The following is a 144,179-nucleotide window of genomic DNA, read 5'->3' as shown; positions in this document are numbered from 1 at the left end:
CCAAACACATCTCATATGAGAAAAAACACACTATTTATAATTCCATCTTTAAAAGTATAGTTTTATATGGATGTGAAACATGGCAGCTCACTAGTAGCATGGAACAAAGACTATTAGCACTCGAGATGGACTTCTGGCGAAGATCTGCGGGAATATCAAGAATGGAGAGAGTAGCGAATATAAAGATAAGCAAACATAATAAATGAAATAGAGAAAAGACAGCTGGTATGGTATGGGCATGTAGAAAGAATGAGTGTAGAACTACCCTCTGCAAAACCGTCTCAGATCCTAGTTTTTGTCAATTACTTATCTATACAATCTTAACATTTGTCTATTTATGTTATTTATATGAGACCAGGCCAGTTTGAACAACAAAACACTCGATTAAAATGTATTTATAAATCCAAAGCGAAAAAAAATAATTTAGTATTTTTATAAAAGGATTATTGGTCTTTTTAAAGATAGTGAGACTGTTTTTGACGAAAACAAGCAGCCGTACGTAAAGATAAGAAGAGAAAACAATCTGTACCGTAATTATCCCATTGAGTTGGGAGGCAGGAAAGATCGTACACCGCCAGGCGAAAATAGAATGAGATTGAGACGCGCTTAGCAACAAGCGTCCGAAAAAACAATCAGACGACGAGAAATTGTGTCTGGATGTCTCATGAGGGGACCCCTTGGGACTGTGCCAGGGCCCCCTCGTAGTAAACAAAACGCATCGCTTAATGATCGTAACGAAACATCTATATTTTTAACTCAATCATGTTTAAACGACTATTTTTTATAGTGTATTTTATTTCTATACGAGGTTTGATCGCATACAATCTAGTATTAATCTTCTCAATCATTTTTCGGAAGATTTAATAGACTGGTAGCATTTCTTGGACGAAGAGCTGCGTATTTTCGGTAAATCTCAATATAATTCAAATTTGACACTGTAAAGACTCGGTCTATGTTTGTTTTTGTATCGGGTACTTTAACAATCAAAATTGAATCTTTATCTTCTATGTTATCGACCGTCATTAAGTCAAGTTCCTCACGGCGGCAAGCACCAGAAATACCAAGTATTAAAACGACCTAAAAGGAAATCGATGACGATGTTCAGTAATAAAAAAAACATACATTCCAAGCTCACGCTTTTTTTTTCGAAGCAATAATATAATAATAATAATTTTTAGGGATATCCCAATTTTAGTGTTTGTAGAAAAAATGTTGTTTGCAACTCGTGCGCGAACTACTTTGGTGATCTCGAGTAACTTCGCGCACTAGATACAAAAATAGCTATTGTTCAATATAATATTTCAATGAAGACGTTATTGTTGATTTTTTATCGCGCTTTATTGTTGCTTATCGGATGAACGTGGTAGTACCAAGGCCCCCCGTCGTGTTGCGCCCCTGCCGCTCACAACAAAGAACAGGTTACTCTAGAAAGAGAAAGTAAAGCGGGTCGTTCTTAATAGCGCGTTATATAAAACGAACGAACGGCCTTGACTGCTGCAACGCCAGCGGTACTGTTGTGTATAAAGCTATGGTATAAAGGTACCACCGCGAACCTATGTACACACATGGCCAAAAGAATCGAATATCTTGTTTGTAAATAAATTGTTTGAAGAAAAAAATGCACACGTACGTATAACAACGGATAACCTAAATGCTTCCTACAGATTAACATGTTACATACTGCCACTACTCCTTGACGAGTATTTGACACTCATCAGAAGATGGTCACATAAGGCGTTTTCCTGCATGAGCTTTTCAGTGACTGGAAAGCCCGATACGTGATGTTATCTCTCTTCCGCACTTCCGAACATTCAAAAATCTCATTGCTTTCTTGCCTCTTTAGTTTTTGATTCTCGCTGTTAAGCGAGTTTACAATTCTTCTCCATTGCTTTCTATTGTGAGCTGCTTCTTCCCACTCATTCTGCATGTTAATTCCCTTTAAATTTTCGTGGAAAATGTCCTTGTACCTTTTGAGTTACTGTTTGTACTTACCGTCTACAAGCTCACCGTAAACCAGAGATTTTGGTATGCGGTTTTCTTGCATTCTGCAGCAAGAAAGCCCATCCTAAGCGGAATTTTGTAATCATGACTTCAATACTCTCGCAGTTAACTTTTTCAAGGACCGATACGTTTGAGACATGATGGAACCAGTTGATTCTTAAGTGTTGTCTAAGGTATCTCTGTTGCAACTTGTTTAATGCGTTCATGTGTCGGCGGTACGGTACCCAGGTTTTGCTTCCATATCACAGATTATAACACAGATTTATCAGTAAGACGGAGGAGGCATTTGATTAGGTTAAATATCCTATTTAAAGGGACCGAAAACAAAGCGCATGAGTATGATGAATCGCTACAAAAAGGCTGTGCTACAGGTTAAGTTTTATTTCAAGTGGGAACACATTTTTTTACAAAAGGCAACAATGCATTCGAGAAAAAAAACGAAGTCTGACAACGCCATAGCCCTATTAAAGGTTCCAGGTTACGTTGGCGTTTACCAGCAAGATGAACTAAATGCCACATCTGTAAGTTAATCTGTCGTTTTACTATGAATTTGTTTGTCTGGCTCATTCTAGATATTTGTTGGCAACCCACTGTCTTGTGACTATTCTTTTGACTAATTTTGTGATCTAATCTTATTGTATAATACTCTAGGTTATATTATTCACTAGTATCCTTTTCAAAATGACTAATAATAACTTGGAGACTTTACTTCTTTTGTTTGGCAGAGTCTGCTTATGGCTGCGTCTGTAAATTCCATCATCTTTCAACTTTTTTTCACTAAAAAGTTATTTAAAATTGCCCGGAAGATGTCAGGACAAAAGAAAATTTCAAATCAAAATAAAAATATTACTGAACGCAATATTTTTGTCTATATCTGTACGTATATAGTACCCAAGCGAGAGTGGAGTCGATATTTGAATAATAATAATAACAGAGAGTGGTTTTTAGATCCGGAAAAAAATCAATTCAACCAAGAACTGGTTTTGGTAGAAGAAAAACAAACCAAAACAAACAGACTATGGGTATACGTATAGTTCAACCTATTTTCTTAGTACTGCTGTATTTTTAATTAATTTATTTTTTTTACGTTTTTTAACATACGTATTAACATAGTACTTATGTAAGTTGAATTAGTTAGGGCGCCTCTAAGTGTACTTATTTCTCTAGAGTGGGCAATTAAAAAAATATACTTTTATGTTATATACAGTGATTTAGAAAAATTGGTTAAACGCGAGTCGGATTCGGGCACGAAGGGTTCCGTACCATTCATTATCTATACAACATTATACACTATTATATTATTATAAACTTTTTTTCCGATTTAGCTGAAATTTTGAATGCGCGTATAAGTAAATTAAAAAAAATGAAGAAATAAATTACTAAAAATTGTATTAATCAATAATAAATATGTAAAAAGTAAAAATAAATATGTAAAAATTAAAAAAAAACTATTAAAAAAAGTCGCCTTGGCTAGGATTCGAACCTGCCTTACTACGGCTCCAACGTCATAGCAGCGTAAAGTCCCAACGCTTTAACCACGCGGCCACCGAGGACTTGAAAGATTTTATGTAAAATTCTTACTTAAAAGATAATGTTTAGTGAAAGTACTTTTTTATTTATAAACATTTATTTAATTCTGTTTTTAGTATTTGTTCTTATAGCGGCAACATATATACATTATCTGTGAAAATTTCAACTGTCTAGCTATAACCACAGTTTAAAGAATATAAAATATATGCCGAACACAAAACTAAAATAAACTTGGAACGCTGTGTACACGTCGCGCAAGGGATGTAGACTGGCCCAAGTCTACAAGACAGGCGGGGAGCGGCGGGAGGAATTTTGATACGGGCGAAGAGTGGGTCAACTGATATATTTTATATTCTTTAAACTGTGCTATAACGGTTCATAAGATAGACCTTTGTGACAGACGGACGGACGGACAGACGGACAGCGAAGTCTTAGTTAATAGGGTTCCCGTTTTTACTCTTTGGGTACGGAACCCTAAAAATGGAGTTGATTCCCCATCAAAAAATATAGAAAAAGCTCTAGAACTGCGTAGTTTTAAAGGTACAGGGTGTTAAACTTTTTCAGTGGCGTCCCAAGAGACTTTATCGAAAATAATTGGAAAAAATTATTATATTTTTTAAAAAACTAAGCTACGAAAAATACAACCTTTTTTTATCCTGTGCGGTATGTCTATCTTGATCTGTTTCCGAGATAAAAATAAAACTAATTCTTCGCAGGTGACTGACAACATTAAAAAGACCTTTAAAAAATTAAATTTTATTTATTTGCAACTAGTCTAAGAAAATTACAAAAAAATCTCTCTTTTTTTAGCATCCTGTATCTTTAAAACTATGCATTTCCGGGCTCACCTCCTGAAATTTAGCCGTGCATTTTTCAACACCCTGTATAAACGAATTTACAATTCCAGTGTGTAATAATGTTCTATTCTAGATTGCCAAATGGCCATAAAAATATCTGAAATATTCACGTATAAGAAACTAAAATAGAAATTTTTAAAATTGAAGGATACATTCCTATTAAGATATCTTGACGCGGGCAATTAATTTTTATATTGTGCTAATTTCATATAAAGTAATATTTCGTTTTGTAAAATAAGCGAAAGTGACGCTATTAAAATATTTCGATTGCACTAAGAGATTTAAACAATGGTTTTACAACGGAATTGCATTCTTTTAAAACAGGTTGAAATTATTGAGAAAAAATAGTTTTACAGATTATATTATAGTTAAATTCTCAGGACAAATAAGTTTTATAAATGTATTATATAATTCGATGTAATACTAAAAGTTAATTCCTTGTAAATGTCAATCATGGTGTTGCATTCTTAATTTCAAGGTATCTTGTACTATTATTAACATTCTTGGAGTATATGTTTATCAAATTTACTATTTTAGAATGTACAGGGTGGTCGAAATTGGTCTGTCAGAGAAAAGCTATTTCTTGACTAGATAGAGCAAAACCCACATAGATGTCATGGGCTCGAATTACATAACTTTTGTATTTCGCGGAATAATAAAATTCTGTAAAAACGTTCTTAAGGCACTTTTTTAAGCACAATCCAGTGGCGTAGTCACTTTTTTTCTATACTTGCTTTTTTGTCAGAAATAATAAAAAATATAATTTTTTAAATGGAAATCATAGTTGGCTATGAACTTAAAAAATGCTGGCGTTTAACCCTTTCCAACGATATAAAGTTATGTGTATTTATTTCTAAAAATGAGAGAAATATTACGTTTTATATATTTGTGTCGAAGTGGGCCTTGATTTTGTGTTGACCTATAGTTGCCTAATTATTTTTTATCACAATTTAATATTCTATTTTGCATAATTGAAGGCGTATTACCATTTACAATTAAAACGCCAGGGTTACAACTGCACTATTAAATGGAGAATTTAGAGAGAATTGGATTGGAACAAAGGGCCCCATATCTTGGCCCCCATATCTAGGCCTGCTAGGTCCTGTAATTTAACTCCTTTCAACTTTTTTTATCTCTACCTTATCTATAGGGGAAGAACCATTGGGACGAGAGAAGAATTGCAGAAGGCTACTAGGCAAGCTTTTGGACTTATTACTAGTTTGCCTAATAAATCGTTGTAACTCTGTGCGCAAAAGATGTTTATTGTGTATTCAACAAGGAGGTGCTCAGTTTGAACATCTTTAATAATTTTTTTTAGAAAACTATATTTGCCACACAAAAAATACGTTTTTTTAGTCTTGTTCTTTGTTCATTGTATCGATTTCAATTGTAATTACTAATACTAATATAGAATGTTAATTTACCTTTCCAAAAGTCTTTAATTATGCAGATAAATAATAATATTGAAATATTAAATTGTGATAAAAAATAATTAGGCACATAGGTCAACACAAAATAAAAGCCCGCTTCGATATAAAGATAAAAAACCTAATATTTCTCTTATTCTTAGGAATAGATACTCCTAACTTTATATCGTTGAAAAGGGTTAAACGCCAGCATTTTTTTCAGTTCACAGCCAACTATGATTTCCATTTAAAAAAATATATTTTTCATTATTTGTGACAAAATGAGCAAGCATTGAAAAAAACTGACTACGCCACTGGACTGTGCTTAAAAAGTGCCTTAAGTAGGTTTTTACAGAATTTTCTTATTCCGCAAAATAAAAAAGTTATGAGCAATTTTCAAAATGGTAAAAAATTCAAAAATACCCCGTATCTCAGTTGGCAGTGAAAATATCAACAGGCGGTTTACGCCATTAAACGTGTCTCAGAAATCGAGCTCATGACATCTATATCCGTTTTGCTCTATCTAGTCAGGAAATAGGGGTTCTCTGTTAAAACAGACCAATTTCGACCACCCTGTACAACGACAATGTCTTAATTTTTTTCTAAATTATTATTACTTCAAACAGAAAATGTAGAGTTACCAAGAACTATACAGTATTTTAAAAAAAATCAAGTTGAATTATGTACCCTTTCTTCTCTAACTGGTAATCTACGTATAATTATATTAAATAAATAAATAAAACTGTATGCCGTCTGTTTCTAGGAAGACTTAATAATTGCGAAGAGTTATCAGAAACCTGCAATTTTGTTCTCTACAAATAATAGGTTAAAATTCACTGCCAACCGTCTTACATCAAATATTTACAACTCTCTGAACAAGGGGGTGGGTATTATTTAGACTATAAAATGCCTAGACCCTTTTTTTAGAATCTTGACTTCAAAAGGGTACGAAGATTTTTTCCTCAAAGAAATATTGTGTTTTTTGTGTGATTTAAATTAACGGATTTTTTATTTTAATCATGGATTTAAATAAAAAAATCAACTTGTTTAAAAACTTCATATGCTTCTTCCTACTTGTAAAAATATCTTAGACCATAAAGCACCTAGACACTTCCGTTAGAATCTTGACTTCAAAAGGGCACAAATATTTTTTTCCGAGAAAGAAATCTCGTTTATTTAATGTTGTAAGGTGTTTTAAGGGTGAAAATATCTTAGACCATGAAGTACCTAGACACGTCTTTTAAAATCTTGACTTCAAAAGGGTACGAAGATTATTTCCTCAAAGAAATATTGTGGTTTTTGTGTGATTTAAATTAACGGATTTTTTTATTTTAATCATGGATTTCAATAAAAAAATCAACTTGTTTAAAAACTTGATATGCTTCTTCCTACTTGTAAAAATATCTTAGACCATAAAGCACCTAGACACTTCCGTTAGGATCTTGACTTCAAAAGGGCACAAATATTTTTTTCCCAGAAAGAAATCTCGTTTATTTAATGTTGTAAGGTGTTTTAAGGGTGAAAATATCTTAGACCATGAAGTACCTAGACACGTCTTTTAAAATCTTGACTTCAAAAGGGCACGAAATTGTTTTTCTTTACGGTGGTAACCGGTGCTAAGGGTGGTAACAAGTGGGATCTACGGGGCATGTCTTGCGGCCTTGGTGCGACCCGCCAGCTATCGAACGGACTTTCGCAAGCGGTTCTTGTTCTGTGGCCTCGTCCCAGTTCGAGCTCGGTGCCCCTCTAGCGTGTCTCTCGAAGAGGGGGACCTGTGGCTTGATACAAACACCGCCCTTTCACGCCAAGATCTGATGGTATAGATCATAATATAGTCTGTTTTATTTAAACCGAAATAAATGTTAAAAAACGATATCTCATAAAAGGATTTATTTATAAAATTTTGGATTAATAAATTTGTCGAGACTAAAACGATAAACCAATGTTATAATAATTGTTTTTTGTTATCTAATAACAAATAAATATAGAATTATAGAAGCTTATTTCATGAGATATTTATTAGTTTTTGTGTATTTCTTCCGATATTGTTATTTACTCATGATTATTTTTTTGTAGGTATACGGAATCTATATAGTTATTAGAATTAATATTTTTATTTCTTACTGAGTTAATGTAAGCTTTATCAATCCGTTTGCCAAAAATCAGCTTTAAACGTCAAGCAGTTTAAGCAGAATCGTGATTACTCAATGGTGATATTTTATGAAACACTCTGTATAAATTTTTTAAAAATCTTAAAATATGTTAAACAACGAAATAAATTATGCGTGTCCAAGCATTTTCCCGAAAGACTAACCGTTTTTTTAAATAACAAATATTGTAATATTTGAGGGGCGTTTTCACCCTCTTGGAATTTGAGATTCGAGAAACCCCTCCTTATCGAACCTCTACACCCCTCAGTCAATCCGTTTGTCAAAAATCAGCTTTAAACGTCAAGCAGTTTAAACAGAATCGTGATTACTCAATGGTCATATTTCATGAAACACCCTGTATAATTTTAAAAAAAAAATATAATATGTAAAACCGTTAAAAATTTTGAAATACTCTAAATACAAAAAATGTTCATTTTTTAATTCTCCGTTTATTGAAAAAATAATATACAGGGTGTTCCATTTAAAAAAACGAGGAAAAATTATTTTATATTTTAGAAAGTTTGGCGCAGAATTTTGAACATTCTGTATAATTTACGATTTTCATATTTATAGCAAAGTAAGTACAGACCATCTAAAGTAAATACCTAATCTAGTTTTGATTTCAGGACAGTTCTTGTATTTTTAATAATTTTTTCTCTAATTAAATCTCTGAAACTATCAAAATATATTTATTCATATCTTAAGGTTATGTAAAGTGATCTGAAAGGAAGCCATAAATGCAATAATATACAGGGTGTTCCATTTAAAAAAAAATCATCGTGGTCCAGTCACACTTTTTTGAGCCACCCTATAGAAGTTAAAATATTTTCTTGAAATACATCCTGGCACATACTTTAGGTTCGCCCTTAAACAAAATTCTCAAGTTTTTTATTCTAGGAGCTACAGATGCCCGACGCACTATTGCCGGACCCTGTATATTAGTATAGATAGAATAGATAGGCAGTTCATATCACCCTGTATAGAATTATTCAATGTTATCGAAACCTAATCAAATAATAAATAACTGTCAGTAGCAAACGACATATTGTTGATATATACTCAGATATTACCCAGTGGTAGATATTAAAATAAGGAAAAATGTAGGCGTTTGCAGGTGTTAGATCAACTTGACCCACATAGAACACAACGATTTCGTGAGTGGTATCGATCAAAATAAACGCACCGACATACAAAAACCCATTTTGAATTTAAAACAATCAAGTCTCCGAGTATCTCTCGATTTTGATCGTTCCTTTTGGTGCACCAAAGGCCGAAATCAGTTAATTGCCATTGGTAAAAGGTACCTACATATTACATACTGCCGAAAGCAAGGTAACGCTTAAGTTGTTGGTCTTTCCAATTCGAATGGGTTGCCTGCTTGTTGGAGGTTATGGTTTTGTTTGTTTTTTCTGTAGTACTTATACGTGTGTGTTTTTTTTTCACCTTTGATAACGCTAGATAGTGAAAGAATGTGTTAATAGATTCAATTACTGAAGAGAATGCAATTTGTATATAAATTATGCAAGTTTTGATTAAGGAACTTTAGGTTTTTATTATTTTTTATAATAATTAAACAAATATTGTTTGTTAGAATCAAAAATTCACAGATAACATCAGTATTAAAAGTTTATTATCTTTGAAAATATTACGTATGTATTGACTTTACATCACTTTATTACGTTTCATCATGATCATTTTCAGCTTATTGTAGTTGGACCGATTGTTGTCTATCTTCTAACTTATATATAAACGGGATTTGGTTTAAGTATTTAATACTCATTTCCATACTACAGCCATAACCAACATGAGATACAGGCCAGAGACATCGATTTTATTTTTGACGTCACCGCAATAGTCGGGTTTTTGTATTGTGCCATATGGTACTGCATATAGTTTTTGCATAAATAATAGTATTTATTGATAGTTTTGCCAGATATAAATATGAAAAATATTATACACAAAGGTATTAAAAATTAACATTAACTTTTTATCGCGTTAAAGTAACTGAATAGCATTAAAATTTAGATCTAAAACACGAATATTAATATGAAATAAACAACAGCATAAGATGAACAGAATAAAATCCAGATAATAAAAAGCATGTCCTAAAATTGCGTTAGCGAGTATTTAGCAACTAGTAATAATATACCTTGTGATAAAGTTTCCAAATATTAAAAAATTTGAAAACTATACTTTATCGACAAGTTAAGAAAATGTATTGTATATGATAAGGGCAGAATACATTTTAAAGTTTAGTTAAAAATAATTGTAAAAATTTGGCTAGCATATTTAAAAAATGTGGATATCAGGTAGAATTAACTATTATCATTAAGTAATTTGTAGTTCGATGTTCATCAAGTAACCATCTCCATATATCGTAAATAAAAAGATAAAGATATCATTTTTTTATATAAATGGGATGCAAATGTGTTTATTTATAAGGAAAAAAAAGATATTTATAGTATAAAAAATTAATTTATTTAACAAAATAACAAAAAACCTTTCTATTGGTTCTATCGGACTTTTTTCGACTATATAAATCTTTATTTGTAAACTTTAATACATCAAATATTTTCAATCTAATAAATCATTTAATGATGTAAATAAGAGGAAATTTCTCACATGGGTGGTCAAATTTTATAGTTTTCATTATATCAAACAGCCTCTGAGAAATGTTTTCAACTCAAAATGCCTTTAATTATGTTTGACTACATCATTAAAAAGGGTCTTCAAATACATCAATGTGATATTTGTCTAAAATTTGCAAAAGAATCCGAATCTCTGGATAACTCGAAATTATTTACCCATTTAAAAGCCTTTGATCATGAAAGTGGAAAAATTTGTTCATTTTATTTACAGGCTGGAAAAATTATTTATATTAAATTTTGATGAGTTTTGCACTGAAGAAAACATTCAGAGGCTGTTTGATATAATGAAAACTATAGAATTTGACCACCCATGTGAGAAATTTCCTCTTATTTACATCATTAAATTATTTATTAGATTGAAAATATTTTATGCATTAAAGTTTCCAAAAAATAAAGATTTATATAGTCGAAAAAAGTCCGATAGAACCAATAGAAATGTAACTATTTTGTCACATCTTTAATTAAAAACAAATTTTAATAAAAAACAAAAGTTGTTAATATAATACCAATTTAAAGGTGTTTTAGTAGTTTTAATACACACTATGATATAAAATTTATTATTATTATAATGTACATTATTAATACTATTGTTCATTCGAAATGGCATTAAGGCCCAATTGCAACAATGATTTAAATTTTTCTTAAAGATAAGTAGAGCTTAGAATGGGCTGTATTTATATTTACTTTAATATTCACCTTAAATGAGGGAATTTGACTGATACAATTTTTGAATTTGAATTGTTTTTAATGATATTAACAATTTTAGTTCAATTTTTAATAAAATTTATTTAATATTAATAGAAATCCAAGGGATTTGAAACCTCTTTTAGCGATTTATAACATTCTCAAATGAATTACAGGTGCCCTTATTTTGAATGAAAATCACACAGCTTTTTTCATAGTCGCTGCAGTTGCTATAGCTATAAAAAACTAATTTTTTAAGGTGTGAAAATTGCGACACACGCTGATTTTTCGTATGTCTCGAAGTCTGTGGACCTTTTTGTATGCCTCGATAACATATTGGTGCAGATTATTTTCACCCAAACAAATAATAACCCAAACTGTACATTGATGCGGATTGTCTATGAACTCTTTCTGAAGGTCACAGAAACCTGAACGCGTAATTCGGTGTTCTTTCGCATCTGTTATAGGTAATTTGTGTCTATGTCGTTGCTCTGCATGTGGCTAAATAATATTAATAGCTACTTCAAATACGCTTATTGTTCGTTTTTAATGTTATATTCTTAGGTTATATTACACCTAAACAATGAAAAATTGAGTGCCAAATGTCAATATACTCTTTTACATTCAAAAATTTAAAACAAACACTTGATTGGAGTAACTGATGTATCGAACATAATTATGGAACCGCTTCCAATAAAAATAGACAGTTACCTTTATTATTTTTTTCGCTGGCACATTATTTAAAATACCTTTTTATCATTTGACGCCAAGTAAAACAATTATAACAATGCCTGATAAATATTTTTTTCGTTTTGATAATAAAATATGCGCTCAGGTTTTATGTACGTTGAATAATAAAATTTGCTAATTATTCGCAAACCGATAATACATACCAATATTAGTATCTATAAGGGTTTTTTGACGTATTCAGGTGTTTTTAAAGTTGTTTTAATGATATACGTGATATATAAAAAATGTAATTTAAAAAAATTATTATGTGGAGATAAAATACTTTTGTCGGTTTATTTTTTTTAAATTGAAATTAAATTGTTTTCTTAATATACAGGGTGGTTCGAACTGTATTCCGGAAACTTTCATAGCAGCATATTCGGCAGATAAAAACAGGTGCAAACGTTTGTATAAATGTATGTCCTAAAATGCTTAGTTTCGGAGATACAGGGTGTAGATGTTTCATTTTTATTTCGGTTTTTTCTAAATAATTTCTCAAGTAACGTCAATATTTGGATGAAAATTGGTGTTTGGGAATTTTTTGACATGAGAAATTCGATTTTGAAATCAATATGACTCTTATCTGTAGGGGGCGCCACCTACATGTGTTTTAACTGTTCTGAAGATTGATAATTTTTCGTCCGTACCTGTATAAAACTACTGAGTGAAAAAATATTCATTTCCCTGATTTTTACGAGCAACCGTTCTCAAGATATTTAGAATGGAAATAGCCAATACATGTCATTATTGACAAAAAATAAACATGTCGAGTAGAGCTAGTTATTTAACTGAAATAAATTTGGAAACTTTTTAGTTTTTTTAAATTAATCATAAATTTTTCTTAAAAAAAATGATGATAAAACAGTTTTTGTTGAACTTTTGGCACCCAACATTTAAAATTTATAATCTCAGTTTAATAACTATTTAGTCAACATGTTTAATTTATGTCAATGATGACAGGTATTGATAATTTTGATTCTAAATATCTCGAGAACCATTACTCGTAGCGATTTTTACCAAGAGACCTTTTTTACGTAAAAAACGTCATAGATGTATATTTTTTTACTCAGTAGTTTTATACCGGTACGGACGAAAAGTTATTACTCTTCAAACCAGTTAAAAAATATGTAGGTGGCGCCCTCTACAAGTAGGAGTCATATTGATATCAAAATCAAATTTCTCATGTCAAAAAACTCCCAGATACCAATTTTCATCAAAATATTGACGTTACTTCAGAAATTATTTTAAAAAAATCGAAATAAACATGAAATTTCTACACCCTGTATCTCCGAAATTAAGCATTTAAGACATACATACGAACTTTTTTGCTTATTTTTATCTGCAGAATATGCTGCCGAAGTTTCCGGAGTGCGAAAGACAGATAACATCACGTATCGGTCTTTTCAGTCACAGAAAAGCTCATGAAAGTAATGGTCTGTATAACCATCTTCTGATGGTTGTCAAATATTTGTCAGCGAGTAATGGCAGGAAGTAATAAGGGTAAAGAGAATAATCACCATTGAGAAATTCTAATCATGATGGTTGATATTGTCTAGCTTAAGTCTGTAATAGGGTTTCCATACGAGTTATTGGAAATACTGGACCAGTGATGATCTCTGAAATTCGGACTTATAATATATAGGAAAGATAAATTATGGATTTTTTTACGTAAAGTTTGTCTAACGAGAAAATACCTGGCAGTGAGAGTTGTGAGTTGTCATTTAATTCCCAGGTCAATTGTATTTTCTGTAATTTTTTCGATATCTTCTGACGATATTCTTTCCTGAGTCGTTGCAGATATGGACAGACTTGCCGAACCTCACTCTCCTTACCACTATATCTCTGGGTCACATAAACTTAAGATATTCCTTTCTATTGACATTATGACCTTTTTAAAATTACTCCTCAGTTATGTATACTTTCATTTTTTCATTTGTACACTTTACGTCATTATAATACTATCTAGATATTTTTTCCTGATAGCCACTAATATTTTTAATTTCTTACTGAATTAATGGATGGCTTAATTGACTTATATCGTTTTGGTTATGCTAACCATAAATAAATAGAGTGATAACTCCCTTGGGACATTATTAACGGGAATAAGATGCCAGAATTCCCTCTATCTTTTATAGGTAACAACCATGAAATACAATAGAGAGAGAGAGATTTTGATTAGTGATATAAAATGAAAATGGACACTCATGTAACTACTTTAATAATTTATTTACATTATTTATTTCACATAAAATAAATTTACAAGAGAATAGTTTTTTCATCGACATCTTCTTCTTCTTACAGTGTCATACTCTATACCGGGTGTTGTATCGTCGGACGGGACATAGGAAATCCCATGTTAATTTTAAAGGGGTCAATTATTAGCTTCCCTAATTATTTTAGAGAATAATTCTATTTAGGTTTATTGAAGAGCACTAAAACCCACATTCAAAAGAATAACTTTAAATATTTTTCATTAGCTCGTTTACGAGTTATCGCCGATTTCTTTTTAAATATTTCTCCTTTCTTATGGCCCTGTATTTACTTATGAGCACCAGTCAAGGTAAAAGATAACTGTCAAATGAAGTTGTCATTTCAGAAATTTACCTATTTAGTGCTGTATTATTGAAAACTCATTCCTACATCGGAAATCTTAAAGATGTATTTATAAATACAAATTAATATGAATTAAAGTAAAATAAAGTAATCAATTACAAGCTTAATTACAGTATTATTACAATATTCAATAACTTATTAATTTAGGTACTATTAAATTGTTAGAACTTTAGGATTTAAGAAGATGTTCAAATATTCCTCCATCGACTGCTAGACAATAACCCAGGCGATCATAAAATTCTCTTCTTACATTCGCTAGTTGGTAAACTGAAATTTTATTGCATTCGGCAGAAATAGCATTTTTTAACTCGTCTAGATTTGGGTATTTTTTATCCTTGTATATCCTGTTTTTTAAATGGCCCCAGAGAAAGAAATCATTTGGCGAAATATCAGGAGACCTTGCTGGCCAATTTACTATATGATTTAGGCCAATAACGTTTCCGTTAAAACTATTGTCTAAATATTCCCGAACAGCCAGGGTACTATGTGCCAGGCAGCCATCCATTTGGTACCAAACTTCCTGATTTTCCCTAGCGGCATCATGTAAAGCAGGTAAAATATGATTTTCGAGTAGTTCTAAATAATATTCTGCATTTAAATTTCGCGTAAGAAATATTGACCCGATAATATTGTGTCCGAATATCCCTGCCCAAATATTTACTTTCTGTGGATATTGCGTCCTTGTTTCGACAAACCTGTGTTGGTTTTCTTTGTTCCAATATCGATAATTTTGAACATTGGGTTCATTATTTAAGGTAAACATGCATTCGTCAGTGAAACATATGTTTTTTAAAAATTCCCTATCCGTGTTTGCTCTTTCCATCATATCAAAACAAAAGGCCTGTCGCCGTATTTCGTCCCCAACTCGTAGCTCTTGGTGCTTTTCATATTTGAAGGAATAGTATTTATATCGTTTCAAAATTCGAAACGCTGTAGTGTGATCTATTCCTGTTTCATCCTCAAGTTTCCTTGTGCTGATCTTTCCATCGTTCTCTTCCACGCACAATAAAAGTTCCAAGTCGGTATCATTTCTTGCACCTTCTCTTTGTTCCTACCTTGCTTCACATCTGCAATTATTTATTAGGGTACCTTTGGTCTCAAATCTCTGGATATACCTTGAGATTGTAGATTTTCCAGGTATCGGTCTATTCGGATACAGAGCAGCAAACATGTCCGACACCTTTTGATAACTATTTCCTTGATAATACCATTTAATTATCAATACTTTTTCTTCGGTAGTGTAATTCATGGCTAATATTTTTGATGTAGGTATGAGTTTTTAATAATAATAATAAAGCACTAATTAGATAAATTTCTAAAATGACAACTTCATTTGACAGTTATCTTTTACCTTGACTGGTGCTCATAAGTAAATACAGGGCCATAAGAAAGGAGAAATATTTAAAAAGAAATCGGCGATAACTCGTAAACGGGCTAATCAAAAATATCTAAAGTTATTCAAAAAACTGAATTCGATTGACAACAACCGTCAATTTATAAACAGATCATTTAATTCATTAGTAACCTGGCGACAAACAAAGTTCCTACAAGACCGGAAGATTAATACATGCAACATTTGTGTCGTTTTCAAATGAGAAAACATAATATACTAAATTCAGTAAGAAATAAAATTATCTATCTTATCTGCTATTGATTTAGAACTTTCAAGCAATCAAATTCAAATTGAAATTAAGTTGTTTGAAATGCACTTTATTTTAAATTCAAATTAAAACAAGACAATTCCTTTCTATTGCATTAAAACCGCCTTAATTTTATTATCGAAATATTTATTTTAAATGACATTTATTGACAAATATTTTCTGTTTCGGTTCCATTCATTGTTCCTTTCCAAATGTTACACAATTTATTTTATTTTAATTGTCGTAATCGTAATGGAAATATCGAAATTAAATTAGCTTTGTCTTTTGTTACAAAGACTTTATTAATTTTTTTTTTAATTTATCAAATTGAATTATAGATTGCGATTCCAGGTATTTATTATTGTTAAATTATTATGAGATAAAATTGAACAATTATTGGAATCATAAATAGGAAATATTCATTGAGAGCTTGTACATAAAATCAATTGTTTTTTGTATTATTTAATTTTATCATTTAATTATTATAAGGAGATTAATTTTCGAGAGCAAAACAAAGAAAATGGACCAATAAATAAACTCAAAAAAAAATGAGAATATGCAGGGTATTTTTCTTAAATAAATGCTCTATACAGGGTGTTACAAATTCGAGGTACGAGCATTGGTATCTCGGTAACCGTAATAGATACGAACATGGTTAAATTGGGGCAAAGTTGCCGCTTTGTGATGTTCACCAAGATGCCATCAAAAAAGGTTTAAAATTTTTAAGTATTGCTGAGGTTTTTGGAAAAAACGGATTTTTTTGAAAATGAATTTTATTTTTTCCTGTCGTTACTTTTAAGAAAAGCAAAAAACCAATTACACTTTCTCATAGCCACTTTATAAGGACTATCTGATAGTATTTTTAGATTTTCAAATTAGCTGATAATTTGTGAGATAGAGAGGCCAACTTAATTTTTTTAAATACGGACCTGCATTTTTTATTTCCGGTTTTGAAAGAACTCGGTCTCCTGAGTACAATAATATGCCACACTTTATACTTTTTTTAGTATAGGAAATCCCATGTAAATTTTAATGGGGTCAATTATTGGCTTCCCTAATTATTTTAGAGAATAATTCTATTTAGGTTTATTGAAGAGCACTAAAGCCCACATTCCAAAGAATAACTTTAGATATTTTTGATTAGCCCGTTTACGAGTTATTGCCGATTTCTTTTCGAATATTTCTCCTTTCTTATGGCCCTGTATTTACTTATGAGCACCAGTCAAAGTAAAAGATAACTGTCAAATGAAGTTGTTATTTCAGAAATTTATCTATTTAGTGCTTTATTATTATTATTAAAAACTCATACCTACATCGAAAATATTAGCCATGAATTACACTACCGAAGAAAAAGTATTGATGATTAAATGGTATTATCAAGGAAATAGGTATCAAAAGGTGTCGGACATGTTTGCTGCTCTGTATCCGAATAGACCGATACCTGAAAAATCTACAATCGCAAGGAATATCCAGAGATTTGAGACCAAAGGTACCCTAATAAATAACTGCAGATGTGAAGCAAGGCAGGAACAAAGAGAAGATGCAAGAAATGATACCAACTTGGAAGTTTTATTGTGCGTGGAAGAGAACGATGGAAAGATCAGCACAAGGAAACTTGAGGATGAAAAAGGAATAGATCACACTACAGCGTTTAGAATTTTGAAACGACATAAATACTATTCCTTCAAATATGAAAAGCACCAAGAGCTACGAGATGGGGACGAAATACGGCGGCAGGCGTTTTGTTTTGATATAATGGAAAGAGCAAACACGGATAGGGAATTTTTAAAAAACATATATTTCACTCACGAATGCACGTTTACCTTAAATAATGAACCCAATGTTTAAAATTATCGATATTGGAACAAAGAAAACCAACACAAGTTCGTCGAAACAAGGACGCAATATCCACAGAAAGTAAATGTTTTGGCAGAGATATTCGGACACAATATTATCGGGCCATTATTTCTTACGCGAAATTTAAATGCAGAATATTATTTGGAACTACTCGAATCATATTTTACCTGCCTTACATGATGCCGCTAGGGAAAATCCTGAAGTTTGGTACCAAATGGATGGCTGCCCGGCACATAGTACCCTGGCTGTTCGGGAATATTTAGACAATAGTTTTAACGGAAACGTTATTGGCCTAAATCATACAGTTAATTGGCCAGCAAGGTCTCCTGATATTTCGCCAAATGATTTCTTTCTCTGGGGCCATTTAAAAAACAGGATATACATGGATAAAAAAATAACCAAATCTAGACGAGTTAAAAAATACTATTTCTGCCGAATGCAATAGAATTTCAGTTTACCAACTAGCGAATGTAAGAAGAGAATTTTATGATCGCCTGGGTTATTGTCTAGCAGTCGATGGAGGAATATATGAACATCTTCTTAAATCCTAAAGTTCTAATAATTTAATAGTACCTAAATTAATAAGTTATTGAATATTGTAATAATACTGTAATTAACCTTGTAATTGATTACTTTATTTTACTTTAATTCAAATTAATTTGTATTTATAAATACATCTTTAAGATTTCCGATGTAGGAATGAGTTTTCAATAATAATAAAGCACTAAATAGGTAACTTTCTGAAATGACAACTTCATTTGACAGTTATCTTTTACCTTGACTGGTGCCCATAAGTAAATACAGGGCCATAAGAAAAGAGAAATATTTAAAAAGAAATCGGCGATAACTCGTAAACGAGCTAATCAAAAATATCTAAAGTTATTCTTTTGAATGTGGGTTCTAGTGCTCTTCAATAAACCTAGCAACACCCGGTATATTCATTTGAAGTACACCCTGTATATGTAATCATTGTTTTTTATTAAATAGTAATGTTACAATTATCAGTGGAAAAGTTTCAAAAGTGATCTTTATTATAAAAAATAAATTATTAAAAGATAAAACGCAAAAATGATTATAATTTCAGATATGATGTTAAGCATAGCGTTTAATACCCATTTCATCAAACCCATCTATTCAAATCTATTATTCCATGTATGTATATTTTTCTCAGTGGAATCGTTTAATTTTTTTTTCTATCGAAAGTACGTTTTCCATACGTTACTCGGCTTGTTTGTCGTAATGACTGGTATATTTTTAACTTTATGTATCATTAAATCGTCCATCCTACCGTATATTATTCGTATTATTTTCGCCGGTGTGTCTATACAGCCATAATTTTGCGATTTAGCGTTTCTAGGGACTGTTGTTGGAGGGATGTGCCTTTTGAGAAAAAATATCGATATCGATAAATTTTAGTTTTCAGAAAAAATCGATATTTTGATATTTTATTACTTGGAATCTTTCAATATGTTTATTTTTATTGATTTCTTTATACAGGGTGTCCCTGGCTGAGCGCGCATTAAAAGTTTCTAGAGAACTACAACATCTAGCTCGGAGATTTTTTGCACGTCATAGTTTCACAACGAGATGTATCGATTAAAAATATTTTCAATATGGCGGCACTTCCGGAAATACCGGAAGTTGACAGCAACTTTCTTATTTTAAATGGGTGCCCCCATTTTTTATTACATACTTAAATTCTCTGTAAAATTTTATGAAGTTTGATATTAAACACTCTATATCTAACATTGACCGTTTTTGAGAAAAAACAAATTTTAAATTTTTAAACGAAAAAAACTGTCTGTCAAAAATATATGTATAGCCTAAACGTCAAATTTAGTAATTACCACAGTCACTGTGCGATAAAGAGAAAATATGTGTCTAAAAATATTTATTTCAAAAATTAAATTGTTCGAATGTCATATAATAAGGGTCGCAGATGTCATAGAATTGAGCGATTAAAAAATTATCATAAATCATTTTTTTCAAATAGAAACCCACTTTTTTTATTTCACTAGTGAAAAGGCTTTTCAATTCGTTACTTTCGTTGACTATACATTTTTCGATACCCAAAATAAATACCAAAAATATTTGAAGACTCACCTTGTATACTAGGAGATAATAAACCATTTTGGCAAACAGCTGAGATATGGATGTTTTAGTCCCCAAGCTATTAGACTTTGTGAAAAGGATAATAAATAAACTAGAAATAAGAATAGAATCACAAGAGATCTGTAAACGTTGCAGTTATGCCATCGATACCGTAAAGTATCGATATTTGTGGACATCCGTAAAGTATTTAATTTCGTTCCAATTTGACATATCGATTCTTGATTGCTCCGAATCGAATTACTTTTATCTTTTAATCTACTTAATACCGTAACCGAATAGTTTTATAAATAGGACTCTGCTTTTTATGTGCTTATTTAGTTTTTTTTGGGGGAAAATTTCAGTCAAACAGTGGCAGTTCCCGATTTTTTTCTTAAGTAGGACATCAGTGAAAAAGATCGGTTTATCTGTTCTCAAGTCATTGACTCTTACTTACTAACAGCATTTTTTTTAAATTTAATTTCTACTTTATTGAATCGCCTAAAATACTATTAATTTTTGAAAAGCAACTTTATTTAGTATAGGTTTGTGACAAATAAACATAATGAATGAATAACTCCATTACATTAAAAGCAATTAAAACGATGAAATAATGCTAAAAGTCACGAAGAAATTGTAGATAATTATTTTTTAATATGATATCGGTTTGTTAAATTAAATTAAGTTTCTTTTAATTTTTTTTTCTTTATTATTTTGTGTTTTAGTTATTACTGCGATTCTTTGAATTCGTTTCTCTAAATTTTTAAATATTTATGGGCAGAATATATCTAGAAATGATATTACGAAAAATTGTATTATAAAGAGCTTGTCAAAGACCTACAATGTGTGTAAATGCAATTGGAATTTTATATTTCCTTTTGAGTAATAAACCTTATCAGTTCCTGAAGTAACTTTATAGAGATATTTATTGAATATGGCTTCTATCAAAAAGAAATTGAATAAGAAATTCTAAGTTTACGGTAAAGTGTATAAAAATATAACTATACAAGCATATAGCTTTAAAAAAGTGGTATATGATTTTTGTTATTATTCTGTAGGGGTTAGAGGTCGACACGAATATCATTAATAAAATTTTAAATTACTCTGTTTACGTTAGCTAATTTACATACACTCAGGTTAAATAAAACGGAATATACTTGTAAATACACGAACATCTAATTTCAATTTTAGTGGTCTCTAATTTTTTTATGAGAAATATATTATTCCTTTTTCTAATACTACTTGAAACATTACTGGAAAACTGAAATAATACTCGAAACAGCGTTACACCACACAAACTTCGCACCTGAATGTTTTATAGTCTTAATAACTGCACTAGAAAAAAACTAAAATAGGGTCAACTTTCGTTTAGCTGAAATCAGTTATTAGGAAAAAAAAATTGTCTTTAAAAAGCTACTGTGAACCACGGAAAACACAAATTTTCCTGCGGAAATGCGAAATAATTTCTAAATTTCGCAACTTTAGAATAACTGAAATCTGCTATAAAAAAAAAATACATTTTGCGTTTTATTTTTAATGCTTTTCTGAACATATAAACACAAAAATTTTCCTGCGGAAATAAGCTGTTTTCATCTTCTAAGGAAATTTATTAGACTTTAGAATAGCTGAAATCAGTTATATAAAAAATAAATATATTTTTGCCTTTTAGAAGCATTCACGAATTGAGGAAAATAAAAATTTTCCTGCGGAAATAAACCGTATCCATTTTCTGAGGAAATTTAATAGACTTTAGAATAACTGAAATCAGTTCTATAAAAAATAAATATATTTTTGCCTTTTAGAAGCGTTTACAAACTCAGGAAAATTTCTTGCGGAAATACTTGATTTTCATTTTCCATTTTTGTAAGCATAAATACATAAAAAATTATCTTTTATCACTTTTGAACCAAAAAAAAATAATTTAGAAGTGTCTAAAATGCTAACCAATCTAGTAATAAATCTAATGATATTTTTACAAAATTCACAGTTAATTATTAAAATATAAAAACCAGAGCTTAACACCCTCTACAAAGAAAAGCTAACCAAAGCGACCCAAATGCTAACCAATCTAATATTTTTGCAAAATCACAGTTAAATATTAAAATATAAAAGAAAACTGCATGATCCAATGATTTTTTGTTTTGAATCAGCGCTATTTACGTAAAGCTTTAATAAAAAACAAGAATACCCCGAAAATTTTCAGTTTAGAAGCTTACAGCACCCGTATTCGCTCCCGGGTCCCGAAAGCTTCTAAACTGAAAAATGTATGAAAAACAAAGTGCACAAAATGACATTGACACATTTCCGCAGGAATTTTTTTGTATTTCTTTGCTCGTAAAGGCTCGTATAAAACAAATATAAGTTCATTTTTCATGTAACTGATTTCGGCTATTCTAAAGTCAAAGCATTTTTTTATGTAAAATAAAAATAAATAAATTCCGCAGACACTTTTTTGTGTTTTTATGTTTAGGAAAATGTCTAAAACACACCCCGAAGACTAGTTTTGATGTAACAGATTTCGGCTATACTAAAGTTCGAAAAATGAAAATAACGCATTTCCGCAGGAACATTTTTGTATATTTGTACTCCTAACGCCTTCTAGAACGCATATACAGGGTGTTTCAAAACAAATACGAATAACTTCAAGGGGTGATTCCTTGTTTAAAATAAAGGGTAGTTTGCTCTATAAACGTTGGGTTAAAAGTCAACCATTAGGGAGATATCGCGGTACAAAGATGGCGGAAAAATAATGTTTTTATTTTTTATCTTGAAAACGAAAAGCGATAGACCACTGAAATTTTCTGGAAGCATTACTGTTATGAAAACACACTATCTGGTAATTTTTTCACTTTTTTAAAATGAGTGGAAGGGGTTGAAATAAACTACCCCTATCATTCTTGTTAACGAAATTTAAAGAAAAATCTTATCAAACACATGCATTTTGCAATTAATTTGAATAGTTTAGTTTGTTTAGAAACTTTTTTATCTCTTGTGTTTTTTTGATAAAACTCACCGATTTGAAATTAAAAAATAAAATGTAAAGCATTACATGTCAGGACAAAAAACATTTTTAGATAAAGAATCTAGTGGGCTGCTGTAATTTTTTTAGGAAAAAATCTAGTCGATCGCTGTTACTTTTTAGGATGTTTCTAATATTATTTTATTTGACATTACTCTACTGCAATACGTTATTATCTAGATTATTATTATCGTTATTATCACTAGATTCTTTGTCTAAAAATGTTTTTTGTTCTGACATGTAATGCTTTACATTTTATTTTTTAATTTCAAATCGGTGAGTTTTATCAAAAAAACACAAGAGATAAAAAAGTTTCTAAACAAACTAAACTCTCTAAATTAATTTTTTTGCATGTGTTTGATAAGATTTTTCTTTAAATTTCGTTAACAAGAATGATAGGGATAGTTTATTTCAACCCCTTCCACTCATTTTAAAAAACTGCAAAAATTACTAGAAAGTGTGTTTTCATAACAGTAATGCTTCCATAAAATTTCATTAGTCTATCTCTTTTCGTTTTCAGGATAAAAAATAAAAACAATATTTTTCCGCCATCTTTGTACCGCGATATTTCCCTAATGGTTGACTTTTGACCCAACGTTTATGAAGCAAATTACTCTTTATTTTGTACAAGGAATCACCCCCGAAGTTTTTCGCATTTGTTTTGAAACACCCTGTATAAAGTCATTTTTTATATAACAGATTTCAGCTAAACGAAAGGTGAGCCTTAAAATACTTAAATATTATGACAAAGCCACGATTTCAATATTATTTTAATGCTACCAACATAACGGCGCGATGGCATGAACTATATACTGATAATTTCTGATTTTTGCCGTTGAAGCGCTGCGGTCGGAAAATGTTGAAATCAACTGAAATGCACCAAACGTATAGGCGTTCTCTTTTTTTTTTCACTCAGTATATTTAAATTGCTTTTCTGAAAATTATTATGTCAAAAAATGTTGAAACTAAGAAACTCTCGTGATTTCTACTATACGAGGATTACACAAATGACTTTTATTGCATTAAATTCTAATCGGTTACGAAAAAAATGTGTCTTATCTGTTGTCGCGCCGCGTCCTTGGCTTTGCTTTGGTCTAATTATAATCGGCATGTATATTCCGGTGGAATTTTTGGTTTATTAGTTTGCTCCGTGTAATATCTTTTTGACGTTACAAAATTCTTTACCGCATTCCTCGCCCGAAAAACACCTGATATGATCGATACCGTTTTTTTGTGGAGTGGGTCTAATTATATCTTGACGAAAATACCAAGCGCTGAAAATGATTGCCGTTTGTCGTCATTAATAAGTCATCAGTTTAAAATATATACAGTATGGTCGAATGAAAATTACAGTGACAATTTCAGATAGATATAATCAAAATATTTTAGCAAACAAAAATTAATCTATACTAATATATAAAATCCTTAAGTGACTCACTGATTAATCACGATCCTGCTCAAACCACTCAACGTAAGAAGCTCAATTTTGGCATACAGGTTGATTCTAGGGTGTAGAGTTTCGATAAGAAGGGATTTTTCGAAATTCCAGTTCCAAGAGGGTGAAACCATCCCTCAAATATTACAATATTTTTTATTTAAAAAACGGTCAAGTTTCCGAAAAAAGGCTTAAACACGTATATTTTATTTTATTTTGTTTTTTTTACATATTTTAAGATTTTTTAAAAATCTATACAGGGTGTTTCGATAAATCTGGTTATTGATTAATCACGATCCTGCTTAAAGCGCTTGACGTAAAAAGCTGATTTTTGGAAAACAGATTGACTTTAGAGTGTAGAGGTTCGATAAGAAGGGATTTTTCGAAAGTGGAATTTTAAGGGGGTGAAACCACCCCTCTAATATTAGAATATGTTATCGACGCCTATGATTCTTATGATAGGCAGTCATTTTCACGCTGTGCCTGCACCCCGTGTCCGCTGATGTCAGCGAGTAGCGGAGTGGTAGGCTTTGGAAACAGTTGAATGTCGGAGATTGTTGATTTCGGGCCGGAGAGAAGACATTGTTGGTGAAGATAGTTAATTATTTATTTATATTAATTTCTGTTGAATATATTAATCTCCCGATTACATCAGAAGTGGCGATGAGTTTAATCCAGCGTTCTTAGGCCATAACGGCGTATTTCTGACTTACTGACGACTATCGACTTGACTTTGACCTTTGAGACTATCGTTTCGTAAATGCGTCGATTTCGAGGATCGATTCGGTGATCGATCGTCTCAGATACGTGTGCCCGTCGCTGTCGGATTTCGGATACCGTCGTCGGATGGGCGAAGCGCCAAAAAGAAAACCGGAGGGATCATTCTGCTGGCTCTAGTGCTCGAAGATATTAGCGGAAAAAATGGAGTGCTGGAAAGAAGCGTCATATCACCCTTACAAGTTTACAGACTCCGGAAGATAACAGGAAAAGGTAGTGAGCCAACACATTATCTGAACAAATCTCTTCTAAAAGGTATTTTAAAGATGGCTAGAAAAAAAATCATGAAAACGACTCTCAAATATTACAATACGAGTTACAATATTTGTTATTTAAAAAACGGTTAGTCTTTCGGGAAAACGCTTTGACACGCATAATTTATTTTGTTTTTTTACATATTTTGAATTTTTTTGAAAAAATCATACAGGGTGTTCCAAAAAGTTGGGTAATTGATTAACCACGATTCTGCTTAAACTGCTTGACGTAAAAAGCTTTATTTTTGGCAAACGGATTTTTCGAAAGTCAAATTCCAACGAGATGAAACTACCCCTCAAATATTACCAAGTTATATAATAATATCGCCATATTGTTTTTTCTCATGCTGACATAAATGTGAGAAAATTTTATCCAGTTTGTATATTAATGGAAATTCTTGCTTTGCTTTATCATCACCAATATAAATGATTAATTCGACGCGAACGAAGTCACTGGTACACGCTAGTATTCTAATAAAATTGCGATGAGTTATTTGCAACTCTATTAAGCTATCTTGTACAGGGTGGGTCAAATTCGACGCTTTTAAATGGAAACACCCTTTTCTATAGGAGATAGACGAAAACTAATATCGGTGTCTGGAACTAAATTTTCATCAAAAACATGATGGTGAAAACCGCACATCAATATCTGTTACCGTTTCGTTGTTACGGGGTGTTTTTCAAAAATGTGCATTTTTAACAAATCGCTGTAACTTTTTTGCTATGAAAAATTTTGTATTTCTATGAAAACATTTCCAAAGCACATTTTTACGTAGAATTTAATGGTGTAAGTATAATTTTTTTAAAATTAATAATTTAAGAGTTATCAACAGAAAAATTGATATTTTATTTGGGACACCCTCTATATTTTTAACTAACTGAAAAGAATTTAAAATTACCTTTTCAAAAATATAGCACACTTGATATTTTGTTATAATCCCCTTCGAAATAAAGAATTTTAAAAGTTCGCCACTTTTAACTAGTAGGCTTTGGACCCCTTATTGATAATATGCCCTTAATGGAACTCGAAAATATATTTTTCCAGCAAGACGACGCACCGCCTCTGAACGCTGAAGTTATCAGCATATTTTTGCAGCCAATTTCAAGAATAATTGAATAGCTAACCAAGATCCTAGCCGTTGGCCGTCGAGACCGCCTGACTTATAGTGCCCATGGATCTATTCCTATGGATATATTTGCTGAAGAATAAAGGTTCCTTATTCTTCCGTATAATCTAGACAAGAATTAGAAATACTTAGCAGTTATGAGAGGGTATCTTTCACCCTCACTGAGTTAATGAATTTCGCGAGAAATGTTCAAAAACTGCCCCGTCTGTCCATAACAGAAGACGGTCGATATGTCGAACACCTGTAGCAAAAGCTCATGTCTTGGTTTGCTATTTATTTTTATTCTTATTAGATATAGTTTAAATGTGTTGAATTTGATTAAATATATTTCAAATTGTTATAAAATTTTGCATCTCTCATAGCAAATATTATTTTCGTTTTAATTGATGCTCATAGCTAGATTTTTTTTGCATTACAGCCGGTGCCGTTCAAAGCCTACTTATTTAAAGCGGGCGAATTTTTATATGCTCTATATCTCGAAGAGGAATCGAGCAAAATATCAAGTGTGTTATATTTTTGGAAAGGTAATTTTAAATTCTTTTCAATAAATTAAAAATATACAGGGTGTCCCATATAAGAAATCAAACTTTCTGTTGATAATTCTTAAATTATTAATTTAAAAAAAATTATACTTAAACCATTAAGTTCTACTAGTAAAAAAGTGTTTTGAAAATGTTAAAAAAATACATAATTTTCCATAGCAAAAAAGTTACAGCGATTTGTTAAAAATGCATATTTTTGAAAAACACCCCGTAACTCCGAAACGGTAACACATATCGATATGCGGTTTTCACCATCATGTTTTTGACAAAAATTGAGCTCCAGACACCGATATTAGTTTTTGTCTATCTTCTATAGAAAAGGATGTTTCCATTTAAAAACGTCGAATTTGACCCACTCTGTACACTTCGTACAAAAGGTGTTCTAAAAACAACAATGTTCGACTGCAAGGTCTGTTAATAAATATTATCGAGCTTAATATAAAATATATTCTTGGACAGTTAGATTCATACATTTTAAAACGGTTTTTTAGGGATTTCATAAACGTCCTTTTGTGGCTTCTGTAATAGTTCCCACGTCTTGGGAAATAATCAGGAAATTGTATGTTACAAAAGAAGCATAATATGATTTTTTACAGCTATATCATTCATTCTGTCAGGAAATAATAACGCCTAACAGGAGAAAAACAGATTTTATTACTAAACTTTATAAAATGATGAGAGAAAGGACCTGCCACCTGTCTATTTTATTTATTTTCGCGTTATTTAATACAGAATAAACTAATTACATACCTATATAAGTGTTTGTAGGTTGAGAACGTAACACATACATACAGTAAGTCGGAAATTATTATTAATAATAATAGTGATAATAAATGTCTTCGTTTAAGAATTGATATACGGTACGGGACTTTCAACTGATTGTCGAACTAAGATATTCTATTAATTTTAATTGTATTTTTTAGCAAACCGGATTCCCTCTCGTTCAGGCCTGATCATTTTGTTGGTACGCTTGGCGTAATTTTTACGTTCCCTAGTCGCCAACCCTGCTATCGTTTCACTATTCTGTGGAGGCGCGCGCTGTCAACATCGCTTCTGTCGACTCTCTGTGATTTAACGGCACTTTTGGTTTGACCGTTTGGCCTGTCAGACGCCATTAGTGCCAGTTTTTTTAGAAATGGTGATTATTAAAATCTTGCTGTATAATCTGAATCAGCTGCTATTTCGAGGCTACAGGGTAGAGTTACGGATGTCCCAACTTGTATTTTGCTGGCACGTTGGCGTCCCTTTTCTTTTGTCCTCCAGAATGTCACATGGAAGAAAGGACAGGTTGTTTATTATTTATTGAGCCCTCGGAAGTATTTCGAGGGTCCAAGGTACGGATAGTGTCTTATGTACGGACATTATCTTATGTACGGATGTCCTGTGGACGAGTGTCCCCAGTAAGAATGATTTTTTCTTACATATAAGTGCCACAGCGTGGATGTAGCTTGAGTCCCATGCTGCTTCGTTCCCAGCTATAAGCTAGTTAGTTACGGCTGTATCAATTATGGTGTCCTCATTCTGGCCCCTTTGGTTGTGTTGGATGGCTGAGTACAGAGATGCGAGACCACCTCACGCTGTTACTGTTTAAAGCAAGATTACATAAAGAACAGCTAAGTGTAGATTTAAGTTCTAGTTTTACATTTAACATTTAAAACATTTACAGTCTTAAACAATAACGTACATCTTAAATAATATCGTACAGACTATGTTTAGTGGTTAGATTGTTAAGAACATTCATGTCGATTTAATATTTAATATAATAATTAATACTAAATATAATTTAGATCTTAGGTTTCATTGCATTACATCTTGTAATGGTATTACTTTTATAGATATTATTATCGCACTATTTTAACAGATGAATAACCAAACATAGATTCTAGAATCTACAGGTTGCAACATCTTCGATTTAGCATCATATGGAATATATCAAATTAATTAAAGTAATGCTACATTTCATATATTCTCTTGAACTTTACATGTCTTGTATTTTATCGTAGTTGTTTTCATTGATATTTAGTACGACTCTTACCACCACTTTCTTTGACATATAACCACTATATATTTATTAGAACTCTACAATGTCATGTACCATCTAAGAACATCATGAATAAATATAGTCATTAGTTTTAAGTAATATACAACTGTGTTTTCTTTCTCTGTACATGCGTGGCGCCCAATATTTATAATTTCTAGTTATTATTGTTAATTAGTTTCTTTCCAGTGAAATACCTTATCCACGACTGCTCTGTCCATTTTTGAAATTGTCCAAAACTGTCCAAAATTCCATTTTTGACTTGAAAGCGATGACGCTCCAGTTAACATGATGATTTCTCCAGAGAAAAATCCTACTTAATATTCTTTCAAATCAGATGGTCATTGTCTTTTAAGCCTTCTTGTAGGTACTGGTTCAAGTAGAGGCTAGAGTAATTAAGTATTAGTATGATCGTGTAGTCTATTGAAATGTTTTTTGCTCCGAGTTTGGATAACTTTTTTGATGTGCGGAATTGACATACATGAAGTCTTCATGTAGAGTATGATTGGAGACATACCATGGTGCGTTTGTTATCATCCAAGAATTTTGGATTGGCTCCTTTGTATTAAAGCTATGTTTGATTTACTAGCGCATCCCCAGAGTTCTACTCCATATTATGTCCAAATAGGTATTATTATCTATACTAATATATAAAATCCTTAAGTGACTGACATATTGATTAATCACGATCCTGATCAAACCACTCAACGTAAGAAGCTCAATTTTGGCATACAGGTTGATTCTAGAAATTCCAGTTCCAAGAGGGTGAAACCACCCCTCAAATATTACAATATTTTAATTTAAAAAACGGCCAAGTTTCCGAAAAAACGCTTACACACGTGTATTTTATTTTGTTTTTTTACATATTTTAAGATTATAAGATATTTTTAAAAATGTATACAGGGTGTTTTGAAAAATCTGATCATTGATTAATCACGATCCTGCTTAAAGCGCTTAACGTAAAAAGCTGATTTTTGGAAAACAGATTGACTTTTAGGGTGTAGAGGTTCGATAAGAAGGGATTTTTCGAAACTCGAAGTCTAAGGGGGTGAAACTATCCCTCAAATATTAAACTATTTTTTAATTTAAAAACCGGTGAGTTCTTCGGAAAAACTCTTAAACACGTATATTTTATTTTGTTGTTTTACATATTTTAAGATTTTTTATAAATTTATACAGGGTGTTTTATAAAATATGACCATTGAGGAATCACGATTCTGCTTAAACTGCTTGACGTTTAAAGCTGATTTTTGGCAAACGGATTGACTGTGGGGTGTAGAGGTTCGATAAGGAGGGGTTTCTCGAATCTCAAATTCCAAGAGGGTCAAAACACCCCTCAAATATTACAATATTTCTTATTTAAAAAACGGTTAGTCTTTCAGGAAAACGCTTGGACAAGCATAATTTATTTCGTTTTTTTACATATTTTGAAATTTTTTAAAAATCATACAGGGTGTTCCATTAGTATATGTATAAAAGAAGTTTATTCTCTAGCGATAGTTTAGATCTTCCTTTAAACCCAAATAAGTTTTTTTATTTTCAAACCTATTTGCTTACGTTTTTACTCTGTGTTTTTTCTTTGTTATTGTTTAAATCTATTAAAAAGGAAGTTATTTTTAATTATTAGTATTATTGAAGTATATAATGATATATACTCATACTATTTACAAAATAAAAAACGTTATTTTTCCTATTGAACGCGTACTAATCAAAAACCCATAAATTATGCATTTGTCGAGTCGAAAGTTTATTAATTAACAAGTTTAAGTATAACTTTGGCCAAACGTGTGGTTACGTTTTTACGAAAACAAATAACTTCGATTCCCCATAATCCACCGCAATTGGATTATATAGAATTAGAATTTAATAAAAGCCAATTGCGAGCTCACTGGGACTTGGAACAAGTATATAAGTGTGTTATTGTAGTTTGTTTGTGTATTTTTTATGATCTACGAGGGTGGTCTGGAAAGTTTCTTATATTACCGTGTATACGGTAACAATCTTGCCAGAAAATCTGCGCAGTGTATTGAAAGTCTTGAAAAAATCTCGAAAATGTTCAACAGAATCTTCAACCAAGTTGTATCTTTGTAAAGACGACTCTGACATCCATATAGCTTTGTGTCAATGACTTTCGCACTGACGTTGGTTTCTATGTAATTTGACAAATAAATAAAGCTGTCTCTTTAGTTGTCAATTTTGAGTCAATATTTTTTAATTCTCTTTCGTGTCGATTGCTGATTGAATTGGAGCAAGAAATGGCTCAAAACGAAATAAGTAAATTACCAACAGATATTCAGGCTGAGGTGATAAACGCCATATCCAAACTACTTCCATTTAAATCCCGAATAACTTATGAAAAGGAATACAAAAATTTTCAAAATTGGAAGCAATTAAAAAACGTGCGAGAAGAAATAAAGTTTTTAACCTATCCTCGCTGTTAAAGTACTATTTTATCTACTATTTTTGATAGATATAAGGCAAGTTTAACAGTTGCTATGGAAAAAATAATCAAAATGTCCTCAAATAAACAAACGAAAATTTTTTCGAACTATTATTTTACAAAATTTTTTTCTTAAATTTGGATATAACTTAAAATTTTTAGAGAAATCGATTATTTCGATGCAGAATTGCAATAGGAAGCAAAGAAGCTTCAGAATTTCCGTATTCAGAACAAATATCTGGAAGACTTTGTGTTTTTTTTTTATTTTTATATATTTTTTGAGTGTTCACTGGTAGACCAGTAACTTTACCAGTAAGAAATAGCCTTTATTATAATTCTGTTTTTTGAAATTTTTCGAACTCTGTTACCGCCATGACGCAACAGCATCCACCCAAACCTAAATCTCTCGGCCGTTACGTCAAACTACTCCATCCCTCTTTTCACGGCCTCCCCCCGCGTATCCATTCCATTGATGGTTTGTGCTCCCCGCCATCCATACTTGTTGCCTTGGGGGAGGGGGGGAGGGCGTCCTCCCATCTATCCAGACGCGACCGGATTTTTTTCTGGAACACAGAGCGTACTGCGTTTTGCCGTGTGCATGTAAACAGCGTGCGATCGATAAGTCCGGGCATATTTCGGCGGTTCTGGAACAAACGGGATGAGTGGGCGAGTCGCAGACACGGTTGCCAGGTTTTTGGAAACACCCTGGATAATTAACGAAAAAAAAATTGACAAAAAAAACGTTTTTTTTTTCAAACGTCACAAAGGTATTAATTTTTACGACTTAATTGACAGTATAAAAAAGTCATTTTAACGCATAGGCATAAAAGTGAAGCACTTTTACGCCAATTTTATATACATTTTTTTTTATTTTTTTATTCTGTGGGAAAGAGAATCTTGCATAAGACACCCAGCACTAATAACAGTAAACTACTGTCCTTAGTGCCGGGTAGTGCCGGATTCTTACCGGCTAAAAAAAAACCCACACTTCCCTAACGCTGATCATGGTGGAAACTGCTTCCGCATTACTTCGCCATGATAGCTGTCTGCTTACTGTCTTCTTATATCATTTTCCTTTTCCTCTAATATTTGTCTTAGTATCCCTGCAGTTAGTTTCCACATTTCCTCTGTCCCAGTGAGGCATTTCATCATATTTTCCGTATTGAAAACTGAGCCGGTATGAGTTTTATAATCATTACGAATGTAGTCCCATCTCGTACATCTAAACAGTGTATGTTCTGCGTCATCACTATTTCCACAGTAGTTGCAACTATCTGAGTCCGGTTTCTTTCTTTCCGTTAGATACTTCATAAAGCAACCATGTCCCGATAGAGCTTGCGTGACAAAGTAATCAGTCTCTCCGTATGGCCTGGATATCCATTGCCTAATATCACGAATCAAATTATATGTCCATCTTCCTTTTGTTCCTCTCACCCATCTTTCCTGCCACTTGTTGAGTAGGTCCCCTCTTGCGATTTGCTTCTGTACTCCATTGTAAATTTCCTTTCTTTCCTCTATTAATAGGTCTATGGGTGGGACGCCTGCTATTACGCCTACTGCCTCTGTAGAAGTTGTTCTGTAGGCACTTGCAATTCTGATAAAAGTAAGTCTTTGGATCCCGCGAGTTTTTTTGTTCTGCTTTTATTACTCGTTACGGTGTGCCAGAATGGAGCCGCATAGAGTATTTGAGAGTGTATTACGCTACCTAATATTTTTCTTTTGGAGGATCTTGGTCCACCATGTTTGGCATGATGCAAGACTTTTTTAATTGCTGTTAGTGTTTTTCCAGATTTCTGTATAGTTCGAATTATGTGTTCCGTAAATTTTAATTTAGGGTCCAGCCATACTCCTAGGTATTTGATAGCTTTTGATGGAATAATATCCACGCTCTCTATAGAAAAGCTTATTGGCTTCACCTTTCGTTTTGTTGTTAATATTATTGCCTCTGTTTTCTGTGGTGCAAGTTTAAGCAATTTGCTTTCCATCCAGTTTGAAATTCGTTGAAGGCCGGTATTTGCTTTGTTCATGAGAATTTTTTCATCCTTCTCCACTATTGTCATGGCTATATCATCGGCAAAACCGATTAAAGATATTCCGACCGGCATTTCCATTCTGAGTAGGCTATCATATAAGATATTCCACAATGTGGGTCCAAGTATGGAATCTTGGGGTACACCACTGCTCAAGGGTATTTCTTGGGTCTCACCTTCCGCTTCTATAATAAGTTTCCTATCCTTAAGGCTATAATAAGTTTCCTATCCTAATTTTATATACATAGAACCCCCATTTTATATACATAGAATACCAATTTTCATCCAAATATTGACTTTACTTCAGAAATTATTTGGAAAAAATCGAAATAAAAATGAAACTTCTACACCCTGTATCTCGGAATCTAAGCATTTTAGGACATACATTTTTTCGTACTTTTTTACTTATTTTTATCTGCAGAATATGCTGCCAAAGTTTCCGGAATACTGTTCGGACCACCCTATATATATTCTTCTACTATTTATACTACTTCAGCTATCCTTCTACTATTATCTACTATTTCCACACCTTGTATATTGCTTTAAAAATACAAAACGCAATAAAAAATGTATGTTCAACTTCTCATTAACGCTTCCTACCTTAATTTTTCTCTTTCATCTCTAATTTTGCAAAACATCGTCCAACAAGAATAAGTATCTTTTAAACCAAAATTGCCGTAAATAATCTTTCCTTTCCTCCGGCACAAAAGAAACGCTTTGATTCTATCACGAATCTATTTTTATCCCCGAAACATTTAATATTCGGCGCCAACACCATCTGGCAACACGGCCGTCGCCCACGCCGCGTTCATTCATGCCGCCCCCGCCATAGTAATGACGTCACGGCGAATCTCGTCTCCGGGCAACCTCCCCCACAGACTAAATATCTCTGGCACACCGGACCAGCGACTACTAGATCTGTTTGAATCTTTCGCGTCATCATGGGCAACCCCAACGCAACAACTGAAGCTCGCAATGCTTCAGATAATAATAATGGTTCGAAAGATTTGAAAGATGGTGTTTTGTTTCAGTGCGACATCGGAGATGACTGCTCGGAAGACCAGGTGGACTTGGAAAGCTGCACTAGGTTGAGGAGCGAGGAGGAGACGCAGGCACGGTTGGCGGTGTTGTCCTATGAGCAGATCTGCCGGCTCAATGACGTCATGGACGAGACGGTGAGTGTTATTTTTGGTACTGTTTGTTTATTAATCTAGCAAAATAAGACACTAATTCACTACAATACACCAAAACACTTTACTTACTACACTGATCGCGAGTTTCGCTCATCATGTTAGCATCATCAGCAGATGCTTAAAACTAAACTAATAATATTTATATTAAGAATTAAACAATAATATATATATCGTAGTCTCATAGTCTCGACAGGATTACAGGATCCCAATTAATAGACCGTTATAAATAATAAAGAAATACATAGTATAGTTTAAACAAAGAAAAATTCGCTTTAAACGAATTACCCAGTACCTAATATAAAAATACGCCAAAAACTATATGATCGATCTTGTAATGGTGGCAGCAGGTTAACTAGGGTAGCTGTATAGATTAAGAAATAGCTACGAATTGAGCGTTTATACAGGGCGAGTTTTAAATAAGTGCAAATATTTCTGGAGAGGTATATTTGGACCTTAGTAACACGTCTACGAGGATTTTTTTCGCAAAAAAGATGTTGAAAATCGTGCATTTTCTTTTAATTTTTCCTGTATATTTTAGAAAACTTTTTAGAACTGTCTACCCGTCTGTGATTTGAGAATAGTTCAAGAGTTAGCAATGTTAATATTTAGAAATATATATTGTCAAGAAAAATGGCGCATCCGCCAGAAATTAAAAATGTATTACTGGTTGCCTGCACAACCGCAACGTATCCGCCAGAAATTAAAAGACTTTTTCAGGCGCCATCTTTTAGTCAAGTCGAGAAGTAAGGGAATCAGACAATAGAATTGTCTGGTATGAAGAAGTACGCTTTCCGAGAATTGGGGAAATTTCGAGAAGCAGTCAATAGAGTATATAAGCCGGAGCCATCGACAACTGAGACAGTTTTTGAAATTTGAATATACCGCGTGGAAATTGAAAATCGGACAATTTGGTGAAGGAATCTTATAAATAGTTAGTTTGTTGTGTGTTATAAGTTAGTAATTGTGTATAAAGTGAGAAAATAAATTCGTTAAGTATTTTATCGTGAGTTTAAATTAGTGGACCCACGGAATCCGTAACAATTGGTGTCGGAAGTGCGATTCAAGAGGATTTTAAAAGAAATTAAGTGGATTGGAAGATTTTTAGACCGAATTAGAGTATTTTTATGGTTGGTACAAAGGGAGCAAGCGAAGAAAATGGAGGAAGTAAGCAAATTATTGGGCGATTTTATGGAAAATATGAGAAGAGAGAAGGCAGAAGAACAAGAAAGGCTACGTAGAGAACGAGAAGAAGAGCGAGCCCGATTAGAAAGAGAGAAAGAAGAGGAACAATGCCACCTTTTGAAAATACTTATGGAAAATCAAGAAAAAATCTTAGAAGGTTTAGAAGCGCGTCAAAAGAAAGAAAAACAAGAAGAACAGGACCGGCTTGAGAAAATTTTCGAGATTTGAAATTCCAACAACAACAAGATAAACAGGAAGAACAGGACCGGCTTGAAAAATTTTCCAAGATTTGAAAATTCAACGACAACAAGACAAAGAAGAAGAACAGGACCGGCTTGAGAAAATTTTAGGCAATTTAGAAATTCGTCAGAAGAATGAATGGAGGGAAATTTTAGAAGATATAGAAACGCGCCGCCAGAAAGAAAGACAAGAAGATCAGGACCGTCTTAAGAAAACTTTGGAAAATCAGGAATTTCGACTACAGAAGAATTTTGAAGACCTGGAAAACGGCAGGAAAATCAACTTCAAGAAACCGTAGAAGATCTTGAGGAACGCCTTCAGCAGAAGATAGAAAGATTGGAGATGGACCTACAGAAGACCAAGGCACAAGTAAGAACACCTGGCGTTATGGAACTGCGAACCTCAAGGCCCCGACCTACGATGGACAAACCACCTGGACGATGTACCACCGCCAGTTTGAAGCAGCGGCTGCTGCCAATGGATGGACTGACCAGGAGAAAGCAGCGGCACTTGTCATCGCGCTGCGTGGCCCTGCCCTGGAACTCCTGCAAACTATTCCTGCAGCCCAACAGCAGGAATATCAAACTTTGGTCGCTGCACTGGACAGAAGATATGGCGACCAACATCGACGCCAACTTTACCAGGCACAGATCAAGACACGCCTGCAGAGGTCCGGAGAGAGTCTGCAGGAATTTGAAGCAGACTTACGTCGGCTGGTACACCTGGCATATCCAGAAGCACCGGAAGGATTTAGGGAGGAACTCGCTGCTCAGTGCTTTATCAGCGGACTGAGGGACAACGAATTACAGAGGGCGCTGCAAATATCCCGATTTTCCACCAGCAGCGAAGCACTGGTCAGGGCGCTGGAAATCGAAGCTGCCTTTAGCGCCATCCCTAGGCCGAAGATAAGATCGGTAACGGTCGAGGAACAGCCCGAAAGCACTCACAGAGGTTTGGAGGAGATGTGTAAGAAAGTCGACAAACTATGTGAGCTACTAATAAACAAGGGAGTCAACAACACCCAGACAGAGAACCAGAGAAGATTCCAGGACATAAGGTGCTTTAGATGTGGCAGGAATGGCCACATCAAACGGGATTGCCGCGTTCAAATGCGATCCCGTTCACCATCCAGAGAACGTAGGCACCAGGAAAACTAAAATCAGTCAATACTAAGGGGCGAGTATTGACTGGGGAGAACAGAGCCCCCAGGATTTTTTCCATTAGAAGTCTAGGAAGAACCGCTGACAGTTTGGTGATCGACGGGAAAGTCAATGGAAAGGGAATCCGAATGACAGTGGACACTGGCGCTATGGTATCGTTGGTGCGGGCTAACTCAGTGCAAGGATTGAAGCTGATGCCTCTGAGAAGAAGAGTGTGTTTACGTACAGTTACGGGGGAAATGGCCGTTGTACGGGGAGAGGCTATCGTCGAACTGAAGTTAGGAAATTTGAAGTTCCAGCATAGCGTTTTAGTGGCAGATATTGAAGATGACTTCATCTTGGGCATGGATGTGATTCGTCAACATGGATTTTCGTTCGATCACCAGAGAAATATCCTGAATATCGGAAATGAAGAGTTTATGTTATCTCCAGACGAGGGACCAGGAAGAATGGATGTAAGATCAGCGGAAACTGTGGTGATACCTGGTAATACCGAGAAGATCGTATTCGGTAAAGTGGAGAAAATCGCTGGGTGCTGTGTTGGACTGGTACAAAGTAGCGACAAGAAACAAGATAGGTACTTAGTAGGAAAATCATTGATGAACACCGACAAGAATGTACCGATCAGAATTGCGAATGTTTTCCCGAATTGTGTCAAGATCCAAAAAGGTGACAAGATAGCCATCTCAGCGAACCTGTAAGAAGTGTTACCCGATGTGATGAAGTGTCGTCAGCTGTTACACAAAAGGCATCCCAAGAAACACTAAAACATCTAGAGCAGCCATGGGATCACCTAACATCTGAGGAGAAACAGAAGGCTAAGGAGTTCCTGCTAAAGCATGGCAGTATTTTTGAGAAGAACAACAGTGGAAGAACGGATTTTGTGAAGCACCGGATTAATACTGGTCATGCTCAGCCGATTCGACAACGTCCTAGAAGAGTTCCCCTTTCCAAACAACAAGAAATGGAGACAATGGTAGATAAGATGTTAGAAGAGGGAGTAATCGAAGAATCATCAAGTCCATGGTCATCTCCCGTTGTTTTGGTGACGAAGAAAGATGGTAGTACACGATTCTGCGTGGACTATAGGAAGCTCAATGACGTCACTAAGAAAGATAGCTACCCACTGCCACGTATAGATGATACATTAACAACTCTGGCAGGTTCGTGCTGGTTCTCCACTCTCGACTTAAAGAGTGGATACTGGCAAGTTGGTCTGGACGAGGACGATAAAGAAAAAGACGGCTTTTTCTACAGGAAGCGGCCTATACCAATTCAAGGTTATGCCATTTGGATTATGCAATGCTCCAGCCACTTTCGAACTCTCATGGAGGTGGTGTTAAGAGGATTAACTTGGAAAACGTGCTTGGTTTACCTCGACGATGTATTGGTTATGGGAAGAACTTTTGAAGAGCATTTGCGAAATTTAGAAGATGTCTTCGGCCGCATACGGAATGCTCACCTGTACTTGAACCCGAAGAAGTGTAGTTTATTCCAGCGACAAGTGGAATTCTTGGGTCATGTAGTCTCAGCAGACGGAATTTACACCGACCAGAAGAAAATCGCTGCAATCAAGGATTGGCCTAAACCTCGCGACAAACATGAACTTAGAAGTTTTCTGGGTTTATGCACATATTACAGAAGATTTGTCAAGGGATTTGCCAACATAGCTGCACCTTTACATAAACTTACAGGTGATGAAGTCGGCTACGAATGGAACACCGATTGTGATGTAGCCTTTGAAAGACTTAAAGCGGCTTTATGTTCAAGTCCTATTTTAGCCTACCCACAACAACAAGGAAGGTATATCCTGGATACCGACGCCAGCAACATCGGCATCGGTGCAGTGCTATCACAAGTGCAAGATGGCGAAGAACGAGTGATAGAATATTACAGTCGAGTTCTATCCAAACCAGAAAGGAATTACTGCGTTACCCGGAAGGAGCTGCTAGCAATTGTAAAGGCAGTTGATCATTTTCATAAATATCTGTACGGCCAAGAATTTTTAATTAGGACAGATCATGCGGCTCTCAAGTGGCTTATGGAGATGAAACAACCTGAAGGTCAAATAGCACGATGGCTCGAGAAGCTCCAACAGTATCACTTTACCATCCAACATCGTGCTGGAAAAATGCATGGTAACGCAGACGGTTTATCCAGAAGACCCTGTCAAACCGATTGTAAGCACTGCTGTAAAACGGAACAACGTGAAGGCACTGTCATGATAAGGAGTTTAAACTTGGAACCGATGAACAGTGGACGACGACACAATTGAGGAAAGATCAAATGGAAGATCCAGACATCGGAGCAATACTACGGCTCAAGGAAGGTAACGGCGAGAGACCACCGTGGCAGGATATTGCGGACAGAGGGCTCGTTTTCAAAGCTCTCTGGGCTCAGTGGAATTCACTGGTTATTGAGAATGGATTGTTAAAGCGCACATGGGAAAGTGCGGATGGCAGCACAGTAACAACTCAGTTACTGGTACCAAGGAAGAAAGTTACCCAGGTATTGGAAGAAATTCACGGTGGTAAAACTGGAGCCCATCTTGGGGTAAACAAGACCTTGAGCAAGCTGAGAGATCGCTTTTACTGGGTGGATTATTGCGAAGATGTCAAGAAATGGTGTCGACAATGTAAAATTTGTGCAGCCAGCCAAGGACCAAGCACTCGATCTAGGGGAAAAATGAAACAATATAACGTTGGACTGCCATTCGAAAGAATCGCTGTTGACATTGCAGGCCCATTCCCTGAAACGCACAAGGGCAACAAGTACGTTTTAGTGGCGATGGATTATTTCAGTAAATGGCCAGAAGTTTTTGCCATTCCAAACCAAGAAGCATCGACTGTAGCTGAAGTATTAGTCAATAATGTCTTCAGTAGATTTGGAATTCCTTTAGAGCTTCACACTGACCAAGGAAGGAACTTCGAGTCAAGACTGTTCCAGAAGATGTGTGATCTGCTTGGTATTCACAAGACTAGGACAACAGCTTTACATCCGCAGTCTGATGGGATGGTCGAGAGATTCAATAAGACCATTGAAGAACATCTCTCGAAAATGGTGGATGAACATCAAAGAGATTGGGATCAGCATATACCACTATTCCTAATGGCATATAGAAGTGCAGTTCACAACACCACCGGACTTTCACCATCGAAGATTTTATTTGGTCGAGAATTACGGTTGCCTTGTGACTTGGTGTTCGGATCACCAGACGACAGCACCACGAACGTAGAGGACTACGCGGATGAACTGAAGGAAAGGTTATTGGGAATTCATAAGGCCGTGAGAAGTAAGATTACGCTAGCCAGTGACCGGATGAAAGCTCGTTACGACCTCAGAGCTAATTCTACGGGATTTCAACAGGACGATATGGTATGGTTATATAACCCACAGCGCAAGAAAGGGAGGTCCCCAAAGTTAACTCCAGCATGGGAAGGTCCTTATACAGTCATCAAGAGGATAAATGATGTTGTGTACCGGATTCAACGCAGCCCTAGAAGTAAGATGAAAGTAGTTCATCTGGATCGATTGAAGAGATATCAGACAGGAAACCTTGATCGGGACGATCAAATTTGAGAAGGGGCAATGTCAAGAAAAATGGCGCATCCGCCAGAAATTAAAAATGTATTACTGGTTGCCTGCACAACCGCAACGTATCCGCCAGAAATTAAAAGACTTTTTCAGGCGCCATCTTTTAGTCAAGTCGAGAAGTAAGGGAATCAGACAATAGAATTGTCTGGTATGAAGAAGTACGCTTTCCGAGAATTGGGGAAATTTCGAGAAGCAGTCAATAGAGTATATAAGCCGGAGCCATCGACAACTGAGACAGTTTTTGAAATTTGAATATACCGCGTGGAAATTGAAAATCGGACAATTTGGTGAAGGAATCTTATAAATAGTTAGTTTGTTGTGTGTTATAAGTTAGTAATTGTGTATAAAGTGAGAAAATAAATTCGTTAAGTATTTTATCGTGAGTTTAAATTAGTGGACCCACGGAATCCGTAAAATATGATATTTATAAAAAAAACGATAATGTAAACGACGAACAAGAATTCCTAAACAACATTTTTTATTACCTCCACTGTAAACTCTCTAAATCCACCCCCGTAGCAAATATACAGGGTGGTTCTTAAATAAGTGCAAATATTTTCAGGCCTGTTAGATCTCGACAAAAGAAACATATTTTCTCTTTACCGTTTTTGAAAGACGTCCAAAAAAACCGAAATATTTTATTTTGAAAAATTACAAAAAATTGATTTTTCGCTTAAATTTTGAAAACCCCTTGATCTTTTCTGGGTTAACTTTCTTGTAAATTTAATCTACTATCTCTGTTACCATATTATTAAGACATCCTGTTTTTTGACTAAAAATTATAAAAAAATTCCTAATTTAAAAAAAAAATAGTGAAAAAAAATTCATAGACGTGTTTCTGGGGTTGAAATACTAATTAAAAATTAATAATATAAGACTCACCCTGTATATCGGGACCGTGTAGTTAGACGGTTAGTTTTAAGAAACTCTTGAAAAAGCCGAAGCATATTATGTAGAGAGATAAAGTTACTTTCATTAAATTTGATACATCCTAAAACGCGTTTTATTAAAATACTTCATACTAATATAGCACTCTTTTATAAATCTATATTGACTCCAAAAATAGTGGACAAATCAATTGCTGTACTCTATATTATCTGAAGACTTTGCCAGAGATCCCAAAACACTATTTTTTCCTTGGCGTCAGTTTAATAGTCTATTACGCTGTACTGTTCGGGTCGTTCTCAGGGGTCGGGTAAAGCGGGTGGTGGCCGAATTAAACCAAGCATAAGGAATATTTTGTTGATCCTTGACCATCAAAATCTTAAAAATAGAGAAGTTGTCTAAAAATTTACTAAAATACGTATACAGTATAATCCTTTATCTTTAATTTCCTTCTTCATTTGTGTAAAAATACCTAGCAGTTTTACTAGACTTGCTACTTTTTCGGACTCTTAACGATATGCGTTATTGCTTCTTTCCAGGTGAGCATCCACGGCAGAGGCAACTTCCCCACCCTGGAAGTGCGGCTCCGGGACCTTGTCGAAATCGTCAAGGACAAACTGGAGAGCGAACCCAACTCTGGAGGCGCGGGCATGCGCGTCAGGGACATCCGACTGAACGGAGGAGCCGCCTCCCATGTCCTCGCAGCAGGCCAGGACCAGCCCTACAACGACGTCGACTTGATTTTCGGCGTGGAACTCACCACACCCCGCAACTTTGACCGAGTCAAGGCGGCCGTGCTCAGCTCTCTCTACGACATGCTCCCAGATGGCGTCAGTAGAAAACGTATTTCAACCTGTAGTCTCAAGGAAGCCTACGTCAGTAAAATGGTGAAAGTTAACAGCGCATCAGATACAGGAGATCGCTGGTCATTGATCTCGCTAGGATGCGCTAGAGGACGAGGAGTCGAACTTAAATTCGTGGATAGAATGAGGAGACAGTTTGAGTTCAGCGTAGACTCGTTCCAGATAGTTCTAGATTCCTTATTACTGTTCTATCGGTGTTCTGGGACTGGTGAAGGTCCACCACCGATTACAGAGAACTTTTATCCTACCGTGGTGGGTGAGTCGGTGTTCGGGGATTTCCAGGAGGCGTTGCATCACCTGCAGAGGCGGCTGATCTCTACGCGCAGGCCCGAGGAGATACGTGGAGGTGGATTGTTGAAGTATTGTAACTTGTTGGTGAAGAACTACAGGCCGGCGCATCCTGATTATATCAGATCTCTAGAAAGGTAAGTCGCTGAGAAAGCTTGAAGTTTTTTTAAAAATATCTTTGTACAATATAGTCTGTCCAAAGATTTAGGGAAAATTTCGACAGATGACTTCGAAAAAACGACAGAAAATGTGATTTACCTTTTAATTAAAATGACATAATACACATAATGTACCTAAATTCAATACATATATTACTACATTGTGTGGATCTCGATTTTTGCTTACAATTGAAGGAAGAACCGAAATATGCAATAATATACAGGGGGTTTCCATTTAAAAAATGAAACTTTGATCTCGCTAGGATGCTGTATACTTAAATTTGTCCGCTAAAAGATATTTAAAAACCTTATAACTTTCATATTTAACTTTTTGCGGTACCTCTTATATTTTACCTAATAATCGACCGTTCCCATATATATCAGCGACCCTGTATAGTCAATTAGACGTAGAAGTTGGTCAGATCAGCTAGGTTTTATAATAAAATGTTTAGAAACGATAAAATACGTGAGAAGAAAAAGTGTCTCATAAACCATCAAATTGTGAATAATTGCCAAAACGGCGTTTTATTTGGACAGAAAATCAAACTGGATCTCTTTGTCATAATTTTGCCTCTTTTGTATCTCTTAAGCTTTATATGGATGACCTCAAAATACTCGAAATTAGTGGCTTCAATTATACTTTAATAAACTTTTTATATCTCACCACAATTTCTCTTGACGGGTGATAATCAAAGGCCAAAATGACATTACTCCAAATTTTGAAGCATAATTAGTGGCGAAAGTTAAAAGTTTTGTACTACACACTATCCGAAATCCCTAGAATTTAGAGACCCTATATATTTATGTTTAGTAATCTATTCCTTCGTTTCCAGGTACATGTGCTCGCGCTTCTTCATCGACTTCCCCGACGTGGGCCAGCAACGCGTCAAACTCGAAACGTACCTGTGGAACCACTTCGGCAGCGGCCCCGAAGAGGCCTCCCTCCGCCACAGCTTCCTCCTTCTGCTGCACGACGTCGTGGCGCAGAGCACCGTGTGCCTGATGGGACACGAGCGACGCCAAACCCTACAGCTCATCAAGGGCCTCGCCTGGCAGGTGCTGTACCAGGATCAGCAGCAACAGCGACTGGTGGCAGCTGCACAAGTACCGGCAGCGCCGCCGCTGGTCATCGCCAACGGGGTTCTGTACGCGCCGATCGTGGGCATGGGATCCCCCGGCGGTCCGTGCCAGTTCTGTGCCTGCGGCTCCACCTGGATGACGTGTTGTAGCACGTGACCGGTAGCTCTGGATCGGCGGTGCCTGGATAATGTAAATTAACGCGGATACTGGAGAGTCGTAAGTGTTCTGCTGTACTGTCAACGTATCGCGGATTATCGTCTCAATCGTATGCGAACATAGTATTTATAATACAATGATATTGTCCTATGTTCTCTCTCAAATTGCATGAAATAATTGCATTGAAATCTACGTTATTCGTCCTCTATTCTAAATATTATGCACTCTCTTATTTTTAATATGAACATAGGATTAATGCTATTCTTCTGTTTTCTCTCAAATTAAACCAAATTCTTGCATTTAAATCTACGTTATTCGTTCTCTATTCTAAATATTCTACACTCTCTTATTTTTATTATGAACATAGGATTTATAATACAGTTATATTCGTCTATGTTCTCTCTCAATTTAAACGAAATTCTTGCGTTGAAATCTGCGTTATTTGTTCTCTATTCTAAATATTCTACACTCTTTTATTTTTAATATGAACATAGGATTTGTAAAACAATATTTTCCTATGTTCTCTTTTAAATTAACCAAAATTCTTGCATTGAAATCTATGTTATTCGTTCTTTATTCTAAATATTCTCCACTTTCTTTTTTTTAATATGAACATAGGATTCATAATATAGTGATACATATTCTCCTATGTTTTCTCTAAAATTAAACACAATGCTTGCACTGGAATCTACGTTATTCGTTCTTTCTTCTAAATACTTTCATTCTATTTGTGACTCTATTATTTTAGATGTGAACATAGGATATACCATACAATGATATTTCCATATGTTCAATTTTAGATTGGACAAGAATCTTTGCATTGGAATTTATTAATTTTTATTCCGAGTAGGTTATTTATTAAAATTTTATTATTTTAAATCTGAACATAGGTTATCTTGCATTATATTGACCTATGTTCAGTTTGACTTGGCTGTATTATTATTTGATCAGTCAGCCAACAAAGTGAATATTAGTTATGTTTCTATATTGGAATATTGTGTGAAGTATTACCTTGAAGTAAGCCATCTAGTAATACTCCAATATATTTATTCTTTTATGTCAAAAGGGAACATAGGAACTGCAAAAGTAATAGTAATAGTATTTTCTGTAGGATAAGCCTATCTTTACAGTTCTAAATGTTCTAATAAATGTTTTACTTTTCAATCTTGAGCCAAGAGAACATAGTAGACACAATAATATCATTCAAATCTATGTTCGCTGTTAATTTCTTTTAATGAAACTTTTGTATTTTCTCGAACAGTGTAAGTTCAACTATTTACTCTTATGAATGATTTATTTATTTAAGGGAACATAGGAGATACAGGGGTGTTGTGTAAGAATCCTATGTTCTGCTTACAAAATACGAAAAATAGATTGAAAAATAACCGTATTTTAACGAAAAAAAACGAAAAGAAATTATCTTCGACATGTTGACAGCACAGCTATTTTTCCAATCTTACGTCTTAGTGGTATCCCTGTTAGGTTATGTCTTCTGGGAGGTCCGAAATAGCGAACACCCTTACGCCGCACGCCGGCGTGGCTGTGAAACACGAATCGTTTTCTTGATCGTTCGGTTGTGTGTCCCATATTTTGAGATTAGGAGAGATCTTATCTTCGTTTGTTGTCGCTCAATTCTGCCGGGGATCCCCTAGTTTTGCCCCTCGCATGCCACGATTATGACCACGACAATCCAACAGAGGGGAGGTAAAGTGTGTACGGAAGGGGATCCCTAAGGATTTGCCGTTCTGTAGGCTTAAGGTTAAGGACTCTAGCTCTATTATTATTATTATTAATTAATTATTATATTAATTATGATTATTATCATCATTCTTATTACTATTATTAGAGGTTTTCGTTCTTAGGCGGAATCACCGATTTTTTGAAAAAAGGTTTTGTTGGATGTATTTTTATTTAGAGTGTGATAATTGTGAACATAGGATTGGTAATAATATTATCAAACCTATGTTCACTATTTTATATATCTTCATAAATTTGTTAAACATATTTTTAAACGGATTATATTTAAAGTGTTTGTTTTAATTGTGAACATAGGATTATAAGTTTAAAAAATCCTATGTTCAATGTGTCCCTTTTTAGATTTATCAAAATAATACACTTGAGAATATTTGAATATGTTGACTCTTCCATATTAAAAGTGAACATAGGAGAGCAGCATAGTTTGACAGTTTCAATTTCTTTTTTACTGTCTAATTTAAAAATTATTAGGTTTTGAATAAAAAAATATGAATTCGAAGAAAACATTTAAATCAATTCAACTCTGTTATTAAAAGAATTAATAATCTAATTATTTGTAACATTTTCTAAATATAATTTGATTTGCCTAGATTTAGGAACAAACCTCAAAATCTGGCATTATTCTAGAAAATTTCGAAATAAAAAACACTACAATAGCTTAAAACAGCGGATTGTGATAGATAATTGAAATTTTCTATATTTAATTTTTTACCTAAATTTAGGGAAAAAAACAAAACCTGGCAACATTGTCCCAAATTATGGTGAGCAAAAAAAAAGGTTTTAACTAGGATTTATATAGATCAACAAAAAATAGAGAGCATTTATGAAATATTAAATATAATTAATAATTCTTTTTGTAACCTACTTTTGTATTTCGGTATATTTCGAGTTAATTTTTTTTTGTATGGCATCTAGTTTGTTCGACGTTAAATAAAATATAGTTTGAAATCAATAACAAGTTATATGGAAATACGTATCAAAAAAACTGTATCAAAATTTCGGTGATTTTAGCCCAGAAAGAAACTACTATCGTTATTGTATCAGATACGGATTCTATATTTTCATCGAGATATATAATGAAATAAATAATTAACTAAGGGGGACCCGAGTGCTGACCTGTATATTTTTATCGTCACCTGGCACTCGTCCTCAGTATCCTAGTTACGGTAAACATTGTAAAGTCTACATAAAAATAAATAAAACTGTGGAAAACGCTAGATATCTAAGCGTTTTATTGACCTTTAATAAGCTCCTATCATTTTATAATCATTAATCTCACACCACAGAATCCGTATGTTTATACAGGATGTCTCATTTTTTTATAGATAAACTTTGAGAACTTGTAGAATTTTTTTAGACAGAAGTTATAAAAACAAGTTTATGTACATATTGGTCACAAATATGATTAGATTTGAAAGTACGTAAATAAAAGATTATTATCTTGAATATCGCTGAGACTACTTGAACTATTTTGTGCTAAAAATAACTGAAGTAGTTTTGATGACATTTGAAAATAAGACTATTTTTAAAGTCTCATATTTTAATATTATTGTGTATTTTGACTTTATAATTATCTTACAAAGTTCTAATGATTTTTATAGTTTTTCGGAAAAAAAATGGGAGATACTGTATATATTCCAGACATTTTGAAATACGTTTTATATACAGGGTGAGTCTTAAGTAAGTGCAAATATTTTTAGGAGTAGCATATTTCGACACCAGAAACAAGTCTATGAGGTTTTTTTCGCGAAATTTTTTTAAAAAATACTGGATTTTTTTTTAATTTTCACTTAAAAAACAAAATTTCTTGATAATATACAACATAGATAGTGGATTAAATTTACAAGAAAGAAAACCCAGGAAGAATCCAGTGGTTCTCAAAATTTAAGCAAAAAAACTTTTTTTTTAATTTTCAAAGTAAAAACTCGGTTATTTTGGAGTTATTTTAAAAACGTTAAAAAGAAATTATGTTTTTTTCGAGACGTACTAGCCCTGAAAATATTTGCACTTATTTAAGACTCATCCTGTATTATAACAATTTATTGGCTAAATATTACTTCTATTAAGAATTAAAATATTTTATAGTTTAGGTATTTGATAAAATATTTTTATTTTTAATCTTTGTGGTTTGGTCAGTAAATTCTACCATATGATCGAAAAAAAAAACGGCGTCCAGTTGGCTTGGAAATGAACATCGATGACATTTTCCATATAATTTCATATATAAAATGACAGCGATCTTCATTTCATAGCCATCGCTGACGCCGTTTTTTTTTCGACCATATTGTATTTGTAAACATTGTTTCAAAGTATCCTGAAATGTTTTTACAGATGGTTGAATATATAGAAAAATATCTCATCTCTTAACGAATCATGAAGATTTGTTTTGTTAGTTTGGAATTTGGAATGTTCTATAACTAAAGTTATAATAGGTAAAACTATATCTTCAATCATATTATTAAATCTATTACATTTTATTTATCTCATTATTCAGGAAAAGAACGCATAATTGCCACATCTTTTTTTGATATCCATTTTAAAGTAACATACACATCGTTTATCATTAGTTACCATGATTTGGTGTGTTAAAAAATTTGCATTCCGAAGTCTCAATAAAAATTGTTCAGCATTTTTTATGGTATCATCTTCATAAAAAGCTTTGTTAGGAGATTTAGATTCAGGAATCAATTTTGTATTAAGGTAAGTGAAGTTATATTCTATTATTTTTAGTGTTTTTAAAGTTCTCTAAAGAAGAATAATTGACAGTATCGACTTTGCAGGAAACGGAAGTATCACATCTTTCATTTAAAGAAATACAAATTTTTATTTTAACGTAACCTTTTATAAACCTAATTTAATTATTTCTTTTAGAACACATACTTTGAAATAATTTCCAAGAATAGTTAAATAATACATATATTATATAAATAAGTTATTAAAATAGTTTTTTACAACCTTATACAGGGTGTCATTTACATAAGTGCAACTATTTCTAACCTGGAAACATGCCTATCTTTTTTTGCAAAAAAATGTTGAAGATTTTACATTTTTTTAAATATTTTTTGGAGAATTTTCAGTTATTTTTTTAATTTTCAGGAAAAAGTACCTGATATGACTATTTTTCATATATATGAAAAGGTACTATGATTACATATAAAAGGTACTATATGTAATCTCTGTAGATTATAAGGGCCTAGCTCAGTCCGTGGCAAAATAAGCAACCATTGTATGATTTTAATTAATTTCAAAACAAGGAGGCTCCAAAATTTTCTGATAAATTGTAATTTTCCGCATAAGAGTCTGTAACTTTGTATTTAGGTTTATTTCTTAGGCTTTATTTCTACACAACTTTCCTTAATACCAAATTTTTCAAAATTCTTTCAAACAAAGGTACTGTATTCTTGAATGATTTTCGGTTGTGTGATTTCATAGAGTCATTCTAAGTACTGCCGATATGATTATCGGACATACACTAACTTTTGACAGTACTAAAAGTAAGACAGTAATAAAAAAAATCTCATATGTTGCATTTGGACCACACTGTATTATTTTTTAATAGGTATATATCGATTATTTTAGAGTCGATGATACCTTAAAGTACCTATAAAGCTAGAATTTACCGTGCGTTAGTTAACTAAGCCACACAGTACCGAGCAGTACTTTCAAATTCCTGTTGCTTTTCCCGCTGGTGGCAGGCGCGGGGAGGGGGGTCTCCTTAGCGAAGGGGGCCCTCCCCCTGCTCGTGGGAACGGCCCCACGAGTGCCGTAATCCGTTTTACTTTTACCCGGCAAGGCCGTCGGTCGGCCTGAATAGCGCGCGGCCAAACACCAGAACCACCGATGATGACGACGTACGAACGTCGAAACGCAGCCAAGACACCTATCGGGCTCCGCTGGTGACGTAAGCGGATATGCACTCAACAGAAGCGACGACCCAGAAGAGCGGTTGGTACTGCTTCGGTACGGCTAGGCGCGATTCACTCTCTATGACCTCCTTTGTATATTATTAAAGAATTGTTTTAATATATTTGTCGATCCTTTTTCTTAGACTTACTATAATCTCGCTCTAATTTAAGTCGTGACACAATTATATATATAATAGCTCTAAAAGCCTCAAAGGCTCATGGCTTGACTGGTTATCATTTTCCATTTGTTTCTGTCTTTCGCCTTTATTCTCCACCCATCGACTGTTATCCTTCTCAATTAAGTCCTCTTCAACATCCTTTTTCCATCTGGTTCTATTTCCGCCTATTTCACGTTTTATCATCATATTTTTATATTTTTTTTTAGTCTTTTGGTCACCGATATCAGCTCTTTCCGATCTCTTGCTAAGATAACTAAATCATCTGCAAAGGCTAAGCATTAGTGTCTTTTTTTATTCAGAAGGCCCTCTCTGTTGATTCCCACATCTTTTATAACTTTTTCTAATACTACACTAAACAGTACTGGAGATAGTGGATCCCCCTGACACAATGTCTTTCCAAATTTGTACACTTTACATAAAATTAGGCGACAGGCATATTTGCAACAGAAGATAATAAAAAAAAACATAAAACAAACTCAGAAAAGCCTGAATCATATACGCAAAAATTAAAACCTTGTTCAAAATTTATCCAAAAATAAATCATTAACATAAAAATGTTAATGATATTAACAAACCAAAGCACTAAATCCATTCAAAATAACTTCTCAGATAAATTAGGCAAGTAGATAAATAGACAAAACGCGTCCTCATGCACAGCAGTGTTTGTTATTAACCTCGGTCAGTTATTTGATTTATAATGCACTTGGCATCTTAATATCTGTAACAATTTTGTTTATCTATGTTTGTTACAAGGCCTGTGTGTTAAATAGCACATATACGCTTGACGAAAACCTATATTCTATATTTATAATATAAAACAGAATTATATTTAACATTATTTTCTTAAAATTTTATTCTGAAATTATTAATTTTTTTTATAAGAACGTTTATTTTTAATAGCTACAAAATAATTAAACGGTTTGTATATTTATACCCTACTCCTATGACGTCACGTAGAAGAGGGAGAGCCTCTGCATTTAAGAAGGTATTGGTTTATAGCAAATTTTTTTTTAAAGAAGTGGCGTTATGTATCGATATATATTTTTTTTTTCAAAAAACTATCGATATTTGTGTACGTTTCCAGGTTCTAGTCTGATTTCCAGTGTATGTAAGTGAAAATTTAGGTTTTCTCGTTTATTTTTCCGTGCTGCTGACGTGCGAAGCCCTTATTTTAAACGTTTTCACTACGTTCAGAACGAAATAGGATTGAAAACGTGTAGCAATCTAGTGGAAAGCTTCTGTAAAAGTAGCTGTATATCCGGTAGATTTAACAATGTTTTGAAGAGTGATTTAAAACTGAAAAATACACTGAACAATAGTAATTTAGCTGCAAAACATGGTCTGAAAGAATCCTAGCTACTATACAGGGTGTTTTAAAAAACATGTGTCGTCTCTCGTGGGGAGATTTCTCACACGTAAAAATAAGATTCTATATTCATGAATATAGAGATAAATGACATCAATTTGGAACAAGTCTATTCATACAAATATTTGGGAGTGAACATCAGTAGCACAGGAGAACAAGAAATGGAAATAATCGAAAGAATTGGCAACACGTCCCGCTTGTATCAAGCCATTAAGAACAGTTTCTTAAATAAAAAAGAAATCTCGAGAGCAGTGAAGATGAGTGTATACAAGACAGTATTCATACCGACGTTGATTTTTGGCTGTGAAAGTTGGGTATTAACTAAAAAGATTGAAGAGTAAGATCTATCTACGAAGAGTACTTGGGGTAACAAGGAAAGATAGACTAAGGAACAGCTTTATAAGAGGGGAACTAAAAGTAGATTCGATCCTGAATAAAATTGAGCAATGTCAGCTTAGGTGGTATGGACATATTTGATCAGAATGAACAACGACATACCAGTAAAAGGCGTGTGGGAAGCTAAAATGCAGGGAAAGAGACCAAGGGGAAGACCAACTAAAACATGGACAATAGAGAAGATAGTGCAGGATAGAGGACTAAAATTAACAGAAGCCAAAAGTTTAGCAAGAGACAAAAATAAATGAAACAATTTCTATATAGTGTAGCAATGAAGTGAATTTATTTAATTTTGTATAAATTGCACCTTCAGGTAGAAAGGTTTTTGATTATATATATATATATATATATATATATATATATATATATATATATATATATATATATATATATATATATATATATATATATATATATATATATATATATATAAAAATAAGATTTATTTTTATACCAACAAAAGTCCAATTCTGTTTTGTTTCGTAGCTACAGTTGGTCAAATTCTTCGTTATTTTTCGATTTATTATAATTTTCTTCCAAACGGTTTTAGTGATTTGAATGAAAATTTGGGGGTAAACGTTACGATTAGTGCGACATATTTTAACGCTAAAAAGGTGTCGACATATTCACCAGGGACGTGCATATGGTTTATCACTGCAATATTTTTCTTAAGAAAACATGTGCGCCACTGACTTTTTTATCTCTTGTTAGCAAAATTGTGTAGGCTCTTTAATGCCGATTAAAATTTCGATCTCCTTGATGAGATAAACACAATTTTATTAATCACAATTAATAAAATGAAATTAAAAATAAAATTAATAAATTATTTATTTATTATTAATAAAAAATTTATATCACTGATAGTGCTACCTACAGAAAATCCAAAAAGTTTTAACATCCTGTAAATTTAAAATTATGCATTTCCGCACCCAGCATGTTTATTGAAAAAAAATTTAATATTTTTTGATGACGAATCAATTAGTACTTATTTAACACTTTGGTCAGTTAATGACATTAGAATATTTTAAAGGTTGGTATTAGACTTGAATAAAGGCAATTTAATAAAATTGCATTTATCTCATGAAAAAGGCCGAAATTGACAAAATACCAAGAGCCAACTTTTAATCGGCATTAAACAGTCTACACGATTTTACTAACAAGAGAAAAAACGGTCAGTGGCTTACATGATTTTTTTAGAGAAATGCACGTCCCTGGTGAATCTGTTGACACTTTTCTAGCATTAAAATATTGTCACACTTATAGTAACTTTTATACCCTCAAGATTTAATTAGAATCGCTAAAAACATTAAAAAAAAGAAGATTTAACCTTATGTAACTACGAAACAAAGCAGAATCGGATTTATGTTGGTATAAGAAATAAATCTGTACATAAGGAATCTCCCCAAGAGAGGGGAGATTTTTATATAAGAACGTTTACTTTTAATAGCTACAAAATAATTAAACGGTTTGTATATTTATACCCTACTCTTATGACGTTACGTAGAAGAATGAGGGCCTCTGCATTTAAGAAGGTATTGGTTTATAGCAAAATTATTTCAAAAAACGGCGATATGTATCGATATATTTTTTTTTTTTTTCAAAAAACTATCGATATTTGTGTACGTTTCCAGGTTCTAGTCTGATTTCCAGCGTATGCAAGTGAAAATTTAGGTTTTCTCGTTTATTTTTCCGTGCTGCTGACGTGCGAAGCCCTTATTTTAAACGTTTTCACTACGTTCAGAACGAAATAGGATTGAAAACGTGTAGCAATCTAGTGGAAAGCTTCTGTAAAAGTAGCTGTATATCACTAATGCACGTACCTGGTGAATCTGTTGACACTTTTCTAGCATTAAAATATTGTCACACTTATAGTAACTTTTATACCCTCAAGATTTAATTAGAATCGCTAAAAACATTTAAAAAAAAAGAAGATTTAACCTTATGTAACTACGAAACAAAGCAGAATCGGATTTATGTTGGTATAAGAAATAAATTTGTACATGAGGAATCTCCCCAAGAGAGAGGGCACATGTTTTCTGAAACACCCTGTATTTTAATATTCGATTACAATATTTGATCTGGCGTCTAGCCCAACGAACAATCACAAAAAGACAGCGCCATTCAAACGCATATTTTATCTTGGAGACACCGATAACTATTTCTAGTAATTATTAAACCTATAAAACACACCGTACGTGTTTCAATTTAATTATTACCTTTGCCTATCTAATAGCTGTTTATTAAATACATAAGTTAACTCGATTTAGTGATTCAGGGCGTTTGGAAGAAAAAAAAACATACAACACAACAACATTCACTTTAAAGGACATCGTGTATATTGTTGCCTTGCCTTACTATTACTTAATAGCCGTTGTTTACTGACTTTCGATCAGCAGATTTTCGACATTAGAACGACTATTTGGAAGGTATATCAGCTGTTTTCAAGGAATCACGTATGCTCCCAAAAAAAACGACGTTTTTATTCTTATATACAGCTAATTTTATACAGGGTGTTTCAAAAACAGGTGCCATCTCTCGTGGGGAGATTCATCAAGTAAAAATAATTCCTGCTTTTTTTGTAGTTAGAGGGGATCAAAATTTATTATAATTTTCTTCCAAGTGCTTTTAGCGATTCGAATGAAATTTTGAGGGTAAAAATTACTATTAGTGCTACATGTTTTAATGCTAAAAAAGTGTCAACAGATTCACCAGGGACATGCTTATGCGTTATCAGTGGATTCTTTTCTAAAAAAAAACGGTGTGCGCCACCTGTGCGCCACTGACTTTTCTCTCTTGTTAACACAGTTGGGTGTTCCGTTTAATGCCGATTAAAAAATGTCTCTTGATATTTTGTTTGAGGCTCCTTGATGAGATAAACAAATTTTATTAATTTGCCTTAATCCAATACTAATAGCAACATTTAAAAAAAAATAATGTCATTAACTTGCCAAAGTGTTAAAGTAAAAAAAGTACTCATTGGTTCCTCACAAAAAAGTATAAAAAATAGTTCCTATAAACATGGATGCAGAAATGCACACTTTTAAGGTACAGGATGTTAAAACTTTATAAAAATAGGTCTTATAATTATTATCTGAAATACCATAATTTTTTTCTTGAATTTGCTGTAGTTAGCACCGGACATCAGTATACATTTTAATAAAATAAATTCTTAATTCTATTTTTATTTTAATTTTATTAACTGTCATTTAAAAAAAAATGCGTTTATCTCATCAAGGAGATCGAAATCGACAAAATATCAAAATAGAGCTGTTAATCGGCCTACAGAAGTTTGGGAGCCAACAGCCAACAACGGCCCAACTACGTCGAAACACCGGTTCCCATTAGAACACCGAAGTTAAGCGACGCAAGGCGATACTAGTGGATGGACGGGTGACCGGTTCCGGTCCAAAAACAGACAAAAGTGTAAAATCTATTGACACACACTGCTCATTCGCGCCGGTTCGAGGCCAGATGAGATCGGATATCTCGTGAGTAACAGTCAATTTAGACACTTATTGCCAAGTCGGTAGGCCATTGACCATGATATGGCCGAGGACCGTGGTTTGGATTCCGCGTAAAAAAAGTAGGCCCCCTCCAGATTAGCCCTTGCAGCAAAAAGGACACGTTAACTGAAATCTTTACTTTACTTTACTTTTACAGAAGTTTGGTAACAAAAGAATGAAGTCAGTGGTGTACTTGTTTTTTTTTAGAAAAATATTCCAGTGATAACCCATATGCACGTCCCTGGTGAATCTGTCGACACTTTTTTAGTACTAAAAGATGTAACACTTCTACTAACTTTTGCCCTCAAAATTTCATTTGAGTCGCTAAAAGTACTTTTAAGTAAATGATAAAAATCGAAAAAAATGAAGATTTTAACACCCTGTAGCTATGAAACTATATTTACTATAAAAAATAAATTTTATTTTTATTTGAGGAATCTCCCCACGAGATATGGCGCATGCTTTTTGAACACCCTGTATATGCTTTCAAATAGATTCTTCCACAATTTCAATTCTATTTTACTTGGAACGTAATAAAAACGTTTAAAATAAGGGCCTCGCAGGTCACCAGTACGAAAAAATGAGCGGAAAAACCTAAATTTTCACTTACATGTTGGAAATCAGACCAAAATCTAGGGACATCCGAAACTATCGATACATAGAAATATCGATATTAAAAATAAATATTTTTTAAAACCCACAAACTCCATCCATTATCTTGTCTTTCTATCAAAGTTTGTTTAAATTAAATATCTCGTTTAAAAATAAAAAGTTTAACAATTTCAATTTCAAAAATTAAGACCTTAGAGCCGTAGAATATTGTTATTATCATTATCTAATAAAATAAATATTTTTTAAAACCCACAAACTCCATCCATTATCTTGTCTTTCTATCAAAGTTTGTTTAAATTAAATATCTCGTTTAAAAATAAAAAGTTTAACAATTTCAATTTCAAACATTAAGACCTTAGAGCCGTAGAATATTGTTATTATCATTATCTAATCTAAGGCATATATTATGTTTAAACAATTTAAAAAAAGTTGTTTAATCTAGCAGTCATTAATTTCAAAGGGTAATCGTCTGAAATGATTTATTGGGGCCACTTGTTTAAATTAAAAGACTAAAGGAGAGATTAAAGTAGTTAAAAAAAGTACCAATAGGCTTAGGATATTTCCCGAAAAATATCAGTTAATTTCTTTATTACGTTTATACTTAATATAAAAGTATATTTGCGTTGTTTAAATTCAGGAAAAAAAAAACTAAGAAATTAATCAATTTGTTTGTTGTAAATATGGACATACAATTTTAATAATATAATAGTATCTTTTACCCTGAAAATTTCATTCGAATCATTAAAAATACTTGGAAGAAAATTGTAATAAATCGAAAGATTTTTAAGACTTAAACACCCTGTAGCTTCGAAACAAAGCAGAATCGGATCTATGTTGATATAAAATAAAATAAATCTTATTTTTACGTGAGGAATCTCTCCACGACAGATGGTACATGTTTTTTGAAACACCCTGTATAAAAATAAGTAGAAAAAGTTCGTATAAATTTATCTCTGTAGATGGCTTTGTTTCGGAGACACAGGGTGTAGAAATTTTATTGAATCATTGGTCATATTAAAATGAGTTAAAAAATATTAATCTCCACACACAGAATTATATTTAAGATAATTTTTTCCTGGAACTACTATAAATATATTAAATAAATCAAAAATTTCCACTTTGAGAGTGTTATTCCACTGTTTTTCTAAAAATACTTCCATATCTTTAAATGGCTTTTATCTTTTTGTTTCTTTCATTTTCAAAAAAAGATTGATTATTCTTCCCCCTTGATCAAAGTAAATAATTACTTTCAACCTTCATGTCTTAAATTAGAAATAAAAACAACCTGACAAAATAATTAAACTGATTTGTTCTAATCAATTTTTCTCAATTATTTATTATCTAATATCAAATAATACATTAATAAGGAACAAAGATATATAAAAATATTTTTTGTAATGATCTTAAATCACTAAACAGAGGTTTATATTGCAATATAATTATTCTAATTATAACATAAATTCTCTAAGATGTCCTAGTACTTTAACAGTTTTTCCAACAGATATTTGATCGAAATTCTGAGGTTCTAGTCTAAAAACTAGATTCTTATACTTTATTCGATATTTTAAAATATTTGAATAATGGTAATTGGGGGCGTAAAGTTTTTGTTTTATAGTTTACCCGGTAGATGGCAATACAGTCGAATTTTAAATATAGTTCAGTAATTTTACAGCAGATGTCGCCACGGTCGGTATAGAGTACAGATATTTACACACAGATGGCACCACTAGTCTTTAGTTATATAATCCAACTACCACTTCATAGATGGCGCCAGTAGTTTTAAAGATTGTATTAGGGTTCTTAATATATAGATGGCGCCACACGTTTGTAATAAATTTTTGTTAAAGCTTTTACCAAATAGATGGCGCCACAAGCTGTGTTAATAAATTAGTTCCAAAATTCCCCACGAAAAAATTGTAGAGGTCGCTGAACGCAATTTTTTTGACGTTCATTTGTTTTTTTAACCTACTTGTTTTTTATTTATTTACCTTTTTACTTTTTATATTAAATTAATTAATATCTTTTGTTAGCCTCATAAAATTTAAACCGAACGTTGATATTTTGCGGAATATAGATTCAGAGAAATGTATAACAATAAATTAACTTAGTTATATAACACAGGTATTATACGTTTTTTATTCTATCTAATGTGTCTTTACAATACATATTTTACCAGTCAGAGCGTAATATATATTTATATTAGTAATTATTTTCAGTTTTACTTTGATTTTAATGGAAGAATTTGAGAATAAAGCTCTCCAACGAAGGACAAAGGCAGTGATATCAGAATTGAATGGATGGCAAGCGATTCCAAGTCTTTTACAAGGTGTTGAGCAATAATGGTACTAAACATTTAAGTGAGTCATGTTACCTGTTCATGTTAAATGATTTTTAAAAGAATATTTTACAATATAGCACTAGTTTTATGTTTTATATAATATACTGTTGTATTTTTAAGGAAACATTGGTATCCATATCTTGAAGTATGACCCATTAATTGAAGATATTTTATTATCAACATCTTCTTTGGGTATGGATAGCTGGAATTTGTGTTCAATGCCAGAGTCAAAGCCTTATAAGTTGGTGCAAATGGCTTGAAATTTGCATTAAATAGAGTTATAGCAGTGCCGATTTAAAGGAATCCATGATTAATGCAACTAAAGGTTAGTTAATGTGATATAATTGTTTCTCTTGCATAAGTTTATTTCTAGTTACATTGTAAGTGTTATGTATAGGGCCAATATAGAATATACATACATATATGTATATTATACTTGGTGTAGTATGAAATCCTTTGACTATAATACCTATTTTTATCGATCTATTTATTGAAACTAGTAGCACTGTATCAATTTCTTTTTTGTCAGAGTACTGTATTTAATATATTTGCTAATAATTTTTATGTGTTTTTGAACTACTATTAGTTTTCTATAAAATTAACTATAGTTTTATTATGATTTTTTAGGCAGTATGAGTAACCTTCATCGAAATTCGTACTTTACTTTGCATCATACTTCTTTGGATTGTCTTGAATAAACTGGTCATCAGAATTACACAAATATGTTGCCGACTGCAGAATTTCTTACCAGAGAAGATGTATTAGAGAAGATTTCTAAGAACATAGAGAGAATTATATGGGTAAATTTGTTTATAAATTGTTGTACTATTCTGGTAATGTTAAAAAAAGAAGAATATTTATTTTTGTTTTAAAAAAAATAAGGCCCAAAAATTAATTAAATACAATATTCAAAATGTTTGATAATTTCTATTAATGAAATTTTAATAATATAATCTATGACATAAAAACTTGAACAGTAGGTGTTTTTTGATAAATATGTTTAGAAGAATTATAAAATGTTATTATAGTTGTCATCTCTAAGTCAACTATGACGTCGTTTTTTTAATATCAGCTTAATACAATAAAATACGCTTTTTATCTCTAGTATATACAGAGTGAGCATATATTTAAACGACGTCAAATGGGCTGGGAATGGCAATCGCTGATAATTTTGCCGAGGACAAGCTCTAGACGTCGTGTCGTTTACTTGGCCCATACTTTTTTTTATTTTTTAATGGCGCTTGCTACCAGTTTACAGGTTACACTAAATTACATGTCTCTTTCATAAAATTATTTACAGTAAATTACGCTAGACTGCATGGTATATACAAGGTGTGTCAAAAATATATTTTTTCGTCAATATTTTAAATGCAACACTCTGTATTTTGTATTATAATTACAACAACACACATTAAATACCGTATGATCGAATAAAAACGGCGTCCAGTTGGCTTGGAAATGACGATCGATGGCATTTCCTATATAAATTTACATATAAAATGACAGCGATCTTCATTTCATAGCCATCGCGGACGCCGTTTTTATTCGATCATACGGTACTTTAATTATAATAACTACAACACAGTTTCTATCCTGTATATTATGCTTGTAACCAACAAGACACAGACTGTTCAATTTAAAATAGTAAAGAGAAATTCGCCATATAATTATGACTCACTCTGTATATACTAGTTACGAAAAAGCGTATTTTTATTGTATTAAGTTGATCGGAAAAAAAACGACGTCAAATGGGCTGGGAAATGACAATCGATGATAATTTTGGCGAGGAAAAGCTCTAGACGTCGTTTACTTGGCCCATACTTATTTTTATTTTTTAATGGCGCTTACTACCAGTTAGCAAAAAAAGGGCGGCTAGTTGGATTGGAAACGACGATCGATGACATTCCCCGTAAAATTTCACATAATATAAAATGACAGCGATCTTTATTTCGAAGCCATCTCTGACGCCTTTTTTTCGATCGTATGGTACATTTCTTCGGCAAGTGTGAGAGGTCATTAAGTTTCGAAAAAATAAAATAAAAATTCCAGGTCCGTATTAAAAAAAATAAAGTTGATGATGGTTCCAAAAAAAATGAAACGTTTTAAGTGACTTCTGACGTCTCCAAAGGATAAAGCTAAAAAGAGTTTCTTTGAAAATGTGTTTGTAGATTTTTTCTAATTATTTGAGCCACCCTGTACCATTTCTTGCCATTTTCCAGATCCAAATAGCGATATTTGAATTTGAAACATCCGGTATATAGTCCCGAAAGTTCACGTTTTGATTATAAAATCTAGAAAAAAAAATGTTTTCGTGTTTTAAAATATCTAATTTCTTTTTTTTTGTTACAGATACAGAACTTCTGGTTACTCTGCAGCGAAGAAGGACAGCTCACACACAACTTCAGGCTTGTACAGGAGCTACACGACAGATCAGTCTACTTCGATAGAATAGACAGCGTCTACAGCCAGAATCTCAGCACAATATATAATACCTAGTTATTGTGTTTCTATGTGATAAAATATTTAATATAATTTAAGACTAATAATATTGTGAAATAATAAAGGACTATTTATTTTTAACACTGTGTATAATTTATTTCATCTACCTTCTATTTATTCCAAAAATTTCATTATAAACTAATTAATAATAACTCAATATACTTTAGAAAACTTTTGAATAAATGGCGCATGTAACTGCCTGCTCCTGGTAGCGAAAAATACCTCCTAGCTTTTATGTGCTCCTGGTACAAATTTAAGAATTTAATTCTCTATCTAACATTATTTAAATATCTTGACTAAATGGCGAATGCACCTCTTACTCCTGGTACCGAAAAATACCTCCTCGCACTCATATGTTCCTGATACAAATTCAATTTTTCTCCGCTTTTGACAAAACCGACCAAAAATAATTTCGACCTGGCAAAAATTGGACGACCCGACCAACGAGTTAGAATGAGTTAGTTTTTTTCGAAAAACGGCCATAACTTCTAAACTATAAGGGCTAGAAAGGAACGGAGGGCGGCATTCGATTCGCCTTTCAACCCTCTATAAGGGTGCATAATTAGGGCGCGATCGGAGACAAAAAAAACTTTTGGGCAAAAATGAAGGAAGGTTAACCCCTTACCTCATTTTTCGCCAAACTTTTTTTTTGTTTCCGATCGCGCCCTCGTTTTGCGCCCTTATAGAGGGTTGAATTGCCTATCGAAAGCCGCCCTCCGTTCCTCTCTAGCCCTTATAGTTTCCGAGATATTAAGGGTTGAAGTTTGGAAACGAGTTCGAAGTGCTAGAGATAGCAGAAATATCGTTGAAAAATGCTTTATTTATGTGTGGTACTAAATTTGCTCCTTATCTCTTCAAACTTATGCGATCCTGATAGAAATCGTCGATTTTGGACGAGTTTTAAATATTTTTGTGCGATTTTGGTCAAAAGTTGAATTTTCTCGGATTTGTATCAGGAGCACATAAGAGCAAGGAGGTAGACTTAAAATTTTTCGTTCAATTTTTTCAAAAAGTCTTTGCAAAAAGTTGAAATATCAGGGACTTGTATCAGGAGTACATAAGAGCGAAGAGGTAAATAAATATTCTTTTGAGTCAAATGAATACTTTTTCTCTTAAATTAAATTCTGGATTTCTATCTGTTTAGTTTATGCCAGTTTTAAAAATAAAACAAGTTTTAATCAAAATATTTCATTTATTAAAAACTAATAAATATACCACCATAAATGCATAATATAAATTCAACACACAATATAAATTCATATAAATAATTAAAAAAAACGTAAGCCGATGGTGGAAGGAACCATGACCTGTTTAGCCTTTGGAATGATGCTGAATCTGAAACAAAAAAAAATAATTTCATTAGTTGACTGGACAAAATTTATCTGGTAAATTTTATTAATCGTTAATTCCTAGGTAACCTGACGCCGTTTTTTTTTCGATCACACGGTATAAAGTAGCAAAAATATAATCAAAAAATGTCTGTTACTTCTTTACATACGGAGTGATTACTACCGTATGATAAAGAAAAAACGGCGTCAAGTTACCTTAGAAATCCTGACTGATGATATCTTAGTATATGAAAATTATATGCTAGATGTTATCGATCATGTCAACAAAGCAGCATAAGTACCGTATGATCGAAAAAAAACGGCGTTCAGTTGGCTTGAAAATGCCGATCGATGACATTTCCCATATAATTTTACAAAGAAAATGACAGCGATCTTCATTTCATAGCCATCGCTGACGCCGTTTTTTTTTCGATCATATTGTACTATATGATCAAAAAATATTATAATAGAACAGGCTTTAAATGTTCATACAAATTGCATTATAGTACCGAAAAAAAAGCATCAAGTAATTGTAAAATTCTATGTTATAGATATTATCGATCGTCATTTTCAAGGTAACTTAACGCCCGTTTTTTTTTAGATCACACATTATATACCAAAGCAGAATAAGTATTAAATATTATATATCATTTAAACATAATATTACAAAGTAGACTTAAATTGATAATACATACAGACTGCATAGTACTGTATGACTGAAAAAAAGCGACGTCAAGTTACCTTAGAAATGACGATCGCTGACATTATATTTGTAAAATTACATGGTGGATGTTATGAAACACACTTTCCAAGACAACTTGACGCATTTTTTTTCGAAGTATTGTGAATATGATCTAAAAATCGGCATCAAGTAACCTTAGAAATGACGGTCGATCACATCTTATATGACATCATTTCCGAGGTTTCTTGACACCGATTTTTTTTTGACATAAGTTATATAAAAAGCAGCGCAAGTATTCTGTGGTATTATATAATTATATGATCAAAAAATACCGTATGATCGAAAAAAAAGGGCCTCCAGTTGGCTTGGAAATGACGATCGATGACATTCCATAATATATAATTTTACATATAAAATGACAGCGATGTTCATTTCATAGCCATCGCTGACGCCGTTTTTTTTTCGATCATACGGTATTATAACAGAGCAGCAGACTTAAGATGCCATTACATATTGAGTGTATATGGTATATACGATCTAAAAAAAGGCGTCAAGTTACCTTAGAAATTACGATCGATGATATTTTGTATAATTATGTTGAATCTTATCCATGGTCATTTCCGAGGTAATTTGACGCCGATTTTTTTTTCACATACCTTATATACAATACAGCGAAAGTATTATATGATCAAAAAATGATAACAGAGTAGAAATGTGTGTATAGTACCGTGTGATCGAAAAAATGCGGCAAGTTACCTTAGAAATAACAATTGATTATCGTTATCGATCGTCATTTCCAAGCCAACTCAGACGCCGTTTTTTTGTTTGGTACAATATGATCAAAAAAAAAACGGCGTCAGCGATGGCTATGAAATGAAGATCGCTGTATTCGCTGTCATTCTATATGGATATGGGAAATGTCATTGATCGTCATTTTCCAGCCAACTGGAGCCGTTTTTTTTCGATCATACGGTACTTTACAGTCTTAGTAAGAAACAAATGTTATTTTAATCTGCAAAAAAATATATCATATTCATATGATCAAAAATAATTATAACAAGTTCAGGCTTTATATTCTTTGGTACTGCGAACTGAATGATACCTAAACTGTAACAATTTAACGATAAATAAAATTATACACAAATCAGCCAAATTTGATCAAAAAATGTTAAAATAGAGTAGACTTTAAACAGGCTTTAAATACCCTAAAATATTAATTGAATGTCATGATTGAATGTTATTTGTATTTTTATATTCCCTAATACAAACTGAATGTTTTTTAGATTGCAACAATTTTACAACATCATAAACAAAACAGAATAATACAATAAAACATTGGATACATTAACATAGCTACATATATAAAAATATACTTTTAAGATAAATTTACAAAAGACAGAGTAAAATATGCATCATAAGCAGTGCCATAACATATCAATTATGTTAGAATATATACTAAATATATTCAGTATATCTTTATTATGCTCATTCTATTTACCTTTAGATTATTTTTCCATACATAAGCTTCATAATTCTACTGCTCTCTTGTATATCTTTATCAAACTGACCCTTTTGAGTAAGAAATCCTACAACAAATTAATAAAAAAATAAAGGCTTTACTATTTAAACTATAAAAAACCTACTCTTGATATTACGTAGTCAATCCTTCTTGATGTCTGTTTTATCGTCTTCAGATAAAGTGAGAATCAAACCAAAAATAATAAAAGACATTCCAATCCACCAGTACAATGAGGTCACCTCCTTGAATAAAACAAAACCTAGCACGGCCTAAAACAACATAAAAATAGTGTTATTCGTCTGTGTTATATGAATTATTCAATTTACTTACCGAACAACAATAGTTTGATGACGAACTCACTACTGTAGCTACTAGAGATGTGTTAGATTGATGTAGGGCTTTCACAAACAATGTCCAGACGCCTGCATTACATAATATCATGGCCCCAAAACATATTATACGTAGTATCAGGTAATTCTGTAAAAAACATGAGTTGTATCTACATTTTGTTTACTTAATATCACTTTTTTTTACTTACTTCCAGTTCTGATAAACCGGCTAATTTTCCAAAAGCACCTGCTGTTGCAGCACAACATCCTGCAAGAAATGCGTAATGTATTTTCATTTAAAATATGAATAATACTGGAACAAAATAATTACATAATTAATAAAAAAATTATAAAAAAACAATTAATTATATAGGCAACTAATAAAACATGCGGATATTTTACTGGTTGCCTGTAATAAATAATTCTTCTATTTATAAATAGACAGCGAAGCCTATTAAGTGTTAAGGCCCAAAAAAAAATTAAGAAGATGAAATTAACAAGACAAGTGTCAAACCTACTGGAAATGGCGGTATTTTGATAAATTATTTAAAAAAAATTAGGAAATATCTGCCAGAATATCATCATAATGGAGGAAACATATGAAAAACTTGAAGAACTGATAAAGGACGATGATAAAATTGTAAGTTACCCTTTTATAGCTACGAAATATCCTTTAGAAACTAAATATTTAAGGTAACAGTTCCGTCGTTTGCTTGGGAAACAAACACACCTGAAAATGAGGCAAGAGAAATTATTGAAAAGTTTATTGCAGTCCATGATGAAGAGGAACAAATCCAAGTAACTTATGTGTTGGTTGGTACAAAGAAGGGAGAACATGGTACCTCAGTTGTATTGGTGCGAAAGAAAGATTTACATGATGTGGCAAAGCTGTTCGAAGATGGTGTTCAAAAAGTTGTTTTCAGTATACAAAAGGCGAAATCAGTGGATTGGAATGTTCTGGCTTTGGCAGAACCAAGTGCTGAATTATGCAGTGATCCCATGTAAGTTTTTTGTGTTTTGAAATTATAAAGACATTCAAATTAGGTCTTTTAGAAAGGGATCTGTTATTGGTAAAAACTGCATAAAAAGAGTGTTAAAAAAGAAATTGTTAGCACCATTGCCAACAGGGACAATTAAAGGAAAGGGTTCAATATTTGCAAAACAACCAAATAAGGAAATAAAGTCAGAAGAAAAAGTTGAAGTGAAAAAAGAAACTACTAGCAATGAGAACAATAAAAATAAGGTACATGCATGTATTTTATACGGTTTACAACTTTATATACAATCATTATTCTAGACAAATCAACAAGGATCTATTTCAAATATGTTTGGTAAAGCAACTGAAAATAAAAAATCCGAAGAGAAAGATGAAAAACCTCTAAAAAAGCTCACCACAAATTCAAGTCAACCCAAAAAGAATTCTATTATGAACATGTTTGGAAAAATACCACCCAACAAAGTAAAAGAACCCAAGAAAGAGATTGAAAATGAAGAGAAACAACCGATAAAATCAGAAACAAAGTCTGATATTTTCGATTCAGATACAGAGGAGGAGATTATGAAGGATTTGGAGATGATTGAGGAGCAGCCAGTAAATAAAAAGAATGTACCAAATAAAAAAGAATCAAATTCAAAGTGTAGTCAGAAAGAAGTATCTAAAAATAATCCCAAAAAGAGAAGAGCCAAAAATAGTGGTGAAGGTGAAAAGAAACGTAGAAGAATTATTGTGGAAAATGATTCAGATAGTGGTATGTAAAGTCTTTTTTTCATAAAAAGTGTCAAGAAAATGATATCAATTTTAGATATATTTGATTCGGATAAATCTGATATAGATTTAGTTGAAAAATCAGATGAAGAACCTGTAGTTGTGAAACCTGTCGAAAAACCTCCTAAAAACAAGAAAAGAAAAACCGTAGAGAGGACATACCAAGATGAAGAAGGCTTTTTGGGTAAAAAATATATTAAAATTGTCAATATTTGTTTTGATTTTTTCTATTTTACAGTGACTCAAACTGAGTATGTCTATGTATCAGCATCGGAAGAAGAAAGTGAACCTATTAAAAAACCCATAGAAGTATCAACTAAGCCAAAACTAGAGAAAAAACAGAGCAGTAATTCTGAGAATGATGTTAGTCCCAAGAAAGGAGCTAAAAAAGGGAAGAAAAATAATTTAAAGAAGACTCCTTCAGGCAATCAGACATCTCTGATGAACTTTTTTAAACCTAAATAATTATTATTTATTGTTTATAATAAAATTATCAAATATACAATAGAATTATAAGTCTATTCCTTTATATAATCTGTCAGCGTAAGGTTTCCCAAGGCCTAGACTGATTTTTTCAGTAGGTTCTTCACCTAAAAATTGATTTTGATTTATTTTATTCAAAATAAAGTTGAAATAATATAGTACATACCTTCTTTAGCAATCTTGTATTTCAAATTTTTACTGATTTTGTTGTAGGCAATAGGTAGTTCCAAGTCTTCTTTTTTGGGAGTCGTACCCAGTGCTGAGTGTTCCTTAATAATGAGTTTTTTTATTAGTGGAGGGAATTCCATGGTTCTGGGCAATATTCGTGTAGCAGTCTCTGTTTTCTCGATATTTTTGCAAAAATTCTCTTCTTCATCTTTTGGAATCAGTTTGTAATCAGGTTTGTAAGTTGTTGATTCCATTAGAATCGGTTTTGGATGTTTTTTACCTCGAAACGTCTTTTCAACAAGCACCCTTACTTTTCTGAAGTTCTAAAAACGAATACGAACGATTTATTTCAAATAAACTAATACAATTAAGTTACTCACGTCTAGGGATTCATTTTCAGGCTTTGGCAATGTCTCCACCTTCAGAATTTTGATAAACGATGGTTCTGGATATCGTTCAAATCTACCTCGAGTAATTATACGTCCTACTCCGAAATTTTTCAGATTTCCTACGATCTCCCATATCGTTTTACCTCGAAAATCGTATTTCTTTCCTATATATTTAATAGGCATTTCTATTTCTTTAAAATTACCTAGAAAAAAAAAAATTAAAAAGTAAGGTTAATTCTTTTAGATCTTCTCTTCAATAGCTGTGTCCTTAACTACGGTCATATACATATTTTTTTTTTAATATGTATATGACTACTCTCTATGCCTACAATTTCAATAAGAAGATTATCATACTGTAACCCAACTTTTCAGAATTCTAACCCTACTTTTTTTGATAATTTTCATAACTTTTTAACACGAAAAAAAGCCGGAAAATGACTGAACCAGTAAGTAAAGACGCCCTTCAAGTTCTTAACATGGAATTACCATCGTACGTGCCCGTGTCAACGTTCACGGCTGCTCGTATAAAAGAGATTCAGACCATGCGAAAGGCCATAAAGGAGACTACGGGAGTGAAAATGGCATTCCAAAAGCTGCCCCAGCATATGAGAAGACGTGCCATGGCTCACGACGTGAAGAGATTGCCAAGGAGGCTCAGAGAAATCCACTCAAATCAAATGAAAAAGTCCGGTTTACCACCAAAGTCTAAACGACCATCTAGGAAGTATCGAAGGAGACCGTATAACTTGTTGAGTGACTATGCTCGGAGAAGGATGAGAGTTAAGTGGTTAAACACGCATATTTGGCACGCAAAGCGGTAAAATATTTATTTAAATAAATCTTTATATTTATAAGCTGAATATATTCATTTTAGATTTAAAATGATCGAGAAATGGGGTTACAAACTACCTTACAGGCCGTGTGACAAGGCTTTCAGAGCTTGTTACAGAGCAACGAAGCAACACTGTTTGTTACAAGACATTTCCTATAATAGAGTTGTTGAAATAAATGGAAAATATGAATATTTGTCTGAAAAATTAACAAAATTAAATGATACTACTATGGGACTTAGCTTTAGGGCAAAATGTTTTTCTGAAGGTATATTTTTTCTATATTTACATACAAGATTTGAAAGAATTCTCAATTATAGGTAAAAAATATGGGACAGTGTTGGTATTTCAGCCAGAAAATGATAAAGAAACTTATAGAAAACCAGTGGGACAAATACAATTTCTTTGGAGAAGTTTTTGTGATAATAATTCTAGTTGTTTATGGATTTTCATCCATCCAGCATTTTATAGTGAACTTTTAAATATTTTAATAAGTTTATTTGAACTAAAACTAACAAACATGGACATAGACAGTCAATTAAACAATATTCCTCTCTATGAAGGACCAGAGAATGTTACACTGAAAGAACTTGAATTTGAACTAAGTAAAATTAGACTTACAGGCCCTCTTTCAACAGCTGTTTTAAAAAAAACTTTAAAAACTGTAAGTTTTGATGAATTAACTGATAAACCAATCTGGTTCAAGGACTCTAACATTGAAAGTCTAAAAGAACAAAATAAACTGTTTGAAAACCTTTCAAATATAAATGTCTTGCCTCCTAATTTAGTATTTTCAACCATTGTGCATGATCCAAGGTTTAATTTCCCAAAAAAACGCACCAAAGCTGAACTAGAATACTCACAAATGGGCGATATAGAACCATATCAAAAAAATATCTCTTTAAGCCCTCTATGGAACCAAGAAGTTAGAGCTCTTCTGAAGGAGAATAAAACTTCTAATGCTAAAATAAATGAGATAAGAAGTGAACTTTTGGTGCCAGGTTCAGATTTACCATCTAAAGGTGAAATGGTACCGGTTATACTGTTATGGAGGCATGGCACTAGATCAGGGAGGCAATCAGGTTGGGATATTATACTGCCATCTTGTTGGGCACAGATATTTTTCATAGGCTTTAATATGTGGGGTGGTAGGGCTGGAGGACTTAGAGAAACAGAGTCAATAGCTTTTGAGGAGTCTCAGGTTGATATTTTGCCTCCTGATTCACTGGCAGGTCAATTAGAAGAAGCACTGCAAGAAGAAGAATGCAAGGATACGTATTTTAGGTTAGTAGAATCTAGAATCTTTGTAAAAACACTCCATTCTCAAGGTTGCCAGATCAAACTTTGCAAATTACCAAGATCACTGATTCAAAGTTCCATAGAATTTCTGTATGGCAGGTAACAATAATAATAATTTTTAAAGAACAATGAACCACAGGATGTTTTTTTAACTTTACCAGATTATTTTAAACTTTCTTAAAAGCAAGGTGTTCTCAAAAAAAGTAATGTTAAAGTTGTCAGTTTTTTGAATGCAGAATTGGGTTCAGATTTTACTATTTTTATTTGCAGCACTATGCGGTGTTGTCTTGTTATTTCCTATTTACTAAAACTTTTGCTAAAAACAGTATATCAGAAAAGTTGTTAAAACTTTGAGTGAATTTAATTTTATTAATACTTAGTTATATTTTCCTAAATACCAAGGATAACAGGATAAATTGGTGAACAAAAATTCACATTATCTTATACAGATTTTTGCTGTATTATATTACCTTTTCAACATTGAGCTGGCTTTGATAAAAATTTAAAAAAAATTGTTAGAACTTTGCTTACTAGGTATATTCTTAAAAATTTTGTGTAATATTATTTTATATGTTTTTTAATTATTTTCTGCAGGTTACCCCCAAATAAAAGAACAAGTTATGCAAGATTTAGTATAGTATCTCCTTTTAAATGTCAGTGGAGCTTGTTAGTAAAAGATTGGAGTAACAAAGACGATTTTTTTGTACTGAGAGACAGGATTTTACTGAAAAATATTAAGGTAATGTATTAAACATTTTTTTTTACTTATAAATAATAAATTAATAATTACTTACCTAGGAGTATTTTATCAACAAGTCAAAGAGACTGTCCAGACCAATTGTACCCGAAAATTGTTTGGTTCCTGTTGAAATTTTGCCTGTAAAAAAAGGCAAATGTAAGGATTTTGCTGTGATTTGTCTGCCAAAGAGCGAAGATTACAAAGTGGACCCTGTGGAACCCAAATGTAAAGATCCTAATTTGAAAAAAAGAAATTTAATGAGGAAAACACATAAATTAATGCTTAAAAGAATGATAAAACGAAGAAAACGAGCAAGAAAAGCAGGAAAGGTTAGTATTGTAACTTATGATCACTTGATTGTGACAAAATTTGAAAAAAATCAGCTAAATAGTTATATTTTGATAATAAGTTGAATAATAGCATTTATTTGTTATAATTTATATTATTAACACAAGTATCGAAAAAAAAAACGGTGTCACAGTAACCTTTGAAATAATAATCAATTATAATTTCTGTGATTTCTGACCCTTATATGTAATTTACAGATAAATGACATAAAAACTTGCAAAAAAAAAGAATTTGAGACACATTCTTTAAAGAAACCGACGCTTACTGTCGCTTCTGTAAAGCTACCATGACGCCGTTTTCATTCATTGAGAGTATTTTTTTGTATTTTAGCCTATTATAAAAACAGATACAGCCTTATTAGAGACATACAAGTCTGAAATGAGGAAGCTATGGTTACCTGAGGCACAGAGCGTTAAAAATTCTTGTTCAAGAAATATCCTAGGCTTTGTTAAAAAAGGTGGTTATTGTTATAGTTCAGGCCAATCAAAAGGCTTGGGATATGTCATAGGAGCAGCATTAAATACTTTAGGAAGACGGATTTTCCGAAATAAAGTATTAGTTAGGAATAATAACTCAAGACAGTATAGATTGGCAGTTCTAAATGTTATAGTTGAATAAAATAAGAGTGTTAAAATTATTGTACATTTTTATGATTAAGGAGAATTTGTTATATTTGGTTTAAATATATGTTTAATAAAAAAAAACATATTTTTTATTAATGGTAGTTTTACTGGATATAGTGGTTAATACAGAGATTTTATTTTAATATGAATAAGTTTATTGTCTTCTTTTAATAAATTATTCTACTGCTTTGTCAGTATTGTTGGTTGCATAATAACCAGTAATTGAATATTTCTGATACATTCAGTCTTTATTTAAACAATTTGGTTTTCTCAGTTGCTATATTGTTCAAAAATATCATAGATTAATATTTAACGTTTCTATATCCAGATATAACGAAGTTTTATTATAATTTTTCATTCCTTACTTTATTCCCCAAAGGGATTACAATTTTAAAGTACTTCATATAATTATAATTTAATATTTCATGTTTTTAGACTCACTTTTCAGACTAATTTTTTACCTCCCCATTTTATACCCTAACGGAATAATTTTACTTACTAAATAAACTTTTAAATTTCACTTGCTAAATCTTATACCAGATAATACCAAATTTTTATACAAACTTTTATTTTCCATTTTACTCCCTAATGGGACACATTTTTCTAAAATCATTCTGATGCACAAACTACTGTCAATTAAAAGAACTTTTTTGCAAATTTTCATGTTTCTAAATACAGCAAAATAAAAACACTAAATCACCACAATACACCAAAACACTTTTACTTTTACACTGGACGCGCGTTTCGCTAACCATGTTAGCATCATCAGCAGATGATTATCAGTATTGTGGTGATTAAGTGTTTTTATTTTGCTGTGTAACACCAAAGGTTCCAACCCTCAACTGTAACCTAAATACAGCGTTTACAAAGATTCATACAAGCTTTCACCCCCTTAGAAGACGAATTTCTAAAAATCGCTTTTTATTAGTATTCAATAAATTTACTTAACGATCCTTTGTGCACAATTTTGTGCCTCAATTCAAGGACAAGTGGTTTCGGCAGTACAATGATTACCAAGTCAATCAATCAGTATTGATTTTTATACATACAGGGTGTTCCTTAATCACATGCTATAATATTTTGAATCTCTATTCTAAGAAATAAAAATCATATGAATATATGTCCTAAACGTCTTTACTTTTGAGATAAAGGATACGAAGTGGATAAAAGTACAATTTCATAAAGATAGCCTTAATAACATCAGAGATATTTTGAATTTTTTTTTAGAAAACTATACCAACCGGTACTTCAAACGTTAACATGTTTGGGACATACATTTATATAGTAAAGTTTTTTACTTAGAATAGGTCCAATTGAAATCTTATATTAGCTAGTCCTACTTAAAATAAATCGATTTGCTTTAACTTAACTATTTTCTCATCTGAACTGGATTACATCTAAACGAATATTTATCATAGAAATATTCAGAACTTTAAAAAAATTCTAGAAAAACGCAATAAAATGTTTCTCTAGAAAGATCTATTTTTAGCATTTACAAACTTTTTTTTATAACCCAATAAACTACGAATCTAGTAACGGATCTATACATTATATCAGAATTAAAAGAAATAAACTAAATGCACTAAACGGCATCGTAAAGATACGCGAAGCGCTAACGCTCTCATAAAACCACCTGATAATTTTTCAGGTGACAAATCAACAGCAATTCCAAATAATATTTGCACAGCTCGAAATTTGATTTGTTTTTTCAAAAGTACCGATGTTTAAACACAATAAAACCTTAATCTTTATTGGTTACCAGCCATCAAAACTTATAAAAGCAAAGGCTAAGGAAAATTACAAAGAATACCCAAATATTACTCAACGAAAGTATACATTAATACTACAGAAATGAAGAATTCTATATTCTTCTATATTTTTCTTATTTTTTTGGTAAGAAAATCTCTATATTTTTCATTAACTCTATAACTTAAACATCATATTAAATTCTTTTACAGATATACCCAAATATTTCTGCATCAAATTGGCCGGTACCCAGGTCAATAAAATGCAATTCGTCCGGCACTTTCCAGTGTACAACCCCCGGACAGTACGAAGATCCATTTGACAGCTCCTGTAAGCTGTACTACATCTGTCGAGAGGGAGAAAACTACTTTGAGACCTTGTATTTGGCTTGTTTGCCGGGAACTTGGTACGACCCGGTTAAAGAAGAATGTACTGAAGACTATAAGTGTGTTTGTGAAGAGGACGGTACTTTAAACTGGACGGTTATTAGTGGTGACCCCTGTGACGCTTGTTCTGAGTGTGATCATAGTAGTACTTCATCTTCAAGTGGAAGTACACTTCTTAGTACTACTCCTTCTTCTGATAATGTTCCATATTGCTCTGTTGGTGGAGTATTCAACTGTACAAAAACAGGAAGATTTGCTGATCCAAACGACAGTACATGCAAGTCGTATTATTACTGCTATGTTTGGAATTCTGATGGACAATTGAGGTACTATCCATATTCATGTTCAATAGGTGTTTTTAATCCAAATACAGGCAGTTGTGATTTGAATTATGAATGTCCTTGTTCAGGAACGAGCTCTACCAACCTTTCAATCGAGACTACTTCTTCTGAACCATCTAGTACTACTTCCGAACCACCTAGTAGTACTTCTGAACCCACCACTCCTGTTTCACCTCCATATTGCTCTGTTGGTGGAGTATTCAACTGTACAAAAACAGGAAGATTTGCTGATCCAAACGACAGTACTTGTAAGTCTTATTATTACTGCTATGTTTGGAATTCTGATGGACAGTTGAGGTACTATCCTTATTCTTGTTCCATAGGTGTTTTTAATCCAAATACAGGCAGTTGTGATTTGAATTATGAATGTCCTTGTTCAGGAATAATTTCTACCAGCACTTCAATCGAGACTATTTCGTCTGAACCATCTAGTACTACTTCTGAACAGTCTGGTTCTACTTCTGTACCCTCCAGTACTGTTTCGCCTCCTCCGTATTGCTCTGTTGGCGGAGTATTCAACTGTACAGAAACAGGAAGATTTGCTGATCCAAACGACAGTACTTGCAAGTCTTATTATTACTGCTATGTTTGGAATTCTGACGGACAGTTGAGGTACTATCCTTATACCTGTTCAATAGGTGTTTTTAATCCAAATACAGGCACTTGTGATTTATATTATGAATGTCCTTGTTCAGGAATAAGTTCTACCAGTACTTCAATCGAGACTACTTCTTCTGAACCATCTAGTAGTACTTCTGAGCAATCTAGTACTATTTCCGAGCCATTTAGTACTACTTCTGAACCCTTCAGTACTGTTTCACCTCCTCCATATTGCTCTGTTGGTGGAATATTCAACTGTACAGAAACAGGAAGATTTGCTGATCCAAACGACAGTACATGTAAGTCTTATTATTACTGCTATGTTTGGAATTCTGACGGACAGTTGAGGTACTATCCTTATTCCTGTTCAATAGGTGTTTTTAATCCAAATACAGGCACTTGTGATTTATATTATGAATGTCCTTGTTCAGGAATAAGTTCTACCAGCACTTCAATCGAGACTACATCTTTTGAACCATCTAGTAGTACTTCTGAGCAATCTAGTACCCCTTCCGAGCCATTTAGTACTACTTCTGAACCCTTCAGTACTGTTTCACCTCCTCCATATTGCTCTGTTGGTGGAATATTCAACTGTACAGAAACAGGCAGATTTGCTGATCCAAACGACAGTACTTGCAAGTCTTATTATTACTGCTATGTTTGGAATTCTGACGGACAGTTGAGGTACTATCCTTATACCTGTTCAATAGGTGTTTTTAATCCAAATACAGGCACTTGTGATTTATATTATGAATGTCCTTGTTCAGGAATAAGTTCTACCAGCTCTTCAATCGAGACTACTTCTTCTGAATCATCTAGTACTACTTTTGAGCAATCTAGTACTACTTCCGAACCATTTAGTACTACTTCTGAAGCCTTTAGTACTGTTTCACCTCCTCCGTATTGCTCTGTTGGTGGAATATTCAACTGTACAGAAACAGGAAGATTTGCTGATCCAAACGACAGTACTTGCAAGTCTTATTATTACTGCTATGTTTGGAATTCTGATGGACAGTTGAGGTACTATCCTTATTCCTGTTCATTAGGTGTTTTTAATCCAAATACCGGTAGTTGTGATTTGGATTATGAATGTCCTTGTTCAGGAATAAGTTCTATCAGCACTTCAATCGATACTACTTCTTCTGTACTATCTAGTACTACCTCTTTACCAGACAGTACTGTTTCTACAACCACTACTGAGATACCTAGCACATCTTCGTCTCCATACTGCTCAGTTGGAGGAATTTTTAACTGTACAAAAACAGGAAGATATGCAGACCCAAATGATAGTACTTGTAAATCATACTATTACTGTTATGTATGGAACTCTGATGGAGAGCTAAGGTACTACCCTTATACCTGTTCTATAGGTTTATTCAATCCATCTACAGGGAGTTGTGATTTAGATTACCAATGCCCTTGCTCTAACAATAATAATACGGTACCTCGGTCATCTAGCTCTACATCATTAAGTAGCAGTACACAAGCACAAAGTTCTTCTATCAGTACCAGTACAGAAAAACCTTATTGTCTGTCAGGTGGTAAGTTTTCTTGTACAAAAGTAGGAAAATTTGCTAATCCCAATGACAAGACTTGTAAGAAATTCTATTACTGCATAGGAAGTCCCTCTTTCATAGGTAAACTCTCCTTGACTTGTATTTCAGCAAACTTCAATCCAGAAACTCAAAAATGCGATAGCAATTATTCTTGTCCTTGTTCGTAAATGATTATTAAGAAATTGTAAGGTAGTAGTAGTAAATATACAGGGTGTCCTATAAACGTTTCTAAGCATTTTTTGTGCAGTTTTATTCAGTTTTTGTCGATAGAAATAACACAACTTATAAAAAAGTGTAAAATTAATTTTTAAGTGAGAAAAAAATATATTTACATGATCTATCGAAGGCACCCTGTCTATATTTTAAACTTATACTAAACGACTGAAAAAATACGCTGTTTCAGTGGGCTTTAAAATGACAAACAATGACGATTTCTGTTTGGACTACGTTATGTGGATTTTCTTCGATTATATTGTACAATATAATTTCTTATATAATTATATATCACGCCATTTTGAAATGCCTTCGTATTTATCGAAATATTGCAACAGTATTTAATATTTTTGTTTATCGCGAAAAATCAATACACACGAGCTGTTTATGACAATTTTCTAGATTGTTTTATTGTATTTAATGTAGGATTAATACTAATTATCACTATGTATATTGAAGGTTTGTAGTAAATATATTTTTGTAATCAACTTTGATTGTTTTTCACAACCTAATCCACATGTTTATCCCAGTTTATATAATTAAAAAAAAAATTTATTAGATCATAATTTTATAAGATTTTGAAGGGCAGACTTATTTTGAAATATATTTTTTCTAAAACAAAAATTCTGGGTGATGGAACTTACTTAAAACTATACAGACCCACTACAATATGATGAAAAAAGGCGCCAGCGTTGGCTTTGAACGAAGATCGCTCTCATTTTATAAGGAAAATTATATCGAGAAAGTCATCGATCTTTAACGACTGGACGCCGTTTTTTTCGCGATCATACTGTATAATTATTACAGAACCCTGGTATAACATTCAGAGAAATTAATAAAAATAAAGCCACCAACACATACAAGGTGGCCCAAAGTGTTCTGAAAAAAATTCCATAACATATTTTCTGTGATTCCCATTTTTAAAATTTTATATCTAAGTTACTTAAATTTTATTAAAGATCATTTTAATTCATCTACTATAAAAATTATATTTTAAGGTTCCTTACAAGGGCAAACAGATTTATATGCTACAGAACATTCACAATCACTATTACTTGAATTAAAATAAGTTCCAGAAGGGCAGACATGATTTAAAGCTTGATACACAGTCTTTTTTGGACTAACATAACAATAAAAATATCTTTTACAAAACCGATCGCTTTCATCAGGAAAACAACCTGTACCTAATTCAACACTACATTCAAATGAAGTTGAAGTCTGGTCTACACAAGCTGAATCTTCATTTTCTGTAGTACTGTCATCTTCAGTATATCCAGTAGTCTCTTGACATGGGCAAGTATAAAACCAATCACAAGCTGCGATGTCTGGGTTAAAATATGTCCCCAAAGAACAGTTTTGAAGGGTTTGAAGATATCCAGAAGAACTGTTATAACAAGAATAGTACGTCGTACAACTTAGGTCGTTTAAGTTACTAAAACGTCCAGTACTTTGACAGGTGAAGTAGTTAGGGTCTGAATTGTACTCACAGGAACTCGATTCACATAGAACTAACAAATTTTTAATAAAATATAACGCAAAAATGTGTTTAACACTGTTAAAGTTCATTTTAACTTGGTCAAGAACTAATTTGGACTGATTTTTAATGAAAAAAATTCTTAAATTTATACTCAGCTACAAAAATGAGATTAAATAAGATTAATTTTCCTTCGGAATTCCTGTAATAGATTAGAAGTAACGAGACTAGGGTATAAAGGAATTTAAAATTGCCGGCAATTTGGGTTAAAGCAATATATTTGGGAAATAAAAAAATACAAGCAGTGAGGGAAACAATAGAACATTAATTTTGAACAGAGAATTTGCTGTTTAAAAAAATTGTAATTCTGGTTGTAATCAGAGACTAATGTAGTTATGTATTTATATTTTTCTAGTTGTTATTAAAATTAGAAATGAACGAATAACAAAGTCTCTTGTCTGATTTAGTTTAATCTATGTATACTAATATATAAAATCCTTAAGTGACTGACATACTGATTAATCACGATCCTGCTCAAACCACTCAACGTAAGAAGCTCAATTTTGGCATACAGGTTGATTCTCGGGTGTAGAGGTTCGATAGGAAGGGATTTTTCGAAATTTCAGTTCCAAGAGGGTGAAACCACCCCTCAAATATTACAGTATTTTTTATTTAAAAAACGGTCAAGTTTCCGAAAAAACCCATAAACACGTATATTTTATTTTGTTTTTTTACATATTTTAAGATTTTTTAAAAATGTATACAGGGTGTTTCGAAAATTCTGGTCATTGATTAATCACGATCCTGCTTAAAGCGCTTGACGTAAAAAGCTGATTTTTGGAAAACAGATTGACTTTAGGGTGTAGAGGTTCGATAAGAAGGGATTTTTCGAAACCCGAATTCTAAGGGGGTGAAACTATCCCTCAAATATTAAAATATTTTTTATTTAAAAACCTGTGAGTTTTTCGGAAAAACTCTTAACACGTATATTTTATTTTGTTGTTTTACATATTTTAAGATTTTTTATAAATTTATACAGGGTGTTTTATAAAATATTACCAGTGAGTAATCACGATTCTGCTTAAACTGCTTGACGTTTAAAGCTGATTTTTGGCAAACGGATTGACTGTGGGGTTTAGGTTAGGTTAAATTCCAAGAGGGTGAAAACGCGCCCCTCAAATATTACAATATTTGTTATTTAAAAAACGGTTAGTCTTTCGGGAAAACGCTTGGACAAGCATAATTTATTTGGTTTTTTTACATATTTTGAAATTTTTTAAAAAATCATACAGGGTGTTCCAAAAAGTTGGGTAATTTCTTAACCACGATTCTGCTTAAACTGCTTGACGTAAAAAGCCATAAAAAAGCCGTCAAATTCCAACGAGATGAAACTACCCCTCAAATATTACCAAGTTATATAATAATATCGCCATATTGTTTTTTCTCATGCTGATATAAATGTGAGAACATTTTATTTTTATTTTTTTGCTTTGCTTTATCATCACCATTACAAATGATTAATTCGTCGCGAACGAAGTCGCTGGTACACGCTAGTCAATAATAATTTTTCAAATACTTAGGTAGTTTTTGTTTAATATTTAGTGTACAACCATTTTTAATACTACATACTCTACTAAAGGTATGTCTTTTACGCAGTACTATCTATAATTTACGGTCTGGGCATCTATAAATATATTTAATTTACCCATCGACTTGGGTTTGGGTCTACCATGTGGTACTATCGACTTGCGCGATGGTTCTTTATAATATCTTCCATAGACCATCATGGCCATGTAGAGCTGTAACTCTGTTGACTATAGAATTTACTAAAATATTATTTTTTATGTTTTTTTCTTGTGGTGATTTAAACCAGTGGCGGCTCGTGGTTATTACTGTAGGGAAGTCAATATCTAAAAATATTGCGTCGATTTTTTTTTGCTTTTATTGACACGATCAAATTTAATTGGTTTCTTACAAGGTACTTGTATGTTTAGTTAAAGGAAAATAAATCTAAAAATAAATACAAATTGCGTTAAAATGAAACCTACCCTTACATTTTCAAACAGGTGGTCTAGTGAGATTTCACTAAAAATCCAGTCAATGTTCTTTACACAAATTTTCCACGATAGGATTTAAAAGACACTTAAATAATAATGTCTCAAAAATATAAATACATATATACACATACACATTTCTAAAAGTTTTATTTCGCACTTTTTTATATTTTAAGTCAATTCTTTCTCTAAACGTTTTTCGAAATTTAAGCAATTGTTTTCTTTTAACCCCACGATTTTGCAAACTAAACACCATATGTTGTCTATTTGAAAATATCTATTCCAGAATCAGTCAACAAGAGTTCATCATTTATCCAGAACCAGAAAATGATGATTGCAAACATTACCTAATTTTTATATGTAATGTTGACATTACCTAGTTTTTAATAATCATTTTAATCATAGTAAATGAAAAAATAGTATTTGCTTATTTTATTAGCTTTTACTACCGGGTCTAGAGCTTTTAATGCACGACGCTTCGTTTCTCTGAAGTACCGCCAGACCACGATGGTACGCAGTCCACGGTACGACGGGTACGACCGACGGGACAACCAATAAAACGTTAAATTTCGGTTTAAATTTGTTTATTTATGTTTTGGTGACAGAAAAAATGTAAACTATTAAATGTGCGGGATTCCCTAAACGTGTAGTGCCAGTTTTGAATAAAAAAAAAACGAAAAAATTAGGTGAGTACCGCAATTATTCGATTTTTATTTGATCATAGATAGGTTTAAAAGGCCTTATAGTCCTTTATAAGTACTCTAGTACTGATCTTGATCTAACCTCAAATGCAGGTGCGGAATTTTAAATAATTTAACAGGTGCTTAAAGTCAATATAATATATAATTTATTTGCAACAACGGTATTATTTACTGATGATTCAGTGTTCTCTATACATCGATGTATTTTATTAATAATTCTATCTATAACTGGCTTCGTTAAATACACATTTTGACTTAGGTTAATTGGCGTATTTTTTTTAAATTGCCGTGTATGCACCAAAAATTATCTATGTCAATTATTTTTATTTATAATACTTTTATTAATTTATATATGTGGAAAACTATATTGTTATAATTTTTATTACTTTTTGTTTTAACCAGCCAAAGAATTTTTATTATTAAGATTGAAAAATTAAAAAAAATTAAAAAATAAAACAAATGTGAAAATACTTTTGTATTTTATTTATATACCAATAACATTTTAAATGAACATTCAAAATAATTCTTGTTTTCGTGTACAGGGTGATTAGTTAAATAATTAAATAGAGATATTAGAAAGATATTAGATAATAGAAAATTAAATAAAATATTTTGTATACCTAATTTTCACAACTATATTTTTCTGTTTTTGTACTTACAGGGCTCAAACATTATTATTTTGTTTATTTAAACAGGAGTTCTATATAAAAAATAAGTTTATTATAAATGTAACAAACTCTTCTAATATATAGGGTGGTCCGATTCTAGTAGAGAAACTTTGGCAACAATATTCTACAGAAAAAAAAATAAGTAAAAATTGATTCTTTTACTTATTCTTCGATTCTTCGTTTTGGGGATACAGGATATAGAATTTTAATTTCTTTTTGTTCAAACAATTTACGAACTAATTTCGATATTTGGTTTAAAATTGGTATTTACTTTAATTAGTTATTACAATGAAATAATAATTCTAGATTTTATTTGTAAGCAAAGTTGGAACAGAAACTGAAAAAAAAAATCCTAAATTTTCGAAATTTAAACTATCTAGTAAACATGTTTAATTTTTATGATGACATGTATGATTATTCGGATATCTTGAGAACGGTTACTCGTAGCGATTTTTACCAAAAGACCTTTTTTTAAGTTAAAAATGGAGAATTTTTCTTCCTAATTTTTTTTTTAAATTTTTTCCTAAATTTTTTTTCCTAAAAAAATATAAATTTATAATTTTTTTTTCTTTCAGCCACATGTTTTTTAACTTTTTTGAAGAGAAAATAATGCATTTTTTACTTTGTTTATCAAAAAAAAATTGGTGGGAATTTTCTTTTTAGGAAAAAATAGTTTTTTCGTTTTAGGATAAAAAAATCTAAAAAAAAATTCCTCCGCCTACATATTTTTTAACTGTTTTGAAGAGGAAATAATGCATTTTTTACTTTGTTTATAAAAAACTAAGAATTAATATACATAATTTCCTAAAAAAAAATTAGAAGAATTTTTTTTAGGAAAGAGTGTTTTCTAAAAAAAAATTTAGGAAAAAAATATTTTTTTTAGAAAAAACTTTTTTTCCTAAAATTTATTTTTGAAAAAAAAGTAAAAAATACATTTATTTCCTCTTCTTGAATTGAAGAGCATTATGAGAGCAATAATGCATTTTTTACTTTGTTCATAAAAAATTAAGAATTAATATACATAATTTCCTAAAAAAAATTAGGAGAATTTTTTTTAAGAGTTTTTTCTAAAAATTTTTTTTAGGAAAAACATATTTTTTATAGAAAAAACTTCTTTTCTCAATTTTTTTTTTAAAAAACAAAGTAAAAAATACATTATTTCCTCTTCAAAACAGTTAAAAAATATGCAGGTGGAACCCCCTACAAGTAGGAGTCACATTGACATCGAAATCGAATTTTTTATATCAAAAAACAATTTTCATCCCCGTATAATAGAATTTTATTTTACCAATTCATAAAGGAGTCTTATACAGCAAAATCATTTTCAAATACGCATAACTATCACAAACATTTCTACCATTCTTGAACTCTTTTAAAACACACGAAGGACCATTTTTTACATTTCCTACATCACATTTTTTATTTCTCTCTAACAGAAACTGATCAATATAACGGGGGTCTTTAAATTTGTTACCTAGATACTCGTTATTCAAATAATTCCGGAATTTTTCCCTAAAAACATCATCTACCAACTTAAAAATTCCAGCACTGTATATAAACATCAAGGAAAAAAATAAAAATCCCCTAAAAACGACGGAAAACATTTTGAAAACGTCAATTAAAAAACGCGTAGTAGGCTGCTTCGATGATTTGTTTCATTTGAGGACCGCAGATCATCAAGAAACACACCAGAGCGTTTCCTATAACAAAAAGTTTCAGGGTTTCAATCCCATCTTCAGATTGGATCCATTTACTGAATCCTTGGTCTTCTGTGTCTGAAAGATCTTCAGTTGATGTACGTTCTTCTTTTTTTGGGTCTGTAGAAGGTTTTTTTGGACGTTTAAATTTGGGTTTCATAATATCTGATTATTGTGACATGTTTCTAAAACAAAATAACAGGAATTTTTATGTGTGGGTGTAGTAAAATTAAGGTTACAAGATAAGTATAATTACTTTATTATTTTATGAAAATGTTGTTACAATTTGACCTAGTTATATTTTTTTAGACTAAATTACTTCAGTGTCACAGATTGTCATTACAAGAAGAAAAAGTTTTTTATTAGCAAGAGGAAAAACTTTTTTATTATTGGTGTTTTGAGAAAAACGCATTCTTCATTTACTATTGTGGAAATAAGTTATTTTTTCTTCTACCAGGAGAAATTTAACATTCTGTTGCCATAGACTCTCTAGTTCTTGTCTATTAAAATCACTACCATTGTCTTGCACTTGCTTCTATCAAGAACATAGCATTGTATTTGACTGCTTGACTAATAATTGTTGTTCTGAATATGACAATCTATTAAGAAATACCCCAGGAATATTAAGAGAAACAGAAATTAATGAAATGCATCGTTTTTATGGTTAAAATACTTCATTAAGACATAAAAAATGATGGTATTCTTTTCGTTTGTATAGTTCTTGATTATTTATAAGAATGCGTGGGAAAATCTGTTATTTTTTCAGTCATTATTGTTGATTTAATACATAATTACTACTTTATTACCTGTTTATTTATTATAATTACTAATTAGGAAGTGTAAATAGGGTATTATTAGAATAAATCAAAAATATTGTTGGCACATCGTTTTGTTGCATATTTATGGATTTTTACCTTAATTGTCTTTCAAATAATACATGTTTTATTTTTAAATTGATAACATGAAATACCTGTTTTGAACATTCATTAAGTTAAAAGACTCAGTAATACATAAACTACGTCATGGTAACTATTTTGAAAACCCTTTTTTGTCAGTTTTGTTTAACTTTTCTATTGATAAATTAGAAATTTGCGAGTTTTTGCACTCTTCTGTATTTTATTATATTATTTTATGTTTATTTTATATTTGTTTATATGCAAAGTATATGAATTTGTAAATACATTGTGTCTGGACTTGAATTATACTTCTATTATTTAATAACAAAAATATCAGATATGATATAAAACAGAAAAACTGATACGAACTAACTGCATTTATTACTAGAGTTCAAAAAAATTTTTTTTTGATAAAATATCGATACTATTGCCCATCCCTAAAATTTCAACACTATCGAAAAATTTTATTGCAAAAAAACATCGATACTTTTACCCATCCCTAATCGCTATTATTTTGGCGTAACTTATCAAAACAATTCATTCGATATTAATCATTCGTACGCATATCATCAATCAAAAAGCTTCGACCTATTTTAGCAGCCTCTTTGATTCAGAAGTTCCCCTCGAAAAACAAGACCTCCAAAAGATGGGGGAGGGCCTTTCTTTGAGGAGGTTTTAACCTTTCTTGTTCCCAACAGATTAGGCCTTAATCGCGGCACATTTTCTGTCAGACATTTTGCTAAATAATTCATCAAAAGGTTCGGAGTGGAGTGGAGTCAGTCAGTGTCACGATTTTGGGGGATTTGGGATGATTTGTTCACTTTAGTGTTAATTAATATTAATAAAATAAAGCTTTTGGGGTTGTTTTTGAGGTTGTTTACGCATTTTGTAGCTTATGCTGTGTTTATCTTTAAGGAGAAAAGATCTATGTACAGGGTGTCCCATTTTCGTGTGTTTTATAGGGTTTCGTTTATGAGTAGAGAGCTGCAAAGATGCGATTTTCACATTGCTACTTATTTTTGACACTAAAGATGCTAAAATCAGATTTGTCCCAGCCCTCTAAGTTCCTGAAATACAGGGTGAACTTGAAAATATTGCGTATTCGACCCCTTCGTATCTTGGTTGTCTTAAAAGTCCATTTCTCTAGCCCAAAAAAGTAGCAAAATAAGCGTTCGGCTTTTAACGTTTTATGTAAAATAAAATAATAATACTCTATTAAACTAGCGTTACGTTTTTCGTCGGTTCCGTGTGGATAGAAAGTCACAATTTATTTAAACACAATTTATTTAACACTAATTAACAAACAATAACGTTTAAAAGACTTAAAGAACTATTTATAACTTATTTACAATTTATCTAACTATTTATTTAAAAGGAATTTATTTTGAATTTAGCGCGTAATTATTTGTAACTGTACGCGTCGTCCGGTTGTTTTTCTCTGTCTTCTTCAGGCTTCGGGCGTCAGCTTATATATGAGAGAAACAGACAATCCAGATTTGTCTCGAAAATTCCTAGCCACGTTCTTCGTCCCACCATTCGTTTTCGAACGTCGTCGTGCGTATGAGTCATAGCCGAGTGGCCAGGCCTAAGGCCGAGTTCACACGGGTCCGCAACACTAGGTTTATTTGTGTTAAAAAGTTAATAAATGCATTTTTAGTAGAGTATATTATACACTTCCCCAATAAATTAACGCACCACAAAAAAATAACCAAAAGTTTAAGTTAAGTTTTTGTCAAAACCACTTATCCGATTTGGACGATTTTTTTTTGAATGATAGGTTATTCTTTCCACAATGTTGCTATACTAACTGTATTTTGATAGGAACCCTTTTTATACTAATACCGGGTGTAGCAATTATAACGTGTTTTTTTAATAAAATTTGTGATACCCTGTAGAGTTGATCAGTTACAGTATCAAGTTAAAATTGAAGTCACATTTTAGCCTTATCTTTTTTTTACATTTTGTTTTTTTATTTACTCGATTATCTTCCTTATTACACGAGAAACAACATTTTTTATAGGATGACATGATTTAATATTGATTTTAATTAACATTTTTCCATTTTACTCACTAAAGTAAGTAGCAGGCTATGGAAAAACACGGATTACCAGTAAATGTCAAATAGAGATGCTTGTTGTCAGTGTCAGTCGTTTTCGTCCTTTTATTATATCAAAAATATGCAACGTGCACGTGAAATAAGAAATCTTACTGGCGAAGAATGTGCTCAAGCATTAATATTGTCTGAGGAAGGTTGGAGCTACCGAAGAATTGGTGAACAATTTAATGTAACTCACTCAACCATTTCACGAGTTATACAACGGTATAGAGATACTGGGAGTAATTGTCGCAGGCAGGAATCGAAGAACCAATCCGATTCAGGAACGTTTTTTAAAACTCTCAACATTAAGACGACGTTTCGTAACAGCTCGGACCCTTCAAACTCAGCTCAGAGATACTAATGGTCTACAAGTTTGCACAGAAACTAGCATCTCTATTTGACATTTACTGGTAATCCGTGTTTTTCCATAGCCTGCTACTTACTTTAGTGAGTAAAATGGAAAAATGTTAATTAAAATCAATATTAAATCATGTCATCCTATAAAAAATGTTGTTTCTCGTGTAATAAGGAAGATAATCGAGTAAATAAAAAAACAAAATGTAAAAAAAAGATAAGGCTAAAATGTGACTTCAATTTTAACTTGATACTGTAACTGATCAACTCTACAGGGTATCACAAATTTTATTAAAAAAACACGTTATAATTGCTACACCCGGTATTAGTATAAAAAGGGTTCTTATCAAAATACAGTTAATATAGCAACATTGTGGAAAGAATAACCTATCATTCAAAAAAAAATCGTCCAAATCGGGTAAGTGGTTTTGACAAAAACTTAACTTAAACTTTTGGTTATTTTTTTGTGGTGCGTTAATTTATTGGGGAAGTGTATTTTTAGAAAGCTCATAACAAGGCAGATTAAATAAAAAAATAATACACAGACCGATCCATTTATACGAAAAAACACAAGTTTGAGCCATATTTCGAGAATGACAGCTCCCAACAAAAAACTGGTTACGCCACTGGTTCCTACGTAAAATGCTCTACGAGATTCAGTTTATACGTTTTCGATAAGTTTTAAGATAACCAAGTTATGAAGGGGTCGAAATATTTCGACCTACTATAAGGCTAGGACAAATCTGTGTATAGCATGTTTAGTTTCATACAAAAGTAGTACTGTAATGTAAAAAACGCATCTTTGTATCGCTACTCTTAAACGAGAAATCTCATAAAACACACCAAAGAGGGAAACACCCTACCCACCCTGTACATATTAACGTAAAACTTTAACGTAACTTTTAACAAATAGTTCGTGTATAAAAAAAATATAAAAAGAAATAGAATAAATAACATGAACTTACCGTAACAAAAAAAAACTAACAGGACTAAAACAAATTTTCCGTAAGTTTTCTATAAGTTTACAAGTTTGTGTGGGAGTCAGGCGTCGAGGAAACTCCCCGAAACTAACTCTCCAAGTCCAGAATTTGCAGAAACTGATAAGAACTATAGGCGGCCAAACATCGCACTGTGCCCGTTTTCCATCCAAATCCAATTACCAAGGAAAATTGATTCAAACCAACAACGCCAAATCCTGTTAAGATGGAACTAGGAAGCCCTTGTTTAATTTAAACCGGTCACGAGGAGGGCTGTTGATTCCCGTTGTTTTTTCTAGAAAAATTTGTTTTTCTAATTTTGCCATTTAAAGTAATATTTTTCCCTTTTTTTAGAGTAATTATATTATTTTAGAGTAATTATTTTTTAGAGTAACACCTTTCCCTTTAGTCCATTCTTTTGAAAATCAATTTTATTTTTTCCTATCGTTACTTTTTAGAAAATCAAAAAAACCAATTGCATATTCACATAGTCACTTTATTAGGGCTTTCTAGTTCTTTCTAGTCTTTTCAAGTAAAAACGTAGATTTTCAAATTAGCTGATAATTTGTGAAATACAGAGACCATCTTAATTTTTTTAAATATCCACCTGCATTTTTTATTTCAGATTTTGAAAAAACTCGGTTTCCTGAGTACAATGATATGCCACACTTAATATTTTTTTTGTTTCGGGCATTTGAACACAATTTATTTAAACTAATTTCAAGGGCGGCTCTGTTTTTTTTAAATATTTTTTAATCTATTCATCACTTTGAATAAAAAGACTAAGGAAGGAGCATAATGCTATCCATGTATTCATGCACGGTGGGTGGAAAAAGCAGTCTAGGGTGGGGATCCTTGACAGTTCTGTTTGGCGATTCATTTAACACATTTAAATTTGATTTGAAATTTTGTGGATTTGTCAGTGTTTACGGAGCTTATTTTATGTTATTTATTATTTATTCTACTACTGATAGTTGTATAAAGGTAGTAAATCTAGATGGAAATTGTGGCAGAACTTAAATTAACAGTGACACTATCGCGATTTATCGAAAAAGACTCTAAAATAGTTGATTGTGTAGCGTGCGGTAGATCTCGGCAAAAATTGAGTGAAATAATGGAACAACTTTTCGCTAGTAAGTGACTATATAATATACATACGTGTAGTAAACCGATCATTTATGAAATTCATTTAAATTAACAAAATTATATATTTTTCTTGCATTTTAACTTTTATTTACTACTTGTCAAAGATCAGATGTCAAAGAATTTTGATACGTTAATTTGACTTACCTGCTTCAGTAGCGTATCGGATGTTTGTGTTAATAAATACTTATCATAACTTATCTATTTTTATTAGAATTATATATTTTTATAACAATTTTAATAACTACCAACATTTATTCACAACGTAAAATAAAATAACAAATTATTGAATCTACCCCACGTCTACCCTACATCATAGTTTTATATTTTTTAAATAAAATTAGAACGACACTGATAAACCGGAATTTAAGTCGGCCATATTTGAGGCCTATCGCGGTGTACCTAAGATTTTTGATATGCTCCTTCCTTAGTCTTCTTATTCAAAGATTCATCCTTACAATATTGTGATTAGCTTTCAAATTTAACAGTGACGTGGGGTAAAACATTGAATACGGAAAATCAAATGCAATAAAATAAAAAATAATATAAATATAACATAACATACACAATCAAATCATTTCCCCGGAAGATGATGAATTGGAAATGGTAAAGCAGTATAATGGCCAGAGAGGTTCCTGGACGTGTCGCCAAGAGGCGTGAGGGGGGGGGCAGAATTACTTGACGTCATTTGTAAAAGTGAAATCAATACATCTCAACATTTACAACAAAGAGTACAAAATGCATTGGGAAATAGAAGAAGACGTTTTCGATGGGCCACCCTGTATTACGGTTTCCAAGATACCAATGCTCGTACCCCTAATTTGTAGCACCCTGTATATCTGGTCTATTCATTTTCCTATCGCCGACGCCGGTGCGGCAGAAGCTAAAGCCATGTCTACACTACGCAGTGCATTGTGCATGGAGGAATCAATTTAACTTCAGAGTAAAGTTCCGTCTTACGTCTTTATACTAAGCTTTGCAAGCACAGTATCCTTGCAACCGTGATTATATCCCGGTAAATCTCTTCGAATTTACATCAAAGTGTTTGAGTTTCAGAGATCTTAAGAAGATAATCTTGTTACACAACGACTGCCATAGATTTATAAACTCTAAATTTACTTGTGTAATATAATAGTTATTTTTTATACAAGACAATAAAATACACACACCGGAAAAGTCTAGGGATATATAATATACAATTTTATCCAGCCATCGTCAGTAATTTTATTATTTTCATTTCTGATATAATAAAATTAAAATAAACAAATAGTTTACATGACGTATTGGAAATAAAAATGCGAAATTTACCGAATTTTTCAAATTTACCTTGATTTTTACTGAACTCAAAAAAATACACACAGTTTTTTTTAATTCTAAACTGTGAATTATAAAAAAAAAAGATAAAACCATTTTTACTTAATAAAGGTTATAGCCTCCTCTACTGTTCATTACAGCCCTACATCGTCTCTCCATGCTCCTGATCAGGTTGTCGATCTCTTCTTGAGGTACAGCCTGCCACGCTGCATTCGCGGCCCGAACCAGATCCCTACGAGTTTCACGCCGCATACCCATTCTCAAAATTCTTCTTTGGACCGCGTCCCATACGTGCTCGATAGGGTTGAGGTCAGGAGATTGTGCCGGCCAGGGTAAGATGTTTAATTGATGAGCATTGATAAACTCACTTACCACTCTGGCTGTATGAGGCCGTGCATTGTCATGCATGAGAATGAAGTTTCTCCCAAAATCATTGGCATACACGACAGGCTCAAGAATTAAATCACGATATGAGATTCCTGTTAGAAATCTTTCAAGAAAAACGAGATCGGTTTTTCGGCCTAACTGGACTCCTCCCCAGACCATAACTGTTCCACCTTGATAAGGGTGCACTTCCTGAACATGATCCAACCGAATAAGATTTTCCGGTTCTCTCCATACCCTAAGCCTTCTCGAATCCGGATGAATTCCAAAGCGTGGCTCATCCGTGAAGAGAACATTGGCCCATTATTCATTCGACCACTGAACATGATCTTGAGCCCACAAATATCGTACCTCTCGATTTCCTCTCGTTAAGGGTTGAGCCCCCCAGGGGCGTCTGCTTCTTAAGTTGACCTCTCTTAATCTATTGCGAACAGTGTCAGGACTAACGATTACATTATGTGTTTCCTGGAGAATTAAACTAAGCTCTGGTGCTGTAAGAGTCGGTCGGCGTCGAGCATTTAATTGTAAAAAATGATCTTGCTGAGGGGTAGTAATGCGATGTCGCCCTGTGTGCCTTTCAGCAACATCACCACTTTCACGGTAGCGTGCACTTAATCGCGATATTACGCTTTGCGTTGTATTTAATGCTCTAGCTACGTCCATTTGGCGCATTCCAGCTTCGAGCATACCCATGGCCCTTAGTATTTCGTCTCTGTTAAGATGTCTATGCTCCATAATGTCGTTTAATACTAAACAGAGTTATTTGAATGAATTCTGGCCAGTTATCATAAAAACATAGCCAGTACAGGTTAAATTCGAACAATTGATGCTAGGTGCCTTTTAGACATTGGACAAAAAATGCACAAACACTTCTGCAAATATCCCAAATTTAGAAATAACTAGTGTGAATACTTCGTTTCAATCGAAGTAGAAAGAATCGGCCTACAAATATGTGGTTGTTTATTCAAAACATTTATTTTTAACTTTAATAAAATGATATCCCTAGATTTTTCCGGTGTGTGTATATGGTATTCTATCTAATTCGGGAGACGATAATGCAATTTTATCGTCGTGTATAAAACAATATTTTTTTCCATAGCGAGTTACGTTTTAAAAAATATTCAGAAATTATTATTTTAAGGAATTTATTACGAGTAGAAAAACTATTATGCCGGGTCGGCGTTGGTTTCTATGTAATTTGACAAATAAATAAAGCTGTCTCTTTAGTTGTCAGTTTTGAGTAAATATTTTTTAATTCTCTTTCGTGTCGATTGCTCATTGAATTGGAGCCAGAAATGGCTCAAAACGAAATAAGTAAATTACCAACAGATATTCAAGCTGAGGCGACAAACGCCATATATTATCCAAACTACTCCCATTTAAATCCTGAAAAACTTATGAAAAGGAATACAAAAATTTTCATAAATTTAAAAAATTAAAAAACGTGCGAGAAGAAATAAAGTTTTTAACCTATCCTCGCTGTTAAAGTATCATTTAATCTACTCTTGCGGTTAAAGTACTATTTTATCTACTATTTTTGATAGATATAAGGCAATTTTAACAGTTGCTATGGAAAAAATATGTTTATTTTGTTTAAAACATTTTCTTCGAAACTAAATTTGAACATACAGAGAACTTTTATTGATTTTTTTGTACCTTTTTATATTTAATACCTACTACTTCCGCTATAACCTTAACTAAGTTTTCTTTGATAAAAATTTTAAAGAAATATAAATACACCTCCTCGAAGCGTCTCAGTTTTTTAACGTTTACCCAGAGATTAATTTCATATTTATTTTATTAGGGCGGACGTATCCAACATGTCCGCGGGCAGGATAAACATTGCGCGGTCTTTCAGAACTTCCTCAAAGGAGATAATCCTGGAATCAGTGCGTAATCTAAATGTAAATAAACAACTTTAAAGTTTTCTGGAAACTTCCAACTCCATGAAGCGTTTATCGCATTTTTTCCTCTAATTTTTACATGCGTTAAAAAAGTTTTCAGGCTTTAATATAATCAAAAATATACTGATGAAACTTTAGTTTCGGAGATATAAATTTAATCGGACCTTTTAAAAAAAAATAATTTTTTCTCAGGAACTATTTGCGACAGAGTTTACCAAAAATGCTTTTTATAACTACTGTTGGGTAAATGAATTTCTAGTATAGTATGACTTTTTTTGAAACTTTAGTTTCGGAGATATAAATTTAATCGGACCTTTCAAAAAAATATTTTTTTTTTCAGAAACTATTTGAGACAGAGTTTACCAAAAATGCTTTTTATAACTACTGCTGGGTAAATGAATTTCTAGTATAGTATGACTTTTAATTTCCCCACTCCGAATTCTTCCTTAATTCCGCGCTAACCAAATTTTCCAATTTTCCGATTTTGAACGCGCGACAATTTCCAGGTAATTTTATCCACGATTTGCCTACAAATCGCGTGACGTCACTTGACAAATGGCGTCATATCGCGTTTTAATTTCCGCTCGATTTATTGGAAATATCCAAGTTTTTGGATTTGGCTGGCGCAACGTCCAATTCGATTTAAATATAATTATCGCCCGAGATAATTGGCCCGATTAGGTTCAGGATATTTGCAAAATCGGTTTGATTTACAGGCAAATATACAGAGTGTTCCAGTTCTATTAAAATAAATTACATCATTATTTGCTGTGACAGTTTTTTTTTCTCAATGTTCCTTTCTGCTAGAGTTCCCAGTTTCTGCTTCTAACGATGACGGAAATAGTTAGAATAGACCTTATGAGATACAAACCTCGGAATTCATTTACTGTGAACAAATTTTTATAAAACTTTATTCGAGTTTAGTGAATTTGCTATAAAATTCTGGTTCCAAAAATACCTTAATACCACAGAGAATATTAAATGGTCTTTGAATTATGATCACGTCCATGAGGACATCGATATAGACGTCCAGGAACCTTCGTATAAGAACTTCTAATCGATACGATCGACTTATTGTAAGTTTATTACTATTATAAGAAATCGCTGTTTGCCAGCTTTTCAAATTGATAATTAATTGCACTTAAGAACCGTACATATTAACTAACGGACTACAAGAAGAAGATTAAATGAAGCAAATCTTATGTCAAGAAGGCCAGCTTCGGGACCAGAACTTACTAGATGTGTTGACTAGGCCCAAAAGCAAAGGCATGGTCTTAATGTAAAAATTACGAAAAATGTTAGTGCCATCTTTAAAACCGAATATTTCCAACAAAAATAAAGCTAATGAGATGAACCAAAAAGCAAACCATCGAGAAAGGATGTATCTAGATGATAAAATAAATTTTAAATTTCTTGCTGTTTTAACATATCTCACAGGGTGTTTCAAACATTCATCAAAAATATCAACATTTTCCCTCGTATAATTAACAGATGGGGAGTTTCATTATTAATTTAGAAAAAGATACTAAGAAGTCAAATAATTTGGCAACACACTGCTTAAAAAATCATCAAAATCGGCCCATTAAAATAAAATATATTAACTTTTAAAATACATTAAAGTTATAAGGTGCCCATTTTTCTTGCCGGTGAATGTATTTCAAAAACTATACATTTTAGTCATATACTTTTCTAATGAAACAAACCTTTATTTTTTTACTAGAATCCAAAAATCAATTAATATATAGGGTGTTCCATTACAAAAAACATAACTTTGATGTGTAACTTTTTTTGGGTACACCCTGTAGAACTCTACATAATTTTAGAAAATACTTTAAATTGATTTACATAAGCTCAGAAAATTTCATTTCAATACAAACTTTTGTTGTCCTTGCAAAAACCGCGTCGCATATGACGCGCCACCCTGTATAATTCGATTTCAATCAAAATTTTAATGATTAGAATGTAAGCAGAATAGGTGCATAATATGCATTAGATTTATTTATTTCAATAAATTTACTTAGAAAAAGAATTAAAAAAATCAAAATATTAAGTACGACATAATTAAGAATTTACTAAAATTACTAAAATAAAAAATTAAAAGCAACGAAAAAAAAGGGTAAATATTTTAGTATTTTATCTATAAAACACAATACAGAAGGCTTGATATCAATACATTCACAGTAATTGAATTCCAAGGTAAAAGTCTCTGGGTACTCCACTAATACCTCCTGAAAAGTTAAGCAAATTTGTAGTAGTAGTAAAATATCACTGACAAGTTGGTTTCCGCCCATGCAGCGATGTTTACAAAAAATAACTGTTTATTTAGCAAAAATGAATTCGTTTCAAGAAACGAACATGAACCAATTGTTTCTCAATTACAAAGGACGCTTAATACAGAATAATAATTTCATCCCTAAATAATTCCTGACAAAGACAAGCAGACAAACGAGCAAAGGCCGGCGATCTAATCCCGTAACGACATTTGGGGATGATGCGGGGTCCCAAAAATGAGGAGAGGAGGCCCGTTACGTGGGGAAACCAGCTGGAAAATCAAAATTGTCTCTCCGATAAGTGGATTATTGCTCTAAGCACGTTGAAATATGATGAGACAAATTTCAATGACAGCTACAGACGAAATCACGAGAGTTGTTCATTTTAGGCCCGTATTTTTATATAAAGGCGCATATCTTACAAATATTTTGTTGTATACACGGTGTCTCAAAAATAAGTAATGATAAAGTTGTAATAATAGAGCTTTTTAAATTGCAACAGCCATTTTTCTGAACAGAATTGGGTTCAACATAAAATTCTGCATATACACTTGCGTGCATAGAAACCGGCCCAAGGCAAAATTTTAAAGTTAACTATATATTTTTTAGAATCTATTTGTCAGATTAAGAAAAAATACATGCTGTTTGAAAGACAATTTCATATTCTCTGAAAAGAGTTCAGAGATATTAATTTGTATTTTGGTTTCTTTGAATTAAAATTATTAAATTAATGCATGAAACAAATTATCGTTTTTTATTTACTAAGAGGTATGTTATTATTTATTTATTTATTTATGGACAATTAACTAAACTAAATTTTTAATAATGGGTATTACCCCCTCTTGCTCTAACAACATCTCTCATACGATTTGGCATAGATTCGATCAAATTTGATATTGCTTCTTGCGGGATGTTAAGCCACTGTTCCTCTACTGCAACAATGAGCTCTGGGATCTCATCCCATAAATGTTCTATCGGGTTTAAGTCTGGACTGCATGCTGGCCATTCCATAACCCGAAATCCGACTTCTGAACTGTAATCGTGTACGATTCTTGATGTGTGTGCCTTTGCATTGTCATGCATAAAAGTGAATTCGTTTCCAATGTAGTCGACGTAAGGTACCACATGAACTGCTAAAATCTCCTCAATATACCTAGCTCATTAAACCTCCTCTCCCGTGCCGATGGTCGCCCCAACGGATGAAAACTGGGTCGGTTCGCACAGTCATAGAAATTGCATCCCAGATCATGCAGGAACCACCTCCATAAGCAATCCGCTCCTCAATGCAGCATTCTGCGAATCGCTCACCTGGCCTCCGGTACACTTTTCTTCTTTGGTCGCTACCATAGAGGCATATCCTGGTCTCATCTGAGAATAAAACAGATTCCTATTGTTCTAGTGTCCAATTCAGATGTTCCAGTGCAAAACGCAGGCGTGCTTGACGATGAGCTGGGGTAAGTTTTGGACCAATTGCGGGTGTTTTGGGGGTTATGTTACTTTCCTTCAATCTTCGTCTTACTGTCTATTGACTAAGAGTCACTCCTCGTGTTTCACGGAGCTGTTGTTGCACCTGAATAGCATTAAGACGCCGATTTCTTAACATTGTTGACACAATAAAGCGGTCATCACGATCCGTTGTATATCTCTTTCTACCAGTTCCAGGTCGACTACGAAAGGATCGAGTCTCCTCATATCGTTCACACACTCTTCGAACCGCTCCGCATGTCATATGTAGTTGCCGAGCTACAGTTATCTGTTAAGTCCATTTTTGATTAAGGCGATTACTTGGGCGGCTTTTTCCGGTGATGAATGCATTAAATTGAAACACTAATCAAACAATGAAACACAACTAATCAAAGAATAAAAGAACAATGTGAAAATTTCGATTACAAAGGTAGTAATTGCAATATTTGACAAGTTTGTTATTCTTATTGTCACCACAACACAAATAACACAAATACCTTTTATTTGTTTACCCGTTGGTACGCATATAAACGATAAGTACCCTGAATAAATTTATGCTCATATTAAGGCATGTTAAATTATCTTTGAAACAGCTCATATTTTTTACTTGCCATGATAAATAGATTCTAAAAGACACAGTTAAAACCAAAAGTTCACAGTGGGCCGATTTCTATTCACGTAAGTTTAGTACACTATTACTGCTTACGTTACTGGACTTCCTCCCACTAATAGATCACCCCGTATGTTTGCATATATTTAAAAAAATTATTTGTGTCTTCCTAAAAGAAAATAAGTATCTCACATTTTTATTTAATGACATTTTCACTTTATTGACCGCACAACCATTTTACATAAATATATTGTTAATTTGTTTTTATTTTAACTCAAAATTTTCAGCTATCCCAATCAGGCTCAATGAAGTAATCTCTCTTGCTCGCGAGTTTTTTCAATTTTTTTCTACAGTTCCATGGCGGTCTTTTCATACTTATTACAGTCCCAACCGGTAGAATAGTAGTGACATACAAGAAATACAGTGTATGGGCAAACAACCAGGTCAAAACGTATAGTTCGCTGGTGTATGGGAATTTTTTCGGTTGCGGCCATACAACCACCAAGCCTACGAAATGAAACAGATATAACAATCAAAATTTATAATTATGTTGATGATTAGGATTAGTAATAAGCCAAGCTGGTCATTGTCTTGGTGTTAGACACAAAAAACTTATATTTGTGTAAAAAGTGCCTCTAGAAAAAAACCTGTTAAAAAAAACTTATAAAAAGTATTACAGCAATACCCAGACCAAGACCAAAGACTTATCATACAGCAAGACCAAACGAGGCTCGGTCTTGCATTATTTGTTCATCACTATCGATGATTTTATTATATTAATTTTTGGTTTCCTACCTTTTTGATTAAATTTTGGTATGTACTCTCCTGATTTTGGCGTGCTCACTTTTTCATATCGGTGATTTTGAAGCCCTTTCCACGGAAGCTGGGACACCGGTGTGATTTTACTCACAGTACTCGATGTGATCTTTTGGTAGAACTGCGTCTTCACGAACTTGAAGTTCTTGGAACGAATTCCGTTGATCCTGACGAATATATCTAAACACTGTAGGGTCTGAATTGTTTTCCGTTCATTTTTGATCATTATTTCGATGGCTGGGCATTTTAGAACAATATGTCTTCGAGTTTAGGTAGTTTTGGAGTGGTTTACTGGAATATTTCTAACATTTATTGGACAGGATGTTTTTTAGTTTTATTTTGATAAATAAATTAATTACAAATATGTCAAAAGCGACATGAATGGGATGACATTAAATCATTTTGTTAAATGACAGAATAAATCTATCACATATACAGTATGTCCCCGGATTGTCTTTACAAAAGGAAAAAGAGAAGGTTTTTTATTATTGATATTTTGGGAAAAATGGATTCTTCATAAAAATGTTTGCTTGTTTTAAAAATAAAATACTTTTCCAAATTTACCATAACCGTTTTAGGGAAAATTAAAAAAAAATATGGTTTGAAGTCATAAAACTCAAAAAGCGTTTCTATGGAAATATAATTTAGGTTATAATATAACCTAAATTATAATATAAATAAAAAAAAAATTATTATTTTTTTTTTAATTTATATATTATTATAATTTTAATTGTAATATTATTACAATTAAAATCAGAATCTTGATCTAGGACGTGATGTCACCACGAAATGTTGTCATATGTCAGTTGCTCACTCTACAAAGTATCTCAAAAATACTAAAAATAAGTTTACTTTTTGGCTTTACACTGTTCGCTAGTCCAGTAAAATTTATTTATTATTTGGTAATAAAACTTATAGGAACGTAAAATATATTATTTAACGCTTCTATAATTTTTATTACCAAATTGTACTGCAGGAAATATAAACAGACTTATTAGCTTTCTGCAAATGAAACAGAAAGCCATATATAGAACCGTAATTAATATAAAATTGTCACGTATGGTCCGACGATACTGCGGAATTGTTTCGGGGAATGCCATAATCTGGATATCTGGAATATTCTGGCAATTGGCCATTGACTGTGACTATTTACGGCCTTCCACAGTTCGTGCTTTAGACATTCTGTCCAGATTTATGCCTCCTATATCGGTTTTTAATAATATTTCTTCTTAAACAATAAAAAGGGAATAAATAAAATCTATCACAAAGCACACATACAATTTTATAAATTACTAGCGTGTACCCGTGACTTCGTTCGCGTCGAATTAATCATTTGCAATGGTGATGATAAAGCAAAGCAAGAAAATGCAAACATTTATGTCAGCATGAGAAAAAACAATATGGCGATATATAACTTGGTAATATTTGAGAGGAAGATTTATCTCGTTGGAATTTGACTTTCGAAAAATCCGTTTGCCAAAAATAAGCTTTTTACGTCAAGCAGTTTAAGCAGAATCGTGATTAATCAGTTACCCAAATTTTTGGAACACACTGTATAATTTTTTAAAAAATTTCAATATGTAAAAAAAATAAATTATGCGTGTCCAAGCGTTTTCCCGAAAGACTAACCGTTTTTTAAATAACAAATATTGTAATATTTGAGGGGCGTCATCACCCTCTTGGAATTTGAGATTCGAGAAACTCCTCCGTATCGAACCTCTACACCCCAAAGTAAATCCGTTTGCCAAAAATCAGCTTTAAACGTCAAGCAGTTTAAGCAGAATCGTGATTACTCAATGGTCATATTTTATGAAACAAACTGTATAATTTTTTAAAAAATCTTAAAATATGTAAAACAAGAAAATAAATATACGTGTTTAAGAGTTTTTCCGAAAAACTCACCGGTTTTGAAATAAAAAATATTCTAAATATTTGAGGGGTGGTTTCACCCCCTTAGAATTCGAGTTTCGAAAAATCCCTTCTTATGGAACCTCTACACCCTAAAATCAATCCGTCTTCCAAAAATCAGCTTTTTACGTCAAGCGCTTTAAGCAGAATCGTGATTAATCAATGACCAGATTTTTCGAAAAACGCTGTATACATTTTTAAAAAATCTTAAAATATGTAAAAAACTAAATAAAATATACGTGTTTAAGCGTTTTTTCTGAAATTTGACCGTTTTTTAAATAAAAAATATTGTATTATTTGAGGGGTGGTTTCACCCCTTTGGAACTGGAATTTCGAAAAATCCCTTCTTATCGAACCTCTACACCCTAGAATCAACCTGTATGCCAAAATTAAGCTTCTTACGTTGAGTGGTTTGAACAGGATCGTGATTAATCAGTGAGTCAGTCACTTAAAGATTTTATAAATTAGTATTGATTCGCGACATTACCAACATTTACTTCATAGTCGACTTATCGTCGACGTCGAGGTCAACAATAAAACTCATGGAACATATTCCAAGAAATACCTCATCTATATCGTTGTTTGTTAGAATGCTTTTTATTTGCATCTTGTAATTATTCTCTTATCAATAATATTCATCGTGTAACCTTCGAACCTTCAAACAAATGCTGATAAATACTTCACTTCGATATCTATTTTAGTGTATTTATAGTAAAAAGTGTCCAACTATATACACCAACCCGTATAATTCATAGTTCTTGTAATGCGCGCGTCTGGCTGGAAGTTTCCTGAGTTTGGCCCATTTATTTTTCACAGTTCGCTTAGTGTTAAATATTGTCAAAACGTCGTGACGGGCAAAGCCGCATTCAAACTAAAATAGTAAATTCGTCCAGTGAAAAAGACCGGTTTACACTTCATGTAGCACCAACATTATGCGATTCTTTCGAGAAAGAATAAATAAAAACCCAAATTGACGATCTTTTTAAATCAGTTTCTTTAGTATGAAGACGTTCGATTAAACTGAGATAAAATAATTTCTTGGACTCACATTTATATGTGAGATTTAGAGCTCTAGAATGACTAGATATTATAAATATTATATAACGAGAATGATGTTGGTTGGGGGAAACACAACTCTCGATATAGTTAGTTAAGAACAGTTTACTACGATGGAATAAAGAAGTTACGAAGGAAATATAGTGTTTAATTTGGAAAATACGTACATTCTGCCTTCAGAAGTGGGATTGACCTATTAAAAGTTTTTAATCGGAGAATCCTATTGGAATATGTAGCGGAATTCAATTACCTCGGCAGTCTGATTTCGGAAAAGGACAGTATCGACTCTGAAATTCAGCATAGAATTAGCAGCGTCTCAAGAGCATTCTAGAAACTAAAAGACAGGGTTTCCTAAAACCATGGCTTGAGTATAAAACAAAACTTGCAGTGTACTGAGCAATAATAATCCCCACCATGTTATATGGAAGCTAAACGTTATCGTCATGTTTTATACAATATTTTTTTTCCATAGCGAGTTACGTTTTAAAAAATATTCAGTCGGCGTTGGTTTCTATGTAATTTGACAAATAAATAAAGCTGTCTCTTTAGTTGTCAGTTTTGAGTCAATATTTTTTAATTCTCTTTCGTGTCGATTGCTGATTGAATTGGAGCCAGAAATGGCTCAAAACGAAATAAGTAAATTATCAACAGATATTCAGGCTGAGGCAACAAACGCCATATCCAAACTACTTCCATTTAAATCCCGAATAACTTATGAAAAGGAATACAAACATTTTCAAAAATGGAAGCAATTAAAAAACGTGCGAGAAGAAATAAAGTTTTTAACCTATCCTCGCTGTTAAAGTATCAATTAATCTACCCTGGCGGTTAAAGTACTATTTTATCTACTATTTTTGATAGATATAAGGCTTTGAATAAGAAGACTAAGGAAGGAGCATAATGCTATCCATGTATTCATGCATGGTGGGCGAAAAAGCTCTCTAGGGTGGGGATCCTTGACAGTTCTGTTTGACGATTCATTTGACACATTTGAATTTGATTTGAAATTTTGTGGATGTGTCAGTCTTTACGGAGCTTATTTTATGTTATTTATTATTTATTCTACTACTGATAGTTGTATAAAGGTAGTAAATCTAGATGGAAATTGTGGCAGAACTTAAATTAACAGTGACATTATCGCGATTTATCGAAAAAAACTCTAAAATAGTTGGTTGTGTAGCGTGCGGTAGATCTCGGAAAAAATTGAGTGAAATAATGGAACAACTTTTCGCTAGTAAGTGACTATATAATATACATACATGTAGTAAACCGATCATTTATGAAATTCACTTAAATTAACTAAATTATATATTTTCTTGCATTTTAGCTTTTATTCACTACTTGTCAAAGATCAGATGTCAAAGAATTTGATACGTTAATTTGACTTACCTGCTTCAGTAGCGTATCGGATGTTTGTGTTAATAAATACTTATTATAACTTATCTATTTTTATTAGAATTATATATTTTTATAACAATTTTAATAACTACCAACATTTATTCACAACGTAAAATAAAACAACAAATTATTGAGTCTACCCCACGTCTACCCTACATCATAGTTTTACATTTTTTAAATAAAATTAGAACGGCACTGATAAACCGGAATTTAACTCGGCCATATTTGAGGCCCATCGCGGTGTACCTAAGATTTTTATATGCTCCTTCCTTAGTCTTCTTATTCAAAGATACAAGGCAATTTTAACAGTTGCTATGGAAAAAATAGTTTTGGTTATGTGATTTAGAATTAGACTAAAAACGGCATAAAAATTAAAAAGAAAATAATGTCTGTTAAAAGTTGGACATAATAAAATAGATAGAAAATAACTAACCTAATAGAAACCCTCATAACTAAGACTAAACACAGTAGTTACTTTTTGAAAACCTATTGGTCGTTACGTCACTGCCGTCCATTTTTCCTTCAAGCGCTTATAACTCGAAATTCTTCGCCTAGTAAAAAGAAGGAAATTTATGAGCGTCCTCAGCGTTTAGCACGTAGCAATAAATTTGTAACTCGCCTCGCCCCTCGATAAATCTTCAGCGATCTTTGGGGTATATTTCAGTCGCAGACCTGTATTGCTGAACGGTCAGTCTCAATTTTATCGCCTTGTTTTCAATTTTTTGCCGCAATAATAATCTGATATTGAGTGATTTAGGATCTTATGGGGTAATAAATAAGGTTAGAGAGGAGTTATAATAAGTTTAAATGCTTATTAGTAAAAATATTTCGAAAAACGTGAACCAACTCTCAACAATCTTGTCTCGTTTTTATATAAAAGAATATTAGCGTAAGAGAAAAACAGAGAGATATTAAGTTATTTAAAAATATTTCAGATTTTTACATTAAGAAAAAATGTATCATAAATGACCAAATTGTGAAATTGCTACAGTATTTGCTTCTATACAACTGTGCTTCTATACAATTGTCTACTGGTTAGTTACGTACATCTCCTAAAATTTGTATCAAAATAAATTTAGATTTTTTTGATTAAAAAAAAAAAGAAAAAGTATCTCATAACCTACCAAATTGTGTAATGTGTCTATGAGTTAAAAGTTCTATAGAACTTTACAATCAACTGTTTACATCTTAGATACGTATACCTACTGAAATTTCTATCAAGTTTTTCAAAAAAAATTAAAAATGAATAAAATACAGAGAAACGTGAAAGAAAATATAAAAATAAATGTAGATTTTTATGATTAGGAAAAGAAAAATTGTCTCATTGAGTTATTTAATGTGTCTATAAGTGTACTTAAGAGCTCTATACAATTATATAAACAATCAGTCTGCTTTTTAGAAACCTATACCTACTGAAAGTTCTTTTAAATTCTTCAAAACCATCTAGGCATCAATAAAATACAGAGAAAAATGAGATCACGTTTAAAATTGTTACAAATTAAAAAGTAACGAGTGTTCTACGGTTCTCTACTGACATTATTACCGCAATTTGTTCCGTCAATTCGAAGAATTTGATCTCGGAAAGACGAATAGTGGCTAACGTACCACTCTAATTAAAACCGCTGACAAATGTCTGACAGTTTATGCGCGAGCTGAATGAAAAACGCCACATTTTTCACCGTAATCTGGTTTGTTGTGTGTTGTGGGCGTAAAAAACTATACTATAGTAAAATTTTACGACAAAAAATGTTTTTAAACTAAAAAATGATAAATCTATAAACATATATTGCAAATATCCATATTTAAAAACGAATACCTTGTTTTTATTATTTGCACGCATTTGTTGGTCACGTTTTCGTATTATAATGTTTTTTTTATTATAACTAATGGGGTTAATATTTTAGAAAAAAATAAGTTAAGCCAAGTCTACACATAACGTTATACGCCAGTTCGTTAGACAGTTATCTGTTAGTGAAAAGAGGTAGGAAAGACGGATTAAAGGCTAACATACACATTGAAAGTTTTACATGCTGTTTTTTTATAGACCAGTTTTTGTTAAAGACCATGGAGCAAGTAGTAATCCTCATAGTATCTGCCAAACGCTATCTATACTAATATATAAAATCCTTAAGTGACTGACATACTGATTAATCACGATCCTGCTCAAACCACTCAACGTAAGAAGCTCACTTTTGGCATACAGGTTGATTCTAGGGTGTAGAGGTTCGATAAGAAGGGATTTTTCGAAATTCCAGTTCCAAGAGGGTGAAACCACCCCTCAAATATTACAATATTTTTTATTTAAAAAACGGTCAAGTTTTCGAAAAAACGCTTAAACACGTATATTCTATTTTGTTTTTTTACATATTTTAAGATTTTCTAAAAATGTATACAGGGTGTTTCGAAAAATCTGGTCATTGATTAATCACGATCCTTAAAGCGCTTGACGTAAAAAGCTGATTTTTGAAAAACAGATTGACTTTAGGGTGTAGAGGTTCGATAAGAAAGGATTTTTCGAAACTCGAATTCTAAGGGGGTGAAACTCTCCCTCAAATATTAAAATATTTTTTATTTCAAAACCGGTGAGTTTTTCGGAAAAACTCTTAAACACGTATATTTTATTTTGTTGTTTTACATATTTTAAGATTTTTTATAAATTTATAAAGGGTGTTTTATAAAATATTACCATTGAGTAATCACGATTCTGCTTAAACTGCTTGACGTTTAAAGCTGATTTTTGGTAAACGGATTGACTGTGGGGTGTAGAGGTTTGATATGGAGGGGTTTCTCGAATCTCAAATTCCAAGAGGGTGAAAACTCCCCTCAAATATTACAATATTTGTTATTTAAAAAACGGTTAGTCTTTCGGGAAAACGCTTGGACAAAAAGTTGGGCAATTTCTTAACCACGATTCTGCTTAAACTGCTTGACGTAAAAAGCTTATTTTTGGCAAACGGATTTTTCGAAAGTCAAATTCCAACGAGATGAAACTACCCCTCATATATTACCAAGTTATATAATAATATCGCCATATTGTTTTTTCTCATGCTGACATAAATGTGAGAAAATTTTATCCAGTTTGTATGTTAATGGAAATTCTTGCTTTGCTTTATCATCACCATTACAAATGATTAATTCGACGCGAACACAGTCGCTGGTACACGTTAGTTAATTATATTTTAATACTGCTAATAAAATGTGATACCTTATTATAGCTGAAGAATGTATTGTTCATTAGATAAATAATATTTTTATTTTAGATTTGAGAAATTCGTCAAACTATGTGTTTCTATTTTACTATTGGTAATACTTGTAAATAGGAGTTTAATATTCTGTAATCATTAAAGAAATATGAGATCCCTGTATTCTTCAAGGGTAGAAATCAGCCATAATTTTTTTATTAACATTAATGAACTTTTCACATTGATAGGCATATAAAATTCTTCAGTCCCAATAGATAGACATTCAATCTTTCTCTAAAACTGAATGATCCCGTCATTTCACTTCATATACGTTTTGACTGAACAAATAAGACTAACAGTTAAAAACGTTAAGTGTAGACGTAGCTTTACGCTCTCCAAGGGGAAACCGGGGTAATATCGTAATTTTCTAGGGGAACGTCGAGTAATAAAGCTCCAACGGTACGTTTACCTTCGCGTCGCGAGCTTTAGCCTGCTGAAGATTAAGGGCGAATGAATTTTTAGAACGCATTCCTGGCGTGCTTGATTAAGAGGGCTGGGGCGGGACCCTTAAGAAGGAAGTAGAGCCGGAACTATGTAAATATCTTGTAAAATTAAGGGATTTCAATTGATGGCTGTTACAGTTTCCGGCAAATTTAGGTGTATTTAGTTGATTAATGAGGAAGAAGGTTGAATTTTCATAAATTTCGTACCTTTGGAAAAAAATTATATAATTTCTTTCGAAAATACCAGTTTTTGAATAACTTTACTCAGTATTTAGGTACTCAGTGTATATTTTTTAACTTAATAATAACTTATTAAATGTATATGTTTTTAACATACTTTAAAGAAAATATACATACTCTAGAGATATACGAACTGATATTATTATTAAAACGGATTTTAAATTAAATGGATAAGCTTCTTATGTGGCGTTGAAAAATTCCTATGTAAGATTTATGTGAATTATTTTTCTTAAAATTTGTTTCTCATTCTATTTGGAAAAATTACCAGATTAAAAATTTAAGCATTAAGATCTGATAGCCAGACGATATTAAGAAAACGACTCTCCAAAAATAATGAAAAAAAGGAAATGAGAATCTTGAAATGTCGAGCACGAAATCTTTTTAATTTTCTGAAAATCCTTTAAGCTTGCATACTAAATAGTAGCTATTGAACCGAAAAGTTAGGACCAAAAGCTTTATAAATGATATAAAAGGCAGTTTTCTACATCACAATATGTAAATAACAAAAAGAATATTATTTATAAAATATACCTATATTATTTTGTACTTACCCCTTTGAGTTTCTGTATTGAAGGAGTATGTTCCTCATGTTGATGAAGTCTAGTTCTGAAAGAAAAAAAAACACTGTTAGAATTATTTTACTTCTTAATGAATTAATATAAGCTTGTATTGTCTTGGTTACATTATTACTCTACCTTTTATAGGTTTAATTTATGTTTTTTTTTAATTAGAAATATGATTTGCTAGTAAAAAAACACTTCCAAGCAACTTAACTAATTAATGTTATCTTTTTTAAAATCAATCGATAGACTCGCTTGCTTCATGACAAGTTTTTGAATCCTTTTAAAAAGTTCCAAACTGAAAAGTTTCACCGACAAAACAACCGAAAAAACATTTCCATTTCTTGACGTTTTTTTAACAAACTTTCCCAGATTTTCCAGAAAGTTTCCCATTTCAGATTCCGTTACTTACACGAAACTTTCCGACACTTACGCCTTGTTTCTAGTTTTGTTTTTACTTCTTCTCGATCTGTTATGATTGGTCGATTAAAAATTGAGAATTCTGCTTGAATTGACTTGCTGGTGTAACAAAAACAAGTAACAAGTTTATAGCAAAAATGTAAAGACTAATATAGAAGTAAAGTTAAAAAAGTTAAAAAGAACTTGCCTGTCCTCACGTATGGAGCTGAAACACTTATTTTTACAAGAAAGAACATACATAGAATACAGGTGATGCAACGGAAAATGGAAGGTCCATGTTGGGAGTTACACTTAGGGATAAAATACCCAATCATACCATACAAATCGAACTGGAGTAAGAGATAAGGTGATATCTGTCTTACATCTTAAATGGAATTGGGCAGGACAACAGATGGCTAGGATAACAGATGGACGGTGGACAAAGAGACTTGTGGAATGGAGACCAAGACACGAGCCACGATGGACAGATGATATTAAGAGAGTGGCTGGAAACTGTTTCCAAGTGGCACAAAATAGAAAGAAATGACTAGAGTTGGGGGAGGCTTTTGTTCAGCGGTGGGCGGAATAAGCTTAATGATGATGATGATGATGACGAAAGTTAAAAAAGTTTAAGTAGAAATAATTATGAAGTGGAACAATAGGAACACATTTGGAAGGCATACGGAACAAAAATTGGTCGTTCCATATCTTTATTACAATCTTATTCTCTTTGATATATTTTTGTTAATTACTGTAATCTAATTAATAAAATTGTTGGCGCAGTCTATTGCCGGATTTTATATACCTTCCACCCTTATCTCAATTCTCGTTGTTTATTTGCGAAAGACATACGGGTCGCAAGACGTCTTATCGCATGACAAGCACCCTTCTTGATGCCCTTACAGATGAGATAATGTTTCATAAAAGGGTTAGGGCTCCCTCCTGTTGATTCTGCCGGCGTATTATCTGTGGAAATATTTCCCTAAATTATTTTTGTACTTTATGTCGTTTATTTGTTTGTATAACAAAACCTTTACAAATAGAGAAGAATAATATATACACAATAGACTTTACAGGCTCCTTAATAATGAGGGAGAATCAATACTAGACATCATTATTTTTATAGTAACTATTATAGTAACTTGGCGCGTTATTATAAAACAATCATCTACTATTTCGATTAGTAAGTAAATCTAAACAATATACTTATAATCGTGTAGATTACTAAGTTTGAACTTAGGATTTATAGTCAGATACCTATAAATTAGTTTCAGGTAACAAAGTAAAGTAAAGTAAAGATTTCAGTTAACGTCTCCTTTTTGCTGCCAAGGCTAATCTGGACGGGGCTTACTTTCTTTACGCGGAATCTGAACCGCGGTCCTCGGCCATATCATGGTCAATGGCCTACCGACTTGACAAGTGTCTAAATCAACTCTTACGAGATATTCGATCTCATCCGGCCTCGAACCGGCGTGAATGAGCAGTGTGTGTCAATAGATTTTACACTTTTGCCTTTATTGGACAACAGCACGATACAGAGTTTCGAACCGGTCACCCGTCCATCCACTAGTATCGCCTTACGTCGCTTAACTTCGGTGTTCTAATGGAAACCGGTGTTTCGAGGTAGCTGGGCCGTTGCTCTGTTTTAAGTAACAGTGATGACAAGTAATGATAACTAGATTGAAAAACGCCGAGAAATTTTTTAAAGAAAATGTGACTCATAACCATATGAATTGTGAATATATGCAAATAATGTTTTTTACTAAAGAATGATCAGTAAAATTTGATTTATCACGATACGGAGCAGATTATACAGATTATACTGAGTGCAAGCTTATTTATGTACTAATAGAATCACAAACTTTAAAATAATATTATTTAAATCCATAAAACCGCGTTCTGGTCTTATTACAATACCAGATTCGGCACTAAAGAATTACAGAGAAAAATATTTACCGTATATATTTATCCGAAAATAGCCTTACACCTCCGCATCTTTCCACAGCAATTTTTCCACGCGTTCGGCAGGATTTTCTCTGTACAGGGTGGCCCAAAATATTTTAGAAATTTAACAGTCCATAGAAAGAAATATGATTTAAGAAGATTTGATTTTATTCAAACATTATACATAGTTAGATTTTTATAAACTCTCTTAAAACTGCATCACCTTCGTAACTATTCTTTTTACTATACAGGGTGTTTCAATAAACATGAGCTATCTCTTTGGGGGGATTGCTTACGTGAAAATAAGATTTATTTTTTTATATCAACATAGATCCGATTCTGCTTTGTTTCGTAGCTACAGGGTGTTAAAGTTTTAATAATCTTTCGATTTACTATAATTTTCTTCCAAGTGCTTTTACCGATTGGAATGAAATTTTGAGGGTAAAGTTTATTATAAGTTCTACGTATTTTAATGCTAAAAAAATGTCGACAGTTTCATCAAGGACGTGCATATGGGTTATTAGGATAATATTTTTCTAAAAAAAACATGTGTGTCACTAAATTTTTTTTCTCTTAATGGCCGTTTAATGCCGATTAATAGTTGCATCTTATTATTTTGTCAATCTCCTTGATGCCTTTGGGGAAATTTCATACACTCTCTATGGTTGATTCTACCCATTCTTCTTTTGAAAGAAAGTAAAAATGGGCCACCCTGTATATCCCCCGTCGGGGATGCTTTAAATTTGAGCCGGCACAGCCGTGGTGAGAGAGAGGGAGCATTATAGAGCGAAATGCTTGTCCTGATTCCGCACCGTCAATTTCCATAGATAAATCCAAATCCGATATTCAATTTTGCGGGGCGCGCATAAAAAACAAGGCTCGCCATTGAGAAGGTTGAACTTTGGTCTAATTTGAGACCGATTGTAGGTCAGTTACGGACGATATTGCATGAAAATGATAACGAACTCTGTCATTAAACTGATTAAAAACGATTTTTAGGGTTCCGTACCCAAAAGGGTAAAAACGGGAACCCTATTACTAAGACTTTGCTATCCGTCCGTCCGTCCGTCTGTCACAAAGGTCTATCTTATGAACCGTTATAGCTAGACAGTTGAAATTTTTACAGATAATGTATCTATGTTGCCGCTATAAGAACGAATACTAAAAACAGAATTAAATAAATGTTTATAAATAAAAAAGTACTTTCACTAAACATTATCTTTTAAGTAAGAATTTAAAAACACTAAATCACCACAATACACCAAAACACTTTTACTTTTACACTGGACGCGCGTTTCGCTAACCATGTTAGCATCATCACTGGGCGAGTATATAAACGCTCAACTTGTAGATTGTACTTTAGTTTATAATCATCTGCTGATGATGCTAACATGGTTAGCGAAACGCGCGTCCAGTGTAAAAGTAAAAGTGTTTTGGTGTATTGTGGTGATTTAGTGTTTTTATTTTGCTGCGTAACACCAAAGGTTCCAACCCTCAACTGTAATAGCGTTAGGACTTTACGCTATGACGCTGGAGCCGTAGTAAGGCAGGCTCGAATCCTAGTCAAGGCGACTTTTTTTTAATCGTTTTTTTTTTTAATTTTTACATATTTATTATTGATTAATAACATTTTTAGTAATTTGTTTCTTCATTTTTTTTTAAATTTTAAAGTTTTGAATTTTTTAAATTTCAAAGTTTTTTTAAATTTCAGTTCAAAATTTTAGCTAAATCGGAAAAAAGTTTATAATAATGTACTGTCTAATGTTGTATAGATAATGAATGGTACGGAACACTTCGTGCACGAGTCCGACTCGCACTTGATCAATTTTTTTTATATTTTGATGGGACTACACTCCCTATAAGCTTATACTCCCTAAGCTGATAGAAAAACACTTAAAACCCACAGAAAAACTGTTCTTCCCCCATATTTTCTATGCACAAAACGTGGAGACAACCTCCTCCTCTTCCTCCCCAAACCCTCCAACTCCTGCAACAACCACCAGTTAAGCGACGCCCCCGCCGTTCAGTCGTCGGCCGGCGTCGGTGGCATCGCGACGCGTCGTTCAGTGGCGTTCGTCCCGAGTGGGTACGATATCTCGCTGAGAAATAGTAGCTAGCATAAGTTCGCGTATCGGTGGTGGGTCTTGTTGTTTGTGTTTTTTTTATTGTAGAAGGGTTGGGAGAAATGAAGGATTGTCGTGGTGGTTTGTAGTCTATGGTAACAGCGTTTTTTTTAAAAGAGTGCAAATTGATTTAAAAAAAACTTGTTGTACAGTGTTAGCACTATGTTTTGTCCAGCAGGTTTTCAATATTCTTATTTTTTTTCGGGTAGAAGAATTATTTAAAAAAACAAAGAAAATTTTTTTTCTCAAGTCTTAATTTGTGTCTCAATTACCAAACTATATTTTTTTAATTAAATAGTCTATACAGGGTGTTCCTTAATGACATGCTGATATTTAGGAGGTGATTCTTGGACGTATTCTAAGAAAAAAACTTCATATGAATATATGATAAACATCTCAACTTTTTAGATACAGGGTGGTAAATTTTTCTAATTTTTTTTTCCAAAATAGCTTTGATGGTAAACTTGATACACGTGTTCCATGCATCAAAATGCTTATTTTGATATACAAAAAAAATGTATTATTTCTTATTTTCCTTTCAGCCGATGCAGAATTTATTTCCACACAACAGTAACCGCATCAGATTTTCAGCGATTTTTTTAAGCAAAAACTATGCGTTGGACAAAAAAAATTATGAGCCAAAAAATATTGAAATGAATGGAGATTTTGAAAATAATTTTTATTTTAAGAGATCAGTAGTGTACCACTTTTTTCTCCAAAAATATTCAATGTAAAACCCGTATGGACGGCACTGGTTGAAATAAATAAAATTCTTTGTACACCAAAAAGGTATTTTGATGCATAGAATATCAAGTTTCACAAAGATATCTGTAATAAAATCAGAGTTATTGCAAAAAAAAAATTACCACCCTGTATCTCAGAAATTAAAATGTTTAGGACATACATTCATATGAAGTTTTTCTCTTAAAATATGTCCAAGAATCACGCCCTTAAAGATTAACTTGTCATTATGGAACACCCTGTATATTAGAAGTGCATTAGATGGGACATTTTTTTATTTCAAAAGTAGGTATATTAGACATGCCTTTTTTTTACTAGTTGGTATTTAAATTTGATAAAAATATGTATTGATAATAATATGATATAATGGTATAAAAAAAATACATCTATGAGGTATTTTTTCGCGAAAAAAAAAATGAAAACTTGGTATATTTTGAAAAGAATTGTTTTTTTATTTTTAGTTAAAAAACAGAATATCTTGATAATATGGCAACACAGGTAGTAGATTAAATTTACAAGAAAGAAAACCCCAAAAAGATACAGTGGTACTCAAAATTTAACCAAAATATGATTTTTTTTCAATTTTCAAAATAACGGTAAAGAGAAAATATGTTTCTTTTATAGAGATCTACCCCCCTGAATATTTGCACTGATTTAAGACTCACCCTGTATAGTTAGTAGAGTGTCCCAATTAGAGTTCAATAACTGTGTCATTTGCCAGCGTATTACATTTTTGGAAATATGTATGAACACTTTTTAGTGGTAAAAAAACTAAAAAAAGTTATTTTTATAATATTATAAATTAGGTGGACATGAAAAAAGTGATGCTTCAGTATAAGTTACAGTTGGGACCCAGCTAAATGAGGCAAATGATGTATTTTTCAAACCACCCCGACCCACCCCTTCACTTCTAATCTCATCAAATCCATTTTGAAACCATTGCCATTTTGAAGCTAAAAATAAAAAAATGTAGATAATAAAAAAGGCAATACAAAGATGTTTTAGTAATCGTTCAGCCTAATTTTGCGATAACGCAAATTCTTCCTTATCATCTATTTTTTTACTTTCAACAAATAGGAGTGCATTTTTAATACTCTTCTGACAGATGTTCGAGGTATACACAAGGTATTCGAGGTATTCACAATTCACCTGTGATTGATGCCAACTGGCATGTTGATGCTTCTGGATTGACCGATACCTGACCAATAACTTTCATCTGCATTTCTTCATTCAATACCCTGGGCCCTGTTTTTTTATTTTTAACCGATCCAGTTTCTTGAAACTTTAGAATCAAATTTCTAACATAAACGTAACATAACCACAAATTACCTATAACAGATGCGAAAGAACACCGAATTACGTGTTCAGGTTTCTGTGACCTTCAGAAAGAGTTCATAGACAATCCGCATCAATGTATAGTTTGGGTTATTATTTGTTTGGGTGAAAATATAATCTGCACCAATATGTTATCGAGGCATACAAAAAGGTCCACAGACTTCGAGACATACGAAAAATCAAGTCCATTTAGCGTGTGGCAATTTTCACACCTTAAAAAATTAGTTTTTTATAGCTATAGCAACTTCAGCGACTATGAAAAAGCTGTGTGATTTTCATAGAAAATAAGGGCACCTGTAATTCATTTGAGAATTTTATAAATCGCTAAAAGAGGTTTCAAATCTCTTGGATTTCTATTAATATTAAATAAATTTTATTAAAAATTGAACTAAAATTGTTAATATCATTAAAAACAATTCAAATTCAAAAATTGTATCAGTCAAATTCCCTCATTTAAGGTGAATATTAAAGTAAATATAAATACAGCTCATTCGAAGCTCTACTTATCTTTAAGAAAAATTTAAATCATTGTTGCAATTGGGCCTTAATGCCATTTCGAATGAACAATAGTATTAATAATGTACATTATAATAATAATAAATTTTATATCATAGCGTGTATTAAAACTACTAAAACACTTTTAAATTGGTATTATATTAACAACTTTCGTTTTTTAATCCAAAAAAAGTTACCAATTTTCTCAATCAAAATATTTGTGGTCCTGAAAAGGACCTTCGTTTTCCCATGTTCGTCAAGGTAGGTAATGGGTAAGCGGTAAAAAACAGGATAATGAAATTTCAAAAATTACAAAAATTGTTCAAAAGTGCCTCCCTCTTGCATTAAACAATAACCCAAACGATCATAAAATCCCCTCCTCACATTGGATAACATATCAGGGGTGACAGTGTCAAAGGCATTAAATATTTTCTGCTTTAACTGCTCCAAGTTTTGAATTTCTTCATGGCCGTAAATTTTAGATTTTATGTACCCCCATAAAAAGAAATCATTCACCGAGAAGTTAGGTGAAATTAAACGTCAGTCTAAACAAAACTGTCATTTTTGAAAACTTAAATACGCTAAATGGACTTGATTTTCCTATGTCTCGAAGTCTGTGGACTTTTCTGTATAATTTCACAGTAATTTAATAGATTGCTCGTCATATTATATCAGCTCGTAGGCGATTAGGAAAAAAAAAAGATATTTATAGTATAAAAAATTAATTTATTTAACAAAATTTAATTAAAGATGTGACAAAATAGTTACATTTCTATTGGTTCTATCGGACTTTTTTCGACTATATAAATCTTTATTTTTTGTAAACTTTAATGCATAAAATATTTTCAATCTAATAAATAATTTAATGATGTAAATAAGAGGAAATTTCTCACATGGGTGGTCAAATTCTATAGTTTTCATTATATCAAACAGCCTCTTAATGTTTTCTTTAGTACAAAACTCAATAAATCAAAATTTAATAAAAATAATTTTTCCAGCCTGTAAATAAAATGAACAGATTTTTCCACTTTCATGATCAAAGGCTTCTAAATGGGTAAATAATTTCGAGTTATCCAGAGATTCGGATTCTTTTGCAAATTTTAGACAAATATCACATTGATGTATTTGAAGACCCTTTTTAATGATGTAGTCAAACATAATTAAAGGCATTTTGAGTTGAAAACATTTCTCAGAGGCTGTTTGATATAATGAAAACTATAAAATTTGACCACCCATGTGAGAAATTTCCTCTTATTTACATCATTAAATGATTTATTAGATTGAAAATATTTGATGTATTAAAGTTTGCAAATAAAGATTTAAAAACTTTATGATCATCGTTTAGCTTTTTTAATGGGCTTCCAAAAAGGCGCCACAAATGGGGTGTTGTTATTTAAAATTTTCAAGTGAGTAGGGGTGCCGCCTAAGGGGTAGGTCGGGGTGGTTCAAAAAATACGTCATATATATTCCCCCTTGATATTATAGAAACGGTATTTTTTATTTTTTTGATATCTTTTTTGGTTTAAGAATTATAGCCATTGTAAGTTTTCAGTGGCCCACCCTGTATTTATATTTTCCCTGCATAGCTCTTTCTACAGCTTTACCTCAAAATCTCTCAATTTTATACAGGGTGAGTCTTAAATAAATGTAAATATCTTTAGGGCTGGTACATCTCGATAAAAGAAACATATTTTCTCTTTACCTGTTTTTCAAATACGTTTCCAAACCAAACCAAAACAACCGAGTTATTTTATTTTGAAAATAAAAAAATGTATATATATTTTTTTAATTTTGGGAACAACTGGATTTTTTCTCCGTTTTTGTTCTTTTAAATTTACAAATCTACAACGTATGCTGGCATATTATCAAGATAATATGTTTTTAACTAAAAATTAAAAAAAAACTTTCGAAAAATAGAATATTTTCAAAAAATTTTTCTCCCCAAAGAAAGCTTATAGATTTTTCTCTGGGACCGAAATATACCACCCTTAAAAATATTTGTACTTATTTGAGACTCAACCCATATAAAACAGAATATAAAATAAAGAAAAATATATCGTAACAAAATATGTTATGAAAAAACTTTTTAATTTATTCCGAACCCGTTAAACTCGAAGTTATCTAATCAAATCAAACACCTGTTATGATTACTCAATCCTGCCGACTCAGCACTAGCAACATCGTACATTTTCTCTAATTCCCTGTCAAAATACAACCTTCCACGCCACACAGACACACACGCAAACATTTAATCCTCGCTTCGATACACAGACTCTATTAACAGAACGGGGTTTGCGTTGCAGGTTGCAGCATTATTACAAACGTACATTCTCCCTGCCCCTCAATTCACCCTGTTGCAGCGTAAGCGTAACGCTTGCTTCCTTATTATTACGATAACTTGTCCCGGCTTGTCAAAAGCGAGATGCCTTCGGCTGTCAAAAGTTTAATACGGTTCCCGGAGGGCTCGGGAATAATGCCAGGAGAGGGAAATCCGCGGAACTGTAGGAATAACTTGGATGGTGATCGGAGCAGGTGGTCCGGAAAGTTTTGGGAAACGTGGAAAATATATTGGTAATAAGATTTGGTTGAATTATTAATGACTTTATAAAATATGTGCTTCGTAATTTTAAATTATACCATTCATATTTTTATAAACGCTTATAAATATCTAGCTCCGAGACCTTATAGATATATTGTGTCCTCCTGTCTTGAGTTATACATGCATATACATTATACACATACTGCCGTTACTCGCTGACGAGTATTTGACACGCATCAGAAGACGGTTACGCAAAGCGTTTTCTTTCATGAGCTTTTCTGTGACTGAAATGCCCGATACGTGTATTCTTTCGCACTCTGGACATTCAAAAATCTTATTGCTTTGTTGCTTTTTTACTTTTTGGTTGTTGTTGTTAACTGTTGCTGCTGCTTCACACTGATTCTGCACGCTCATCCCCTTTAAGTTTTGATGAAAAATATCCTTGTACCTTCTGAGTTGTCCGCTCGGTTTCTTCTTATCGTCTACAAGCTCATTAGATATTTTGGCAGGCGGTTTTCTTGCATTCTGCATACGTGACCAGCCCATCTTAAGCGGAATTTTGTAATCATGACTTCAACGCTCTCGCAGCTAGCTTTTCCAAGGACCTGGTTCTTCGCAGGGACCTAGTGCTTTTCCCACCGCAGGGACCTAGTTCTTTTCCCTTCCTTGCAGTTGAAGTACTATTTTATCTACTATTTTTGATAGATATAAGGCAATTTTAACAGTTGCTATATATGGAAAAAATACTATTACAATTATTTTCTATCGTTTTTGACAGTGTATGAAATGGAATATCTAATTTTTGGCTATTCTTCACACAAAAACTACTCTATTAAAGCGCTCTTCAATACCCTTTACGTTTCTATAACTCACACCCTCTCATTTATATCCCTCTCCAGACAGAAAGCAACGCCCCCTGGATATCCCACGCGCCGAAAAACCACTTTTCCGTTTTAAAATTGGAATGAATTGGTTTTCCGAAAACAATACAACGGGGTAGTGAACGAACATTGAGGAAAACTCAGTTTAGTGTTGGTAATAAACGAAGTTTTCGGTTATTTTCCCGTTGGAAAATGAACTGGGAAATTAAATAACTTTTGGGGGTGGAAAAATTTAAATTTCCTCATCGATGTACGTTCATTATAAAGTAGGTATTTTCCTTGGTAGGTGTGGATAGAAAGTCACAATTTATTTAAACGCTATTTTATTTAACACTAATTAATAAAAACAATAACGATAAAAGACTTAAAGAACTATTTACAAACGATTTATAACTAAGAATTTATTTTGAATTTTAGCGCGTCAACTGTACTCGTCTATTTATAACTGCCCTCTGTAGGCCCCAGCCGCCGGCTTTTATACCTACAGCTAAAGATTTCTAGAATAGTCCATAGATCGTTAGGTGCATAGAGAAGGTTTCGATTGTTCTCGTATGTACTACTCCATTCCAGTGGAACTCGATTCTTCTCGAAACTTCGATGTGTTGTCTTATTACGGTTTCTATTCTTTAATGCGATGTTAAGGTCATCTGAGGGCGGTACATCTAGTTAGGTTAGGTCGAGTCCATACGGGTCCGCAACAATATGGTAAAATGTCGAAGAATATATCGGGTGCGTCTCAAAAGTGGCTCACCCCTATAACTTTTTTATTTTATCAGATAAAAAAACGAGATTTGGTATGTTAGTATATGACATAAATTAGGATTGATTGACGTATTCAATTCTTTTCGGTCACTTCCTGTTTCACCCGAAATGACTACATCTAAGCTGTCTCTGTTGCAACTTGTTTAACGCGTTGATGTGCCGGCGCCGGCGGTACGGCTCCCAGGTTTCGCTTCCATATAATATGATGGGGATTATTATTGCTCGGTACACTGCAAGTTTTGTTTCTGTGCTTAAGTCATGATTATAGAAAACCCTGTCTTTTAATTTCCAGAATTCTCTTGAGGCGCTGTTCTCTGAATTTCAGAGTTAAATTGCCGAGGTAATTGAATTCCACTACATATTGCAATAGTTCTTCCATCAAAAAATATTAAATATTTTTCATTGTATCACAGTTGTTTCTGTTATCTATTTTGGTTATTAATTCGAAATAAAAACGTATCAAAGCTAAACGCAACAAAGGTTTTAAACGAAACAAAAAAAATGTATAAAACAAGAGTAAATAAATCCCCTTTGATAGCAGCTACCCTCTCGTTTAGGGCTGTTTGTATTAATTAAAGGCTGTTGTAAAAAAATCAGCCACAAGAGGGCTTTTTGTTATTTATTGTTCAAAGACGTTATTTAAGAAATTTATGGCGCATTTCGTAATTTTCTAAGCCGGTTGTTAGGTTTAAGAAAACTGAGTATAATGAATAGGGTTTATTTTGTATCATTTTTTTTTATAAATAGTATAAAGAAGGGGGTTTCTTTTAAATTACAACCCTACGTTGCCTATAATAAAATTTATATATGACTATAAATCCTTTTAAAAAATTCTATTTAGAGAAAAAATTACCTCCTGTTTAATTTGTTTTAAACTTCTTTCGTCAATTTTCAAAGATCATATGATATGGTAAATCGTTTCTGTATAGTTTTCAGTGTTAAGTCTTGTAGGACAAGTACTACATCTTCATCTGTTTTTTGCTGCATCATATTTTGCTTTAAGCTATACAATTTTTTTTTGACAGGCAGTTTTTTATCCCAAAAATTTTAAATATTTTTTTTATGAAAAATAGTTAATGTTATATAGTTAATGTTAGTTAGTTACAATTTCCTGTTTCACAATGTACCGTTTGTGTCCGGGAAGAGTTCATAGTTTCATAGTTGTCGAGTTTCGAAAGAAATCAGTACATGTATATTATTTCGTCTATTTTCCATTTTATTGATTTTCTGGAAAGCACTGTTCATTAAAATGTTGTATCCTATGTTATAGGGCTTGTTTCTCTCTACAATTTCCTGTCTCACAATGTACCGTTTGTGTCCGGGAAGGGATCATAGTTTCATAGTTGTTGATTTTCAAAAGAAATCAGTACATGTATATTATTTCGTATATTTTTCATTTTATTGATTTTATGAAAAGCATTGTTCATTAAAATATTTTATCCTATGTTATAGGGCTTGTTTCTCTCTACAATTTCCTGTTTCACATTGTACCGTTTGTGTCCGGGAAGGGTTCATAGTTTCATAGTTGTCGATTTTCGAAAGAAATCAGTACATGTATATTATTTCGTATATTTTTCATTTTATTGATTTTCTGGAAAGTACTGTTCATTAAAATGTTGTATCCTATGTTATAGGGCTTGTTTCTCTCTACAATTTCCTGTCTCACAATGTACCGTTTGTGTCCGGGAAAAGTTCATAGTTTCATAGTTGTCGATTTTCGAAAGAAATCAGTACATATATATTATTTCGTATATTTTTCATTTTATTGATTTTCTGGAAAGCACTGTTCATTAAAATGTTGTATCCTATGTTATAGGTCTTGTTTCTCTCTACAATTTCCTGTCTCACAATGTACCGTTTGTGTTCGGGAAGGGTTCATAGTTTCATAGTTGTCGATTTTCGAAAGAAATCAGTACATGTATATTATTTCGTATATTTTTCATTTTATTGATTTTATGGAAAGCACTGTTCATTAAAATGTTGTATCCTATGTTATACGGCCAGTGGCGCATCTAGAGATTGAGTCTGGGAAGGGTAGTGTGAATATTCAAAAAAGTACTAAATTTGAATTAAACTTTTGCTGGAAGGTATTGTAACTGTGGAAAAAAATTTACTTGGATTGGTTTGAATATTCTGTTTTAATTTGAATTATTAACTTTTTTGTAACAACTTTATTTTATACCAAATTTTATCTTATTAATTAATTTCTTTCTGGGAGGGGTAATTACCCCCATTACACCTCCCGTATATGCGCCCCTGGGTATAGTTAGGTTAGTTATATAGTTAATATATCCATATATATATTTTTTTTCCTTTCTTGGATATGAATAAAGTGCCTGAGAAAGCCCACCATGATGAGGCGAAACGTCGCATAATAAAAAAAAAGTTTCCATTTTCAATTAATAAAAAAAACCTCATACCCAAGAAAGGAAAAAAAATATATATGGATATAATTCTAAAGGTTTAAGAAAAAGGAAAAAAAAAATAGTTAATATAGTTAATGTTAGGTATAGTATAGTTAATAGTAATAATTAATGGTTAGGTATTGAGTAGGAATAGAGAGATATCAAAATTCATTAAATTTTACAGAGAATCTAAGTATGTAATAAAAAATTCCGGTATTTTCGGAAGTGTCGCCATATTGATAATATTTTTTTTCGATAGATCTTACTTTAAAACAATGATGTGCAAAAAATCTCGGATCTATATATCGTAGTTTTCTAGAAATTTCTAATACACGCTCAGCCTCGGATACCATGTATAGTGAATACTTTCCAAATATTGATGATGGGTAGTAACCGGCCTATTAATCAACGAGACGTAGTCCTGTTTAAATAAAAGGCGCGGCTGACCGAGATAAAATGAAATTCAAGAAGTCACTTCCGTCCCTAAAAGTGACAAGGTGGAAAAATATCGCGTGACATATTTTTCCAGGTCAGTTTTCCTTAACCAAAAGAAAAAATCGGACGGAAATCTGTCCGGGACATGCTTTTTTTCTGACGTGGTTCCAGACAAATTGACGTGGATTTATATTCACCCTTTTTTATATTTAAATCTCTTTTAATGTGGATATAAAAATTGAAAATTGAGAAAAATATTCTTGTATTTTATGTATATTAAGGTGGATTCTTCTTACACTGTCTTACAGTGTTACTGAACGACTAAAAACATTTCATTTTTGCTGGATGTAGCAAAATAAAACACTAATTTACCACAATACACCAAAACACTTTACTTTTACACTGGACGCGCGTTTGGCTAACCATGTTAGCATCATCAGCAGATGGCTAAAACTATAAGTAAATAAACAGGGCGTTCCATTTTTTATACCTAATGGGAATTTAACAGTTTATTAAAATAACGAAGATATTAAATAATGAAATAAGAATATAACCATCATAAAACGATAAATTATGTAACAAATGTGTGATAAATTTTATGATGATTGAAAATGACTGAAATTTAATGACTTTAATAGTGTTTTGGTCTTTAACAGGACAACGTGTAGTGAAAAATTCTGCAGTCTTGTTAAAAAACAATCTCGTTTTAGTTTTACAGCTCACTACTAAAACCGTGCTCTCTCTATCTCTAAAAATTGACAAGCTCTTTACTGCTTGCTCGTAAAATGTGATTTTCTGTCCGATTTACTCTCCACGTACATATAGTGCAGCCAGAAATAGTTGAAACAACATATCGAAATATTAGTCATTTTCATGTGAGTTTTCCTGTAAAACGATCATATTCGACATCTGGAATTTTCACGTAAAGCTGAAGATACGTAAAAGTCTCTTCACTTTTTTCCTTCAATACAGAGCTTTTAGTAATTAAAGTATTAAAAAAGAACGACGATATTTCCATTTTTTCCTCGCAAAAAACTGATCAAAAACGAGAATTAAGCCCAACGCGGCTGTATTCAGCGTAAAATCGTCTTCATTGTTCCTGATGGGGGGTCTGTATAGAACAACCCCCCTTTTCAGTAATAAATCCGCCACCCCTTACCTTTTTTCTAACCCCCTTTATGTCGGGTTTCCGAAAGCTCGCTGCGTTTTTTTGTTTCCCACAAAATCTCTTTCAATAATCCCCATTTTCAACATTTTTTTCTCTGTTTAGTCTTGTTTATTCAAGAAGGTCGTTTGAATCTATTTTTTTACACTGAGATAATCAAAATATTGTATATTGTGTAGAATGTATGTCTCCCTATCTTGGGTTATAACTCATCATACAGTAGAGGTGAGCATTCTAGTTCCTTAGTTCTAGTTCCTCCAGAGGAATAGTTCCTTGGTCTTTAGTTCACAATAGTTCCCGACTAACGTTGCTTGCTAATTGTTCAGCAAAATAAATCGCTTTGTATTATATGGAAATTGGGAAAACGATATAAACCGACAATTAGATTTCCTTATTCAACATTCCAAAGGAAAAGTGTATTAAAGACGTGAGCTCTTCACGTAAAAAATCGATTCCTCCCAAATGCACGTTTGCAGCGATGTTTACCTCCATTTCCTGGCGTGGAAAATACGGGGAATTTTCCACTTTGCGAGATCCATTCGGTGCCATTTTCCACGAACGTCTGAAAGAGATCGTTGGCTTTCATCGTGACGCATTTTTAGACCGTTTCGTCCCGTTTTTGAGTGCCCTAAAATATTCCTGGACCTATATTTGCGAGCGTTCGACCGCGATTTGTCCTGAAAATAAAGAAAATGGGAGAAAAATCACGTGTAGATAGACCTATTTAGTTTCTGGTTTAGTAGTCAATCGAAAGATATATTCTGCTAACGTTTTTTTTTGAAGTTGAGGAAACAATGATAAATTACGAAATAAAATATGTTTTGCTTAGAGGAGAGAAAAATATTTTTTTTAAATCTTTCATGAGCTTTTATGTGACTGAAAAGCCCTTATCACTCTTCCGCACTCCGTACATACAAAAATCTCATTGCTTTGTTGCCTCTTTCCTATTTTTACTTTTCTAAAATGTCTCTGTTGCAACTTATTTGAAAAATGGTAAAGAAAAAGTGTGTTTCTTTTATCGAGATCTACTAGCCCTGAAAATATTTACACTTATTTAAGATTCACCCCTATATCTATAGTAGGTACTGCAATTACCACTACTGGTGATTCAATTTAGCGGTTGCTCAATGAGGACGCAAGCGTTGGTACTTTTATAAATGGTTCCCAAATTGAGGAAATTTCTATGTTTGGATTACTACTAATGAACCTACTATGTTATTATTGTTTGATATATGAACGGTTTCTTTAAGTTTGCGCTTTTTCCACTAAGGATTACTGTGGAACTTCTGTTTAGCCTCCTTTGTTCTTCTTTTTATTTCATATGTTTAGTTTTTATTTTATTTTCTCATGTTAGATTTTCCTAGTCTCAAATTTCAGAGAATATTTCTATCAGTATAGCAAAAATAGCGTTTTTTTCTATTTGACTTTCATTTTTAAATCTCTCACAAGCCGGGAATTTCAGTGTTGACAACGGGTTTCATGATAATATAGGTAGTTAAAAAAACGACTCCAAAAATGCAGATTTTCCACTGTTAGTTCAAAACTACCGGTTTTTTTTTCTATTACGTTTTTTGTAAAATCCAGTATAAATATGTGTTTAACGCGATACATGACTTTTTTTCAGTGAAATCAAGAGCTAGATATATTTTTTTTATCTGTTAAGCCTAAAATTTCATGTATACAGGGTGAATCTTAATTAAGTGCAAATATTTTCAGGCTACCATCTCGATAAAAAAAAACATATTTTTTCTTTACCGTTTTTCAAATAAGTCTAAAATAATATCTTATCTTATCTATAATATGTTCTTTAAATCTAGTTAATAGTGATCTTTTAGTTTACACAACATATTTTTGATTACAATCTTTACATGAAGTTTCATAAATATCCGAGATGTTTTATCTTTAGGACTACTTAGTGTGGCTGCAACGATGTCCGGTCATCCTGCTGTTAAAAAAAAACAAGTTTTTATACAGGGTGAGTTTCCTAGGGTGTTCTCTATAGGTATCTCGGAAACTACTGGAGATAGAGAGTCAGTTAAATGGGGAAAGAATTGCAGTTTTGTGGGGTCATAAATACGCGCCTTTCAGATTTTCGAAGAAGTTCATGGCTTACTAGATATTTCGAAAAAAAAAATTTTTAGCTGTTTTAAAAATTGTCCCCAATTCCATTATAATCTATTTTAGACAAAAAATTTTCAGATAAAAGTTATAGATTATCACATCCTAATGAGAATGTGTTTTCCGATTTCTTCTAAAACCTATCATTTTTGATATATGACAGAAACATATGTTTTTTTAAATGGAAACCATAGTTGGCGATGACTTCATAAAAAGCGCCATTTTTTAAGCTTTTCAGCGATATAAGCTATAATATGTTTCTTTCACAAAATTACTGAGCTATAGCCAATTCTTATCTTTCTTGACTAATTTCACTTAGTTAGCCATGGAAACAAGTTCAATCGTCGTTGCTCTCAGAAATGTGAAATTGCCACATCCAATCTTTGTAAATTAAAATAAACAAAAATTGTAAATAAGAGTTTTTCAAATGAATAAAAGCGTGTAGGATTATTGGTTCAACTTTTCTTAGTTATACAGTTTCGAGGATACGTTGACCGGTGAACGTTACTTACGTTTTTTAGAGAACGGTTTTCAAGACATGTTAGAAAAGTTAAATTTAGATACTCGCGTATTAATAGAGTGGTTCCAACATGCCTTTCATTATGACACACCAAAGCCCCCCCCCACAATGTAAGTAATGTTAAAAATTATTTATATCATAATTATGTAGACTCAGGGATAGAAAGAGGTGGACCAATTGAATGGGTCTCCTCGGTCACCTGACCTATCCATTTTAGATTTTTTTATGCGGTATGGTTAACAACAAAGTTTACAAAAGAACTTATTACTACTTAGTTTACAAATCAAACTCAAACTTATGAATTAAGAGAGGCACTCGAAGAGGCGGAACAGGAGAAGTTTAATTAAGTCGACCGGTCGTTCTGTGACAATAGCTAGAAATTCAGTTTTATAAAGATGCATTTATGTACTCCTCGACGTACTCAAAACAATTGCGGATTTTTTTACCATTTTCTAAAATAACTTAAAGTATTGTGGTGATATTATTTTTTTAAGTTTTAGTTTGTGTAATGTAAATTGTAAAGAGCCGTTTAATAATATATTTTGTCTTTTTATAAGTTATAAATCATAACAAAATTAGAACACCATTGAAAACCTTTCTCTAAAAAACGTAAGTAACTTTTACTGGTCAACGTATCCTGTATGGTCAAGAAAAGTTGAACCAATAATCCTACACGCTTTTCTTCATTTAAAAAAAGTTTATTTACAATTTTTGTTTATTTTAATATACAAAGATTGAATGTGACAATTTCACATTTCTGAGAGCAACGACGATTGAACTTGTTTCCATGGCTAACTAAGTGAAATTAGTCAAGAAAGATAAGAATTGGCTATAACTCAGTAATTTTGTGAAAGAAACATATTATAGTTTATATCGCTGAAAAGCTTAAAAAATGGCGCTTTTTATGAAGTCATGGCCAACTATGGTTTCCATTTAAAAAAACATATGTTTGTGTCATATGTCAAAAATGAGAGGCTTTAGAAAAAATCGGAGAACACAAACTCATTAGGAATGTGATTATCTACAACTTTTATCTGAACACTTTTTGTCTAAAATAGATTATAATGGAATTAGGGACAATTTTTAAAATAGCCAAAATTTGTTTTTTTCGAAATATCTAGTAAGCCATGAACTTTTTCAAAAATCTGAAAGGCGCATATTTATGACCCCACAAAACTGCAATTCTTTCCCCATTTAACCCCCCATAGAGAACATCGTAGGAAACTCACCCTGTATATAGAAACTAGCTGTTATGTTTTAACAGTAGGATTACGGGAGGTCGTTGCAGCCACCCTTAATAGCTGTTGCAATTTATTATTAGCCCTATACACAAGTTTATAATTGACATTCTTGAAAATTCTTTTTAAACCATGAGATAACCCTCTAATTGAAATATAGTTGGACGTATCTTTCTCCATTTGAGAAGTCGAATTCTCAGAAAAACATATTTTTCCCAGTGTAACTTGCCCTATTTTCCTAATACGTTTAAGCTCTCATTTCCATACGCTGATCAGAATTTATAATGGGATTGATTGATCATCTTTTTTTCTACCGGCACGCACTCGCCGCTTTATTAATTATAATCGATTCAGAACAGAGATCAGAGGAAAAAAACACCAGCCCAGTATAATAAGCGGAGTGAATACAAAAGAGACCAATTAGAATTAATTAGTAAACGATTTTGACTGATTAGAATGGTAATTGAAAAAAAAATGAAACACTGGAGTAGATTCATTTTTTTGTTTCGAAAAATATGAACGAAAAATATTTTTAATTGAATAGTGTTGGGCATTGCGATCCTTTTCGTTTGAACAAGCAGTAATTTTCTATCGAATGAATTAAAAAAATACCTAAGGTGCCATTTAAAAATTAAAAGTTGTAGTCATTTTCGGTAAAACAGGAAGTGACCAAAAACGAAGAATACCGTCAATCAATCCTAATTTATATCATACTAGCGTGTACCAGCGACTTCGTTCGAGTCGAATTAATCACTTGTAATGGTGATGATAAAGCAAAGCAAGAATTTCCATTAACATACAAACTGGATAAAATTTCCTCACATTTATGACAGCATGAGAAAAAACAATATGGCGATATTATTATATAACTTGGTAATATTTGAGAGGTAGTTTCATCTCGTTGGAATTTGACTTTCGAAAAATCCGTTTGCCAAAAATAAGCTTTTTACGTCAAGCAGTTTAAGCAGAATCGCGGTTAAGAAATTACCCAACTTTTTGGAACACCCTGTATGATTTGTAAAAAATTTCAAAATATATAAAAAAACCAAATAAATTATGCTTGTCCAAGCGTTTTCCCGAAAGACTAACCGTTTTTTAAATAACAAATATTGTAATATTTGAGGGGCGTTTCCCCGTCTTGGAATTTGAGATTCGAGAAACCCCTCCTTATCGAACCTCTACACCCTACAGTCAATCCGTTTGCCAAAAATCAGCTTTAAACGTCAAGCAGTTTAAGCAGAATCGTGATTACTCAATAGTCATATTTTATGAAATACCCTGTATAAATTTATAAAAAAGTCTTAAAATATGTAAAACAACAAAATAAAATATACGTGTTTAAGAGTTTTTCCGAAAAACTTACCGGTTTTTAAATAAAAAATATTTTAATATTTGAGGGATAGTTTCATCCCCTTAGAATTCGAATTTCGAAAAATCCCTTCTTATCGAAACTCTACACCCTAAAGTCAATCTGTTTTCCAAAAATCAGCTTTTTACGTCAAGCGCTTTAAGCAGGATCGTGATTAATCAATGACCAGATTTTTCGAAACACCCTGTATACATTTTTAAAAAATCTTAAAATATGTAAAAAAACAAAATAAAATATACGTGTTTAAGCGTTTTTTCGGAAACTTGACCGTATTTAAATAAAAAATATTGTAATATTTGAGGGGTGGTTTCACCCTCTTGGAACTGAAATTTCGAAAAATCCCTTCTTATCGAACCTCTACACCCTAGAATCAACCTGTATGCCAAAATTGAGCTTCTTACGTTGAGTGGTATGAGCAGGATCGTGATTAATCAGTATGTCAGTCACTTAAGGATTTTATATATTAGTATAGATACAAACATACCAAATCTCGTTTTTTATATGAAAAAATAAAAAAGTTATAGGGGGTGAGCCGCACATTTTGAGAAACAACCGGTATATCTTATATTCTTAAAGCCAAAACCATCTAAATTCTTGGACCCTTTACAACTAAATTACCCCTAGGCACGTCTTCCTATCAAAACAGCGCTTCAGGGTGATAAATATTATGGACCGAAGATATATTGTTGTTTTGCCTTGACACTAAGCAGGGTCGCTTGTTGTTTTAGAACATTAACTACTCAATTTCGAAGAAATTGAACGAAATAATTATATAGGGAGTGTCAATTTTAGCGATGAGCGTTACCGTCATTTTTTAATCACATTTTTAACTGATTTGTTAATATCAGCGACTTGATCACGATTTTCATACTGTTCCGTGGATATAGCTAATGCAGGATATCGTGACAACTGATACAGTGATTTCTATTATCAGTTCAAGTTTGACGTGGAACTCTTATTATGATAATTTTATTTATCCTATAATCCTTATTATGATAATTTATATTTATCCTATGCCTCAACCGATCAAAAACTAAAGTTTTGTTAAGTACTAAGTACTATACAATCTTTTGTACTTAATAACAGCACTATTGACGTCGTGGACTCTTTGAAATTCTTAGGACTTGTTGTAGACAACTCAGTTAAGATCAGTTCAGACTAAGGTCAGTTTCTAAAGAACTTAACTTATCAACCTCTAGAATAGTCTATTATGAGTCGTCTCCTTTTGAGTCGCATCTTCGTTATGCCCTTCCATTCTGAGGTACTTGCTGCGCGACAAAATTTGATCGTATCTTCAAACTTCAAAAGAGAGCAGTTTGATATTTATTGGGACTGAACCGTAGAACTCACTGCCAGAATTTCTTTAAAATTTTCAAAATACTGACTCTTCCTTCTTTATTCATTTTTGAATCCGTTTGCTTAATCCGCAAGCACATATCTGCTATTCCCAAAAGGCCATCCCACAACTATCCACTTAGGAATGCGGAGCACGATCTTTATCTGCCCACCCCGAGCCCAGAACTAGTTAAATGCTCAATACTGTGCAATGCCAAAAAAATGTACAATCATCTGTCTTTGGATATCAAGTCGCTTTCATTCTTTCCCGCATTTCGCAAAGCTCTGTAATCATACTTACTGGAGAGAACCCTAAATGCGGTACACGACTTTTTTTATGTTTAATCTTGAACAATTTTGAATTTTAAAATTTTGATCATCTCACACACTGGTTAAAGATCTACATAGTATTTAATATTTTATAACTCTGAGTATATCCATTTACAATTATATTTTTTTTTGTTCTGCTATGTATGTTCTATTTTTAATTTTAATGACGCAAATTTTTTTGAATTGTATGATTTGTATTGTATGATATTTTTTATTATTTGTATATTTTTTGTGCTTTTGTTTGTTTTTTATATGCTTTGTCGATGAAGCTATTTTGGCTTTTTGTACAATAATTATTAGCGTTATTTAATATTTATTATTATTTTTCCCATATTACTAGTCGCATATTTTCATTTAATGGCTCTAAAGACTTCTACAGTTCATTTGATATCTTTTTAGCCGTCTTTTTAGCCGTCTTTTTAGCTTAATAGCCGTAAAAAACTCATCGCAAATTTATTAGAATATTTTGAACGGGAAAGCGGTGCCTGTCAAACTTAATCACGTGATTAAAAGTTTATTTGGTATGAACTGTAGTCTCACAGTCTATAATATAGGCTGTGAGGTTGTTTTTTGTTTAGATATATTATATCTAAACAAAAAACAGGGACACCTTGTATACTTAGCCAAAATAGACAAAAAAATTCAGCAAAATTAAATAACGAACCCCGTGTCTTCCCACACCCCCAAAATACACCCCCAAAAATGGAGGGTGGGTTAAAAATTCACCCCCTTTTTGTCGATCTAATTTAATAAGTCGTAGAATTCTTTAAAAGCGCTAAAGCGGCTCGAGGGAACATTACTTTCCACCCCTAAATTCTCAAAGGACTGCTTCAAATGACATTTATTGTCACCCTTTAATTTTTCGCTTGCCATCGGTAAGTGGGTACCTTTTTACGTATTCGACAGACAAAAAAAAGTTACTTTAGTCTTTTTCGTGTAAAATAATAAAAAAATATTTTATCGCAATAAGAAAAAATTCTTAAAAATGAGTTTATTACAAGAAATATTGTAATTTACGTTACAAGACTAGAAAATGGTCATCATTCTCAGCTTATTCAACCATTTCTAATTAGTAAAATTGTTTTTGATCGTTTGTTGTCGATTTTTATTGATTTTAATATTTCTAAATTACCTCGAGCAGCTAGAAATATTAAAATCAGTAAAAAAATTGTCTTACTTTGAAAAAAAAAATATTTTTCTGGTATATTCGTTCTAAAATTCCGCTTCTAACTCACTGTTGCCATTATTTATCCGCTAAAAAACCTGCCTGATACGTCCTCTGTAACGTAAACATGACAAAGTTGTCCATTTGATGCGAATCCAACAACAACAAAGGATTATATACACGAACCAGGGTGATATTTCAATTTTCCGCGTTTTTTATAATGTTTAAGAGAAAAATATGCGCCATTTTTTACCTTTATGATATACAGAGGTAATTTTTAACCGTAAAGGACCGTATATGTACATGTTTTAAACCTATATACACTCAAAAAAAAGTAAATATAGCTTTTAAAAAAGCTAGCTTAAAAGTCCTATTGTATCTCCTTTTTTGAGTTACAGCTCATCATACAGTCTCGGGGCTTTGAAAAAAGCCAGTATATGAGACGGTTTTACCGAGGTTAGTTCTCCATCTCCGACATCAAAAAATTCCCCGACATCAATTTTCATCCAAATATTGACGTTACTTCAGAAATTATTTGGTAAAAATTGAAATAAAAATGAAACTTCTACACCTTTTTTACTTATTTTTATCTGCGGAATATGCTGCTGAAGTTTCCGGAATACAGTTCGGATCACCCTGTAAATCAACAAACTAGTATTCAGTTTCTGCTTCAACAATAAAAATTCTCAGTTCTTAAGTTTTTCCTTTAACTATTACAAGCTACAACATGTCATTTAATCTTCCTGTGATGTAATTAAGAATTTTCGGTCAAATTTCCCAGTTAAAGGTCTTTCTACATGACCCTTTACCGTAAATACCATACAGCTATTAAACACAAAATATCTCACTTTGTTCCCAACCCTTTTACGAAGGTATTTCCCATCAAACAGCTTCCTACGTGTGGTCTTTTAATTTAATCGTTGTTTCGTGGAGTCTGCAGCTGGAAAACCTGCACTTCCCCGGTGTTTTCACGAAATAAATGCTCAAAACCGAAGATATTTTTTTTTAGATGTTATCAGGAAATAAAGGTCTTAAACACCATTTTTGGGGATGTTTAGTATATAATGGAGCATGTGTAAATTATTGACTTTAATAGTAATAGTTGTTTGAAGCCCTAATTTATAAAAATATACTTTTATTAAGGGTGTAGACTCTTTAAAAGAATATATTTTATCAAATAATATAGATATACTGAAGCAAATTCATAAAATTAAAATATTTAGGAAAATTTTTGTCTAAGGGGTAGGCAACGGTAATAGTATTTTAAATTGACATGAATTTCTCAGAGAATATCGGAATAATATACTGGGTGTTCCATTTAAAATGAAAGAGTAAAGCTTCATTGAGAACCTCGCAATTAGTGGAAAAAATTAATGGTTTTCATTACACTTTATACTTTTTAGTTTACGATCATTCACAATATTTAAAAAACACAATTACATAAAATTAATAGAATATCCTAGCAGCAGCTTGCGGTAGTCAGCATTTGTCTCACCCTGTATAACTTTTTGGGTCAATTTTAATTTGATTTAAACTTACTCTCAGATTTACTAACAATTCTACTTCTAATAAGAAAAAGCCTCACAAAAGTACAGCGATTAGCAGCTCTAGGTACAACTGGAGCAAGGAACAACACAGCGCAAGCTGCGCTAGAAGCAATTCTGGACATGCAATCAATCGACTGGCTCGTGAAGGATCTGGCCGCTAAGGGTACCCTAAGATTAAGGGAATCCAATCTGTGGAACCAGACCAACTACGGTCACTTGGGGATATTGCCAGTGATAGGGAAAATCATGGTGAACACGAGTCCACATCTGCTAGACCAGAAAACGGACTATAAGCTCACCAAACATGATTTTGGAGAAAAGATTCGTATCCCGAGAAGAGAGGAATGGGAAAGCAACCGAGTAATGAACATTCAAGAGATAGCAGTCTACACAGATGCTTCCGCAAATTCAGGGGGCACAGGTATAGGCATATTCTCAGAGGAACTAGACACCCCACGATCTTTAAGGCTATCGGATGGCTGTAATGTTCTTCAAGCAGAGGTTTACGCCATGAAGGAAGCGGTTAGTTGTATACGAGAGAAAATTGCTGATAGACCAATAGGGGATATAGTGATATACTCTGACAGTTTGGCCGCTTTAAGAAGCATCACCATGCAATCAGTGAGATCGAAAACTGTGATGGAATGCCGAGAAGCCAGGCCAAAGCAATGTGGTGGGCAATCAGGAAGCAGACAGACTCGCCAAAGACGGGGCCAGGGGAGAGGCCGTGGCAGATGACCCACCACTTGTGACGATCAACACACTGAAGGACGCTATAGGAACTGCCATCAAAGCCAAGCAGCAAGAGAAGTGGCAACACCGTGAGGACTGCGCTACAGCTCGCAGACTATGGCCAGTCGTAGATAGTAAAAAGACAAAACAACTACTGGAGCACAAAAAGGACCTAGTACGCATAATTGTAGGTGTGGTCACTGGAAACTGTCCCACGGGGGTAAACCTCGTGGGATGGAAAATTTCCGACGACGACTACTGCAGAGAATGCGAAGAGGAAGAAGAAACCATAGAGCACCTGCTGTGCCACTGTCCGGCACTGGAATACCGACGCTTTAAAACTTTAGGGCAAGGTTTTTTGGAGGGATTAGATGAAGCAGCAGAAGCCAACATCAGCGACATCGCGGGAACTTTGCAAAGAGCTGGAAGTGCTTTAACGCAAAGAAAGAATGAGAGGAAGGTTTGGTAAAACAATACAGGGGTATCGCAATGGGCCCAAGGCCTCCGAGTGAGGGATCAGATATGATATTTGTGATGATTTTTATTGTAATTGAAAACTTGTTCTTCTTATTATTTGGAAAATGTTAAATATGTGAAAAACCTTACATTTTAGACATATACTTAATGAAACTCATCTGTATCTTTCTCCTAGAATCCGAAAATCTATTAATATATAGGGTGTTCCATTACAAAAAATTTGGAGACACCCTGTAGAACTTTCTATATATTTAAAAAATGTCCTAAATTAACCTACACATATGCTCACAAAATTTCATTCAACTGTCGTTGTCCTTGGAGCCTCAGCACCATCCTGTATACTACCTCTAAAGAAAATATACTCCAGTTCCTTTTTTTTAATCTTGTAGAATATAATTTCTAAAAAAGAGTGTCGCACCATAATGGAGACATTTTTATAAAACCTCGAGGTTTATTATTTAAAGTTTTTTTCTCGGGCTTAGAGTCGGAGACTTTCAAGATAATGCAGTTCCGTAATAGGTAAAGCGCATTTAGAAAAGAACTATACTGGAGTTTAAAGTTTTATTTATAGCCATAGTCGGCTGTATTGTGCACAAAAGCAATTTGAATATTTTAAAAGTTCTTCGGCTGGAAAAAAAATCTGTTACGTGATCTGGATAGATACTGGCTTTTTTACTCCATAAAAATCTATTTAAAAATGTTGTACGAAAGTGGTCTGAATAGTTATCAACCTAATAATGGAAGACTTCAGCAATCACACGAAGAACTAAACTGCGCATTGCGAACTCCCTCATATTCCCCATAGCTATATATGGCTCCGAAACATGGACACTAAAGGAAAGTGATAAGCAAAGAATAAATGCCTTGGAGATGTGGGTATATCGACGGCTGCTGCGAATACCATGGACGGCTCATAGAACAAACATTTCCATTATAGAGGAACTAAAAATTGAGACACGTCTGGTTACCAGATTAAATCAGTCAACCCTCCGATATTTTGGCCATATTGCCAGGAGTGGCACCTCAATTGAGAGACTGATGGAGGAGGGGAAGGTAGAGGGAAGACGATCACGTGGATGAAACCAAGAATGTTTTTCTCATTTTATCAGCATAGTCGCAAAAAGTCGCAGTATTTTATTTTACTGTATGAAAGCCCAATGTTTACTAAGTAAAACGTATATAGACAATATGCTGAATTCTTCGAAATGCGCAACTAAATCTCTAAGTATAATAAAAATGTCACAAATTTAATCAAATTTTCTGAACGCCTAACTTTTAGTTGCAAAAAAAATCGTTAGTATAGAGAATATCAAAATAAATAATATGTTTTTGTAGAATACATACCTGCAGCTTGCTGAGCAATTTTCAACCAAAACAATAATATAAACGTAAAAGGAGCACAAGAACAACAATAATTTATAATTTTAAACATAAAATTTAGCCTCTTATCTGTGAGAAGTAACAACTTTGACGTTTCGTTGAAACAAATGAATGCAACTAAACACGCCCATAGCAACGCCATTCATGGCAGAGATGATTTAACTTATCATTTATCTTTTTTTGGGAAATCTTAAACACATTTGCTTTTTCGAATTTCGATCATCTTTTTCATGCTAATACTCCACCGTGCGCCGTTTTTTACGATCATATTGTACAGGGTGAGTCAACGATAGAGTAAAGTCCATTATCTCATTTGTTATGAGATTTATAAGAAAAGTTAAATAGAAAAGTTATATTGCAGGATAAAATGCACATTTTAAAACTATTACAAAATATACAGGGTGCTTCAAAAACGCGTGGCGGATATAATATATGTTTTTTAAATAGAAATATTTTTATAAGAAACTTTGGCACGATGGAGAACTAACCTCTGTAAAACCGTCTCAGATACGGGCTTTCTTCGAAGCCCTGAGACTGTGTGATGAGTTATAACTCAAGAAAGGGGAATACAATGGATGTATAAGGTCGAGGTGTTTAACTTTTTTTTACAATCTAACAACATATACAGAAAAAAAACAACGTAGCTAGGCACCAAATTTAATTCACCCGCGTGTACGTATAAATTTTAATTACCCAGAGGCTATAAATAACAATTCATTAGTCGCGATCAAATGATTGTTATTAAATTTAATATCTGTTGATACGTTCAGACTCGTGTACAAACGTGAAATATATCTATAACAATAAATTGAAATTTATTTCGTCGAATGTTGGAAAATTAATAGCAACAACAAAGCAATATATTATTTTACGAACTAATTATATAAATATATATTTTTAATTTATTTTTTAATTAAAGTTAACATATTGCAAATATTATTATATTAATAAAATCATTTAATTGTTCAAATATTAATTTTATATTATTGTTAATATTAATTAAAAAATATTGCAGTAAATTCCACAAATCAGGCACATTATGCTATACGATCGAAAAAAAACGGCGTCAAAGACGGCTGGGGAATGGCAATCGATGATAATTTTGGCGATGTCAAGCTCTAGACTTCATTTAATTGGCCCCTACTCTTCTTGTAACTTGTAATCTATTTTTATATTGAGTAAGAATTCTTTTTAAATGGTTTGGTTTGGTTAAATAATTGGATTAAAATTTGAGAAAAAATATCATTTTGGAAATAGATTTGTGTGTCGGGAAACATTCCTTTTTTAATTCTCCTATAATTAGTGTTAGTTTTTGACAAGTTTTTGACCTAGCCAAAATTGTCATCGGTTATCAATTCCCAGCCGTCTTTGACGCCGTTTTTTTTCGATCATTGCTTAGAATTCTATATTAAAATTTAAAAAACGTTAAAAAATAACGATAGGAACTTCCCTAGGTTTATCGCCTGCCTTATTTAAAATATATATCCAGGAGGCATTGAAAAACTGGAGAAAGAAGAGTAGAGCTATGGGAATAGAGATTGACAACCACTGTCTATCGACCTTGTTTTTTTGTAGACGACCAAGTTATCATTGCAGGTTGTGAGGAGGATGCCGACTATATCTTCAGGAAACTTGAGGAAGAATACGATAGATGGGGACTCAATATCAATCTCACAAAAACCGAATACCTGAAAGTAGGAGAAGAACAAACTGAAGATTCTGAACTACACATACATGAAATTAAAAGGTGTAGCGAATATAAATATTTAGGAAGTATTATATCTGAAGAAGTGAACTCCAAGAAAGATATATACATAGCAGAGTTCAACAAGGGAAGAAAATAATCGGTCTTTTAAACTCTCTCCTGTGGTCAAATAAAACATCCATCCAAACAAAGCTAAGGATTTACAAAGCAATCGTAGAGCCGAATGCTGGCAATTTACATCAAAAGAAAGAAGGATGGTCGAGTCAGTAGAGATGGACTTTCTCAGAAGAGCATGTCGAATATCAAGGATGGAGCACATTAGAAATGAGGAGATCAGGCAAAGAACAAGGCGAATATATACCAGCAACCAGCACCGACAACATCGAATCGAGACAGCTACACAGTATGAGCACGTAAAAAGAATGGGAGGGGAAAGATGGCCAAAAAGGGCAATGGAATATCGTCCACAAAGCAGAAGGAAAAGAGGAAGACCTACAACTACGTGGTTAGATGGAGTAGACCAGTACATGAGAGATAGATCTATTAACCAGGAAGAATGGCAAAATCAAACAATATGGAGGCACTAATAATCAGGGTAAAAAACAACTTTTCGATTAACCCTGTATAGTAAGTCAAATAGTAAAGTTTTATAGGAAACTGAGTTTACGAATTAGAGTTGTAATGTATTTATATATAGTTTACTAAAAAAAAGGAAATAGGGCTAAAAATAAAAAAAAACATATAACATTTTAAAAATTTGACCAAAAATGTTTCCGTTGCGTTTTTCTTGCATTTGAATGTAATAAATTCAAAATTTCTCCCAGTTATTGGGTCAAATTGGGTTACAGGCAGATCGAATCCAAGACGGCCAACTTATCTCGAACTAACTAAACCCAAACTAACTTTAGGCCATCAATTTGGTATTCCGGCCGGAACAACATGGATTTCGGTTATTGAAAAGACGATTTTCTAATTAAAACGCCCGTAATCATTTCCCCCGCAGGAAAAATACGAAATTTCCAACATTTTTTTCATGTTCCATCGGCGTTTACGCAAACGAAGCTCTTGGATTCAATTTATTCGCCTTCGAAGACATCAAAGTGTGCCTTTTGCAAATTGAATAAGGCTATTGGTATTTGGACGTTTTGGCTTTTCTTTGCTTTTTAATTAAGAAATTCAATTAGAAACCTCGGTTTAAATTCGAGAGACTATTATCAAGGTTCCGTATTAAAAAACATAATTTCTTGATTTTTTAAAAATAATTATTTATATACCGGGTGTGTTCCAAAAGTGACTCACCCCTATAACTTTTTTATTTTTTCAGATAAAAAAACGAGATTTAGTTTGTTAGTATATGACATAAATTCGGATTGATTGACGTATTAAATTGTTTTTGATCACTTCCTGTTTCACCGAAAATGATTACAACTTTTGATTTTTAAATGGCACCCTCGGTATATTTTTTACTTTATTCGATAGAAAATGACACTCTGAATAAAACGAAATATCACATCTCAACTTTTGACATTTTCGCTTAAAAATGTTATTTTAAATTTCAATCTAGAGTGCCATGGCTATGTTAAAAACACTAATTTTTAATCAAGGAGCCTTGGAAAAATAGATTTGATCATCTAATATTTTTCGTGTCTTGTCCTAGCCGGTTAAAAGATGCCCAAATCGTATTTTTAATCATATCTCAATTTTTCAAATGAAACAACAGTGGCTCATTGGCATATTTGGAAAAAGCATGTTTTTCGGAATAATTTGGTACTACACACTCGGAATTTCGCGTCAAATTGTAGTTATGAACCGCATGCTAAAATTTTAAATAAACCATATGCGAAAATGTCAAAAGTCGACATATGATATGACATTTTATTCAGAATGTCATTTTCTATCGAATAAAGTAAAAAAATACCGAAGGTGCCATTTAAAAATCAAAAGTTGTAGTCATTTCCGGTGGAACAGGAAGTGACCGAAAACAACTGAATACGTCAATCAATCCTAATTTATGTCTTATACTAACATACCATTTTTAATTTTCTTGTTTATTTGTGTAAAAATACCTAGCTAGTTTTACATAAAACGTTATTTTGCTACTTTTTCGGACTAGTATAATGGAGTCTTAAGATTTTAACAATATTTTTTACAAATAAAAAAGTCATAGGCGTTTTTATGAAGTTTGTAAACTCGATTAGAAAAAAAATACACCGACTTATTCAAGTACCACCACCACAATCTTCCATCTCCTTGTAGAACCTTGTGGTGATGCCCCGTGAATCATACTACGCATCGAGAACTCCTCCCCGCCGCGCGTTGTGATGCGATGCGTCTCCTAACTTGGAACTCGCTCATCATGTTCGACGTTGTGTTCGTGTTCTTCCTGTTCCTCATCGGCGTCACCTGCCTGGTCTACTACCTCCCAGGCAGAAGAATTGACCAGGAGGCGGAACCAGCCTACGCCCCCAGCAGGCCTTTGCAGTGTTACGTCACGGTGCCTTCATCGGGCGATGTGCAGAGGGCGCCAGTGGATCATGTTTGAACAAGAACCCCGTAAGTATTGTAGTTTTTGTTTTTTTCTGGCTGATAATGCTGTCCCAATAAGGCTGATGTTGTATCACAGTCGCTGAAGGCAAGCGGGAATAAAGTATGATGTGCTGATGTTTTACCTATGATACTACCTATTTGTTGAATACAGGGTGGTCCGAACTGTATTCCGGAAACTTCGGCAGCATATTCTGCAGATAAAAGTAAGTAAAAAAGTTCGTATAAATGTATGTCCTAAAATGCTTAGCTTTGGAGATACAGGGTGTAGAATTTTCATTTTTATTTCGATTTTTTAAAATTTTTAAAATAGAAGGTCAGCTACCTATATTAAATAAAAAGACACAAACTAAATCAAGCCCTTGGTTAGATTTTTCACCGACAAAATTCGCTATTCATTTCTCTGACCTAGAGGACAATCAGTCAGGATGGAACAAAAGTTCCTTTCCATGTTTAAAAGACAAAAGCTCATCTATCTTGCTTACGTGAGGAGGCGGGGGGTCAAGGGGGGCTTAGAGACAACCCCCTTCCTTACTCCCCACTCCCCTAGAAACATCCGCCAACGATACAACTCGAAGGGTATTGTTTCAGGAAAAAAGAACTTACAGGCTACTTCAAACTTCCTCCCCTAGATAGGGAACTAAATAAATTCCTTTTTTTATTAAGGGCTCTCTAGGGAGAAAGGACCAAAAAATTTGTCTTTTTTTTGTCAAGTAGATATATTTTATTTTTTAAGTGGTAAAAGACGGTCTACGGCTGTAAAAAATTGATGACATGGTTTACTAATTTTTTAAGACCCTGGAAATCGGGTAAAAGATAGCCAAATCTAAAATAAAAAAACCTTGTTCGAAAACAAAGATACGTAACATCCAGGTAGTTACAAAACAAAAACACATAAGCTAATCATTATACAGGGTGAGTCTTCAATAAGTGCAAATATTTTAAGGGGTGGTATATCTCGAGCCCAAAAACACGTCTATGAGGTTTTTTTCGCGAAAAAAATTGAAATTTTGGAATTTTTTGAAGAAAAATTGGAATTTTTTTTAATTTTTAGTTAAAAAAAACATTATATCTTCATAATATGGCAACATAGATAGCAAATTAAATTTACATGAAAGAAAATCCAGAAAAGATCCAGCGGTTTTCAAAATGTTAGCGAAATTTTTTTTTTAATTTTCAAAGTAAAATATTTCGGTTATTTTGGAATTATTTGAAAAACAAGAATACAAAAACAAGTGTTCAAAAAATTAATTTTATCACAAAACCTAGATGACTAAGCCTTCAAAGATAAATAATTGTTCTAAATATAAAATAAATTTCCTATAAAAAATGTGTGAAAAAAAATTGCCACTTTTTCGACTTTGTTCAGTCATGAAAATTTTGCGATTTTGGTCTATGTCACCTATTTTGATAAAACTATACTATTATTGGCTAATTAGAAGGCATAGAAAACGAAAATTTAGCCCATTGTAGCCTTGCGTTTTCGGTTCTTGATGTAGGCAAAGTTTTAACCATCATCGAAAATTGCTCAAAATCAATGGGTTCAAAATACATTTTTTAATAAAACCAAAGCCCTAATATTATTAAGGTTTGGGACAAAAATTCTCAAAAAACTAACAGCTTGAACAATTTTTCAGTTTAGTAGCGTGTTTCCGGAAGAGATTATGGAGAAAAATAGTGAAAATTTATCCACAAATGTCGAATTTTTTACCACCGACTAATTTTTCCAGATTCCTGGCATAGATTCAAGATCGGAAACTTGAGAGCCACTCAATGAACAACTGCCGATAACTCTTCACGGTTTTTAACCTATATATCTGGAAGCGTTTGGAACGATCTAAAAACCATAGGCGGAGACTCGGGATAAAACAAATAATATAAAGAATATATTGTTTTATTAGGAGTAAAAATTACACTTTTTATGGCGAGGCTGTACGTTTGACAGGCGGAGGAAATTGACAAAAAGTCAATTTTACCCCCAATAGATAATTTTTAAACAATTTCAAACGTTCTAAATTATATAAAAATATTTAAAAGTAATACCTTGTAAGTAATTCTATATCGAGAAACTATGGTTACGCTCGTTGAATTTGCCACTTTATGTCAGTTTAATAATATATTTCCGTCAAATTTCCGTACTTAGACGTAAAAGTGTTTCACTTTTATGCCAATGACATTTTTGTATTGTCAATCACGTTGCCAAAGTAATATACGTCTAAATCATTGTTATTTTCTTACTGGACATACTAAGTTCAATTGACATAGACTTACTGGTGGTCACATAATTTGTAGTAATTTAATAACACCACGCCACTGTCTTCGTGTTCGCCTTTTAGGAAATCAATTTTGGAAACAAGAGAAAAATAAGATTTTCCAGCAGAACAATTAATTCTGCCACCCAGCCTTGATCTTTTATTGGTCTCTAAGTAATTGCATTTTCTACCATGTCAATAAATCTTTTCAACTTTCCTTAAATATAATTAAAAAAGAATAATCAGTGATTTTTTATTTGAAGCTTGATTGCCATAGATTCTCTAGACAAACCAACTAAAATACAAATCTGTACTAATATATAAAATCCTTAAGTGACTGACATACTGATTAATCAGGATCCTGCTCAAACCACTCAACGTAAGAAGCTCAATTTTGGCAAACAGGTTGATTCTAGGGTGTAGAGGTTCGATAAGAAGGGATTTTTCGAAATTCCAGTTCCAAGAGGATGAAACCACCCCTCAAATATAACAATATTTTTTATTTAAAAAACGGTCAAGTTTCCGAAAAAACGCTTAAACACGTATATTTTATTTTGTTTTTTTACATATTTTAAGATTTTTAAAAATGTATACAGGGTGTTTCGAAAAATCTGGTCATTGATTAATCACGATCCTGCTTAAAGCGCTTGATGTAAAAAGCTGATTTTTGGAAAACAGATTGACTTTAGGGTGTAGAGGTTCGATAAGAAGGGATTTTTCGAAACTCGAATTCTAAGGGGGTGAAACTATCCCTCAAATATTAAAATATTTTTTATTTAAAACCCTTTTTTTTTCGAAAAAAACGTTTTTCGGAAAAACTCTTAAACGCGTATATTTTATTTTGTTGTTTTACGTATTTTAAGTTTTTTTTATAAATTTCTACAGGGTGTTTTTGATAAAATATGACCATTGAGTAATCACGATTCTGCTTAAACTACTTGACGTTTAAAGCTGATTTTTAGCAAACGGATAGACTGTGGGGTGTAGAGGTTCGATAAGGAGGGGTTTCTCGAATCTCAAATTCCAAGATGGTGAAAACGCCCCTCAAATATTACAATATTTGTTATTTAAAAAACGGTTAGTCTTTCGGGAAAACGCTTGGACAAGCATAATTTATTTGGTTTTTTTACATATTTTGAAATTCTTTAAAAAACCATACAGGGTGTTCCAAAAAGTTTGGTAATTTCTTAACCACGATTCTGCTTAAACTGATTGACGTAAAAAGCTCATTTTTGGCAAACGGTTTTTTCGAAAGTCAAATTCCAACGAGATGAAACTACCCCTCAAATATTACGAAGGTATATAATAATGTCGCCATATTGTTTTTTCTCATGCTGACATAAATGTGAGAAAATTTTATCCAGTTTGTATGTTAATGGAAATTCTTGCTTTGCTTTATCATCACCATTACAAATGATTAATTCGACGCGAACGAAGTCGCTGGTACATGCTAGTTAAATTATAAAAATAAACGTTAGATTAATTTCTAAAAATAGATAATGCCGTAATGCGCCATATTTTCCCTGAATACAATATACCCTTTCGTTGCCAATCAGCTCGACAGTTTTGACGTATATCTGGGGGCCGTAATGAGATAGTAATTAATCCCATTCAGACGGCAGGGATATGGTTTATGGGCCTGGAATTTGTTAGCGTCGATGGATCGGGATAAACGATACATGTGTGCTGTGGGTACGCGCTAGATTCATTTCTGCCCTAGGGCACACAGTGTGATTGATTACATGGAACATGACAAAACAACCTGTTGATGATGCTCTACCTATAGACTATATTAAAAAAATATTATTTTTTCCAAATAAAATTTATTTTAATCCTGTAAATAAATAGTTATTTTTTATACAAGACGAAAGAAGTGTATAAAACAATATTTTTTTTCCATAGCGAGTTACGTTTTAAAAAATATTCAAAAATTATTATTTCAAGGAATTTATTACGAGTAGAAAAAATATTGCGCTGGGTTGGAGTTGGTTTCTATGTAATTTGACAAATAAATAAAGCTGTCTCTTTAGTTGTCAGTTTTGAGTCAATATTTTTAATTCTCTTTCGTGTCGATTGCTGATTGAATTGGAGCCAGAAATGGCTCAAAACGAAATAAATAAATTACCAACAGATATTCGGGCTGAGGCGACAAAAGCCATATCCAAACTACGTCCATTTAAATCCCGAATAACTTATGAAAAGGAATACAAAAAATTTAAAAAATGGAAACAATTAAAAAACGTGCGAGAAGAAATAAAGTTTTTAACCTATCCTCGCTGTTAGAGTATCATTTAATCTACTATTTTTGATAGATATAAGGCAATTTTAATATTTGCTATAGAAAAAAGTAATATTATTTATTTAACCCAGTTAAATTGTGTAATCTACCAAACCATGTAAACTGTAAAGAGCAACATTTTAACCAAAATACACAAGAATTCCGTGATTGTGGAATGTCCAGATGCAAATTACTATTGTTTAGCAAATGTAATATTTTCTAAAGCTGCAATCTCTTGATTAAATGGAATTCCCATTTATGCTGGTTGTAAAAATATCACATTAGAGAAAATTTATAACAGATGAATACGTACGTAATTCAATTTTTTTTTCAAAATCTTTGAAATTAAATGAGAATAAAGTATGGATTAAAAAAATACAGCCGGAATTTGTATTATATACAGGGTGTTTCAAAACAAATGCGAAAAACTTCAGGGGGTGATTCCTTGTTCAAAATAAAGGGTAGTTTGCTTCATAAACGTTGGGTCAAAAGTCAACCATTAGGGAGATATCGCGGTACAAAGATGGCGGAAAAATAATATTTTTATTTTTTATCTTGAAAACGAAAAGAGATAGACTAATAAAATTTTATGGAAGCATTACTGTTATGAAAACACACTTTCTGGTCATTTTTTCACTTTTTTAAAATGAGTGGAAGGGGTTGAAATAAACTACCCCTATCATTCTTGTTAACGAAATTTAAAGAAAAATCTTATCAAATACATGCAAAAAAATTAATTTGGATAGTTTAGTTTGTTTAAAAACTTTTTTATCTCTTGTATTTTTTTTGATAAAACTCACCGATTTGAAATTAAAAAATAAAATGTAAAGCATTACATGTCAGGACAAAAAACATTTTCTGATAAAGAATCTAGTGGGCTGCTGTAATTTTTTTAGGAAAAAATCTAGTCGGCCCCTGTTACTTTTTAGGATGTTCCTAATATTATTTTATTTGACATTACTCTACTGCAATACGTTATTATCTAGATGATTATTATTATCGATATTATCACTAGATTCTTAATCTAAAAATGTTTTTTGTCCTGACATGTAATGCTTTACATTTTATTTTTTAATTTCTAATCGGTGAGTTTTATCAAAAAAACACAAGAGATAAAAAAGTTTCTAAACAAACTAAACTATCCAAATTAAAGCATTTGCATGTGTTTGATAAGTTTTTTCTTTAAATTTGGTTAACAAGAATGATAGGGGTAGTTTATTTCAACCCCTTCCACTCATCTTAAAAAAGTAAAAAAATTACCTGAAAGTGTGTTTTCATAACAGTAATGCTTCCATAAAATTTCATTAGTCTATCTTTTTTTGTTTTCAAGATAAAAAATAAAAACATTATTTTTCCGCCATCTTTGTGCCGCGATATCTCCCTAATGGTTGACTTTTGACCCAACGTTTATAAAGCAAACTACCCTTTATTTTGAACAAGGAATCACCCCCTAAAGTTTTTCGCATTTGTTTTGAAACACCCTGTATATGGATTGGAATTATTGGAATATATTTGGATGAAAATTGGTGTCTGGGAGTTTATTGACATGATAAATTTGATTTTGATGTCAATATGATTCCTATTTGTAGGGGGCGCCACCTACATATGCTTTAACTGTTTTGAAGGGTAATAACTTTTCGTCCGTACCTGTATAAAACTACTAAGTAAAAAATATACATTTACGACCGTTTTTTACATAAAAAAGATCTCTTTGTAAAAAGCGCTACGAGTAA

The 144,179-nt window shown here is 32.6% G+C and overlaps 6 protein-coding genes and 1 long non-coding RNA gene across 9 annotated transcripts in view; 5 read left to right on the top strand and 2 right to left on the bottom strand.

The window, feature by feature from the left end:
• Positions 1-47,638, top strand: part of LOC115874895 (terminal nucleotidyltransferase 5C) — a 56,076-nt gene extending 8,438 nt beyond the window's left edge. Inside the window, exons 2-4 of the mRNA XM_030890196.1 lie at positions 34,897-35,040; positions 42,659-43,407; positions 44,262-47,638. Of these exons, the coding sequence (XP_030746056.1) occupies positions 34,897-35,040; positions 42,659-43,407; positions 44,262-44,664 (1,296 nt within the window). The 3' untranslated portion in view covers positions 44,665-47,638. The remainder of the gene's footprint in view (positions 1-34,896; positions 35,041-42,658; positions 43,408-44,261) is intronic.
• A 9,841-nt stretch (positions 47,639-57,479) lies between these two features.
• LOC115874379 lies at positions 57,480-61,298 on the top strand. The gene is made up of 5 exons (XR_004048831.1): positions 57,480-58,501; positions 58,597-58,737; positions 58,839-59,043; positions 59,346-59,518; positions 61,068-61,298. It is a non-coding gene; the product is annotated as an uncharacterized LOC115874379 (long non-coding RNA).
• Positions 61,299-65,539: 4,241 nt separating this feature from the next.
• LOC115874869 (neurofilament heavy polypeptide-like) lies at positions 65,540-67,330 on the top strand. Of its 2 annotated transcripts, none has more exons than XM_030890175.1 (6): positions 65,540-65,715; positions 65,769-66,076; positions 66,129-66,318; positions 66,373-66,823; positions 66,908-67,024; positions 67,079-67,330. In XM_030890175.1, the coding sequence occupies exons 1-6, from the start codon at positions 65,662-65,664 to the stop codon at positions 67,303-67,305; spliced, it is 1,347 nt and encodes a 448-aa protein (XP_030746035.1). In that variant the 5' UTR covers positions 65,540-65,661; the 3' UTR covers positions 67,306-67,330. The 2 variants fall into 2 exon arrangements, with proteins under 2 accessions (XP_030746035.1, XP_030746028.1); XM_030890168.1 differs by having other exon boundaries at positions 66,878-67,024.
• Positions 67,245-70,886, bottom strand: LOC115874878. Its single transcript, XM_030890179.1, has 4 exons — positions 70,804-70,886; positions 67,872-68,083; positions 67,490-67,814; positions 67,245-67,430 (listed from the first exon to the last, which is right to left on the bottom strand). Exons 2-4 carry the CDS (start codon positions 68,061-68,063, stop codon positions 67,351-67,353), a joined length of 597 nt encoding a protein of 198 aa, XP_030746039.1. The 5' UTR covers positions 68,064-68,083; positions 70,804-70,886; the 3' UTR covers positions 67,245-67,350.
• On the top strand, positions 68,248-71,814 carry LOC115874856 (ribonucleases P/MRP protein subunit POP1). The gene is made up of 6 exons (XM_030890158.1): positions 68,248-68,697; positions 68,755-68,978; positions 69,031-69,994; positions 70,604-70,748; positions 70,808-71,077; positions 71,427-71,814. Exons 1-6 carry the CDS (start codon positions 68,315-68,317, stop codon positions 71,712-71,714), a joined length of 2,274 nt encoding a protein of 757 aa, XP_030746018.1. The 5' UTR covers positions 68,248-68,314; the 3' UTR covers positions 71,715-71,814.
• Positions 71,815-73,486: 1,672 nt separating this feature from the next.
• LOC115874838 (uncharacterized protein PB18E9.04c-like) lies at positions 73,487-77,049 on the top strand. Of its 2 annotated transcripts, XM_030890150.1 has the most exons (3): positions 73,487-73,612; positions 73,678-74,071; positions 74,384-77,049. In XM_030890150.1, exons 1-3 carry the CDS (start codon positions 73,571-73,573, stop codon positions 76,513-76,515), a joined length of 2,568 nt encoding a protein of 855 aa, XP_030746010.1. In that variant the 5' UTR covers positions 73,487-73,570; the 3' UTR covers positions 76,516-77,049. The 2 variants fall into 2 exon arrangements, with proteins under 2 accessions (XP_030746010.1, XP_030746007.1); XM_030890147.1 differs by having other exon boundaries at positions 73,489-73,612; positions 73,678-77,049.
• A 19,719-nt stretch (positions 77,050-96,768) lies between these two features.
• Positions 96,769-97,789, bottom strand: LOC115874886. Its single transcript, XM_030890188.1, has 2 exons — positions 97,365-97,789; positions 96,769-97,076 (listed from the first exon to the last, which is right to left on the bottom strand). Exons 1-2 carry the CDS (start codon positions 97,609-97,611, stop codon positions 96,853-96,855), a joined length of 471 nt encoding a protein of 156 aa, XP_030746048.1. The 5' UTR covers positions 97,612-97,789; the 3' UTR covers positions 96,769-96,852.
• Between the last annotated feature and the right edge of the window lie 46,390 nt (positions 97,790-144,179).

Source organism: Sitophilus oryzae, unplaced genomic scaffold (genome assembly GCF_002938485.1).
Source record: "Sitophilus oryzae breed Bouriz unplaced genomic scaffold, Soryzae_2.0 scaffold_1018_pilon_pilon, whole genome shotgun sequence".
NCBI classification, from domain to species: Eukaryota; Metazoa; Arthropoda; class Insecta; order Coleoptera; family Curculionidae; genus Sitophilus; species Sitophilus oryzae.
Note: the sequence above shows the minus strand (reverse complement) of the source record. Positions and strands in the feature narration are given on the sequence as shown.

Excerpts from the sequence above, each read along its gene's own strand:
- LOC115874856 (XM_030890158.1), top strand. The coding sequence starts at position 68,315 with ATGACTGAACCAGTAAGTAAAGACGCCCTTCAAGTTCTTAACATGGAA. Across the intron at positions 68,979-69,030 it reads GGCAAAATGTTTTTCTGAAG|GTAAAAAATATGGGACAGTG; the intron begins GTATATTTTTTC and ends TCTCAATTATAG. Across the intron at positions 69,995-70,603 it reads TGCAAGGATACGTATTTTAG|GTTACCCCCAAATAAAAGAA; the intron begins GTTAGTAGAATC and ends TATTTTCTGCAG.
- LOC115874878 (XM_030890179.1), bottom strand. The coding sequence starts at position 68,063 with ATGCCTATTAAATATATAGGAAAGAAATACGATTTTCGAGGTAAAACG. Across the intron at positions 67,815-67,871 it reads CTGAAAATGAATCCCTAGAC|AACTTCAGAAAAGTAAGGGT; the intron begins GTGAGTAACTTA and ends ATTCGTTTTTAG. Across the intron at positions 67,431-67,489 it reads ATACAAGATTGCTAAAGAAG|GTGAAGAACCTACTGAAAAA; the intron begins GTATGTACTATA and ends ATCAATTTTTAG.
- LOC115874838 (XM_030890147.1), top strand. The coding sequence starts at position 73,571 with ATGAAGAATTCTATATTCTTCTATATTTTTCTTATTTTTTTG. Across the intron at positions 73,613-73,677 it reads ATATTTTTCTTATTTTTTTG|ATATACCCAAATATTTCTGC; the intron begins GTAAGAAAATCT and ends ATTCTTTTACAG.
- LOC115874886 (XM_030890188.1), bottom strand. The coding sequence starts at position 97,611 with ATGATCAAAAATGAACGGAAAACAATTCAGACCCTACAGTGTTTAGAT. Across the intron at positions 97,077-97,364 it reads ACCAAAATTTAATCAAAAAG|GCTTGGTGGTTGTATGGCCG; the intron begins GTAGGAAACCAA and ends TTCATTTCGTAG.
- LOC115874869 (XM_030890168.1), top strand. The coding sequence starts at position 65,662 with ATGGAGGAAACATATGAAAAACTTGAAGAACTGATAAAGGACGATGAT. Across the intron at positions 65,716-65,768 it reads TAAAGGACGATGATAAAATT|GTAACAGTTCCGTCGTTTGC; the intron begins GTAAGTTACCCT and ends TAAATATTTAAG. Across the intron at positions 67,025-67,078 it reads AGATGAAGAAGGCTTTTTGG|TGACTCAAACTGAGTATGTC; the intron begins GTAAAAAATATA and ends TCTATTTTACAG.